The 144,179-nt window shown below is 45.6% G+C and overlaps 1 protein-coding gene across 2 annotated transcripts; it reads left to right on the top strand.

Moving 5' to 3' along the window:
- The first annotated feature begins 38,132 nt into the window (after positions 1-38,132).
- On the top strand, positions 38,133-120,771 carry LOC138516100 (syncytin-2-like). Of its 2 annotated transcripts, XR_011282227.1 has the most exons (4): positions 38,133-38,195; positions 54,121-54,181; positions 116,668-116,838; positions 117,170-120,771. XR_011282227.1 is itself a non-coding variant. In XM_069630926.1 (3 exons), exons 1-3 carry the CDS (start codon positions 38,187-38,189, stop codon positions 78,326-78,328), a joined length of 846 nt encoding a protein of 281 aa, XP_069487027.1. In that variant the 5' UTR covers positions 38,133-38,186; the 3' UTR covers positions 78,329-79,291. The 2 variants fall into 2 exon arrangements, 1 of the variants encoding a protein (XP_069487027.1); XM_069630926.1 differs by lacking the exons at positions 116,668-116,838; positions 117,170-120,771 and adding an exon at positions 77,553-79,291.
- The last annotated feature ends 23,408 nt before the right edge of the window (positions 120,772-144,179 follow it).

Below are 144,179 nucleotides of genomic sequence, written 5' to 3'. Positions count from 1 at the left end.
GAATGAGGTCAAAGAGATGCGGTTAAATGGGAGTAAGCCAAATTGTCATTAGGTCAACTATGTCAATACCTTTAATAAACATGCATGTGCCTGTATGTCCATCTGCCAATGCACAATGTTAATTGGATTTTGCTCACTTCTTATTGTGGTACTGTCTTCTAAGACTGTATTGCCTCTTCTTTCTCACACATAATATGTGTTGTTGATTTGTGTGCAGTGCTTTAGGTGGGTCAGGCCAGCCGGGGCCCCTGGTCCCACGACAACATTGGCGAGACACATTGTTTGTTTGTTTGTTTGTTTATTTATTGTGCGCACCGGACCCTGGGGTAGCAGGGCGCAAGAGAACAAGGAAGTTTACAGCTTGGTTACATACATTACATTACATTACATTACATTACAAGTTACAGGTTACAGAGCATGTGGAGTGGCCATTACTTGACTTTACAAGGTAAAACAAGTGCAGATAATCAATCAAATCCAAGGCGAGCGAGCAGTATAGCAGGTCGGTAGAGAACGAGCAATATAGCAGGTCATAGCATGTCAGGTGAAATGTGAAGTACATGTAGAAGTGCAAGGGTAGAGAGTCATTTAAATCTCATTCTCAGTAAGCCATTTTATGGAGTTCTTTCTGAAGTTGTTGAACGTTTGGTTGGCTCTGAGTGCATGAGGTAGGGCGTTCCATAATTGCGCTGCCTTGACTGGGAAGCTGGATCCTCCAATAGTGGCTAGTTTAAATCTGGGTACTAGTAGGCAGTTAGGGCTGACTGTCCTTGTAAGTCTAGTGGGATTTTTTCTGTTGAAGCGTTCTGAGAGGTAGCGGGGGGCTTTGTTGTTTAAACATTTGTGGATAAGGGAGGCAGATTTGAGGTTGATTTTTTCTTGGGTGTATAGCCATTTGTGATTACGTCTTATTTCAGAGATATGTACTCTTCTAGGGATACTTAGTGCCGCTCTAAGTGCATTGTTTTGGAGCACTTGGATTCTATTGATGATTTGTTTGGTTGTCCCTATGTAGAGGGCGTTGCAATAGTCTAATTTTGATAAGATGAGGGCTCTAGCTAGGATAAGACAGCTGTCATCTGATAGGAATTGTTTCCCAGCTCGTATTAGTTTGCATGTATAAGCCGTGGATGAGGCCAATGCGTTCACCTGTTTGGTAAAAGATAGTGTCGCATCAAGGTAAAAACCTAGGGTTTTTACTTCTCTAGCGACTTTGATGGTGTTACCATCGATGATGAAGGCTGAGTAGTTTTGGTTGAGTTTGGAAATGCGGGCTGCCGTACCTAGGATGATGAGCTCTGTTTTGTCATCGTTCAAGCATAGGCCATGGTTGGCCATCCAAGCTTGAACGATGCTGTAGACTCTGTTCACCAAAGCCAGATCTTCAACGTAATCCCCAGTAAGTGGTAGGAGAATCTGGGTATCGTCTGCGTAGTTAGTATAGGTGATACCCAGATTATCAAGATCGTCGAAGAGTGGCTTAGTGAAGATATTATAGAGTGTCGGCGAGACACAGGATCCCTGGGGCACTCCGCAAGTGATGGGAATCGGGTCTGCTGCCGCTGCGGGGGAGAACACCCTCATGGTCCTGTCACTAAGGAATGACTGTATCCAGACTATAGCCTCCCCTGAGAAATGGGCCGCCGAGTCCAGGTGATTGCAAAGGACTCTGTGGTCCACCAAATCAAAGGCGGCAGATAGGTCTAGGAGGAGGAGGAGAGCTAATTTGCCCTGGTCTCTGAGTGAGTCTATTTGGGCCTTTAAGTCGATAAGGGCAGTTTCTGTACCGTGTTGTGGGCGGAAACCGGATTGGCGGGTGCCAAGGAGATGGTTCATCTCAAGGAAGTTCTGGATTTGGGTGTATGCTATCTTGTCTAATATTTTTAGTAAGAAAGGCACCGTGGTGATGGGTCTATAATTTGTAGGTATGTTGGGGTCCAATGTTTGCTTTTTTAGAAGGGGGAGTACCCAGGATTCCTTTAGATTACGAGGGATGGTGCCCGTTTTGAAGGAGGCATTAATGAGTTTTGTAATGAAGGGGGCTAGATCTCTAGCCGCGTCCTTGATCAGTTGTGCAGGGCATTGGTCACCTTTGCAATTAGAAGGTTTAAGAGTCAGAATGGTCTTCTCTACCTCAAATACCGAGACATTGGAGAAGCGGAATAGGGGAGATTCTTTGGGTGTGGGAATTTTGTCCAACGGAGGTTGAGTTGGTAAAGAGGCTCTCTTTAGGGCAATTTTAGTTTGGAGGTTGGCCACTTTGTTGGTTAGTGCCAGTTGTATGTCTGTACACCAGGTTTTATCTTTGATGGAGTCATCCTGTACTGCGATAGGGGTTTCCAATTCTTTTAAGATGGAGAATAGCTCCTTCATACTGGAGTTGGCTTGGGTGATCCTGTTATTGTAAGTTTCTTGTTTAGCCAGGATAATATCTTTTTTGTATTGCGAAGAGATGTTTATTAGGTTGGTTTTGTTTTCAGCGGTCGGGTACCGGTTCCATACTGTTTCGCATTTTCTCTTCTGTAGTCTTAAGTTTTTTAGGTGGGGTGTAAACCAGGGGTTCAGGTGCTTTTTTTGGTTTACTGTTCCTAAGTTTGAACGGAGCAACTCTGTCAAGAGCAGAGGACATGGCATTATTGAATTCATCCACTAGGGTGCCTGGGTCAGTGTGATCGGGAAGAGAATTCAGTTTGGGTAGGATATAGGGCAGAATATTAGCAGCTGTGATGTTTTTCTTGTTTCTGGTTAAGGTGGGTATTGCGGGCGTGGGTGTAGAAACTGTGGGTCTTTTAGTATTGAGGGTAAAGGAGATAAGATGATGGTCTGACCATGTTTGGGGGGCAATGGCTGTTATAGCAGGGTTACAGTTGTGACTGGCAATCCAGTCAAGGGTTCTTCCTTTGGTGTGTGTGGGAGTATTCACGATCTGCGTGAAGCCTAGTTCCGAGAGGGTATTGGCTACAGCAGTAGCCTGGTGGTCATTGAAATCGTTGAACCCTAGGTTGAAGTCACCTAGCACTAAGGTTTGGGAGGAGTTTTTTAGCTTCTCAGAGATAACAGTGGTGATATCTTCATTGAAAGTGCTAATGGGGCCAGGGGGTCTATAGAGGAGGTAGATATTAAGTGTTTGAGAGTTGGCGGTGGGTAGTTTGATGGAGAGAAGCTCACAGGATTTAAGGGAAGGTGTGGAGGTGATTCTCATAGAGAGATCAGATTTGGCGATAATTGCTATTCCTCCACCACGTGCGTCTGGTCTGTCAGCTCTGAGGATGGTGTAGTTTTCTGGGACTGCCAGAGTGAGTGCCGGACCTGCAGCCTCGTGAAGCCATGATTCGGTAATGGCGATGAAGTCAAGGTCATTTTCCCGTATGGCGTCTGCTATGTCGATAGCATGAGCGACTAATGATCTGGCATTGATTAAGGCAGCTTTTAATTCAGGTTCTGGTAGCGAGAGAGGGAGATTGGCTGTGGGTTTGTGAGTTTTATGGTAGAGTTGGCTACTGGGAGGGGCGGGGGCTGCCAAAGGTCGAAGTAGTTTGGGACGAAGGTGTTCCAGGTTGATGTTATATTTAATGATAGGTTCGAATATTTTGGGTAGTCGAGCACGGAGTCTAAGGTTCCTCTGTGCTAGGTTGCAAGGTTTGGAGATAGGTTGTATGTAGGCTCCTGGGCCCTCTGTGGGCAGAAGTGTTGGCATGGTCATATAGATAATAGTGAGTATGACTGTCAGATTGGTGAGCGATGCTTGGTGGGCTGGGTTAGGCAGGAAGGAGTACATAATGTTGCTACTAGATAAACTAGGGAGACTAGACTTGGATGCCGTAGTTGGATGCTGGGCAGAGTGGGCTAAGTACAGTCATCAGATACTAGACGAGATAAATGCGGCAGTCAAGAACTAGGCTAAAAGCAATAGTCGGATACAAGTCTAGAACTAGGCTAAAAGCAGTAGTCGGATACAAGTCTAGGGCAGCAGTCAAATACTAAATGAAGATAGGCTAAGTACAGTGATAGGAGTATTTGTGCTAAGTGCGTCACTTCGCACGACGCAAAAGTGCAGTGATCTCTAGGCGACCATAAGGCACAATGCAATAGTACAGTGGTCTCTAGGTGACCATAAGGCACAATGCAATAGTACAGTGGTTTCTAGGCGACCATAAGGCACAACGCAATAGTACAGTGGTCTCTAGGCGACCATAAGGCACAACACAATAGTACAGTGGTCTCTAGGCGACCATAAGGCACAACGCAATAATACAGTGGTCTCTAGGCGACCATAAGGCACAACACAATAGTACAGTGGTCTCTAGGCGACCATAAGGCACAACGCTATGGCCACAGCCGCGATGGGAGATGCGCCTGCCATTAAGTCAGGCAAGCTGACAGAAGCGCCAGCCAGCCACGGGTGCTGTGACTGGCTGGCGCTTCTGTCAGTCACTGTAAATTCCTCTGGTGACCCCACACGCAAGGGTTCACCAGAGGAAGTTACTGTCCCTTTGTTTCCCCACCTCCTCCCCAGGTCATCGAGGCATCTTTAACCCTCTTCGAACCTGAGGATTCCTTGACATATTTCGAGGTTTATGAAAGATGGCTTGAAAAGTACACAATTCATGGCAGTATAAGGGGCCAAGTTCTATATTGTTAATAACATAGTGATGCCTCACTGGTCTTAATGATATTCTTCACATATTTATTTTCATAGAGCGTGAACAAGTATGATTTCCGCCACCAGGTGGCGTATGTCTGCTGCCATTACTTTCAGCCCTGTCATCAGTCCAGGTGGTGCTGTTACCACCGCCCGTGAATCATCTCAAGCAGCACCACTGCTGCTGGTGTGTGGGGTAGGGTGGCGCTTCACAATGACAGACTAAAGCAGACCCACCGGAGACGGGTGTCAGACAAGGCAGCCTGCTGAAAAAACAGCAACATTTCTCATTGTCCACACGGGTTCAGGACTCAGAACTGGAAGGCTGTTTTAGGGATGAGGATCAAGTGCGCGGCGTTGCACCCGAGTCTGACACTGAGAATACCATTGTTTGCAGTACATAGCTGAATGACAATAAGCAAGCCCTAATGGCGCTGGGGTCCCTGGGGTCTCCGGCAGTAACATGGCCTAATCACGGTCACAAGCCAGCCTGTACCTCTCTCCAGCACACACCCCACACCCCCAAACCAAATGCAGCCAAGTACTCCACCTGACACAAAGTCGGCAGCGTGTGACTACTGCACTGTTGACAAAGCAAAAAGCAACTCTATGTTTTTATTTTCCTTATGCACGATGAGAAGCAGGGAGACGTTAAGTTGCCATAAGAGTATATTGGGACACATAAAAAAGACACTAGTCGGTATGGAGCCACGCCGAAAAGCAACATCACTGGTCGACTGATGATGCAAGAACATGCAGCCTGAACCAACTGCAGTGCAGGGGCGTGGAGGGAACATGCGCCTGGCAACGCCGACTGATGCATTGAAAAAGCAAACCCCCATGACCACAAATACCCTGTTGCTCTCCACTTCGGGGCTCCAACAGCAAAGATGCTACAATTCTCCTTTGCTGAAAACCTTGGCTTCCACAAACAAATGGCATCCACAGCACTGAGGTGGAAGAGTCTCAACTGCCGCCTGTTTTGAAAGACTGCCGTTCCCGAGGTGCACTCACAGGTCAGCAGAGAGCTGAAGAAGGCCCTACAAGTGTGGTATGTGGAGAAGGTGCACCTTACCACAGGCCTGTGGACGAGTGCACAAAGCACCAACTACTACAGTTACGTGAACTGTGTGCTTGGTGTCCTTTTCCATGCCACACACCGCACAGACAACAAGCTGCAATGTTTTTTCTAGCATTTTCCGACGCACAACACCTTCATGGAATACACTGCTTGCAGAAGCCACACAAGGCATCAGATGCTCACACCAAGCTTGCAGCGCGGATCAGTCAGGTACTTGGCTTCTGCGCTCTTAAAGTTGCCCACACCAAGCAGACAATGTTAGCAAAGTAATGGCCGCCCCCAAATCCGTGTGACATTGCCGACATAACATGTTTCGCTCATGTGATCAACCTGGTCACAAGATTCCTAAAAGACCCAGTATGCATGCTGTTGTGCGCTCATAGGACATGCAGACACGTCAGCCACTTGTACATCACTCAGAATGCATCGGCCTACTTCAAGGAGACGCACCATCAGCCACACCGGCAACTCAAGCTGGAGCTTGCCACCTGTTGCAACGCCACCCTCTATGTTTTCATGCCTCCTTGAAAAATGCCTTCCCATGCTACCACAGCAACATGTTACCGCTGCAAGCAAGTTAGGTGGCGCTGCTCTGTCGGCAAGCCAGCTGTGTTCTCTGTGCTATGGAATATGGACGTTTTGGGAGGCAGCTGTGAGGGTGAGATGAGAAGGAAGCAGGGCTGCGTGTAATGCTGCCAGCGGGTTTCCTTCTGGAGAACACCATGCAGCATGGGGCTGAGGGAGTGTGTAAGGTGACACAGGAGAGGGTGGTGTACCGGGGACCCTATGTGGGGAAACGCTCATGTACTTGTGGGCTGACTCGCCCCTTTGTCCAATCAAGGCAGAGGCATTTGCCTTCACTAACCCTTTCCTTGACCCCCGTTTCTGGGGCTGCATGGCAGCACTCTTTAAAGGTCAGCAGCATGCCTCAAGAATTATAAGCTGCAACAAGTGTGTCGTGTTCAAGTGCTTAAATGAGCTCAAAAGCAACATTTCATTTACTAGGGATGGGGGTTGGAGGCGATTTTGGGTACTCAAACGTGATGTTTTCATTCCTAATGAGGATATTTTATGTTGGTAATTGTGGGATCTGGATTGTTGTATGGCTTGATGGTGGATTGATTAGTCAACCCATACATACTAAATTGAATTTGAAAGACAACATAGTCCTGCTCCCACTGTATTGCAGCAAGGTGCAGCAGAGAGGTTTGTGAGGGTGGAGGGGTCGTGGTTGGGGCTCACTGAGCAGGTGCTTGCAACCTTTGGTGCAGTTGCTGTCTTCCCCGTGTGGGCCTTATCACGGAAGTGTGTCCTGTGCAAAAGCAGGGGCTTAGCACCTCAGACACTGTACGAGCATATGCGCAGTATAAATGCTCGGGGGGGGAGGGCACTAGGTGAGCCACTGCCGTACTGGCGAGAGAAGGAAGAAAACAGTGTGTCCCAAGCTTGTACATGTTGCTTGCAAACCTCTAAGCATTCTCTAGCAAATGTCCAATCAGAGCTTGTTTTCAGTTCGGCTGGGGGATAGTCACAGACAAGAATAGTGTGTTTTTATTGCACCTCTTTCCAGCTCTACATGCCCGACAAGGTGCCGTGGGATGTATGTCCCAGTGTGCTTTGCACTGTGAGGTGATGGGAAAAAAGTGCATACCTATATCTTCTGGGTATGCCATTCGAGAGGTCTCTCCACAGAGTCTTCTGGTGGGTTCTGACACTGCTGGAGGGAAATAAATCAGTCAGTAGGGTGAGATTCAGGAGAGAGCGAGTGTGAGAGACAGAGTGTGAACGAGCCAGAGGGTCTGGGAGGCTCCTCTGTTGTCATAACTGGCAGCAGATGTTTGATGTCTCTGAAGTATGAAGTAGTGACATTGACCTGGTAGGCCATCTCCCTCTCCTCCTTGACAACGGTGGCTTTCTCGAGTCAGCTTATGCGGACAGGGCGCAGGGCACATGCTCCAGTCAAGGTCTGACAGCTGGGTTCTTCTTAGGCTTTTGCCTGCTGTCGACGCAATGCCCATCCAAGGGACGCAGCTCAGTGGTGGTAGCAGGCTACGCTCCTGCTCCTTCTCAGGTGACGGCGGAGTGCTACTTTCACTGCTTCATCAAGACAACTCGTGTCTCCATCAGCGAACATATTTCTTTTTCAAGCTGAAGTGTGGCAGAAGGGGGAAGAATAACGTCATGTGGGAAGGAGTGGAAAAGGGGACAGAAAAGAGGGAAGGGAAACACGAAGTAAAGTGAAAGTGATGTGGTCTTGGCTTCTCTCAAACTTGAACAGGTGTGGTGGTGACTGGGACGTAGCTTATATTGGCAGGTTTTCAAAAGGCAGCAAAGCACTTGGTTTCACACAAAGCAACTGGGAGAAGCAAAGCATGAGGTAAAGTGCATGTGTGTGCAAGCCACGCACGTGCTTTATGTTATCCAAAGCAAAGCATGACGTGATGCACGTGCAGAAGATTCAAGCCCATAAATCACTTCACAAGAAGAGATTGGGCAAAGTGACCGATGACTTAACCCCTTAACTCCCTCTGGAGCAGCCTCCCTGCCACTCTAAAACTTGAGTTGAACCATCTCCGGTTCCGGAAGCACCTCAAGACCTTCCTCTTTTCTTCTGCCTTCGCTCCCCCTCTCCCCTGCTGATCTGTTCTCTCTTGGCACCGTGCACCTGGCCATCCTCTGTGTTTTGGGCCCAGGTACCTGCTCATCCTGCCACCCTCCCGCACTGCCTCCGGGCCACCCCTTGCACTGGGGTCAAGGGGGGAAGAGATTGGGCAAAGTGACCGATGACTTAACCCCTTAACTCCCTCTGGAGCAGCCTCCCTGCCACTCTAAAACTTGAGTTGAACCATCTCCGGTTCCGGAAGCACCTCAAGACCTTCCTCTTTTCTTCTGCCTTCGCTCCCCCTCTCCCCTGCTGATCTGTTCTCTCTTGGCACCGTGCACCTGGCCATCCTCTGTGTTTTGGGCCCAGGTACCTGCTCATCCTGCCACCCTCCCGCACTGCCTCCGGGCCACCCCTTGCACTGGGGTCAAGGGGGGAAGAGATTGGGCAAAGTGACCGATGACTTAACCCCTTAACTCCCTCTGGAGCAGCCTCCCTGCCACTCTAAAACTTGAGTTGAACCATCTCCGGTTCCGGAAGCACCTCAAGACCTTCCTCTTTTCTTCTGCCTTCGCTCCCCCTCTCCCCTGCTGATCTGTTCTCTCTTGGCACCGTGCACCTGGCCATCCTCTGTGTTTTGGGCCCAGGTACCTGCTCATCCTGCCACCCTCCCGCACTGCCTCCGGGCCACCCCTTGCACTGGGGTCAAGGGGGGAAGAGATTGGGCAAAGTGACCGATGACTTAACCCCTTAACTCCCTCTGGAGCAGCCTCCCTGCCACTCTAAAACTTGAGTTGAACCATCTCCGGTTCCGGAAGCACCTCAAGACCTTCCTCTTTTCTTCTGCCTTCGCTCCCCCTCTCCCCTGCTGATCTGTTCTCTCTTGGCACCGTGCACCTGGCCATCCTCTGTGTTTTGGGCCCAGGTACCTGCTCATCCTGCCACCCTCCCGCACTGCCTCCGGGCCACCCCTTGCACTGGGGTCAAGGGGGGAAGAGATTGGGCAAAGTGACCGATGACTTAACCCCTTAACTCCCTCTGGAGCAGCCTCCCTGCCACTCTAAAACTTGAGTTGAACCATCTCCGGTTCCGGAAGCACCTCAAGACCTTCCTCTTTTCTTCTGCCTTCGCTCCCCCTCTCCCCTGCTGATCTGTTCTCTCTTGGCACCGTGCACCTGGCCATCCTCTGTGTTTTGGGCCCAGGTACCTGCTCATCCTGCCACCCTCCCGCACTGCCTCCGGGCCACCCCTTGCACTGGGGTCTGTATCTGTACCCATACAGCCCCCCCTTTTTCTTCCTGCACTTATCGGACCTACCCTGTCTGCTACCTTAAACCTAGCACTTGCAAATTGCTGGCTGCATTACCACGTTTTTTTTGCCTTTATTATTTATTTTTTGTTATTTATCTGTTTCTCCTCTGCTTCGCACTTTCCACCTCTCCCCCTTCCATGCACTTTTGCCCTCCACCCTTCTCCCATGCACTTGCACGTTCTCAATGTCACTGGGCCTAGTAAGATCGCTGTTTTGTTCTCCCCTGTTCCCCTCCATGCCTTGTCGCGCTCTGAAACACTTGTGTACCAGCGCGATAGAAATAAAATATCAATCAATCAATCTTAAGTGCCAGGCTATGATGTAAGTATGCAAAAAGGACGAGCAATCTCGTCCTTGGCACTTAAGTTAAAGTATATGCACAAGAGAGTGAAGCACACGCTTCAGTTTGTTCGAAGCAAACCATGACACAATGTGCATGTGTGAGCACGAAGTCCACACTTGGTTTCACCAAAGGCCATTGGGTCAAAGACAATAGGGCAAAGTTCATGCATGAGTAATCAAAGTGCCCTCTTCGGTTCACCCGAGGTAAAGCATAGCCAGGAAGCAGAGTACAAGCCAAAAAGCTTGCACTGCACTGCGCCCGATCACTTAGTGTGAAGCAAAAGTGACATCAGTATGCATGCGTGACTTTCTTCATGTGCACTGCAGGGAACTTTTCACATAGGAGTTTTGCTGCTGCTTCGCCACTGCATTTCACGGCGTCCACCACTATCTATGGACCCATGTGGAAAACCTGAAGGGGGGATATAAAGTGTGGGCGTCATGTAGAGGACGTGCAGGGTCACAAAACGGTCTGGAAAAACATCGCGAGGCGTTGTCCCATATCATGAGCTTGAATGGAGGCAAGAGTTTTCAAATGGTTTATCGACATCAAAACAATCCTCTCCTTTTTTACTTCATCTTGGAGAGATGATGAAAAGGCAAAGTGCCCCTTATGTCGATCCTCCAAGGAAACTCTGTTACATTTTATGCTGATCTGAGGGAAAACCTCCCGCCTGAGATGGTTGTATGCAAGGCCAATACTAAAGGACTCTGGCACTCGCCATGCAGTTCCTGCGATGATGTTTGTAAGCCAGTGCCTTGTTATTTGTGCAACCGCATGTTACATCTTTAGAGCTTGGCTGCAGAGAAACAAAGCTTTGAAACAGGGTGATTGAAGTGAGCCACACGGAGGCTATAAACAGGTAAGTCTTTACTTAATAGGACCCCACAGCCACAGAGCCCATACAACGTTCAGCTGCCCTATTGCCAGGCTCCAACTGCCGATCCCCTGCACCCTGGTTCTGATTCCAGGCAGAACGCACGGGAAGGTTTGAGCAGTGAGATTCGGTCGCTATGGCAGCAAGAGCCGGCCACCACTGTGATATTAAGATTGGGGCCACTGGGCAAAAGGGAGATGATGTTGTTTAACCTTTTCCAGCCCTGTTTATTGTATTTTGTATTGTTTGCTGCTATTTTACATTTGAAGTCTGTATTTGTATGGTCATATGAATCTCTTCCTATACTCGTTGTATTTTCTTAATCAACCTGTATTTTGTGTATGTTGTTAGACTTGAAGGTCAATACTGTGCCAAAAAAGCCCCGAGACGGGAGGCCATAACCGCTTAAGGTAATGCCCCCGAGCCCACAGTTACAGGCCCGAGCGTAGTGACGGCCTTAACGAACGCCCCGGGGGCATTATCGTAGGTGGTAATTTCCCGCTGTGGAGGGACTTATTGCAATTGGTACCCCGGCCCGTTAGACCGGGGTACTAATGTTTTTTTTTGTCCCCGGCTGCGAGATGCGTTGCATTTCACAGCTGGAAAAAAGTTTTAAAACATTTTTAAAAAATGCCCGCCTGGACAAAAAACGTAGTCCATTTTTTCTTTCCGTGGTGGCCATAGTAAACAAAGAAAATGGCTGCCATGGAAGGGGAGAAGGGACCCCCCTTCCATGGTGGCCATTGAAGTAAGTTGAAAAAAAAGTTAACAAATAAAATGCCCGCCATGGAAAAGGGAGAAGGGACTACACAGAGTCCCTTCTCCCTTTCCATGGAGCCATTCCGGAATGAAAATGCCGTCGGAGATGGGAGCGAGCTGCACGCCATTGCGTGATCAGGATTACCACCAGGTAAGGCTCGGAATCCAGCCAACTAGAGGTGAGTGATTTTATTTTTTTGTTGCGCCGGGTACTAATGAATAAAAGTGACTGATAAAGTGTGGTGGACCAATTGATTGATCGATTGAAAAATGATATATATATCCATCTTTTACACTTCTGGTATTCTGTGAGGCCCGATGCGAAGTATAACAGCAGGAGGGAAATTGTGCAATTGCATTTACCTCTATCTGTGGACACGTGTGGGATGCACGAAGGAGCGATGGACCAATGTAGAACACCTTCATGGAATGGATCTCATTTGGCAACGGGTGGGGGGGAGTGAACATGACCTTCCAGGCCAGGGTTTCTCACCATGAGAGGTCTGTGGGAAGGAGAAGGTGCATGGTAGTGCTCCTTTCACTATATGGATGCCTGCCGATGCAATGTCCTTGACTGGGAAATGATACTTGCCCATCTCTCACACCTTAGAATGCTTTTCTGTCTAAACACTTCCCGGAATGTCTTTGCTCATTATCAACTGCATAGCCATGGAAAAATGCACCATCTGTATGAAACCTTTGTTTTTAATTTTCTGTAAAGACACATGGAGAGTTGCGCGGCTCGTTGACTCAAAGCCATCACACGTGTAAGCAGACAGCATGATTCATCTGGAGCAATCCCCACTGGGGGCTAAGACGACAGACTGATGGTGTATCCGAGTGGTGTAGATCGCGTGGCCTGACCCTGAACCCACAACAGATAGAGGCCATGTCTCTGATGGGGAGGCGAAAACCAGACTTGAGAGGATGGCCCTCATTACGACCCTTGCGGAAATTGACTGACCGGACCGCAACAGCGTAAATAGCGTTTCCGCCATTGCACGAAGGAGCAAAGTGCGGCTAATTACGACCCATCGGGCACGAGCATTACGCCATGGCGGAATCCGAAAGGCTGCGATGGCGGAAATGACCCCAAAACGGCCCTTACCGCCGCCGTACGCTGCACCAGGTGCAATACCGCCACCCATCTTAGCGGTCACCGTAATGAGCGGGCACCGTAATGAGCGGGCACCGCAAATTACGGGCACCGTAAATATACGGAAACGGAAGTAAAAGCATGTGGCCGGAACGGGAAACAGCACGCCGCACAACTATAAAATCCGAATCCCAACACAACCATTAAAAATCCGACCCTGACACACATCCCAACCCGTTAGCAACCCCAGTTAAAAAAATAAATATGGGAAAGGTAGCCAAGAAAGCGTGTGATCGCAAGCGGCAGGTCCACTTCTCCCGAGAGGAACTGACCGTGCTGACCGAGACCCTGCAGGAAAATGCCGCCGTCGTCTTCTCCAGTCAAATGACCAGGACGGCCCTTGCCAACAAGAAGGCCATATGGGCCCTTGTGGCACAGCGCGTAAGTGCGGTGGGGACAACACCCCGCACGCCACAGCAATGTCGCAAGCGGTGGGACGACCTGCGGATCCGCGTACGCAGCATACTTTCTGCGAACAGGAACATCGCCACAGCTACCGGGGGGGGATCAGAGTCGCCCATCAAGTTGACCCCCTGGGAGGAGATCTGCGCCTCCACCATAGGAATGGAGAGCATAGAGGGAGTCGGAGGGATGGAGAAAGGAGTGCCGACATCCGGAGAATCAGGTAGGTTTGCCAAGAGAAACAATGCGAAATCCACAAACCACGAACATGTGCAGTACCATGTGACCCCATAGTGCAATACATACTTTGCCCTGACAGCGCCCTCTAAAAGTCAGAATGAATAAACAAATTAATCAAGATGCCATAAACAACCCCTACATGTGCAGCATGCACCCCCTAACTGCAGGCAGCCAAATGAATGCATCCTCAATCCACACGAAAATGAGACCACCTCCAAGGCCCAGTCCCATATCAGCCTCATGTACCACCCCAATGCATTTGATACGTTGCCATTCCAAATCCGACAGACCCATAACTAACGCTCGCCCCTCTTTACTCCACCACAGGGTCCGATACCAACGACGAGCTGCAGGACACCCCTACCAGCACGCCTGCAAAGAGGGCCAGGACCAACGTCCCAAGAGCCTCCACCTCAGGTGCAAGGATCAAGACACGGCAGCAGCAGGAATCAAGTGCCAGCACACTGGAGGGGACTGCAACAGGCACCCCAGCAGCCAGCAAGTCCACAACCCCAGCACCACAGGTCCCCCCAAAGAACGTATCTGATGGCACTGCCTCTGGTGGTAGCAGCACCATAGGTGACACAGCTGTCATGCCAGCATGCTCCGACACGGAAAACAGTGCTGGCGACGTAGGTACCATCCATGACCTTTCCCAATCCCCCTGCATGTTCCATCCCCTACACCATGACGAAACCACGCAGGGGCACCCTGAAGACGACGACTGGCCAACCCCCACAAGTCCTGTGCCAAGGCAACATGTGTTGAGCAGCCCCCCTGTCACACCACCGCAAATGTCCATGGCCCAGCAGAGGCAACAGTCCCTCGACCTGCTGATCGAGCAACAGCAGGAAGCGTCCACGCTACTCAAGGACCATGCAAATGAATGCGGGGGTTCCAGGGCAGCCATGGAAACATCCACCGAGACACTCAGGGCACAAATAGAGAAAAGTAGTGAGAGCCTCAGGGGAGAAATGGAGAGAAGCACCGAGAGCCTGAGAGCACAAATGGAGAGAAGCACCGAGAGCCTGAGAGCACAAATGGAGAAAAGCACCGAGAGCCTGAGGGGGGAACTGCATGCGACGTCCAAAGACGTTTGTGCTGAACTTGCTGCTGTGCGCCGTGTGCTCTCGGAGCTCTCACAAACCCTCAGAGACATGCATGGACGCGAGCAGGCAGAGACGTCATCCGTGGCAAGTTCCGTCCAGGGCAGCCCCCAACGCAGATCTGGCAGGAACCTGCGCTCCACGGGCAGGGGTGCCCCTGATACCCGTAGAGGGGGCTTGCAATAGCGTCTACCCACGGGCAGCATGCATATCTGGACACTGGTGTTGGGGGGGGAGGAAGTAGGGTGGAGGGGGTGTGTTGGGCTTCACTGGGTGGCGGGTCCATAGGGTGTATGAATCAAATCACATTAACAATACAGCACTTCATTATCATCCAATGACATGTGTGGACATTGATATTTGCGTACGAGGCCTTCATAGGCGTACAGTCCACTATGTGCCTGTACTACACACACACAGTGCCACAGGTCCCCTTTCCGTGTAATAGGCACCATGCGTGGTTGCTAGAAGCATGCATCTATGATGCTCTGTCGGATTGCACGTGCATCCTGTGCCTCATGGACTCCCTGGGGTGCCTCCACATCCCCACCCTCATCATCATCATCTTCAGGTGCATGCAGTACAGCGTCAGGGGGCATGGGCACATTCCTACGTATGCACATGTTGTGCAGCATGACACATGCCATGACCATCTTAGAAACCCTCTCATGGCTGTACATGAGTGCCCCGCCAGACCTGCTGAGGCTGCGGAAACGAGCCTTCAGTAGGCCGAATGCCTGTTCAATGACCACACGGCTACGTGAGTGGGCATGGTTGTAGTCCTCCTCATGCTGGTTCTGTGGGTTCCGGATTGGTGTAAGGAGCCATCTCTCCAGTGGATACCCGGCATCACCTGTATGGGACGAATAAAGGGTGTCAGTGGAATGATAGTGCTAAGTAGCCCCCCCCCCCTCCTGCAAGGTCATTGACGCATCAAATGGGCCACGATGTCATGCATGGAATGAGACTCACCGAGTAGCCAGGATCTGTGCCCTGCGTGTCGCTCCATGTAGCGTGGTATTCTTGTGTTCCTCAGGACCATAGAATCATGGGTAGATCCTGGAAATCTGGCACAACAATGCGTAAAGATCTTGTTGGAGTCACACACCATTTGCACATTGATTGAATGAAATTGTTTCCGGTTGCGGTACTGGACCTCCATGGCATGTGGGACAACCAATTCAACATGGGTGCAGTCGATGGCACCAATGCAACCCGGGATGCCGCCAAGTGCATGGAATCCCACCTTTGCGTTGGTAATCTCCTGGTACGTGCGTGGTAGTGTGATGTGGTCGTCGGCGTGCTTCAGGAGGGCATCGTGCACTTGGGAGAGTGTCCGTGAGAACAGTGGCTGTGAAATGCCATGCAACTGTCCCACTGTGTGCTGGTAGGTGCCTGTGGCCAGGAAGTGGAGTACAGACACCACCTTCAGTAGGGGTGGGATGGCGGTTGGGCTATCTATCATGCTCACGAGGTCAGCATGTGTCATGTCCACAATGGCGATTATGGTGTCCCGGTCCAAACGGTAGAGGGTGTGGATCTGCTCAGCAGTGAGGTTGAACGGATCAGCTCGGAGGCGTGGGATTGCGGGCCGCCTGCGTGGTGGTAGTGGCAGTGCTTGTGGGCCTTGCTGACCCTGCCTTGCCCTCCTCCTCCTCCTTCTCCTCCGTCTCCCCTGTGCGCCCGGTTGTTGTACCTGTTGTTGTTCGTCGTCTTCTTGTAGTTGTAGCACTTGCAGTGCTATCTGGTGCCCCAGGCCCAACATCGCTAGTCCTGCCGGTAGCATTTTGGAGTGGGAGTGGTTGTGGGAGGGGTTTGGGTCTGCTATATATGTGCTGTCGGCCTGTATGGCCTCCACCTGTGCTGATTGAATGAATCTGTGGCAGATGCAATCCCTTCTGGCCGAGCACGTCCCGCACGTAAGGCTGCATTTGGCCGCATGGCATCTTGGGATTGGAATCATGTATCAAATCCCGATGGCAGTGTGATGTACTTTGACTGATTTTCATGCTATGCTCCCATTGTTACACATGCTATGATTGCAGCCGCTTACATACCTGTGAAGAGTCAGTGGTATGTAGGGCTCGATCGATGGCCGACCCTCATGCAGCACAGTATCGTACTTCACCGACGGGCGTGGCGTCCCATTTGTGATTGCAGCCAGTTAGCATTATGACACACAGCCGCACTACATTGATGTAATTGTGAATGCAAGCGTTCACAGAAGCCTTTTCGACGTAATGTTGCAAGTGAGGAATTCGAAGGCCAGGATTTTTGGTTGCGAAGTAGCGGTGAGGAGACGCCCACAGGTCTGCCTGGAAATGTAACGTTCTATTGTTGAATGTCCTTGGGACAGGGCCCATAACGAGCAAGCAATGAATGACATGAATTGAATGGGATGCGCAATAGCGTAGTGGACGATAAGGCAGGACGTTCCCAAGTCCATCTAGCTTCACGACACTACAGATCCGGCCAGGAGCACAGTGGTTTTTGCAGACTGCATTACGCACAGACGCGATGGAAGTTTCACATATTATGTGAGTGAATGTTCATGCGTTTTCATTGCGGGATGAGGGAATGATGAATGGATGCATGGACAGATGATTCCATTTAGGGTCTGACATGTACATGTGTTTTTTGATTCAATCCCCTTCCCCTGCGCTATGTGATGCAAGGCTGCCATAGTGGGACTTACGTCTATCTGCCCTTGTCGGATCCTCCCTGTCTCGACGCGCCTTCATACACTTGTGTCTAGGCACGTTACTAATCCCATGTCATGGGTTCTATCTTGACGGACGCATGCACAGTAACCGACGTTGCCAATGGTGTATTAACCTCGATTGGTTTCGTTATGTATCGATACTGATTTAGGGGTGTGTATATTCCTTTGGAGTGGGCTAGCATGCATATGGGTGTGGATTTGGTGTGTTGAATGAAGATAGTGATGCATCATGTGTCATGTAGTGCAATCGGTTAATTTGTGTTTCATTTTGGTGACAGGTATCTCCTGCCCTATTGCAGATGCCATCTGTACGCCACTCCTCCAGATGGTTTTTACTCTCGACACCTGCAGCTTCGGGTGAATCAGTGGAGCAGCATTACGATCTTATGGGACGATCGCCAATGGGCCACATGCCCTTACGCTGTTCTGGTGGCTAGGTGCAACATTTCGGCCTTTCAGCTGGACTAGTGCCTGCCTCATGGGACGGACCTGCGGTTCTTGCCGCTTCCATGTTGCCTTTTGGAACGTTGATGTTGGCCCTGTGTGCCATGATGGTACAGGGCGTCACACAAGTGGAAGCTGGTCAATTATTGCAGATGCAGCCCTCGGTGATGATGGATGTTTTGGTGTTATTTTACAAATTGCTGTGAGGCCTTTGTCATTTGGATGTGCATTTAAATTGTATTCCGATATTTGGCGTGTTGCGTTATTCTTTGCAGGTGATGTGGCGATTTTCGATTTGTGGCGGTATGTATTGCGAGATGATCTGCATTGTGTTCCGCCTTCTGAGTTGAGTTGTGTGGTACAGTACTGGCCGCTTTTGCCTACGTAGCACAGTGTGGTCACGGATAGGGGCTGCCATTGTGACTGTTTACATGATGTGCTGTTCAGGGGCGGGGGATTGGCTTTTGGCCGACTGGTGCCTGTCAGCCAGGTCGATTGATGGTATGATGGGATGTTCAGAATGTGGCTGGTCACAGGTGCCTGTGTTTGCGTGCGTTTGTTGGAGGGGGACTGGGGTCATGTCCATTGGAATAGCTTCTGTATTCATGCCATCTGTGCCCTGCAGCTCCCATCGGCCCCTCTTGGGATGTGCCTGGCTGCTCAGTCACTCTGCCAACTTGTGTGGTACATGCTTCTGCTGATGGTTGGTTTGTTTACTGGCAAGAGTACAGGTCTGGTGCAATCCCCCTCAGGATGCTGTTTTGGATGTTGCCTTGCGCTGGTGGCAAGCGATGGGGGACTACTGTTGTTTTGTGTCATGTGTTCTTGATTTCCATTTTGATGTCTTGTACCTTCACATGCCTGTGCTGCATCAGTACGGCTATGGTGAAATGCCGTACATGGATGCCCACTCACGGGGCGCTTCGAACACCTGCATGCATTTCTACGTTGGCATGCATGGGTGAATTGTAGATTTCACTGGTTGCATGGTGTGAGTACATTGCGCCTGCCAGGAGTTGTGCAATGTGGCCAGGGAGTGGAGTACAGGCACTCAGTGGGCCATTTACGGTTGGTTCACGATGCCGTATTTCTCGCCATGGCGGAATGGTCCATTCCGCCATGCTTGATGGCGTTAGGTACATGTCCGCTAGGGTCGGAATTGGCGTACCGTTGCACCATGGTGGTGTTTGCGGTTTGGCATGGTGCGCGCGCGCGTGCTTAGTGCAGTTAGCGTTGGCGTTCACTACGGTGTCGCTAATGGCTTCGTACTTTGCGGTGACGGGTCATAGTCGCACCGAGCGCTTTTCGATGGCGGTATTGCATTTCCGCCATCGTTTTCCCCTTTCCGCCAGGGTCGTAATGAGGGCCGATGTGTTTAAGTGCAAGCATTTAATCAGTTCAAAACTATTGCTGACTCAGATAACCTAACAAAGATTTGGTTTAGTGTGTTGTACTCCTATCCATATAGCTGAAGCCTCATTGCATGATTTAGGATTGTGGGTCTCATTACGAGCATGGAGGTAATGAAAATAGGAAGGCGGAATGGTATTACCGGCATCGTTAACGGGTCTGGGCCATTACGACCCGACAACCTGCCAATACTGCCACAGCCCGTACCGTACCCCTTCATACCGGCATGCGCACGTACATGCGCCCCTTCACGGAGGAAATATTGGGATGCCGGTAATAGGAGGACATCACAAGTTACGCGGGCATGCACTTACCAGCATCCCAAAGGTGGTAATTAGGGCCTGCACGACGGCGGCCATAAAGGCATCGCGGACCACCCATAAATAGCAACCTGCAGTGAAGGCAACTGCCACAGGTGCACACAATCACCACAGGTGCAGTCAATGGAGCATGTCCCAGTCTAAAAGGAGTACACCCACACACCACACCCCTTCCCACACCAAAATGATACCACTAGCTGTTGCAATCATGGGGCTGGAGGACATGCCTGTACTGCTACAACTACAGCAACAACAGCAACTACAACAACTACAGCTACAGCTACAACAACAGGCAGCACAGATGTGACACAGGAGGAGAAGGAGGGTGAGACAGGCCCAGCAATTACCACCAGTGCAGGCAGTAGTACCTCGTAGGCAGCCACCAATCCCCTGCATCAGACCCAGTCCAATCTAACCCCTGAGCAGATCCACACCCTGTACCAGTTGGACCGGGACACCGTAACCACCATTGTGGACATGATACATGACATCGTCAGCCTCATTGAAATACGCACTGCCATCCCCCCGCTACTAAAGGTGGTGTCTGTGCTCCACTTCCTGGCCACAGGCACCTACCAGCACACAGTGGGCCAGCTGCATGGTATATCACAACCAGTCTTTTCACGCATGCTGACCCAAGTGCTGGAAGTCCTTTTGAAGCATGCTAGCACCCACATATCGCTACCACGGACTGCCCAGGAGCTTGCCGACACTAAAGTAGGCTTCCATGCACTGGCAGGCATGCCCAATTGCGTCGGTGCATTCGAATGCACCCATGTCGAATTGGTAGTCCCTCATGCCATAGAGGCGGTGTACCGCAATCACAAGCAATACCACTCCATCAATGTGCAGATGGTATGTGACTCCAGCAGGATCATCACACATTGTTGTGCCCGATATCCCGGATCGACACAGGATGCCATGATGCTGCATAACTCCATGCTACCCTGTCACATGGAGCGACATGCTGGGTGACATGCCTGGCTGCTTGGTGAGTTGCCTGACTGGCCCATGGCAGTGCATCTGGGTGGGAATGTGGGGGGGATGCATACTCCACCTGGGAGGGAATATGTGGGGGATGCATACTCCACCTGGGTGGGAATGTGGGGGGGGATACATACTCCACCTGGGTGGGAATGTGGGGGGTGCATATTCCACCTGGGTGGGAATGTGGAGGAGGGATGCATACTCCATCTGGGTGGGAATGGGCGGTGAGTGGACAATGCACTCAGAGCTAAACACTTCTGACCTGAACCTCCCAACCCGAACATGACACATCATTGCCGCACATTGGACCACTGCCGTACATCAATGACAACATGCAAGATGCACAACCAGGCTACCATGGGTATGTCAACCGATGCATGACTAAACCTGATTACAACTGTGCCAATGTCGCTAGTGTGGTAAGGCACAGAGTAGCATACACTGCATTTATGGGAGGCAAGACATCGTTTCGCATCCACAGTACATCCGCATCAGCATGAAAGTGAACACCCTGCATCATCTGTACAACGCCATCCAGACTAGCAGATCATATTGCAGTACACAATGCATCCAAATAATCTTTGTGCATACGTAGAGGGACATGTGCATGCCAACCCCAAATAGCTGCGACCATGGCCGTGAATCCTGAAGGTGGCAGCTCAGAATGACTCACACAGACCTCTTTGTACTCCCATGCAGGTGATGGAGGGTATCCCTTGAAGCCGTGGCTACTTACCCCTGTGCGGAACCCGCGGAACCGGCATGAAGAGGAGTGTCTGGGGGCAGCATTTCAGACTGCCTCGGACTCCGCCTTGTCAGTCGCATAGGGCTGGAGGGTGCGGAGGATGCGGGTGTGGGGGATGGGGTGGATGTCGTAGGGATTGGCACGTCTGGCGCAGGTTGTTGTTGCTGCATGTACTGCAGCATGCCGGTCAGGACCTGCGTGACTGCCCTCAAACTGTCACAGATCATTGCAGTACAAGCATTGATTACGGCAGTGTTCCCAGCAATGGCCTGATGGATCTGCCGCCTTGTCTCCTCCCCGTCAGCCACATATTTGTGCACAATGTCAATCATAGTGTCCTGCCTTGCCTCCACCCTTGACAGCCATGCCTTCAAGTCAGTGGGAGCAGCAGAGGTTGATGGTGCTGCGGCAGGGCGTGCCATTGCAAGGCTGACCTCTGGGATGGTAACTAGTTCGGGGCTGTGCAGCAGAACTGCAGAAACCAGCATGGGCCTGGAGAGTGAGGCCTGAGTGGCGTGTTGGGGGTGGTTGGGGGGCTTGAGGTGTGTGGACATGCCACATGGATTGCGCCTTCTTGATCCACGTACTCCTCCGCTCCTATGTCAACGTCACTGAATGGGGCTGTGGCTGCTGCCTCACCTATTGAACTTGTTGCAGCGGAAAGAGGCTGACCAGCCCCCGTAGGGGGCGCTAGAGGGACAGCCTACATAGCGGGCTGTCCCCTCTGGCCACCCCCTTCTTGGGGTTGGTCTAGCCTCTACTCTTCCCCCCTCTTCTGGGGCGGAAGAGGCATCCCCGGGGAACTGGCTTCCGGTCTAGTGGACCGGGGACGCTTATAAGGGCGGGAGCTACAGGTGCTCAGTCTCTTTGAGAAAGCAGCTCCCACCGTCAGTGATCATCCACCCACCCACTCCAATGTTTATAGCGAGGGACTGAGTGCTAAAGGAGAATTGGTCTGAGGACATGTGAGTTTAGCATGAAGCTGGGAGTAGCCTTTTTTATGTACAGAAAAATAAGGTGTAGAATCTGGGTGATACGTTTGCAGCACCGACAGTAATAGTACAGGTAGAAATTGATTTTGAGTAATTGTAAAAAATAATGATATTGTGTTGTGTGATGAGATGCTAATTTTTCGGTTTTGTTGCAGGCGGAGTATCGGGCGGTCCTAGCCAGTGAGGGACTTCACGTTGCAGCTTCGGTGGCAGCGGTTCGGGATTGGCCGGGCTCGAGCCGATCCCTTGACGGGCACTGACATCTCTTCCTTAGGGCTCTAGGCCAACAACCTCCTGGTCAGTGCTCATGAGTGCCCTGCTGATAGTAACCAGTGTTAGCTGGTAGTAACCAGAAGTTTGTCAGAGTTTGCCGGTGGAAAATAGGATGACATGGTTCACCTGTAACCTGACTGTTATTATTATGTGGCTGGGACCGTCCCAAATTATTGTCTTGCTCCTAATAAACTGCGACCGTGTACTTTCCAAATCTTACAAAGTTGTATGTGTCTACTTATTCTGGTATCTGTTACACTGACCAAAGGAGGTGGGGGTGTCCAATGGGGATCTCCCCGCTATGGGTGCCACTGGCCTCCCCTTCCACTGTTGTTGGCAGCTCTGTGGTTGCACTCTCATCCGCTGCTGTGGGGCCCACATGTGCCGGCATGGCCTGTGCACTCGCCCTTGCTTGTACTGTGGGCCGCGATACTGCCCCGCAGGTGGTTTTGCCAGTGCCAGGTGCTTTGGCCCGGGACGTGGATGGCCTTGTGGCTGGGTCTTGACTGTCATCTTCTCCATCGGTGCCTGCGGGGAAGAAGAGATGCTGCAGGGCATCAGTGATGGTGTTAGATGCAAGATGCATGCAATGGTGTTGGGGAGTTTTTCATTTCTCATGCATTTATATCTTACAGGTGTGTCACAAATGGGAGTTTGAAGGGGGGGCATTTTGGCATTAGCCGTGACATCTCAATTCGGCAATGATGCATGCCAGGTGGCATGCCGCTGTATTGGAGTTTGTGTGATGTATGACATGGGAATGGTCCCTGTGTGTTGGCTGTATGTTGGCAATGGGATTGGCACTCAGCATGCATTTCAGTGTGGCAGGGTTTGGGCCTCCATCTGGACATGGATATATTGATGTGTGTGTGATGGGCGATGCATTGCCTTGCCTAGGCTCTATTCCACATCACTTGTGCTACGTCATGGTTTGCCCTACTGGGATTTGCATGGTCACTCAGCTCCATCTCCAGATGTTCCGGCACCCGTCTCCATCTCCCCGAAGTCCTCGATCGACTCCATCTGGATGGTTGTGCTGCATGTCTCCTCCCAGCGCATGAGTTCGACCAGGGAGTGGGCACCCCCGCCTGTGGCCATGGCCTCCCGATGATTGCTGGCCAGGATGTTGCGGACCCTCAGGCGGAGGTCGTCCCACCCTTTCTTGCAGTCTTTGACTGTGCGGTGGGTGGTGCCAACTGCAGATACCTTGAGGGCTACCTCCTTCCATATCTCTTTCTTCCTCTGCTGCACCTCCCTTTTGAGGTTATGGGTGAAGACCTCATCGGCATGGGCAGCAAGGGTATCTGCCAACATGTTCAATTCCTCATCTGAGAAACGCTTCTTGCGCAGGCGGGGGTTGGTTTTTCGGGTTGCCTTAGACATGTTCTATTCAATGGCCCTGATCTCTCCTATGCAGCACTGGTGGATTGGGAGGATTGCAAAGGTTTGTGTTTTTAAATATGGCCACCGGCGTATTTCCCGTTCCGACGCAATGACGTTACTTCCGGGTCCAGTATTACGAGCACGGTATTTACATGGTGTTATTACCGGGTCGGTATTAAGGGGTGCCTTCTAGGCGGAGGCAGTATAGGCGGGTCCCGTGATGCTGCTATCGGGGGGTTGGAGGGCCTTTAGCGGCATGGTGGTATGGCCATTACCGGCATGGGGGTTCGCGCGTGCTCGCGCACTCGTAATCAGCCGCTTTTACCAGCGTCAAACAAGCACGGACCCGCTAATTTCTCCATGCCGGTAATGGGCCCGTTTTTAGCGGGATTCTCGTAATGAGGCCCTTTATTTCAGAAGCATGTGTCTTAATAGCGTTTCCCATATATGCAAATATCTAGAGAAAACCAACAGGGATCTGTACAAAGTTTTCAGTTCCCCCATTATGACAGGAATACCTATATTACACTTAGCATATTTCCGCTTCCAAGGTCCATCCCTCCATCCTGGGTACAGGGCCTTTTGTTTCTTGGTAGTATAGCTCGGACTCACGCAGAGCTGTGTCTCGTGGACTGCCCTCCATTCTCATCAGCCCCGTATCTTGAGATCCCCGTCCCATTGGCCTGCAGGCCACCAACCATAAATAGAAGAGGGCCTGGTTTATGAATATTCATTACTCAGGGTCGGAAAGCCTGTGCCAACTCGCCTACTGAGATCTACATGGTATTTGTTGAAGTGCATGGGTGTCATACATGCGGATGGCACTTGTCTGAATAAGAGGAGCTGCTCTTTTAAAAACAGTTCTAGTACTAATTACACTGTGCGCGATGAGTAAAAACCATAAAACAAACGGAATTATCTCTTAGCTATTAAATATTATAATTCCTCAGATCCTGCTGCTTGCGTATCAATCATAGCAGGCTGTGCAGGGGCTATGGCTGCCCCGGTTCATGTCTGTGAGGGGCAGGCTAAGCACAGATCTCAGCTGCAAATCATCAGCTTCCAGGAGGGTTGGGTGCTGAGCCATGTATCGCCCAGAGGGGTTTGTATGATGGCAGGCGGCTTGGATAGGACAAGAGATGAGACGATGACTGGCAATACCATGACTAGACCACCTTTCCACTATAGCTTTCCATGGGAGGGGAAGGGGGGGTTCTTAGAAGCTGAGAGAAAACACGTTGGAATGTGTGAGTGGAGAGGTCAAAAAGCATTATTCATGGGGGCAATATTCATTAGGCTGTGACCACCAACACAATACCCATGAGAATGACAGCAATCCGCAAGAGTGTCAACCTACACGTTGCAGGCGGAAGTGCGAGAGGGGCCCTCTGGTAGGGGAGCCTGGGGCCTAACACATAAACTACAAACACAATGTCCCAGCTACTGAGTGAATCAATCATACTTGTTCTAGAAGTCAAACCCATACACATCACGAGAAGCAATCAAGCCCGGCCCAACTCAGAACAAATCGAAAAAAGGGATTTTGACATAATCGTTTCCAGATGGAATTGCTCAAAGCCAATTCATACAGCTCAGCTGATACTAATGGCCTCCATTCTGCATGCATTGGCCTCATGCTGCGAGGGGTTTGTGGTCTGAAAAAGGAGGTAGACATGTGAAATGCTGTTTAGACCGAAACATTAATTGAGTCATGTTTTGATTCAAGGCATGTTCAATGTTTGTATGTATGTTGATAAGCTTGTTAATACACTGCATTGCATGGTTTTAATTGAAAAGGTTTAAACCACATTGTTTTTGATTTGCCCATTATCCTTCCATCAAGCTGTCACACAGCAATTTGGGATTACCCTCATTCATTCCAGACTTATTGAGCATTTTATTTACAGATCTGTGCGCAACTGGGTGTCGCAGGGTCAGATCCCGGCCCTTCATCCTTCTCAGCTAGATCAACTAAGCACAACTTCCTAGGGTACCAGTAACACGGATTGTTAAGCTAGAGGAATCTGATTGGAAGTGTCATGTATATGTAGTATTATTTATCCATATTATCCTGCTACCTCCAGCTGTGTCAGGGCAGAACTCTGCCTGTGCATAAATTAAACTCTTACTATTGAAATTTCCTAGGAGTGTCACCCCAATTTTCACCAAATCGCAAATGCTGGTCTTGCTTACCACAAGGAAGAGATCTTTTCGAAGCTGAACATTTTAGGTAAAACAGGATTAAAAGAGGAAACCAATGCAGACATGTTTACTTATGTATCGACTGCAATAAATGGTCCCAGTCACAATATTCCATGTATTATTTCTAATGTTGCTGAAATGATAAGGATAAGAACATAAATTTAAGTTGGAAGGCAACTGTAAGGCTTTGCTCAAGTGGGAAGGTAAAGATCACTGTTTGAGGGTTGTCGGTCACAAGATATGTTTTCCAAATGCATATAGTGTTATATTAATTTAATTAGTTATACTTCTTAGCCAATTTGATTGTTCAAGCCCTTGGATTTAGTTTGCCCAGTAGTTATTATCGATCCATAAAGGGTAACGGATAATAGGCGAGGGGTGCAGGAGACGGTACTGGCAGGAGACAGAGCTGCGTCAACCCTTCTGATTTGCTTGGTTTCTCATCAGTCTATTACATTTCTATTGGTCAAGTGTTACAGAAGAGTGTGATACACACGTGTCTGCCAATCATACTAAGAAATTAACAAAAAGTATCAATCACTGTCTCACCCCACCTCAACCCTTCCACTGTAAAAAATGTAAAAAAAAAAAAACAGCATACATTTGTTTCACTCATACATTGTTATGAACATAAACAATGATTTTTCATGATTTGCTTGTGATTTTTAGTTTTGAGTTTTTATTTAATACCTTTTGCTGCTGTCCTATTCGTAAATCAATTGTTTATTATTAGTTTTTATTCAATGTAAGATCTTAGATTGTTACCTGCTATTGCTTTGTAGATGAAGTGTTCATCTGGCCAGGACATTTGAAGTATACACAAGAGTCACAACTGCATTGTAATGCTGAAATGTATGGATAGGATAAAGGGCATACGAAGTGTTCTCCTGCTATGGGGTTGCTCTGTAGGCCCTGAAGCTCGCATGCTTGTTAATGATGCCTTCTCTACTTTCCTTAACAGGGCAGTGTCTAGTCAATAGCGCACTCTGATGGAAACACCAGAATACGCACCCTCCCACTCCTCTAGTGCTATCCTGCCCTGCACTCCCTCTCCAGAATCGTTAAGTCTTGCAATTTGGAATAATATTTTATTGATTTAAAATTTACTAGACAACGTATACAACAATATTTTAAATTGGAATTGTCTACCTCGTGTTTTGTTTGTTCTTGTAAATGAAGGGCACTGTCCTAGATGATGTTGCTGCAAGTGTCTATTGCCTCTGCTGTAATCTATTTTTCCATCAATTTTGCTCTCAATTGAAAGTGTAGCACGAGCCAAGGTGGTGGTGAAACAGAAGGCACTTCCGAGCTACATTAAGTAAGATTAGGTTATGAGGAAGGCCTTGAAACTGCTACCATACACTATAGGGGAAGACCAGAGAAGTAGGTAGGCTATAACCTGAGCCAGTCATGGTGGCCAAATTCAAATGCATAAAATCTGGAGGGTCGAGTTGCCCGTTTATTGCAGCTAAACAATGGATCTCTCTTCCTCCAGCATTGAGACCAAAAGTTTCTTACCGGGCCTTCCGAAGACCCCTCAAAACTTGTTTTTTTGCCTAGTTGTGAAGCCTCCCGAATGTACTTTCATTTTAATATTGTCTGCATGTAACTGCTAATCTGACTGCAAGTAACTGGTGTCGGTAACAGCGCCTCAATGCCTTCGGGTTTAGTGCGCTTTACAAATGAAAAAATTAATAAATATGATCTACGTACCTAGACAAAATATAATAATACTTGCCAAATGTGAGTGCATGATAATTTAATGGAAATACCTGATATATGGGGAGAGTACCAGAGAACAGAATTACAATATCTACGAACTGGCATTAGTATGTGATGGCACTGCATACCTAATGGGATAAGTTCACTGGCATCCAATGTTAACTTCTGGCAAATGGTTGCATGCTGGATGGATAGCTCGTGTGCAACGTGCGGATTTTGGGAATGGCCCAATGCCACGCGATGAATTGAAACCCTGGTGGCACCGACCGGGCCCTTCTTTATTATGAGCAGTGAATCAAGCACCAGCAGTGGGTAATGATAACACTCATAGATACAGAGCTTAGAAGGGGTCCATCTGCATTAAGCTCTACAAAAAACACCTAATTATAATCATATGATGCAAGTACAATGCCACCATATAGAAATGCCTAATAAATTGTTCTAGTTGCTGTTGTCCAATGGCATAACCTGGCAATTTGTTTGAATACCTGACAATGATGCAAGTTCCGTACACTCTGACAAAACCAATACAATTTGGGTAACTTGGACATGCAACTGTAATGCTAGGCAAATTGTGAATACACATGGGCACCTGATCTCAGCATCTACAGCAGCAAGAAACAAAACTTTGACACTAGACACATGTCAAAACCATTTGGCATTGCCAAGTATTCCTACAGTAATTGTTTTCTACCTTTGCACATGCATTGTTTCACAGTAAATACAATCACACACATCACCAGACAAAGGAAGCAATCCCCAAGTGTGACCCTTTTGCTAAAACTTAATGGGCAGCAACACACAATGGGCCTGACAGACAAAAATGTTTTCAGTGGGACTTTCCCATGTTAAAACATGTTTGTAAATCAGACTCAATGTGTAGAAACGTTGCTTTTTTCCCCATACTTACTCAACATGTTTTTACCTCACAGGAAAGAACATTGTTTGTCAAGGTGACTCCATGTTACCTGGGCATATGTTTCTATTCCTGGACTTTCATTTAACAAATTAATGCATTCTGGAAGCTGTAGGTTTTGGTTTTAACTGGATTAACCTACCAGAATACAATGATTTTCAAAAGGAACCCCAGTGGTGTTCAGATAACATGGAATCAGTTATTTGATTCTCCTAAAACATCCTACAAACAAGAAAGTGAGCCTAGTCTCCTGATAAAAAAAATAAAAAAATGTAAATTCCTTCCCTTCTCATATTAAGCCTCCCTTTGGTCATTCAATTATGTCTGCCCCTTTAACCACCTACTCCTGCAGGCTAGCGAGTGCCCGTTTGATCAAGCCAGCAAAAACACACAAAACAGAAGCCCTTTCAGTCAACTCTAAACGCCCACTGTTTATGCATGTTTAGTTGCACAAAGAGATGCTAATTTAGGAGGTGGGAGCCTTCTTAAAAAACCTCTCAACAGAGTATTGGCTGCCTCAAAGGAGGCAGATAGATATAGTTCAGGTTTTTGTCCACTTCCTCCATATGTGTCCCTTTTACATGCACTGCTGTTATAATGTGAAGGCTCTCTGCTCTCCCATGATGGATATTTAAAGACTGCCTGCTGAGCTGCTGAGTCCCAACTGTGCCTTGGGCTGTCGCCCAGTTTGTCCGCCCCTGAAAACAGGCCTGTTCTTTGATCTAGCAAGGAGTATGGAAAAGGGAAGCCCTCTAGCGCCTTTAACTCCATGCCATTGAGACATTGCGAGAAGCAATTCAAGTGCATTAATACATCAAAGCGATCCACAGAGGCTTACATTGGTTTAAACGTTGGACTTAAACTGATGATATTCTGGTCTCGATGAACAACCCAGGAACTTTGCTCAGTAATTAATCTGATGCTCATATCAGTCAGTAGACTTTTGTATATGGAGGTGAAATATCCTGTGTTGGCGGGCCGCCCCTGTAGGTAAGGGCCCGCCACTCAAGTTTAGGGCCTGACTGCAGCAAAAGTCCCTTAACGAGTTTTGCGGGCCGTTACCTACAGGGACAGCCCACCACAGAGTAGCTGAAATAACGCAAGTAAGTGAGGCTGTTCGATTCCTTATTGATTTATTGTAATATAAGTCTGTGAGAAGAAAGACCCTCCCGACAGCAGTGAGCCAACAAGATACAGCCAGAAAGTGACAGTTAAACTGTCAACTTGGTGACACGTCACAACACGGTACACAGGGATGACTCACGTGGGGATGTCAGTGCGAGTTATCTTGCGCACCCAGGAGACAACATACGATCCCCCTTATGGATAACATACATAAAAAGGAATGTGACACACAAGTATATTTGAGATTTAATGTTAATGTTAATGTTAAAGGATATTTGTACCGCGCACTATCACCACCGGAGTGGTCCCCTGACGCTCTGGTGGATCTCAAATAAAGGGGGTAGGTTAGGTTAGGTTATGCGTGTTAGTAGGACAAAGTTTGGAGAAGAGCAAGGGAGCTGTGAAGTACTGTTGGCAGCTTCAGTTCTGTTAACACTGTTCGCGGAGCATGTTGGTGTGGTATTCGGTTCTGAGTCAGTGTGCTGTTGTGTGGGGGTCTGTGTGGTGTGTTTGTTGTTGCGGTGTGGTGAAGTGCATGTGGGTTGCTGCGGTTTTAAGAGGTATGGTTGTGTTTGAGTGTGAGAGGTGTGTGAGGTGTGTGAGGAGTGATGAGGTTTTTTGTAGTTTTTTGGGTTTAGTTAGTAGTCTTGTTCTTAGGAGAAATGCACACTCCTATTGCGTCTCCTTCGTGATTTAGAGAAGGTTGTTTCCTTTCGGTGATTACTTACTTAAGGCGCCAATAAATATAACTCAACAAAATAAGCTTTGTCAGCAGGCAGCCTTGAAAACTGTAACAAGAAACAATGAGCTGAACACGGATCTGTTGGGATAGAGAAAAAAATAAAACAGCTATTACTTATGCTGCTCATTGATACATTCCGTAATCATTACATTTCGATGGTATCTTCCTCGCACGTCATGTCGTGTCCTTACCGCTATCCTGACCTTCCCCACTGTTGTCACATCTTTTATTACATGAGGGTTAAAGGCCTATTGGCAATATCATCACTTAACAACCTTCTTTGATCACTAGAGATTGACACATCCTCAAAAAAAATTGACTTCCACTCCTATTTTCCTCTTGAGGAGGAGCCTCCTTATAACATTCACCCCCCACTTCATTGTACATGTTGTTACACCTGTTGTCATCCCTCGTTTCAGGGTATTTCATGACATCCACCCGATTCATGCTCCACCGTTTACCATCACTGGTCACTATGTGTGTCGGACCCAACTTGGTAATTTCAATTGGGTCAAAGTATTGTGAACTTCCTTTGGGTACTCTAAATGGATTTTTTATCCTTATTGTGTCACCCACTTTTAATTCTTGTTCCCTACTCACATCCTTTCTCCTGACACACTCTTGCAGATTCATTAACCAATCCGGAAAAATATCAGATCCCATATCTCTACCTCTCATCATACGGAATGGTGATATGCCAGTTAATATGTGTGGTGGTTACCAGTCAATTGGTCGAAAACATTTGGTCGACAGGACAATTGGTCGACACCATTTGGTCGAATGCCAAATGGTCGAATTTCTTTTTTTTTTTTTTTTACCCCTTTTTTGGTTTTTTTTGGGGGGTCCCCCCAGCCCCCTTTTTTTTCTTTTTTTTTTTTTTCCCCACACGAAAACCCACAAAACACATATATAAAAAAAAAAAACAAATTCGACCATTTGGCATTCGACCAAATGGTGTCGACCAAATTGCAGTCGACCAGTTTGTTGTCGACCAATTGACCGGACACCATGTGTGGTGTGTGCCATCAGCATGTCGTGTTTACATTTTTCCACCCGAGCCCAATACTCAAAGCCAATTGTAAAGTTTCTTTGAATATGCGATTTGTGCGTTTGACTAATCCATTTGCTCTTGGATTATACAAAGCTGTACGATTGTTTTCTATACCATGAAATTGTAAGTATTGCCTCATTTCATTCGATACCAATTGAACACCATTGTCCGATACAATCACTTTCGTATAGCCTTCGCGGGCAAACAACTTTTCCAAGAAGTCAATTACTGCACCTGTTGATATGTTATCTACAAACTCTACTTCAAACTACCTGGACGCATAGTCAACTAATGCTATTGCAAACCTCTTCTCTTGCCCAAGTTTGCACATTGGACACATAAGGTCTATAGCAATCTTCTCCCAAGGCCCCTCCGGAATGCCCACACTGCCAAGCTCCATTTTATGTGTTTTCAAGGAAGGATTTGTCAGTTACAGAACCTGGAATATGGTGTCCTACCTCTGTTTCTACCATGGCATCCATTCCCAGCCACCAAAACCTTGACCTCAACCTTCTTTTTGTAAGACTTATTCCCAAATGACCATTGTGTGTTCTAGTGGTAAGTTCACCCCATAAGGATAAAGGGGTAATCAGCCTCTCCCCCTGACCTAGCCCCCACTCCGAGCTGCTCAACTCATCTCTGAACTTGTAATATGGACTATTTTTAGCTTCACTAGTGCGCCAACCTTGCTCCATGCCTACTACAGCCTCTCTCATCTCTTGATCTTCTTCACACCGTATAGCCACATTTCCTTTCTTTATGTCTTCCTCTTTACCCCAACAGAACTCTTTCCTCTCCTTAAGCAAGACTCTTAGCGGTTCACTTTTTACCACCAGATTCCCCACAAATTTGGAATAAAACTCTATTACCCTTAAAAAGGATCTCAGCTCATCTTTGTTGGTAGGCGATTTCACCACCACAATGGCATCCTCCATTTCCGGACGTGGAATCATGCCCTCTTTGGTGAGCCTGTGCCCCAAATATGATACTTGATTTACTCTAAATTGGCACTTGCTTAACTTGACTGTCAAACCAGCCTTCTCCAGTCTCCTTAAAACTTCACACACTCTAGCATCATGTTCACTTTCATTCTGGGCCCCGATTAGTATGTCATCCGGAAAACACTTCACTCCCAGTATGTCGCCCATAATGTCCTCCATTACCTTTTGAAATACGGCAGATGACGATGCTAACCCGAAAGGCATCCTTCTAAATTGGTAAGCCCCCATCGGGGTGATGAAAGCCGTTAAGGCTTGAGATGAAGTGTGTAAGTCAATCTGGTAATATGCAGATGAAAGATCCAGAGTTGTGTACCATTCCACCTCCTCCATAGTTATTAACATCTCATTGATCTTAGGTAACAGTTGCCTATTAACACAAATCGATTTATTGAAATCCCTTACATCCACACATAGTCTATTGCAACCATCTAGGCATCGAGTAACCACAATTGGGGACAACTATTCACGTCTTTCAATTGGTTCTATTATGCCTTGCTCGCATAGACCCCACAGTTCCTCCCTCACTTTCTCTCCCACACCCAATGGAAGGTTGCCTACTTTGTGCACTGATGGTGTAGCATGGCAGACAATTCAATCTTGTGGCAATATCCCTTAAGGTTACCTATGCCATGTCCAAAGACCTTCTTGAACCTGCCACCAACTTCTTTGGCAAATATTTCCACCCTGTTTACCTCAACAGCTGCGACCTGCATCTGTTTACCCGGATGTAACTCCAGGCCCAATTTTCCTTGATTGCCCCAACCTAATAAACAATCACCTTTGGCAGCCACATACATTTTTGCTCTTATATTCTTGTCACCATACGCAATGTCACCCCACACAAAACCTTTGATATCACCCCCCCGCCATATGCTCTTGGCATTATGTCAGTGTTGTGTAATATGTGGGTTTTGTCACCCCAGATTTCCTTATATTTGCCATCTGGAATTATTCATATGGAGATCCAGAGTCAGCAAATGCTTTCACTACACATCGCACCACTATAGTTTCCACTTCCAGAGGCACTTACTCTTCTTCATCATCGTTCTCTATGCCTGACACAATATGTACAATTTTGTTTGTCCACTCACCTCTCCCTTCACTCACAAATTGAACATCTTTTTCCATTTCCATAGATTTGTTGCTACATTTGCACAACCTAGAAAAATGCCCCATCTTGCCACAACATCTACATTTCACTCTCCTGGCTGGACAGTCCTTGCATCTATGGCGTGTTTTTCAATCCCACACCTGGTGCATTGACCCTTGTGGTTGTCATGTACATTTGCATTATTCCTGCCAGGCAAAATAGTGCCACTCCCTCCATAATGACCCCTACCCATTTTGGTATGTTTCTTCACTAAACATACATTAGGTTCATCACTACTACTCACAATTTCTTCCACTTTATCTACTATGGCCTGTACACTCTCCTTGTTATTCTTGGAATTCACTTCCTTTAAACACATACTAGTTAATTCCATGCCCTTGGCTATTGCCAATGCATCCAGCAAAGGGGGATTATTTGCCTGCCACAATCTTTCTTGAATTATAGGGTTAGATGTATGCATCATGAGTTGGTCTCTCTCATCTTCATTTCCTGTACATTTGCATGATGCCAATAAACCTCTCCGATCTCCTGCAAATGAATCTACTGCTTTCCCCACCCCTTGTCTATATTGATCTGTTTGAAACTGTACCTGTAATTTATTCATTGCCATTGAATACAAGCATTCCCCGTCTCCCCTCCCTCCATCAGCAGCGCCCTCATCCACAACATCCGGCAATATTTTAATAATGCCTACTGCTTCTGCCCCAGACAAAACATTAATGTTGAATACTTCCTCTCATCTGTGTATCTTACACCACCCGATGCCACAAAATAAAATGTAAACAAATCTCTCCAATCTTCCCAGGCAATTAAAGGTTCCTGGGGTGTTGCCAAAAATGTGGGTGGGGGTTCTACATTTTGCATGGTTTGAGATGACTAATAACTGAAAGTTCCCAGGTATCTTCTGAACAGAATGCCTGCCACAGTCACAGTTCTATGGATGAGGATTTCTCAAACCGTGAAATGAAAGTTCACTCTAGGAGCAAATTCCAGATCCCAGCTATCTTCAGACAGTAGTTCACCCCACTGTCACTTCCAGATGGTGCTGGGACAGTCAACGAGGTTCCGAAATATTCCTGTACCTTTCCTATTCTGCAGCTATCTTCAGACAGGAGTATCTCCCACTGTCTCTTCCAGATGGTGCTGAAAAAGTCCCTAACACCTTGTAAAATCACCCCTGGAGGGTAAATCTAATAGCTCACGTGGATTCCTCCCAAACATGTCCTTATATTCCGATTTGTTGTTGACGACCAAGTAAAACCATGAATGAGGAAGGTCTCTTGCTTGTAATCACTGAACAATTTCACCCAGACCTCACCATCCTTCCAGCATGCTTTGTAAAATGCCCAGGAATTAACTAACCCTAGATGAAAATGCATTCTTTTATTCTCCACACAGGGAGCTTTGGGTATAGATTGACAACTGCTGAATCTTGTGTGTATACCTTTGTCTGCCAACAGGGGAGCTGAGCGTAGAGATAACGGCACCACCCACAGTAGGCATGTAGAAACGTTACACCAGAAGATTATACTCCTCCTCACTCATGCAGTGAAACTCCTTCCATGTGCCTCTTCTTCCAGACTTCCTTCCTGCTGCCCCCTCGTTAAGCGATGACGGCCTTCGCTAAGGCAATAGCCTTATGCATACGGTGGCCGCTGCCGTGTATTCTCCTTGCTGTCCTCACTGCTGCTCCGTATTGCGGCGAGTCACGCCCTGCACAGCACCCGACTGCCTCACACTTTACAGGCTCACCTTTGCTACAGCGTCGATGGCGCCAGCCATGCTGGGACGTGAGGGTGCCCTGAGAATGCGACCGGAAACTCTGGGCCTCAAGGAATCAGATTTGGGTTGTCCGACTGGTTCCAGGGGGACCTACGGTGCCTGCAGTGTATTCCTCCTCGTCCCTCACTGATTCGCCACTGAAATAACACACATAAGTCAAGCTGTTCGATTCCTTAATGATTTATTGTAATATAAGTCTGTGAGAAGAAAGACCCTCCTCACAGCACTGAGCAAGATAATAACAGTTAACTGTCAACTTGGTGACTCGTCACAACACGGTGCGCAAGGATGATTGCGCGAGGATGTCACCGCGAGTCATCTCGCGCAACCAGGATACAACGGTTCCATGCCTTTTCATCGAAAATGTTTCATCTAAACATTTTTCCATGTAATATTTTTTAACGAAAAAATGTTCAACAAATGTGTTTTTTTTTGGGGGGGTTGTCCCCACCCAACCCCCGTTTAAGACCCTTAAAAACCCACCCCAAACATTACGCAACCAAAACTAACCCTTTACCCCACATAAAAATCATACTTGCCAACCCTACCGATTTAGGCGGTAGGATACCGCTTTTTAAGCAGTCCTACCGCCTACCGATTTTTTGACACCAAATACCGATTTTTTTTGTAAAAATATATATATATATATATATATAATTTTTTTTTTACATTTTTTTTTTTGCCCTCGCCAGCTCGGGGGTGTCTTTCAAGGGCTCCCCCGAGCTGGCGTACCGGGAGAATGCGCGGCATGCAGGCTTTTAATGTCCAAGGCACCTTCGGCGGTGGGCTAAAGCGCCCCTCCGCCGCGGGTGCCTTTGGCAAAAGGCGCCATTAGCCCCCCACCACGCCGGCTCGGGGGAGTCTTTCAAGGATTCCCCCGAGCTGGCGTAGCAGGAGAAGGCGTGGCATACAGGCTGTTAATGTCAAAGGCACCCACGGCGGTGGGCTAAAAGCGCCCCTCCGCCGCGGGTGCATTTGGCAAAAGGCGCCATTAGCCCCCCACCACGCCAACTCGGGGGAGTCTTTCAAGGACTTCCCCGAGCTGGCGTAGCGGGAGAAGGCGTGGCATGCAGGCTGTTAATGTAAAGGCACCCACGGCGGTGGGCTAAAAACGCCCCTCCGCCGCAGGTGCTTTTGGCAAAAGGCGCCATTAGCCCCCCACCACGCCAACTCGGGGGAGTCTTTCAAGGACTTCCCCGAGCTGGCGTAGCGGGAGAAGGCGCGGCATGCAGGCTGTTAATGTCAAAGGCACCCACAGCGGTGGGCTAAAAGCGCCCCTCTGCCGCGGGTGCCTTTGGCAAAAGGCGCCATTAGCCCCCCACCACACCAACTCGGGGGAGTCTTTCAAGGACTTCCCCGAGCTGGCGTAGCGGGAGAAGGCGCAGCATGCAGGCTTTTAATTTCAAAGGCACCCACGGCGGTGGGCTAAAAGCGCCCCTCCACCGCGGGTGCCTTTGGCCAAAGACGCCATTAGCCCCCCACCACGCCAGCTCGGGGGAGTCTTTGAAGGACTTCCCCGAGCTGGCGTAGCGGGAGAAGGTGCAGCATGCAGGCCTTTGATGTAAAAGGCGCCCACGGAGGTGGGCTGAGGGCGCCCCTGCGTCGCGAGTTCCTTTTACAAAAGACACCATTAGCCCCCCACCACGTCAACTCCGGCGAGTCTTTCAAGGGCTGCCCCGAGCTGGCATGATGGCAGAAGGCGTGGCAGGCGCCTCATTGTCATTGAAGGCACCCGCGGCGGCGGGCTCATTCAATGACAATGGGCTGCTGACGCGCCCTATTCCTATCATTACCTCCTCGCCTGACTATTTTTGAAACTTTAAGATTCCTACAGATTTTTGGTCACAGAATGTTGGCATGTATGAAAAATGCATTCGATGAACATTTTTTCGTTAGAAAATATTCGATGTAAAATGTTTAGATGAAACATTTTTCGATGAAAAGACTGGATACCGGCTACAACAGTTTAAAGAAAGACATTATAAATGGACCTTTCTTGCGCGTCCCGGCAAGGTGCTAAGGTGAAGGGGGACAGGGGAAGGGAAGTGCCCAACACCAATGACAATGCTCGGAACACGGTCTTTCCTTAGTTAATACAGCCCGCATTCCAAGCATTCTCATTTGTTCACAGCGCCTCCTAGGGTGGAATAATGTCCTTTAGCACCTGGCAGGGGGCACCAGCCAATCAGAAGGCTCAGAATTTGTCCTGTACTGTATCGTATAAGCCCACATTCTGAGCTGCCTGGGCAGCCGGCGCACCCTTCCCTTCCCCGCTACCCATCCCACTTCTTCTCTTAGCACCCGCATAGTTTCCTACATGGGTGTTAAGAGTGTTTTTTAAATAAAAAGAATCTTACTATAAGCGCGTCCCGATGTTGTGCAGTCCTGTTGATCAGGAAGCCCATTTTCAATATGTCATCAACATAGAAAACAGACTTCCTGTCAAACAGGACTGCACGGCATCGGTATGATGCCGATATGCCTCTCGGCAGCTGGGCTCACCCTGTGAGTAACGGCCTGCCACCTCAGGGCATATCGCCTCATAAGCTCCGATGTACATCCCTACACGGGTGCTAAAGGGGTCTTTTTTAAAGAAAAAAAATAAACATACCTTGCTTGCGCGTCCCAGCGCCGGTAGCTCTGTTTTTCCTGAAGACCGTTTTTCATGTTGATTACTGTGTCGTCATCAACATGAAAATGCACTTCACAAATAGAAATACTGAGCAGTGCCGGGCCGCATGACAAAGGTACGTTTATTATTTTGTTTTCGTTTAAAAAGAAAAAAAAAATTAGCTCCCTTGTAGCAAGCTACATAGATGCTAAAGTGAAGGGGCAGCGGGAAGGGAAGGTGAGCGCCTGACAGCAATGACAATGCTCATAAAGCGACCTTTCCTTAGTGAATACAGCCCGCATTCCGAGCATTCTCATTGGTTCACGGCGCCTCCCAGGGTGCTAAAGGACATTATTCCATATTTAATAAATGGCACTGAGTATGGAGCATACCAGTTTAATCTGGACTGGAGGCAGGCACAATTAAATGTTTAGGTTTACTAAAAACAAGAGTCCAATGTTTCCTTGAGCATCAAAGTTATACTTACCAGATTATATACTATTAAACGGATGCTAAAATCTATTGTGTTCCACCCTTTGTTGATGATTTCCAGTAAACTCTTTTTTTAAGGATTTGGGCTCAGTCCTGTATTTGTGGGAAGGGGGAACTCTCAGGATTGACTTAAAAAAAGTATACTACTGAAATACAAGAGAGGTGTTAATTTTCCTGATGATGTTTACTGTACCTCGTGGCCTTTGTCTAAAAGCAAGCTGGTAACAGGATCTTATGGGTGCTCCGCAGCTCTTAATTCTCAAAATATACTGGACAGAATATTGAACCTAAATGTGCCCATTCTTATTACCAAGTATCCTGCCTCTCGGAGAGGCACTGTCTGGTCCTCCTTTCATCTAGGCCAGCTATAGTTGAGCTATCTAAGCTCAGGTTAAGTCTTGACAACTACCACTATTTGGCACAATAATATTTGAGGCCACCCTTGTTCTGTCGTTATTGGTTTGTTTGAAGTATAAAGGAGATCTGCAAACCTTGCAATAGATCAAAGATCAGTCAGATAGTTGAGCAAGTTAAACACTGGCTTGAGAGATCTGAGTGTAGGCACAGTTCAAAAATCCAAGCTTAGCCGACTCGCCCCCTCATTTTTCCGAACTCATTAAATTGAGTATAATAGACTTAGGTAATAATGGCTCTTACTATTACAGTTCTAGAGGAATATGATACAAACCTCCGTATAAATGTGACATATTTAATATTTTATTTGAGTCCTTAGAAGGTTTTTTATAAGAAAGTGAATATTAAATTATAACTTATTGTGTTCTGTGGGAGTGACGTGGAACTACCTCATTGGTCAAATGTCTGAGCCATACGAGCCACTATGGCTGAGAAATCTAATAAACAGTCTGGAAATGAGCGAATTGGAGAGGAAGCTGCGTGACTTCCTCAGTCACTGCAATGGGCAGGTCTCTCAGTGCGGTATTCCATCGCATCACACAAGCACATGCTCGGAGCGCCGTCGCCCGCATTGGTCCCCTATTCCCCCGAGCAACAACTGACAGGTGCAGGCCGGCTAACCCTGACCCAACCCGCACTCCTTTCCCTGAAAACATGGGTCTCTCCTGGCACACACAACCCGGGTTTATGGCTCCCGCCACCGCACATCATCCTTGTCGGACCACATCTGGCATGCGCGGCCATGCCTTGACTCTTTTTTGGTGGCACACACCCAGCAGATCATGCCCCTCAGCATGTTGCTCCATCCTTATGGACAACCCAGCCAGCTCCCTGCAGCCATCCCAGATAGATTGCCTCCTCTAGCCCCTTTTATTCATAGGTTTTTGGACTGGAACATAGCAATATAGCTGATGTTTATTTTTTTTAAGACGGTGGAGTTAATCTGCCATTGGAGTTTGCAGGAAACTGCCTGGTTTGCCATTGAGCACCTAACTCCGCCCTCCGTCCACACCTAGAGTTACGGGCCCTTAAGACTGAGTTAAAGGCTGCGTGCAGCTCAATGCAGCTCTTGGGCTAAATCTATAAAGCTCAATTTTTTACAGCAGGTACAGCTTGGCAGAGTCATCCTGCACATGAATGACTTCTACGAAAGAGAGGCAGGTTTTATTCCCCAGACCCTGGAGAATGTGTTACTGGGACCATATCAGGTTAAGGTGTGCAATATCTACAAGTCCTACACGGTGATGGTGCATGATGCTGTATGTACGACTAAAATTAAATGTGAAATGCCATGGAAGGTGCATGCAAGTTCACTTGGTCAGAAGAGGATTGGCAGGAGTGTGGTCTGAGTGTAATTTGGCTTCAGAAGCAGCCAACCGACCGCAGTCTCTTTACTTTATAATGCACAGAGCATTGATAACAAAACTAGTTTAAAGTCTGTGCACAATCGATGGTCTTGAATACTATTGGGTCGATCCTTTTGTCGTAAGGGATTTAATTGTGGATCTGCTAGAATTTTCCGATATGGAGCCTGATCCATGTTCAAAGCTCAGTGATCAGTTAGTACTCTAGTTTAATCGCCAAAGATGATTGCTCTGTCCTTTGAAGCAGTCCCTTTTTCATGGTAATGTTTAATTCTGTAATCAGCTGATGCGTGTTGGAATTCTATTTGTTACCTGCATAAGCATGGGAGATGCAACAGAAGAGCAGCTGTTGAACTGCATGTTCACGAGAGCAAGGGGCAAGTTCACTCAGGAACTTTTTTTATCTAAGACGGATCAAGGAACAGAAATATGCAAGGTCACAAACCATCGTAAGCGCTTAACACTGACAGGCACATCTGAAGTTATTGTTTTTCACCTTCCACCTGGTCCTTTGGCTCTGTGGTTACATATGTCACTATATGTGTAAAAGGGAGTCACTTCTATCAAGAAACTAAAATATGCCAGTGATCACTATGCCATGGTCCCCTGATGTCAATCTGCCTCAACACTTACACTTAGGCCCTGGCATCATTGCGATATTTAGCCTCTGTACTTACGGTATTTAGCCTCACTGTTTTTAGACTCACTGCATTTAGCTTCAATGCTTACTGCTGTTACAGGCCGGTCCCTACTGCTGCTACAGGCCCTGGCATCCTTGCGATATTTAGCCTCTGTGTTTACGGTATTTAGCCTCACTGTTTACTGCTGTTGCAGGCCCGCCCTTGCAGCTGCTACAAGCCCTGGCATACTTGCTGTATTTAGCCACTGTATTGACTGTATTTAGCCTCACTGCTTACTGCTGTTACAGGCCCAAACCTACCTGCTGTACCTGGCTACGTCACCCACCCTTGCCCCCTGCTCCCCACGGACGCCCACACAAATCCATACAAAGCCCTACAAATCCAGAGATGCTGACACTTATGAACCAGATGCCTAACAGGCCCTACCAAACCTTAGAGACATCAGCCCACACAGAAGGCCTCATGAACGATCTCTCCCTAACTAAATACCCATGCACACTGCAAATGGCATGCATGCTCCCAACCCACTTACCATCCCACCCTCTCATTTCCTGACGCAGATGCACCCCTTCCATCCACCCACTAAATCCTAAACCTCCACCACACGACCACCCTGTACCCCAACAATCTTGAATCCGTCAAACTTGAAAAGTCTCAGCTTCCCACTACCCCACCCACATGATATCCTCCTCTTCCACTGAGTCCACCACAGATTACAAAGGTATCCTACCCTCTGAAGAACCCTGCCCCTTAGAACACAGAAACGAACAACCAACCTCCTCCCATTCTACAGCCTACCATCATTCACGAAAAACCACCCCAACCATCTCTCGGAGAAAGGAAAGACTTAATGACAGGATGAAAGCCCCATCATCCACCAGAAACCAATGGCAGCCTAGGAAGATTAACTCGCCTCCTAGCCAGGTCATTCCCAGGGCAACCAACAATACCCTAACAGACCCATGTGAAGTTTTTAAACTCAAATCATCTCCTGCCGCAGTACCTAAAGCTGAAAACCACTAAAACCTAACCACTGCAAAATCACCACGGTGGCCAACAGAGAAAGAGATACCTTAACTCACATCAAGGGTGTTCTTATCAATGCCAGATCCCTACCAGCACATGCCCTTCACATTTCTGACCTCATCACCACCAATGACCTAGATTTCATCACATCACCGAAACCTGGCTGCATCCAGCCGCCTGCCCTGTCCTTTCGCTGGCTATACCAGATTTGTACTCAATCTTTAGAAAAGACAGAACAACCTCCAAAGGGGGCGGAGTTGCAGTCATCGCCAAAATGAACATCGGTCTGAGAGAAACAACCAAGCAAGCCATTCCATCAGGAGAACTGATCTCCTTTAAGATATTCCTTTCTGTCACATCCTCTCTCACTATCCACCTTACCTACAGATCCCCAGCTCCTGTATCGTCATTCGAGGAAAAGATAGCCTCACTCCTGGCATCTAATACAAAGTCATTGTCTAAAATTGTCACCTATGGAGATTTCAACTTAGGTCTTAATGACCGCAATGGCTACTAAGCCTTCGCCCTCGGCAACACTATCAAAGCACAAGACTTCACCCTTCAGGTCACTAACCCTACACACCTTAAAGGCCGCACATTGGACTGGCTTGCTGACTTCAACTGCCTCACCAACATATCAAACAACTACCCATGCCCATGGTCTGACCATACTGTCATTTTATTCTCCATCAGTGCCTCATCCCATCACAGCATGTCCCCCCATCACACACCTGCGGCACTCGCACACAATCATCGACACATCACCCCAGACAACCTGCTCCCCTTGCTACTTTCTCTCATCTCCCATATTGACCAAACTACCGACCACACATCCCTAGTGGCTCTTTACAACCAAACCCTCAAGATAGCCATTAACAAAGTTGCACTCTTGGGCAACCGCAAAGCTAAACCTACAACCCATACCAATTCCTGGCGCACCCCTAACCTCAAAGACTAATGTACCAAAAAAAGAAACGCTGAGAGTGCATGGAAAAAATAAACTACTTTCGATAACAAACAGCAATTCAATACACTAGCCACAGAATACAAGGAAGCCACCATCCTAGTAAAGAGCCAGTCATACAACTCGAGAATTGAGAATACTAACTCAGGTACAAGAGAGCTCTTCACCATTCTATGGGAACTAGAATCACCAGCCCCCGCCCCACCAGATCACTGTACCAAAGACCAACCTTGGTGCGAGAATATCCAAAAGTCATTCACTGATAAGATTACCTTACTTCAAAACAAAATCAAAGCAAAAAAAAATAAAGCTCGCCCCTGCAGCCCATCCCACAGACACGCACTCTAAGCCACCCTCCCCTATCCTAGGTTTGAATTTACACCTGTCACCACGGCCGAAATCATTAAAATCTTAAAGGGATTGAAGCCCTCAAGATGCCAAGGAGATATCTACCCAGCCACATTGATCAAAGACTGCGCTGACAAACTGGCCCCGTTCATCACAACCCTAATCAACAATTCCTTCACCTCGAATAAAGTACCTGAAAACCTGAAAGAAGCATGGATACTCCCACTGCTTAAGAAACCTACACTGAACCCTAATGTTCCCACCAATTACCATCCTATCACAACAGTACCCTTTCTAATAAAAATAATAGATAGAGTAGCATACGTACAAATCCAAAACTATCTTGAAACTCACAACCTCCTTCTCCTCCGTCAATTAGGATTCGGCCCTGGTCACGGAACAGAAACAGCCCTTCTGGACCTTAAAATCCAAATGGATAGAATTAGAGACAAGGACGACGTGGCCATCCTCCTCCTTCTGGACCTCTCAGCGGCTTTTGACTTAGTAAACCACAACATCCTCTGCCAACACCTCGCCGCGGCGGCCTATTTCTCAAACAATGCCATAAATTGGATTGAAACCTTCGTCTCTAGCAGCACCATGAGAGTCTTCTCCCCCACTGTGGCAGCGCCCCTACCCCTGTCACCTGGGGAGCCCCACAAGGTTCATGCGTATCACCAACTTTGTACAATGTGTTTACCAAACCCCTCACTGACATCGTAGACAAACTCGGTGTCACCTATACCATGTATGCGGATGACACACAAATACTGCTACCAATCACTGGAAATCATGGCACAGAATCCAAGACCCTGAACTCTATCTACTGCACCATTCAAGCTTGGATGGCGCAATATGAACTTTGTCTTAATGATGGAAAAGCCGAGATCATCATCGGTGGTAGTCCACCAAGGCTAAAGAATCTACCACTAGAGTTCACCTGGACTCATCACTCTCCCTAACTAGACAAGTCAACGCCATCCCCTCAGCATCAGCCTACACCGCCAAACTAATTACCTCTGTAGACCCTTCTTAACCACAGATAACTGCATTAAATGGGATGTTTTGAGCACATCTGCATGAATCCATATGACAGAGTGCATACTAAGGACCTGAGACACAGAAGCATTTTATAATGGTGCAATCCCATTGGAAAACGCTTTGTGATTCAGGTCCTAAGTGTTACATGTAATGAAATCATCGACCTCAGCATTTTTTGGGTGTAAAATGACTGCTGAAAGGGTTTCCAAGGAACATGCCACGCCTCGGTTGTACTCATACGCAAGGATGCCCTGTAAGCGTTGGCAATGCATGATGTCACCAGGCTTCTCGGAAGTCCGAAACTTCAGAAATAAAGACGACATCGAAACACCGGTCTCATCTCTTCTCAATCACAAATTTGCTTCGCAGTTCCCCACTTCTTTCCTTACTATTGGCTCTGCTGGACAGAATCCCTTGGTTTATCACCAGGTGTGAATATGGCATTAATCCCCTGTTTCAATGGCTGGAACAGCGGCTAACGGGGGCACCAGTTTGTTGCCACCATTCCAGCCCTTGGAGCGGGCGATTAACGCCATTAGCATCCAGGGTTACTAAAGCAGTAAACCAGGGTACTACAAAAAAAGTATTTTCCCTCATTCAACGGGACGCGTGCAGCTTCCCAGTGAAGGAAGGAAAATGCCGGACCAAGATGGCCAGTATGGTTATAAAAGGCAGTGCTCCGTACGGAGCCCCTCTTCTATGACCATGGAGGCCGGAAAAGGGAAGTTGCTGCTGTGGCTGCTGCTGCAACATTCAGGTAAATCAAATGGGTGGGAGAATTGTTACAGGAGGGAGGACAGAGAGAATGATGGTGGCCTGCAGGGATCTGGGGGCAGCCTGCAGGTTCCGTGGAATGCGGGCTGAGATTACAGGTTCCAGCCTGCGATCCACGGAACCTGATTGTCTGCGCCCCTGCCCTGGGTGCTAATACGGATTGCTTTGATCTAATCAGGGTCGTCATTTGGGTCTCGGCAGGGGTCTCAACTGCGACCCCTGAGTTCTCCCATGCTATCCCTAAACCGTAAAAAAAAAACGAATAATAATTGTTTCATTTTTTGTTTTGTTGTTTAGATGTAAGCTCCTGGGCCGGGGCCAGTGCCATGTGGCTATTTCTTTCTGGAGTAGCTGGCATTCTTTTTCAGGCCTCTTAAAAAAAAGAGGGGGTTCCACAAGTGTAACACTTTGAGCAGTGACCCTAAATAAGAAAGAACAGGAATAACAAAGAATTTGTTTTTCTTGAAATCTATATGATAATTTGTAGACTCATTAAAGGTTTATTTCAGGCACACTTCAGGGGGTGAGTCCCTGATTTAGTCTATTTTTAAACACCTCAACCCAGCCTTTAATCCTTCTGAGGTCGATAAATCAGTACCAACACAGGTTAGGTGATATTGTATGTATATTCTTTCTATATGAAGCGCTTAAGCGTAAGTGCTATATAATAACACATCATTATCATTTGGACTTTGACATCTGCTTGCATTCACAGTAATTTGGTAACATGGGCCTATAGACACTGATATTAATGATACATATGGTGAGCCATTCTTGTATGATGTGTATATCACATTATAGGGATATCGTAACCATATTTTTCGTAGTATACTTAGGAACAATGCTATGTGATGCCACTTTCTGTTTTGCAAGGGGTGAAAGGCTGTGTTCGATCGCTTCCCATGATGGTGGTATTGGGATCAAATGATATCACTTCCTGTGATGTCATCAGAGGTCAAGGGTCATGTGATGCATTTTGGTGAACTGACGTCTCTGGATCTAATCCTCCTGTTCGGTCATAGTTTTGGCTCTGCAGTATTTGTTGACCTCAGCTTCGTTTTGTGGACTGTTTTTCGGATCCTCAGTTTTTGGAGTCATCAATCCCTCACTGCTCTGGAGAGTAGCCCTCGTGGGCTGCATTCGCTAGAGGCATTCTGTGATTTCCTTGAATGCTGGCAACAATTGGCTTCTGCTCGAACAACCCTTCTGTTTTCCTGGTTTCTCCCATTTGCCTCTCTCAAAGTCTCTTGTCTCATGTTTGGGGTCTACTTGTGTTCACTTCGAAGGAGCGAGTTTTCCTTCACTGAACATCCTTGTGCCATCAGTTATTGGTCCCAGGCGACCTGCATCCTGGACTTGTTGTAGTGGTAACATCTGTTTTGAGGATTGTCCGGGCGTTTGACTGATCCATGAACACTGTAAAAGACGATTATCATCCAATTAACTGTATTTTGGTTCCATCTTCTGTCATCTGTAACTAATGGACCCCAGGTAAGCCAACTTGCAACTCCTCGTAGTTGAGGGTAGAGGTGGTTGGTGCATTGCCACCTGTAGCTCTGCATTAACCATCATCTATTCTTTCCATAACCAGTGACTGATTTCTTGGGAGTTTCATGCCCGCTATCCCGCCTTTTCACTTAATACCTCATGTTAGTGTGCACCTTGCTCCGCTCTCTCCAGGGTGTATTTAAGGGAAGGTCTACTGTCTTCAAGGAGGTTGGAAAATAATCTATAAGAACCTGTGTTTTCAAATGTTACTACCATGAAATTTGTACTCAACTTATTTTTGGGTGTGCAATCATCTCTGTAGTTCTCCTGAATAGCCCCTTGCCTAGTAGATCTGACAAATGTTTCCCCATTTCATGTATAAAAAAGATGGTTCCCCAAGGTTTTGTTCCAAAACTGGATACATTTGCAACAAGAGGCATCTTTTTAGATGCCGTCTTGATTTTTAATTGAGCCAAAATCAACTATTGTCACAATGGGAAGTTGCTAGCTGCTACGAGGAAGAGGTTCAGGGAATGGGAAGAGAAGGGGCAGAAAAGAAATCAGGGTTTCAGAGTGAAAAGAAGGTGGAGGAAGCACAGAAACTGAGCCTGGAACTTGGACAGGAGGGGGCAAGAAGGAAAATTAGGTTCTGTAAAAGGGATTGAGGTCTACAAATGTGTTTTATTTTATGGCTTTTCGCACTAACCTAGCTCAACAGCAGTTGAGAACTTTACAACAGGATTGTGCCAGAATTGGGCTTGGCATTTTATACAGTAACGCAGTACTGTTGGTGGTGGGAGAGTGGGATTTTTATTCGTCAGGCAGGTATTGATGACAGAACCATGTTTTTAGCGTTTTGCTTAACTGGAAGATGGTAGGGCTATCTCAAGCCTCTAATGGGATTGAGATCCAGATGGTCGGGTGGCCAGGAGAAGGACTGCTTGTGAGTCTTCTCTTTGCGGGCTAGATTTGACTCCAAAGCTTTTGATAGTTTTGCTACATTAGGTGCGAGAGCATCCACAGGTGCAGAGTTTAGCCGCCAAGTATATTGATGTTCCTATTGAGATTGCTTTGCAGGTGATACATGCAGATTTGAATATGATCCTGGCGTGGAGGTGGTGCCAGTGAAGCGTGCGCCATGTTGGAGATATATGGTTGAATTTGCAGGCAACTATAATGAGGTGGGCTGCAGCATGGTGTGCTGCTTTGAGGGGGGCAAGTGTGTGGCTGGAAGCCTATTATGGAGGGCATTTATCCCATTGATGTGTGAGATAACGAGGGGTTGGACCACAGTATGGAATTCGTTCTGGGGAATTAAGGGTTTGATTTTTGCAGTGTGTGGATTTGTAGACATGCGGCTTGTGCCTTTTTGGCTATGTGCTTTTGGAAGGAAAGGCTACTGTCAGCAATGAAGCCTAGGGATTTGCCTGAGTTTAGCAGCTGGGGTGAATCCTTCCAGGCACTTGTCAACCAGCCAGAGTTGCATGAGTTGTTGTTTGGTGTGGGGACCAATGAGGGCAAGTTCGCTCTTGGTCGGGTTCAGTTTAAAGTAAGTGCTTGGCATCCATATTTGGACAGTTACCAGGCATTCGCTGAGGCAGGCAATGTCCTGGGGCCCACTGGCCTTAAGGTACAGCTGAGTGTCATCAGTGTATTGATGGATTGCTGTTTTGGTGTCATTTACGAGAGTTCCCAAGGGTTCCATGAATAGATCGAGTTTCACTGCAGAGAGAATGAAACCTTTGGCAAACCCACATGTGACTATAAGTCAGTTGGTCCTGAATGAACCCATCTGTACAACCTTGTGCCTACTGGATAAGTTGGATGCACACAATTTTAGGACAGTTCCAGAGAAGAGCATCCTGTCCGGGGTGGAGGGAGAGGAGTATTAGGTGTTCAACTGTGTTGAAGGCAAGTGAGAGGTCTAAGAGGGGTAGGAGACACGAGTGCCCAGTGCCAGTGATTCTGAGCTTTTCGTCCACCACTTACATGGTTGCAATCTCAGTGCTGCATTTGGGTCGGAAGCCAGACTGATAATAATGGAGGAGGCCAACATTGCCATTTTTAGCAAGTAGTTGGGTCGCAACTACTTTCTCAATAAGCTTCCCAATGAACGTGAGACTCGTGATGGGTCTGTAGTTGGCTAAGTTCTCTGGGTCAAGCAAGTTCTTTTTTTTTTAGAAGGGGTGTACGTAGTGGGTTTTACTAAAGCAAGTGTGTCTGAGAGATCCTTAGGAGAGAGGAGGGGGAAGTCTGTCTGGTTTTGACGCCTAGATGTGACCTCTGATTGTATCTATTTTGTTAATGAAGGAGTTTATTATTTTGCATTTTCCTGTGAAGCCGGCACATCAGGGACAGGTGTGGGTTTGGAGCAGTGCTTGACTACTTCAAACAAGGCTTTGCTCCTATTAGAGGCTGCCTCAATGGTGGAAGTGTCAATGGTGCAAGTGTAGTTAGCCAACTTAGCCTCAGAGAAGCACACTTCAGCATGAAGTTGAAATGTGCTCGAAGATCCCATTGGAACAGATGCAATGGCTGCCTCTGTCTTTCCCCACCTCAATATGGCGAGTATATGAGAAAAGATGACTGTGTCCATGACAGCAGTCTATTATATGATGTCCCATTGAGGCTTTTCTAATGGGAACCAGCGGCAAAATAGTTTAGGAATGCTGGGGGATCCTATGCAATTAGTTGCAATGATGGGCTTTGTTTTACACCACTTCAATATCATGCGTGTATGGGACAGGATATCAGTAGGATTGGAGATACAGAATCATTGCAGTAACAACCTAACTGTCTTGCAGTAATGCAGCCATGACAGTCATAGCCTTTCACTGTGGCTACCATAGAGACCCGGGCAAGAACGTGTTCTGCTTTGTGACACGGACACACGTCGCACAGTCTTAAAATGGTGTTACACGCACAGAACGTGTCGACCAGCATTCCATGACTGTTAATATTGGATCTTTCAAACCGTGATGGAAACAACATCCGAAAATTTATATTTACCCTCTAAAAATCTTGTTGGCTTCAGTGCTTATGTATGCACTCTTTGTAACCTGTCACCCTTCATTTTGTCGCAACTGACAAACAAACATTAAATATATAGTTATAGTGATATAGTTTCTGTGTTCATGTTTGGTGAGTGCATATGCTCGTCTTCATGATAACTGGGCTCCAGGTGCGAGGTCAAGCGGGCAATCATATTGCCAATGAGGAGACGAGTTGTTGGACGTTCCTTTACTGAATTCATTGTAAGGGTGCAGAAGAGAGAGGCTGACATGAGGTGACATTTTCAATAATACTTTATTATAGTTTTCAAGAATAATCCCTATCTAGTCCTATCACTCTGAGGGGTTTCCCTGCTTCAAATCAAAATGAAGGAATGTCAGAATGTCCATAAAAAAACAAATAGTCACCGTCCTGTGCCCAAACATATCTCTGGCCCTCACATTCTACAACCTAGGATTCTAATAAACAAACGTTCTACCACCAAGAGAATGACTCCCTCCTACTGGTGTGTGTCAAAGGATCTCCTTTATGTTGCTCGCCAGAAGTTCCCAAGTCAGGGGGAATGACTCCCTTCCCCTGACATTGATATCTCAACACACTCCAAAGTTCCAAAGGCCAGGGTGAATGACTCCCTTCCCCTGGCGTTGATATCTTAACTCACAAAAGTCACTTACCAAGGGTTTCCACTAACTCCACATCTTGACAAACCTTCCTCCCAGGGTCTTTACACTTTCTTGTTTGGGGTCCTCGACCCTTCTGATCCTTTCCTTGTTGGGGTCCCAGACCCTTCTAATGCCTTCAGTGGGTTTTACGTCCCCACTGAAATGGAGAGGATTTCTTCTCAAGCTTTGCTTTCTACCATTGGGGTCCTCAACCCTTTTTTGATGGTCAGTTTCCTGGGGGCTTCGACTGGCACAAGGAAGGTTTCCTCATATGTAAAATCTGCACACTATCACGTTGGGGTCCTCCAACCTTTTCTGATGGTCTGTGACCTTGGGGCTACCATTGACACAAGGAAGATTTACTCGTATGCAATGATCACTTGCTGTGGCGTTGGGATCCTCAACCCTTCTCTGGTGGTCAGTAGTATTGGGGATGCCACCAACATGAGGAAGATTTCCTTGAATGCAAAAGTCACACTATCTCACATTTGGGTCTTTGCCCCTTCTCTGGTGGTCTGCGGTTTTGGCATTATCACTGACACAAGGAAGATTTCCTCTGATGCAAAGATCACTCATGCTCTTCTCAAAGTTAGGGGACTTATGACTGCCCCTGTTTCCCCAGGCTCTGTTAGTTGGGTGCCAAGACCCTCCAGTGCCCCTACCAGGCTGCCCACTCTCTCCGTACCTTATTGGATCCCGCCCGCTAGGCTCCGGTCTCTCCTGTGGTCTGCACTCACCTTGTTCTGGTCTTCTGTGGCTTCCGACAGTTTCTCCTTTGCTGTGGCAGCTCCACAGCTTTTGGCTCCTTGCAGTGTTGGCACCTGTTATAGATGGTGCTGTCCACCTCCTCCTATAGAGGGTGCCACTGCCTCACAAGCTTCTCTCAGGGTCTTCCATGATCAGACCCATTCCAGAGAAGTCACCTCCTCTGAGGGCGTCCCGGTCTTGAGCCTTTCGAATCTCCCGCACCAAACTGCTTCCTCGAATGCTGTTGCTCCGGAGCCGGCTTGACACTGTGTCCAGTCCCTTTTTCATTTTTAAAGTCTGTATCGGTTTGTTTCTTCCTGGAAAGCTAGGACATTCCTATGGGTTCGCGGGAGCATTCTTCATGCATCCATGCATCCTCTTCGTGCCAGTTATTGCCTCCAAGGTATTCTTTATGCATGTTGTATTCTTCTTCATCTCAGTAGAGATACTGTCTCTAGACCCACAATAATACATACAAGTACTGAGCATAGAGATATTATGGGAAGGAGGCATTGGTCTTAGTACTATTGGTTTAGGGTTGTGTGTTTGATTCTACCCAGTTGTTCGTTCTTCTCCTCAGGTTGGGAGTCCCTCCCTATGAGATCCTCCTACATTATACCACCCCAGGGGGACTATCGTGTGGTGGTCTCACCTCCCTGGCCTCATGGGAAAAGGCTTGCCCTTGGGGAGAAGGGAGGACACCTAGTGAATCATCACAACATCTCCAAACTCTTGATATTTGCTTGGATGCCCATCAAGTGCTCCCAGACCTGGATTGGTTGAGCCTTCTTGAGCTATTAGGCAATGCTTTTGAGGTCTTCATCATTAAAGCACTTTTGGAGACATGCCGGAGACAAGAATTGTAGGTTCATGTCCCTCCAAGAGATCTGCGGGTCATGTCCAGTAAGCCATGAAATTCCCAGGATTATGTTGAACCTAGGGACATCAATGAGATCAGCTGTTACCGGTGTGCTGTGCCGTTCAGTGCACTGCAAATTGATTTACTTGGTCTGGTGACTGACTTGTACTGAGGTCAAGCTAGGCCAGATCCAAGGCACAAATGTCTTCCAATCGTTCTTTAGGGACTAACATATCCCCTATATGGTGTACATAAGTTATATCCATATAGTTACCGTAGCTCCACAATTGATGAAGGCTACTCCACATGAGGTTTTAGGTTAGCTGTTGTCAAAACCACTTGTAGCATTGGGTGACAATAGTGCCTGGTTGTGGTCAACGAAGGCACTGAAGTGCCCTGCAATGACGTGTTGTCCTTCTTAACCATTTGGATGGATAGTTTTTCTTCTGTGCTGCATTTTGGGAATCATCTGTCACACCCACGGTCTTCTTGGGCCCCTTATGTTGCGATTGGCCCTCACATATAAAATGTCCTAGTCCACCACAATAAAGACAGAACTGTAGGGCTTGTCTTTTTTATCTCTCTTTACGGGTCAACAAGTCTTTGAAAGCCACAATATGCATGGGTTCTGGGCCTCCTTCAGGAAGTCGAGTTCCAGAGATTCAAGGTCGAAACACCATGTGTCTCATATCTACTCAATGATATCTCTTTATTTCATTCAACCAATGATCCAATTAGACAACCAACTCAATGTATTCTGAGCAATCCCATGGGGTTGATTAACCACTTGGGCAAGGACATCCTTCAGTTCAATTCTCCAACCCCTATAAAAGTGAAGTCCTCCTCTCATCCAGCCAGTTGGTCTTTACGATAAGCTTATATACTGTCATATACTTTAGTAAGTCTCGACTGCCCTATTTCAATCCTGGAGTACATTATCCCAAGCTTGGGCATGCTGTATATACTTTAGTAAGTCTCAACTGCCCTATTTCAATCAAGGAGTAAATTATCCCAAGCTTGAGCATGGAACTGGCAAGCAAAGAGCTTTCCCATATCCTCCTTGAACCCTCGATAATCCTGCAATATCAAGACTTGTCTCTTCACCAAGGGGATTGACCAATTTGCTGCTTTGACTCCTAAATAAGAGAGCATTAAGGCCACCTTTGTTGAATTAGTAGGGAAGGCTTGAGGGAGACATATGAAGTGTAATTTACATTGATTCTCCAACTAGGGGTTCCCATCAAAATGTTTTGGTAAGGCTAATGGCACTGGGACTGGGGTGATCACTTGCATGGGCAAAAGATTTGGGGCACTAGTGATTGAATTTGGGGCAACAACATGCTGGGTTGCAGTAATGGGCCCATTCTCATCTACGTAGTGGTGACTCTAGCTGCCATGGTGTCTGTGGCATCTCCGCCTCTCGCTATATCCAGATTCAGCGCGTTGTCTTAGCCGTGCTCGCCCTAAGCTGAGTGCAAGGATCCTGAAATAAAGTGGATATGTCTTCCCCTGACTCTGTGGTGCCCCAGGAAGCCTAACTTTGTGGACCAGACGTTCTGTAACATCCTATCAGGCCATCTGATGTCCGGGAATGCAATGGGGTTTGAGTCTGGTGTCCTGATGGGTGCCTCTGCTCGTCCAACCTCACTAAACTACCCATCACATGACATGATTACAGCTCAATGGGTGTTAAGCAGCGGTTTGCGGGCTTTGGTCCTTTTTGGAATGATGGCGTGGTGGTAAAGACCCCCCAGCACTGTATCTTGCCTCTCGTATTGTGCTGAAGATGAAATATAAAAACCCTAGCTACTCCCTTCAGAATCAGCCAGTCCTCCACCTGCCTCCCAGACACATGAAATATACATGTTAAGTGTGCTGAGAGGGCCAGGAGAGCTGCTCCACCCCAAAAATAATAGTGTTACCCAGCAACAGCTCTGTAAATCCTCTCTGTGCAATAAGAGTTGTAGGCGCTCCTTCATCTGTTAACTGCACCCCGCATTCCTGTTGTACTATAGTGTCTCTGATGTCTTGGTTTATAGTGCTGTTGACTAAGCAAGGTTCTCTGCCTGTCTTACAATGTCTGAACATCACTAATCTGTCGTTCTCCTTCTCCTAAAGGGTGGAGTACTCTAAGCAGTGAAGTGTAAATTCAGGAAAGCTCCCCTTCAATATTATGTGATAGTATCCATGTTAAGCATAACACTAATCTTGTTTTCTCTTTTGTTTCAGTGTGCTCGTATTCATGAAGCTGTGATGCACATACACCAGAAGGCTGCAGCCTTGGTGTCAGGTGAATCTAGTTCTCCCTCTTATTCTTTCATTTCTACTTCTCGGTCTTGTCCTTCCTTCTTCTCCTCTGGTCTGGCCTCTTCTTTCGTCTTATTCTTTCTTTCTCTTCTGTAGAGAGCAGGACAAACGATGGTGAAAGCTGCCCTCCAGGCAGGCTCAATGGAACACCTGGCACATGTGGCCAGAGGGTCTGGCTTTAAATAGCCTCCTGACCGTAATTCTGTGAGATTTCAAACTCTCATGGGATTTCACTCAAAATCTCGTGGATGGGGAAAAAGGCTTCATCTGGCTGCTCTGATGCTGTGAGATTTGTGAGAACACCTTGTTCTCACCTATTGCACCCATTGCGGGTCCTAAACGCCTTGTGTCTCTCCCAATCACTGGCCCAGAGCATATTGGAGTGGTCTCCATAAGGGCACCTATGACAGTATACCCCCACAAAAAGATTTATTTCTGCCATGCTCGGGTGTTGTCTCAGTGCTGAGCATGAAAAGTGTGAACTAACCTCAGTGCTCAGATACTGATCTGGGGATACCCAGACCTGCAAGTGTGCATGGTTATTCTAGGTTTTGATAATGTACCTTGCTCAGTAAGACAAACATAACGATCTGCAAATATGTTCTATGTACAGCGCTTAGGTGTAAGCTCTATATAAATAACAAATCATCATTTAATGACTATACATATATTGCAAGTGGTAATTAGAAATCAACATTTCAATTTTAGAAAATGGCAGTTTACAATGTCACTAATAATATACTTTCTTCTTTTTTAAAAACAATACCTTATTTTGCCGCGGATACACACCCGTTTGTCTCTCAAAATGTCCTTCCTTCCCGAAAAGTGTTTCACTCACATTAAAACCAGCAATATATTTCTTCTGAGAGTAACAAGCCAAACTTTCATTTTGCATTCTCGCCACCGATTGGTTGGTATGCAGAAATACCAATAAATACCATATAGAGAACTGACAAATGCAGTTGTAGACTTGTCCCCATGTCCTTATTTTCTCTTGCTGCTCTGCTATCAGTGGTTCTCGCGAACATACACCGGAAAATGTGACTTTCATCCACAGAGATACAGAGACAGAGTGAGCTGGAGAGAGAGAGAAACTGAGAGAAATAGAGAGAAAGTGAGTGGAGAGAGAGAAGAAGCAAGGGTTAGTGTGTGAAAACAGAAAAATAATATGAGGCCGGGAAGCCCAAAGGAAACACACCAAACACCGGTTACAAAGGAACATACAAAGTACTTTGTTTTAAGCTCAAGCAGTGACAAAGTCAATGACAGACCAGATAGCCATCGGCCCTCAGTATAACTCAACGCACTTCAACGGGGTTCGATGTATTCAGTGAGAGACCGTACATTGGGACAATCAGGCTTTTATACATTTCTCCAGCCTTTTGTCCAACCCCTTCGCGGGTTAACCATTCCATGAATGTATTACTGGTCTAGGGTCTCTGCATGTCAACTTTTAATATATTCATCAGTATGTGCATAGATCAGTTCCGTTGATACAGGTAATCCATTTACACACAGGTCAACAGAAGGACAAGGTCTCAGTTCTCGACCCTAACAAGTGGCCTGTAGGCAAGTTATACATTAGCTGTACAGAGGTCATGACGACCAGATTCTGTTCGGAATGGCATCGTCCACCATTTTGATGTAGAGGGTGACCTTTACACAGCAAGAGACCCTAAAATGGCGGCTTGATTCAAGATGGCGGCTTACATCAATTTCTAAGGTCAAGACCTTGCTGTAGAGAGTTATTCGCGTATAGTTTTAAGCAACTTGGCGCAGGCCAATATACATACAATCGTTACAATTGGAGGCATAATTTAATATCCAGTTTGACAAACCCTCCTTTTGGCATATGCGAAGTGCTAAGACTACTTCTGATCTCTTTGCAAGTAACTCCATACGTCATCGTCCATACACCCTGAATCGCTGTCAGAGATATCTATGGCCATCAGGTCGTTCACTAAAATCTCTTTTAACACATACTCCTTGGAAGTTTTTATCCGGGGCATATACTTTATGCCCTATCATACCTATCGCCTGAGCACAACATCCCCCTAGCATTGAACATATACTAGGCAGACATTGGATACAGCAACAAAGGAATAACAGAATTCCCAAAATGATCAGCAAAACTGAAAGCACCTTCCAATTCCAAGATCGCAAGAAATCCTAAAACCAAGCACTAAGATTCCAGTTCCCCTCGGGAACATGCACTTCTGAGCTAAGGACGTGCAGATTCTGAATTGCTTTGAAAATGGTTGGGGAGGAATCTGGTACAAAAACACAGCAAGCGGACCCCACTAATTTACATACTCCACCACGTTCAGCAAGAATGACATCTAATGCCATCCGGTTCTGGAGTGCTACTAATCTTATTGCTTTCTGCTCTAATGTCATGTTATAGAGTATATCTGTGGTCCGGTTGATGGTTCTCTCCAGTACTCTCACTAGTCTCCTGATATCTTCGGAATTTGCTATCTGCCCCCAAAATGGCACAACTGATTTTGCTATATCTCCCAGGATTTGTGCGGGAGTATCACCATTCTCGTCCCGCCGTGGACGAGCCTTTGAAACTTCCAAAGTGCTTGCTATGAACACCCCAGGTAACAGGATCCCTAAATACCAGGGTCCCTGCCAATCCCTGGGCAACCATGGAAATGCTACATTACCGCAAATGAAATAGACAGGTTTGCCTACATACAAAGGTCTGTTTTCCCCAGTCAAATTTGCAACGTTGGCACAACTTTTAAAATCTCCCATTGACCGGGTGCCATTCCTCTGTATGCAGAAAGAAACTGAATCAGGGCTATGGTTAACAGAGTAAGAAGGAGGCACGGCATCCTAATTGCCTATAGGAGCCATTTTAAAGGAAATTAAAGATTGGAAAGGACGAGATAGTCTATCGGAAGGCCTAATGGAAGCAACGTTGAGCTTATTCCTATTTGCGAAAAGCGAGCATCCCAGGGGAGTCAGAACACGTTTTTCAAAACTATTCAAATTAGTTCCATCAAAATTCCCAGAGATGCTATCATTCCATTGGCCAAAGAACAGTGCTCTAAGAGAGGCATAACAAGCAGTCGTCAAAGGTAAGGGATGAATATACCAACCTAGCCCCTTATCCGCATGTTGCGGTAAATGCGAGCAGACCGAGCAATTGGTTTTGTTAAAAATGGCATGTGTCGAATTCATAATCAACATCAAAGTATTGTTGCGATACTTTTGTCTATGCTGAGAGTCCCTAGGTGACAGAGTATGCAAATGTACACAAGGAGAAAAAACAGTAGGTGCAATTTCAGTTGGCAAAAGAGGCTCTAGAGGATAAATCTCCTCGAGGTACCAAAATCCTAAAGCAGTGACTATAAAAACACCAATTATTATCATCAAAACACAGCAATACGTTTTCGGGGCCCAGGCACATTGTTCATTGTCAAAGTTGGTTACCCCCTTATTTACAAGTCCAATACGAGCAGTAGCGGTGGCGGGCATCGTAGTCTTCGGATGGAAACGCCAATGTTCGTTGCTGGCGACCCCCCGGTCGCGCGGCTTCTTCGTCCTTCCACTACCCTTAGCCAACAGAATCCCTTTTTCTCAAATTTTGGGCAAAAACAAGCCCTCAATTTTCCTTTCCTTTTCCAAATGCAGAGTCAAAACCCGTGCCATAGGTCTATTTTCTCCGCCAAAGATTATATCTGGTGGTTCCCGGTACTGTTTGATCCGGAAATAAAGTAACGTCACTTCCCGAGGGAAGCAACGTATCAGGAGCAACGGAAGTTGCAGAATTCGGAGCGATGGTTTCCGGAAATGACTTTTCCAAAGAGTGTGGAGACAAAATGGAAGGTTCCCCAAGCCCCACGGGCTCAGAGAGATTCTCCGACTCATTCACAGTGCTATTTGCTGCTTCAGGATCATCGATTGCAGCGTTAGTGAGGGGTTCTGCTTCTTCTGTAACGTGCAGCGTTGGGTAAGGAAGTTTCTTGACATGCGTCGCGTGGATCCAATTCTTCTTTCCAGCCACCCGCACTGCCGTTTGGGTGACCAACAAAACCTGGAATGGTCCCTGCCAGCGAGGCGCGAGGCAAGAGGACCGCTCGTATGCTCTCACCAGGACCCAGCTTCCAGGCCGGATGTTGTGACCTGGGCCCTCGTAGCGTACAGGTAAAGCTGATCATACCTGATGATAAATGAAATACAGATTTTTAGTCAACTGGTTACAGTAGTCTGAAAGCAATACATTTTCAACACTTCTCAGTGCTTTAGGTTTCGGAAGACCCCAAATATTGGCAGGCCTCCCCATCACCACCTCAAATGGAGAGAGCCCAGTCTTAGTTTGAGGGGTAGTGCGCATGGCTAGTAACACGATTGGTAAGGCGTCCGGCCATTTTAGTTTGGTGCCGGCACACGCCTTAGCGAGCTTGTTCTTTAGGATACCGTTATGTCTCTCTACCAACCCGGCACTTTGAGGATGTCTAGCCGAATGAAATTCCTTATCAATATGTAGTGCCGTACATATCTGCAAAATTACAGCAGCAACAAAATGTGGACCATTGTCTGACCAAATGACTCTTGGCAACCCAAACCGCGGGAAGTACTCTTTTATCATAATTTTCACAGTGGTCATGGCTGTAGCATCTTTGACAGGGAAAGCCTCAACCCATTTACTAAAGGCACAAATGACCACAAGGACATATTTTAAGCTATTGCACCACTCCATCTCAATAAAATCAAAATGAATCACTTCAAACAGGACAGAAGGAGGCCCAAAGTAGAGTTATTGTCCCCTTCCCCACATTGTGCTGTAGGCAAATCATGCAATTATGGACATAATGCTGAGCAATTTTCGAAATCTTATCATTTACCCAGACATTCTCTAACATTTTCGTGATCTGTTGAGCACACACATGTGTGGGACCGTGTGACATAGTAACCATCATGACTATGTAGGCATTAGGAAGCAACCATTTCCCTTCAACTGTGTCCACCCAACACCCATCATCATCTAATTTCCCCAAGCCTTCAGCCCATTTCTTAGATTTTCCATTGTGGCATCAGCTTGGATATCCCGCACAGACCCAATATCCTCGTCCATTACATAGACATCCCTAGTTTCTCTTAGAGCATACATTTCTGTGCGATGATCTGTGGCAGTTTGCCTGGCTATCTGATCAGCAAAAGCATTTCCTTTTCCTACATCATCTGTGATCTTGCGGTGCGCTGCGCATTTCATGATTGCTAACTGACTAGGGAGCGCGAGCGCCGAGAGCAGTTGTACTATCAGGGGGCCATGCTGAATCTTGGTCCCATGTGAAGTTAGAAACCCTCTCTCTGACCAAAGTCTCCCAAAGTTGTGAGCCACTCCAAAAACTTACTGACTGTCAGTATATATATTCACCGTTAGCCCTTCGGAAAGCTCACAAGCTCGGGTTAATGCTATAATCTCTGCGGCCTGCACGGAGTTATGCATAATTCTCTTGGTCTCTACAACAGTACTTAATGTAGTGACTGCATAAGCAGCTGTGGATGTACCATCTGGAAGTTTGAAGCAAGAGCCATCACAAAATAGCTCCCCTTGCCCATTATCCAAAGGAGTGTCCTTAAGATCACTTCTGCCCTTTGTTTCTTGTCCAGTAGTATACAGGCAGTCATGTGACTCATCATCACCGCAAACAGTATTTTGCGGGAAAGGTAGGAGTTCAGCCGGATTAAGAACACAACACCTCCTAATTTGGATGTGGGGAGCAAACAAGATCAATTCATATCTCGTCAATCGGGCGGAAGTGAGGTGTTGCATTTGGGTTTTGTTCAATAGAACATCTACAGAGTGAGGCACCATCAGGGTTAGATCAAGGCCTAGGACCATTCCCTCACTCTGCTTTACAGACGCGGCAGCAGCAGCGACAGCTCGCAAACATCTTGGCAAAGCGCATGCAACAGGATCAAGGGCGGAAGAGTAGTAACCGCACGGCCTATTCTTCCCTCCATGTTCCTGCGTTAATACATTCAAAGCACATCCATCACATTCATGCACAAACAACACAAAGGCCTTGTTGTAATTTGGTGTACCCAAAACCGGTGCAGAGCATAATGCAGTCTTGAGAAGCTCAAATGATTGTTGATGTTCCGATTTCCATGGCAATGGCGAAGAAATGCCCTTCTTTGTCAAGGCCAACATCGGTTTTATCACTAGTGAAAAGTTTGGGATCCATAACCTACAGTAAGAAGCCATACCTATTAAGGCTCTGACTTCCTTCTGTGTATTTGGGACAGACATGCCAGAAATGTGTTTTATTCTTTCAGGTGTCAATCTTCTTCCCTCCATTGACAGGAGATAGCCTAAATAGCTTTGTGACCATGCTTAGCTAAATGGATGAGCAGCAATACAGTGCCCTCTTTACAAGAGCTCTCAGAATCTGCTGCTATAAGCAAGTCGTCAACTTACTGAAGCAACGTACAAGTAGCGGATAATTCAAGAGTATCAAGCTGTTGTTTCAAAGCCCTACTATAAATGCTAGGACTCTCCGTGTAACCTTGAGGTGCACGAGTAAATGTGAACGAGCGTCCCCCTAAGGTGAACGCGAACAAATATCTACTGTCCTTGTGTATAGGAATACTGAAGAAAGCATTCTTCAGGTCCACAACACTTAAGTAAGTAGCCGTAGCTGGAATCATAGTTAATATCGTCATCACATCGGGCACAATTGGAAATTGCGGAGCGACAACTCTATTGATGGCACGCAAATCAATTATAAAACGAAACGGAATGGCATTATCGCCTTTTTTGTACACAGGTAAAATCGGACTATTGCACAAACTTCCTGCAATCTCCTCAATCACCCCACGATGCACAAAATCGGAAACAATGCTCTTCAAAGCTCGCTCACCTTCAACCAAGATCTTATACTGCGGGATGCGTGGCAGCTTAATACCATGTTTCAAGACTATTCTAACAGGCTCAATCTGTAGAACACCGACATCATTGTCGTCAGCCGCCCACAAACACTCGGGCAAAGGTCTAGTCAAAAATTGTGAAACAGAAAATTGCTGTGGTGAAATCGTCAAACGCACTCCATCAGAAGAACAATTAATTACCGCATTTAATTCCTTCAACAGATTCAACCCCAACAAATTCTCTCCACAATTCGAAGTCAAAAGAAATGGACAATGGTCCGTAAAGGGACCCAAAGAAATAGGTACCGGCGAAGAAACTGGACAAATGACTGGTGTGCCAGAAAACCCTACGGAGACATTGGTTTGCCCTGACAGTGGAATGTTTGGAACCCAAGAATGATCAATGGAGCACTTCTGTGCTCCAGTGTCTATCAAGAACTGATGTTTCCTATTTCCCACTACCATTTCAACGTAGGGACCTTTCTGACTAACGGGAATAGGTGTAGGTTCCAAACCCTGCTTCGGGCAATCCTAACGAAACAGATTATCGTCAAAAGGAAGCTCCTCTTAGAGGTAAGCAGCAGAAGGGTGATCGAACATGTTTCTAGTATCCACACTCGAAGGCTGATTGTCCTGTGAAAAAGGTTGCTGAGGAAAACTGACCTCTACCAGGGCACCCCACCCCGGGGCGACCTCTGGGTCGTCTACCCATACTACCAAATGTGTTATTCGACCTCTGTCGAAGGACGGGGCATTGTGCACGCCAATGACCCTCCTGGCGACAATAGGCACACTGGTTAATGTTCACAGGACCCAAGGGCACGTTCCCTTGTGGAACATACTGACCTCTAATCTGCGAACTACCCCCCCTGGGGCCTCTAACAATTTGTTGTAACAATACTTTAGTCTTTAAGTCTCCTTTTCTCTTCTCGACTCTATCTTTTTCATTATTGCATTATTGACACGGTTCTCGTAGTACTGAGCCATGTGCAGTACTTCTTATTGGGATTTCGCCTGCCAAGCGCTCTCGGAAGACATAATCTGTGACTGGATGTCAGGCAGCAATCCACAGACAAACTTGTCCACAAATAACCTTTTCTCAGACTCTGTGCCTAAGTCCTGTCCACTGAAGTCCAAGAATACTTGTTCAAACCGATTAAAGAACTCGGTGGCACCCTCAGAATTTCCTTGGACACAGGCCGTAAACTTGTCCCAAATAATTCTTTTTTCAGGAATTATAGTTTTTAATTTTTCAATGATTCTGTCAGGCAAAGTGAGTATCACCTGAGGCGGTCTCTCACCAGCTGGCCTTTCCCCGTCAAGCCTAGTTATATTAGCCCACGTATCTCCCAACCCAGGTGCATCATCTATTGTTCTAACCTGCTTCCACAAATCTACGGGCAGGAGTACAGGGAATAACAAGTCAATATCGCCTAGGGTGAACACTAAGGACTGCAAGACGGACTCTATCTCTTTATAGAATCCTGTCGGATTTTTCCTAATGTCGGGAATAGATTGCCTAATAGTGTTCACTTCCTGTCGTGAAAACGGGACGTGAACAAACTGCGATACATAATGTGCGGGAATGTCCACAGCAGGTGTACCTGCTGCAACATTAGCAGGAATCTCAACTTTTGGGACAAATGTCAGAGGTACCTCTCTCATAGGCAACTGAGATATAGGTAACTCCAAACGCTTACTAAGCAACAGAGCTAAGTCGAGCGCTAAAGCAGTCGAAGAAGTGTCAAGTGAAAAAGCTCTCTTATAAATACCCAGTAACTCTGTGGGACAACTAACCTTCTTCCTCACTCATTCATCCTGCAGGTACTCTACCATTACCTGAATCACCTTCCTCTGCATTTCTAGCGTATATTGACTGTATTTGACATATACTTCAACTGGAGTTATCGATAAATCCGAAATCCATCTAATCGCATCTTTTGTACAAATTCGCGCTTCTTCAGGTGCCGATTTACGACACAGAAGAAATCGTGTCTGTACATTCATACTCTCCTCTTCGTCATCCTCATTCCGTAACTTTTCCAAATCTCTCCTATACTCAAATAACCTCTCGACATGCTCATGTACTTTCTCCACAGTGTCTCTTGAAAATGCTAAAGTATTCAGATCCCTCAGCCCTTGTGGGAGATCCACATTATTTAATTTACCCCACATTACGCATAAATGAATCCCTAAACCTTCAATGAAAAAACATTTCTCAGGAAAATTATCCATATTAGACAGTGTGGCAAAAACATTAGCTCGATCATCTCTCTCCATACAATGCTTCGCCCATGCAAACAAATCCGCTTCTTATCTGTAGGGACAGTATTACGAGTAACAACCTTCGACCCCGCACCCCGATCAACTATAGTCGGTACGGAACCACTCGGAGTGGAGGTGCAGGCAGATTCAAAGGAGGTGTTATTACGGGTGCAATGGGAAGAGGTGGTAGAGCAGGCGGAGGAACAACAGCCGGAAGAATAGGAACAACAGGTTGAGCAGGGAGAGCAGGAATAACAGCAGGAAGAGGCAAAGCAACAGGAAGAGGATCATATGGAGGTGGTGCAGAGACACCAGGCTTTCGTTCGTTTAACAATTTGTCGAGAAACTCGTCATAAACATGAAGGTCTTTAGAAGGATAGATTTTCTGAATACCGAGTGAGAAAGCCCTATCCATATTCCTAACCGACTCAAACTGTTTGTCCTGATCATATAACAACGCCTTTTCAGCGTTCGTTTTATGACGGCGCGCATGTTTTTCCCTACTCTTAAGCTGCTGCAACGCTTCTTTTTTCCAATTCTGCAGAACATCTAATGCTGCGAGTCTGGCCTTTTTCTTTAACAAGACTGACTCTAAGTATTCAATACGAGGGATCTCAAAACTACCGTTGATTGGCCACTGAAGTTCGGAGGCATGTCTGGTTTGTCTGTGCCAAATATCATTAAAAACTACACTTCCAATGCCATGCTTACAATACATAGTAAACGCCGGCGACCCCTCCTGTGGTGCCGGGCGGCTAAATTCCAAAGATTGTCGATCGCTGCGGAATAATGCCCTAAAGCAGCTAGACAATTTCCCAGGCATTTCTCAAATACTTGGTGTTACCTAGTCAATAATTGTGTCTGCAGATACAATGCGCCAAATTCGGATTGTCAGGGTTAAATTAAGAGTCGGGTCACGACTCACCTGACCAAACCTAAGGAGGACCGTACGGTTTATCAAAGAATTTACCTAACAAATTTTACCTTGTGTTTGGTGATTTCGGCAAATCTGCCCGCCTCAAAAGTGGACCCTCGTCAAGATGCCGTCTCAGACCACACGGCTATCGTCCAAGGATCGGATTGTGCAGCGCTGTAGAGGTTTCGCGTCTCGTTCAGTCGGGCCCGTAGTATCACATCGTCCGATCCCGGTCCGATAGCATGCGTCAACCTTCAATGGTCCGGCATCAATCTTGAGGGTCCCTATTCGGGCACCAACTGTGAAAACAGAAAAATAATATGAGGCCGGGAAGCCCAAAGGAAACACACCAAACACCGGTTACAAAGGAACATACAAAGGTACTTTATTTTAAGCTCAAGCAGTGACAAAGTCAATGACAGATCGAATAGCTATCGGCCCTCAGTACAACACAACAAACTTCAACGGGGTTCGATGTATTCAGTGAGAGACTGTACATTGGGACAATCAGGGTTTTATACATTTCTCCAGCCTTTTGTCCAACCCCTTCGCGGGTTAACCATTCCATGAATGTATTACTGGTCTAGGGTCTCTGCCAGGTCAACTTTTAATATATTCATCAGTATGTGCATAGATCAGTTCCGTTGATACAGGTAATCCATTTACACGCAGGTCAACAGAAGGACAAGGTCTCAGTTCACGACCCTAACAAGTGGCCTGTAGGCAAGTTATACATTAGCTGTACGGATGTCATGACGACCAGATTCTGTTCGGAATGGCATCGTCCACCATTTTGATGTACAGGGTGACTTTTTACACAGCAAGAGAACCTAAAATGGCGGCTTGATTCAAGATGGCAGCTTACATCAATTTCTAAGGTCAAGACCTTGCCGTAGAGAGTTATTCGCATATAGTTTTAAGCAACTTGGCGTAGGCCAATATACATACAATCGTTACAATAGGAGGCATAATTTAATATCCAGTTTGACAAGTGGCTGTTATTTGTCAATTAGCTGTACTCATTGTATCATATGGTGGTCTTTCTAATAGCAAAAAATAACAAAAACATCAATGTGTCAAGTATCAAAGATAACAATAATGATAGAAAAAAATAAAAGGAATGAATCAGAAAAGTGAAAAACACTTTCCTGTACCAAGCAGCATGGAAACTGAGACCAATGGAGGGTGACCAGGGAATACTCATCATACTGCCCAGTTGCACACAATCAACCGGTTTGGGGTTTTACCCAGCCCCCTGAGTCACCCCCTTGTTAGTGCCTGGAACGAAGCAGGGGATTGTGTCACATAATATATACCATTGAAAAGAAAGGTAATAACACACCAAGCTACCAAGCTACCAAAACATCCCTTGAGCATGCTTCTGCAGCATCCTGGGATGCAGACTCTTTTATGAGTGACACAGAAGGGAAACCACCAAGCAAAAACAGCTTCTATTTAGATAAGGCACACAGATTCTGCCTTCGAAGCAGATGCAAAAAACATAAAATGGTTCCATGTGTGAAAATCGCAGCAATAATTGCAGTTTACACAAAAAATCATGGCAAAAAGGCTGTGGTTTTTGCCGCCACAATCCATGTAACTCTGTGAGAGGGCTTTTGTTAGAATTGCTCCTAGATTAGGAAGTCAACAAGGCACTGGATTCCAGTGGAGACGATTGATTCAATTCAATCTGCGACCACACATCATCATCTGGTTTCCATAATCTGTATATGTGTCTCACTGCGAACACTAGATGGTAGTTTGTGAAGTTTGGGACATTCATGCCCCCAAACAGGTCAGTAGCTGCAGTTCCTAAAGCGCTAGTCTTGGTGGCTTGCCATTTCATAGAAATATCTGCATCATAGCATTGATTTTTCTGAAAAGACCTTTTGTGGTTGAAGAGGGAGCATGGGACGTATGTAATCAATCTAAGGTGCAATAAACATCTGAATACTATAGACTTTCCCCAAAAAGGGAGAGTTTTTAAAATGACCACATCTCCATATCAGACTTCATTTTCTGTAGAAACCCCTCAAAATGTGTCCTTATCATATTGTTCACCCCATGGGATATCCAAATTCCTAATTACCTAATTTTAGAAGTGCAGTATATGAATTTCCATATATCAAATAAGTGTTTCATTTGTGATGGTGAGACCAGCATTATATCTGACTTGTTCCAGTTCACTTTATTACCAGAAATGTTCAAAAAGCTTTCAGTCGTATTCATCAGAACCATAATGCTTATATCAGGGTATTGCAGTATCACCAAGAGGTCTTCAGTTTATAGCCATATTTTCCCAGATTTACCCACATATTCATGGCCTTGGATATCTCAATTTCTTCTTGACCTAATAGCCAGGGTTTCCATTGCCACAGTGAACAGTGAGTTGGCAGGGGGCAGCCTTACCTGGCTCCTCTTTGGAGGCTGAACTTTCCAGAGATGAGACCATTCATTATGATGCTTTAAGAGGGGTCTGCAAAGAGAAGGCACACCCATCTTAAAAACTTTGGCGCAAACCCCATACACCTCAGAGTATTCCCATTCAGTTCTGTCAAGCGAGTTCTGGCCATCAAGAGATACTGCGATGATGGCGTCTGTAGAGCGCCTTCCATGTTCTAAGATCAGCAGTAATCTCATATTGTCTGTGACATACCTCCCTTGCACAAAACCGGTTTGGTTTACATGGATCAGTTGAGGATCACCTTTCCCATTCGTACCACTGGGGCTTTGGCCAGGACTTTAAAGCGAGTAATAATCAGGCTTATCAGTCTGTAGTTCACACAGTTGTGGGTGATTTAACCTTTTTCAGCAGTTCTGTAATTATTAAGGCATGTCAAAGTGTTTTGGTAAAATGCCTGACTGAAAGGATTCTGCAAGCATGTCCAGCAGAATTTTTATACATGAGGTGGGTTGGAGGTGGTGCAATTCTGTTTGCAGTCCATCTGTGCCAGGTGTTCTATTCGTATTAAGGTTGAGAATGGATGAACGGAATTTCTTTCACACAGATAATCTTTTCTAATCGATTTTCATCACACTCCATTAGATTTGTTAAGTCGGTCTGAGATAAAATGGCTTCCATATCAGGAATTCCGAATTTGACCTCTGAGCAGTATCGTTTTTTTTTAGAATGGTATGAATCCATTGTTGATCTCTTCTGGGCTCTTATCTAAATCATCCATCTCGTTTCTAATCACCTTGATGGTCCTTTCCCTCTCCTGAACCTTGAGCCTACGTGCCAGGAAGCAGCTACCCATCTCTCCCTGTTCAAAGTAGTTTACTCTTGTTCTGAACATAGTATATTCTACCATATCCATTATAGTCTTGATTCTACCATATATATTAAAGTCACAGTATGTCTTCCTAAATTCTGCTTGGAGAATTGAATCCTTAGTTTTGATATAGTGAATTTCAATAGCCTTAGCCCCATTAGTCAGTATTTCAATCACCTTTTCTTTTATCTATGGAAATCACTTGAGCTGCTTTCTGTGAGGAGTGTGTGTGATGAAAGCATGAGTACTAAAATGTGGCTCCAGTTTCCATGGTTTCAGTGGGCATGGTTATAAGGTGTGATTTCCATGCTGAGGTCCGTGGAAAGCCATCTTTTAGGGTCTTATGTTCCTGAGTATTTCATAATAAATGGGAACCTGTATGAGTGCTGAATGAAGCTCTTATAATGCCTGGCAGCATGTTTCATCATCACTGGCCCTTGAGGACCATTTTCACTGGTCGCCCTGACGGACAATCACAGATGACCCTGCAAAATAACTATCCACTAAAAAGGCTGCATTGATATGCTGGTCCTCCTTGAGCAATCTATGTTAGGTCTAGCTGTTGACCATACCCGTGTTTGTTCATTGCTTCTACTTAGCACCACTCAACTAGCTAGTTACTGAATATAATAGAGGTTCCATTCAAAACCCTCATCGTTTGACCCCTGCTCCAGCATCACTCTTCCACATTAGACATGCCATTTAGTTTCTTATCAAATTTATTTTGAGGGAGGAGAACAGGTCTTTGGGGCAGGCTGCATGAATGAAGGCACACACGTGCATGACTGGTTGAGAGCAATAGCAGAGACATGCATTTAACAAGTTTGTAGAATTTATTTGAACACTAGGATGGAAGTCGAATGTCTTTGGTGATTGCTGGTTGATTGAGCGAGCGCTCACACACCACTTGGTTGAGCACAATAGCTGGCACAAGTGTTTGAATTTCTTGTTACATTTACTGGCACACTTTAAGAGTAGGGCAAAACCTTTTGGGGTGCACTGCTTGAATGAATGCATGCCAACATGCCCAATTAAGTAATCACAGGAGAATGAAAACATGACATGGTTAATTTATAAATGTGGAATTTATTTTAAAGTGAGCAATACAAGAAGCACTGATATTATCATAAACTGAAATATTAAACAAGTGAAACATTACAATCCCCAAAATAATATGGACACTTTAAATAATGGCGTAAAGAAAATTAATATCTTACCGTATAAGGCCCTGAAGAAGCACATACCTGAGGCAAATATTGGGAGCACAAGCAGTGTGAAACATGTGTAGACACATCCTTCATCATCTTGAAATGTTTGTTCTTTTTTAAAAAAAAGAAATGTTTTGAGAACTTTATTGGCCCAAATCTCATCCTTTTTGAAACTCATGTTCTTTTAATTTTTTGAAAATGATTAGAGGTGTTAAAAAGGGATAACATATCCCTTGAAAGGTAAATACATATTGCTGTTGTTGACAAACTGATCTTGGATACTATTCTGTTTAACAAATATTGATAAATTGTGTCTGTATAACAACTTGTTTGAAATATATAGAATTATAGCACACTAAATCCCTTGAATTATGTACTGATTAATATAATTGAACATACATACATTGCACTGCAGCTTGGATCATTACAATATATTGATATATTTCCATCAAAACAGTAATGCAGTGCCACCTCATAGCAACTGTGTGACATGCAAGGGTGTCGAAGAAGGAAGTTGACACAAAGGTGGCATATTTGTAGTAAAAGGCTTTTATTAATGAAAAAGAAACCCTCACGATCCCTATTTCTAAGAGGGTTTTACCTGCCTCAAACAAAATCTCAGGAAACTGTCAGAGCCTACGTCTAACCCTTACACTACTACTAAAAGTAATATTGTCCAACAGAAATTTCCTTCTGCAGGAAAATTACTCCCATCTCCTGGTGTATGGTGTGAGAAACTAGAAGGCACTCTCACAACCACTCCCCAGGGATTGTTTGGTCAGGTGGCCAGCAAAGTGCCATCACTTTTGGATCCCGACCCTGGGGGTGGACAAACAAGGGAGGATCACTTTCCTGGAGGGTCCTTGGGGAATGGGGAGAGAGTGCCAAATGTTGAGACATGGTATCCCCCTTTCTCAATATAGACTAACCCTTCCTTCCCTCAACATGCATGGGCTACGTCCACTCATACCTTATCCCTCCTCATAAACGTCCACCAAGTAGTGAGAAGAGGGACAGGCAACTAGGAACAATGCACACTTCCTATGGCCAACACCACTCTTGTACTGAGACGAAGAAGAGAGGTGTAAGAGCATGCAGCACTGTAGGTCAGGCATGTCCCATTAATTAGGCCCATTATAGCCAGGCAATTCAGGTCAACAACAACACACACCTGAGGCCCCTTAATGGGGCTAAGGTGTATAAAGGAAGGAGAGGCAACTATGTGAGGGAAGAAGGAGAAGGACAGCCGGGCCGGAGCGAGACAAGGCAGTCTGAAGACTGGCAACAATCCCAGAAGACCTACAGGATCCAGGGCGAAGGGGTCACATGGCATTCGCATGACCGGGAGCCTTCATAGCGGAAGGCGGGCAGACAGAGCTGCCACACAACTGACCTGCTGCAGAAAGGATCTGGAAGCAGAGAGAATGCAGTCTGCATTTGATGCAAGGAACTGGGAAGCCGGAGTGTGCAAGGACATGCCCAGCAAGGGATCAGAGCCAATGCAGTCTGCTTTCTAACTACAAATGAGGTGAGCGGGAACAGCTGGGACCGCCTCTGGGGAGGTGCAAAGAGCCAGTGAGTGTCAAAGGACACGGAAAGACCAGAGTGCTCCTGTGGTGGAAATGCAAACTGCGCGAAAAAAAGGTGCGCACATATCAGTTGCGGGAATACCATACTATAAGGGGAGGAGGGGTCACTGACAGTTAAATAATTTTAGGTGTCAAACTTGAGAATGCCCTAAACAATTTAATTTTAAGTAGGTAGCATATAATTGAGAAAGATAGGTTACAGGTAAGTATGCAGGGTTTAACATTAGATCGAGGTGCTGTAAACAGGCCTCAAAGCATGAAGCTTTAGCAGAAATGACCTCAAACGTTTTGATTTGCTTAGCAGCCACAGGGGCTGAAAGCGGATTGCAAAAGTACATGTTCCCAGGATCATACGAGAGGGAACGAAAGGGTAACTTATGATACTTTTGAGTATTAGTATGAAACAGGTCTGCTGGCGGTTTCAAATTGCCCCTTAGCACAGCTCAGCCTGGGAAGCAGTTTGAAGTGTTCTTAAAATGAAACATTAAAATGGTAACTTGTCTTTAGTCCAAGGCTCTGTCAGTATCATGATCGGTAGTGTTCTCATGGGAAGCTAATGGGGATGATCGGAGGCAGATGAATACAGATCTGCTGTTCATCCCAAATGTTTCAATACCTTGGCTTCATGATGTGGGAATTGTGGGCTGGGCTGTGATGTCACAGTGGTGTTCTAGGGTGGTGTGGTAAGGTTTTCGGGACCCAATCATTGCAGGCTAGTGCATGTCCAATATAGAGGAATGACATGTTTGCTCCAATGATTTTCGCTCAAAAAATGTATCAAATGTGTAAATACGTTTTGATGTTAATTAGTTTAGAAGTTTATACGAGCCTTTGATTTAGAGGTGTTGCTTTGACAGCGCTTTTCATGTAGTTCTGTTCTGTGTTCTGTGTGAATTTTGCATTCCCCCCTGCGCCTGGGGCCCTGCATAAATTGCATTACTTCTTGCCTGGTGTACACTCTTTTTTGGATTACCTTTGTAATTTTATTGGCAAGTTTTTAAGGCAACCCGCAGTACACTCCGGTGGGACCGCAAGCAAGTAACGGTCTGTAAGCACAAGTGAATGTGAATCATACTGAATAGCGAACTGAATAGAAATTGCTATTTGAGTGAAAGCACTTCTTATTAAATGCCGAACTAAATAGAAACTGCTACTTAATTAAGAACAAGTGATATTGAATACCAAACAAACATTTGGAAGTTAAATCGACATAGTGAGTGTCAAATTGTTAATCAGCAGCATTGTGAACAGAACTACAGCAAGTGGGAAATTGAGAAAATACTTAAGTATTCGAATTACAAATTATGAACTTGTGGCAAAGCAAAGACTGGTGCAGAAAAGGGTTGCACTATCCAAAAGGAAAGACACATGTGGAAAGCTCAAGGCAGAAGAGCCTTTGAGGGGCCAAACAAACCTAGAGGGGGAGACTTGTGGTTGCGCAACCTGTGCGGTCTGACAACTGCACCTAGACCAAGGAGCTCTCTACTGTGAAGATCGCAGTCATCCTGAATCAAGCCAAGCAGAAGCCTAGGGTTCCTAGTTGAATGGCCTGTGATGGGTGGACCATGTGGTCTGATAACTACACCTAGACCAGGGAGCCCTAAATGATGACCAGCAAAGAACAGTCCAAGTAAGCCACTGAGATCTATAAACTGATTGATAAAGCAAGCCAGAAGGCAGATCAAGTAAACCTGTTGTTTTCTTGCATAGAACATTTAACAAGTGACCTAAGAATAAGTAATAGATTGGAATCTTAGGTAGGGGAATCCTGAGAATTGAAGGAAATGAGAAGTGTTGTCTGGGGGAAGGGAACCTCAAGATCTTCTTTTTGTGTGAACTGTACCATATTAAACTTGGGGAAGGGAACCTCAAGGCACGGTTGAATATTGGTGAAACAAACAGCTATTGGAACTGTATTGAGCCTGAAATAGAAAGCCCAAGAAGGACATCAGCTGAGAGTACTTGAGACTTTAATTTTGAACACTATTTTGGTTAAGAAGAATCCCACACTTCGTTTATTTCTAGATGTGAGGGCAAGCACAGGTTTTGGTCAACGACAGAATTTTGATTTGGATTTACAGATACAGGGCCTCATTACGAGGTCAGCGGTAACTCGTAAGGTATTACAGGCGGGTTGCGGCAACCTTGTAAACACTGTTTGCGACGCCTGATATGCTGATACCACCGATGATATTACAGGTGACGATAGGCCTAGATACCAGGCCGAGAAAACTGTAAGTCCCCATTCCCGTGGAGTCTGTGTATAGTGGTGCTGGTGCATCTGTGAAAACCATGCCTGCAGGGGCCGGTACTCCCGGCAGGTCAGACCTGCCAGGAGATCTGGCCCCTGCAGGCAATCTAGTAGTCTGGTGGTCTGGATAGGGTGCCAGTATATTGCTAACAGCACCCTTATTTCCAGACCGCCAGACTTGGAAATGAGGTCTGTAGACTTCCCTTAGTTTTCTTTAGGCAGGAGAAATCCATACCTTAGTTATAGGGCAAGTTAGGCCTTTCACCATCCTGACATTTAATAACATTTGTTGAATCTTAATTTCTGTTGTCTGTGACATCTCTCTTGACACCATGCATGTCTCACAATGGGTAGTGTTCCCTCAATGTTCTCTTGCAAAGACAATGTCAGGGGGAATGATTCCCTTCCTCTGGCCTGCAGCAAGCTTGCAGACAGTTCTCTCCCTAGGAGAATGGCTCCCTTCTCCTGGTATCGATCAGCACTCTGCAAGGCCAGGGGGAATGATTCCCTTTCCCAGGCCCCTCTTCAGCATACTTTACTAGCTTTATTTTTTCTACCAGGAGAATGACTCCCTTCTCGTGGTGCTTAAGAGTTCTGTTCTCACTTGAATTTTGCCTTGGCACTTTTTCACAGAATCAAGAAAGTTCCAAATCTTACTTATCTCGGGGTCCCAGACCTTTCCATGGTGGTCAGTGGGCTTACCTCTGCCACTGTTAGGAGGAAGATTTCCACAAATGCACTATTCTCTTTCGTTGGGTTCCCAGAACCTTTTTTGGTGGTTAGTGGACTTATTCCTGGAATGGAACAAGGAAGATTTCCTTGGATGCACTCTTCTTTTGTATTCGGGTCCAAGACCCTTCTCAGGTGCTCAGTGAGCTTATCCCTGCCACTGGTAAGAGGAACATTTTCTCAGACGCACTCTTTACTTTTGTTCGGCGCCTAGACCCTTCTCTGGTGGTCAGTGGTTTTATCCCACCACTGATACAAGGAAGATTCCCTTGGAAGCACCCTTTTTTTTTTTGTTCTGATCCCACACCCTTCTCTGGTGGTCAGTGGTTTAATCCCAGCCACTTATATGGGGAAGATTCCATCGGATACACTCTTTAATTGAAGCACTTGCCCTGGCTTGTAGCTAAGACCATTTAACTCCACTCACATCCCTAATTGGTACGCTTGTGCTTCTCATTGCCTTCTGGGACTGGCTCACATTGCATGGATCTCTCCATGGACTGGGGTTGATCTCCTGCCCGCTTCCTACAGACATCAACTTCTTCTCGTCTTCTGCACGTCTGCATGTCGAGACTCACTACAGTCTCTGCACTGTTCAGGGACCGTGCAGTCTACCTCCTCTTGGAGGTCGTGCCACTGCCTCGCCTATTTGCAGCTGACCTCGGTCCTGTCGATGTAGGACCCATCACAGACTCTCTCAGATTCACAGCTGGCATACTCTACAAAACCCTTCCCTCAGGTCCACCAAAAACTTTGAAACTCCTGGGTTCTCTGACTAGGGAGGAAGGCAAAGACCTTGACTCCTTCTTCACTTTCCTTTTAATGGGGCGTGCTCCACCCCAGCGTAACATCAACACCTGTTGGCAGTTCCTCATTGGAATTCCTCATGCCTACTGTGAGCCACCTTGTCTCAGTACCTGGAAAATCAGTAATCCTTATGCTTTCTATGCTCTTCTTTGTCCTTGTACTTTCTATCTTAGTTGTATTCCTGGTCTCACAGAAATACATTGGTTTACTATCAATATAGATGTTGGCAATTTAGGAGGAGATTAAGGAATGTGAGGGAGTGATGTGATGTAATGTGTTGTACCCAAAGACATTGTCCTTATGCCCAGAGGGGGAGCCCCTCCCCATGAGGTCCTCCGGCATTAAACCACCCCTAATGGGACTATTCAGCAGCACATCACTAGCCTCATGGGAAAAAGCTCCCCCTTGGGGAGCAGTGGCAATGCTTAGCGAACTGTCACAGATAATTGACACACTTTGAGGGAAGGTAAACATCTTTCGTGAACACAGGGTGATTGAATGAGCACTCACGCACAACTTGGTTGAGTGCAAAAGCTGACAAAAGCAAATTAATTTCTTGTCAAATTTATTTGCACACTTTGAGAAAATGGGAAACATTTTTAGGGTACGTGGCTTGATTCAATGTACAACTACAAATTACACTAAAGGGATCCAGCCCTATCTAGACAATCGGAACAAAATGGCTAGAAGGCACGTGGCTGTCATAAAATATATCTACACTCATGATCTACCCTGATTGTACTTAACTATCCATGCTCATACCAGCTGTGTTTCTTAACAGTTACACATTTTGCTACTGATTTGGCAACATGCATTTATTATACATAGCTTTAACATATCAAAAAAGAAGAATTCATCCTAACAGCTAGATAAACATATATGTGATATGCTGAAAACTTTCATTCTAAACTTCTAAGGAAAATGTTCCTTCTGCTTTTCTCAGTTTTGATATCTGTGCACTATCTTGTCTAATTATGTTTTACCTTTGTGTACAACCTTACATTTTTTGACTTGTGTTTCTCTATTAATTAAAGCCCATCATGTTTTGTTGCTCCATGGTAATGGCAAACGTCATGCACTGAATAGGCAACTAAGGAGAACTGTAAAGTGACCCGAGTCTTCTTGGAATGAGTCTCACTTATTATGCCTTATATCAGTACAATCAATTAGTATGCTGTGTGATCCTTGCAAGACTTGCCTCATGTGTATTGTATGTCTACATCTGCATGCAATCAATCCCGGGGTTAGACTAATTTCTCAGAGGATAGGGAAACTGGATAACCCTTAACATTTGGAATGGTACTACTCAGATTTGCAATTTCCTTGACTTCTAGCTTTTCAAATTAGGGATACATTTCGCCAGCAATGTGCCAAATTTGGGAGTTTTCGGCGATATGCCAGTAAACATGTACATGGGCTGTTTTTCAAAAGCAGGTCAACCAGGGCAGTTGGGGAGCTCTGGGGGTTGCAGCAACTGTTGTCATAGATAATATTACTAACTCCAAGCCTGAAGATTGAATGGCACTATGGTGGTGATGGTGAGTGAAGTCCACTGTGGTAGTGAGAAGAATAAACCTTTAGCTGATGTCCCAAATGGGAAGTACCAAGACATTACGTATGTCTATGATCTGAATGTAGCACAAGGGTACATGATAACTTTCCTTGCTTGAACATACCATTGTACCAATTGAACTGGCTGAGACATTCCCACATCTAATGTTTACTGCTTCAGGCAGGAAAGAGTGCACACCCTAGGGTTCTGAGCAAATGGGACCTCATTGGGAGAGATAAGGATTCCCATTCCTGTCAGGAACTCCCTAAATCACTCCCCATGATGGCATACATGGGACAATCTGAAAGGCAAAACAGCAATAATTCCAGAGACTGGGCTAAAGGCGAAGCTAACGTATGCCTTGATCAACAAGTCACAAAATGTCTCTTTAAGAATAATCTTCCAATCAACTGCGATGAGGAGGTTGAATATAGAGGACAAGTTGAATCAAGGCAGGACGAGAAACCCATTCGAGAGCAGGGGAAGCCCCTTGACAGAGTAGTAGGTGAGAGGCAGAGCTGTGAGGAGTTGTAGAGAGATTAAGGGTGGAAGAATGAGAGAGTGAGGCCGGCAGCTTGAAGAGTAGATGAAGGGTTGAGAATGAGGGAGAAGGAGGAGATCATGCCATTTACTGCTTAGATAGAAGATAGGTTGTGAACGGCAGTAGAGACACAGGAGAAGAAACCATTGGAAGAAGCACTGGGGTTAGGGGATGAAGAGATAGTGTTATGGTGGCAGAGGAATCAAGAGTTGGAAGGACTGAATAGATAGGCACAGGTACAGAGGAAGGAATGTGGTGGCATGGGCAAGTTCTTGTTGGGTTGGATAAATAAATTATCAAGAGGTTAATGTGGACTTGGAGAACAAGAATCTTGCCATGGGAACAGGTTTCGAGCAGGGAGAATGGGAGATGGCACCCTATGGTAGCGCTCAGTATGCTTCTGTGCCTCTAGAAGTGTCAGGGGAAGTGATAACAGGAGTAGGAGACAAGAGGAATGGGAAACGGATGTCGAGCATGGTGCAGCAGCCCCATCTCCTGCTCCAGTAGCAGCGATGTAGAGTACACCATGGAGTCTTAGGATGCGCATGGTACTCGCATGGCCGTAGTAAGTAGCAGGGGAGAGATGCGGGAACCCCTGTAAATGTGTGTGCAACTCAGTTTCTGTTGCTCCAGAAGGGTCTGTGAAAGGCGTATTATTTCCTGTGGTAACACACCGGCACCGTTCATTCTGGTCCACCACATTACGAGGTCTGCAGCGGGTCCCGCTCTGGACGCCTGGCCAGACCAGATGTGCAGAGCGGGACCCGCTAGCAGTCCAGGATGCTAACAATGGGCCCGTCATAAACGTGCCCGTTGTTAGCATCCTCCCCATTCCCATTGAGCCCTATGGGGGCTCAAATTGGAATGAGGACGTATCAGGTCTGGGTCCCGCAAAAGGGAATTATCGGGCCCTCCAAGGTCAGTTTGGGGGTAGCCATGCTGCTAAAAGCGACATGGCTACCTCCAAACTCGTAATGAGGCCCACTGTGTCTAGTGCATCTAGCTTTGTGCAGGGTACGAGGGCACTTCAAATGGGAATCAGTCATAGCATCCATTTTACCTTTTGAAAAAGAATGTTCAGCTACAGATCGCAAAGAGCAGAAGAATGTTTGGTGTATGCGAAGCATCCAATTGAGTTTGAAAGTGGATATTATTACCAATAACCAATGAGAGCAAGGGGTGAAGAGTTGCAGTGCTGGAGGAATGAGGGGATTCTCAGAAGAAGGGGGGCACGGGTAAACCAAGAATGTTGAAATGTGTGGCAAAACTATCTACAGCATCCGACATGGCTCAACTTGTTAAGATGCAGACACTCACCAATTTTTCTCTATGTTTTAAGGCCAATGGCACGTGCCTGTTAGCACTAATGGAAATGTCAGCCGCATGATTCACATTGCCAACCTGGCTGGAGGTGGAGCTGCTCTTCTGGATATTTTTGGACTTGAGGATTGTACGCCTACAGGCAGTTGCTCCAGCCTGACGAGGTGTGTGCAGTTTCACTACCTTACATGTGCCCGTCCTTATCATTCTGGAGGAAAATTTGACCCTGGCCCACCTGATGTCCAATGTCGCATCTGTACCCCTTTGTCTGCTGTGCCCCTTGTGACCCCTCTATCACCTTACAAGGACATATCAATGACTATGTCTGATCACGGAAAGGAGGGGCTATTGCGACGGACCAAGCAGTTCAATTACAACTCAGCGGCATCATCAAAAGCTTTAATGAATATTTCTGAACAGTATCATCTATTTAGTGGCACAGAGACCTTCTTCTTATCCCTCCTGGCACCTGTAGTCCAAGCCGCGACAACTGCTGAGTGGCTCCAGGTGTCCTGGTATGAACATTTGCTGTTTGTCAATTTGTCCACATCAGCGTTCAGTGCCATCAAGAAAGAACTGTGGACCCTGAGTCTTATAACCCTACAAAAGAGGTATATCCTTGACCTCCTAACTGCCATGGAGGGAGCGGTCTGCCAGAAGATAGGGAGCAAGTGCTGTATGTTTGTGCCTCCCAATGATTCAGTGAATGGTTCCCTGACTCAGACTGTTGCTGCCTTGCATAAACTCAGAGTGCTTATGGAGAATGAGGCAGGAATCCCAAATGAGCCTTGGTAGGACTCTATTTTTTCTTGGATGCACCTTGCTGTAAAAATGATCCTTCCTGTCCTTGTCTTTGCCCTTATTATCTTTTGCTCTCATCATATGCTCTTACGATGCTGTTCTGCCCTGGTACCGAAAGCAGCTGCCATGATGACTGTGACCCTGTCCAAAGCTAGAATCACTGTCATTTCATCTCACATGGGTACTCAGACTGAAGCTGTCTTGTGTCCTCCACTAAGTTGGGATGATTGTGTGGAGCAGCGGATAGATTGCAGAAACGGTGGGGGGATGAGTTGGGTTTCTTCAGCAGAGGAGTATGCCCATCTTGGGACTGATATAAGAGATGATTGTGGGGTTATTCCCTGACAAGATGGCTGTAAAGAACAGGAATATGATTTATTAGTTAAAGTATTTACTAAAGGGAGGAATGTTGGGGTGGTCAGGAAAGGTCCTACTGTTAAAGAGGGGTTATGTTGCGCACACCATATTTGTGACTGGGGGTGCGACAAAGTTGACGTGATGTTACAATTTTATATGTGTGCAGTGTAGTTAAATTTGAATGGGATGTGTTGCTTCAAGTGTTACTTTGTGTTCAAGATTGATACATATGAGATGTGCAGGTGAATAGAAAGATAAATGCCAAAACTGCCAAATGAAATATAAAACACGATCCAGATATGGTATGTGATGAAGTGTGTAGAGGCTGCACAGCAAGAAGTTTTATAATAAGCATGCGAGGAAGGGGATTGGTCACGTAGGACCCACTGTAAAGAAGAGACAATATTTATTAAACATGCATACACACTAAGGTACTGTCACGACCCGCCAGACCTTGCGAGTGTGGAATAGATGGCGCTTCAGGTGCCATTATTGAGACTTCACGTTCTTTTGAACATAATATGCGGTCTAGTTGTTTTTCCAACATGGCCGCCGCCAGTCCGAGTTTTATGCAGTCGGAACTGGGGCTCGGTGCGTTTCAACCCCTTTCACTCTGTGCTTTGGGTTCTACGCTGCCGGTTATTTCCTCTTGGCTCAGGTGAGCCCATCTGTCCTGCCTTTCGTTTTTCCTTGTCTATGGTTGTTGGTTCTTTGGTACTTGCCGCCTGGTTTCCTCCTTTCCATTCCTCCCCTCGCGCTGCTTTCCCGGTGCGTTTTTCTCCTGTACCATTTCTCTTCTCTCGGCGGTCTCCACCTGTCTTCCCTCCTGCCGTTCCTTTCCCCTTCTCTTTCTGCTGTCTCTCTGTTCTTTGCCATTCCTTCCCTGGATCCGCATTTATTCCTGTTTTGGGTCCCACTTACCTTGCTGAGGCATTCCGTGCCTGGTTGGTTTCTCCTCACTCCATTGCCTAACGGATCCTTCTTCCGAACTCCTCTCTTCGGATTGCTACCGAGTCATCAGTGTTTCCCCAACTGAAGTTTCCGTCCGGAATTCACCTTTCCATCTACTACGAACATCTTCAGGGGGTTTTGTGCCTTATCGGCTTTTTCCCCTTTCGGCTATTCTGGCAGATTCGCCACCGGAGTAATTTTCCCAGAAGTGTTCACGGTGGCGAACTCCCGGGGTAGAACATATCTTCATGAAAAGAAGGATTATCGAAGAAGACGCAAGACTACCACCAGCTCTGTCGGGGGAGGCGTTTTCCGACGGCGAGCCTGATAGGTACATACACAGGGAATTTATAAGTTTATACATAGTGGGGTTTTACGAATTCATTAAAACTGTACATTTACAGTTTGTGCAGTGAATTTTAAGTGACTGGGAAAATCTAGTTCTGCTGGGTTGGAGCCGGAGGAGGAGTAATGACTAACCGAGGAGATGGGCAGCTAGCAAACTGGTCAAGGGTTTATGGCCTGCTAGTTTCACATAAAGCAGATTTAATCTCTTTTAAGTGAATGAGAGCTTGCAGAGGGGTCTGGGCATTTGTTATGACCAACAATAACCATTGGGTGAAGTGACAATCGAGGCCAGAGTCACCGATACTCAGGGGTTTTGATTGTTTTTCAGGATATGCTGAAATGGTAGTCATTAGATTAGACCTTTCCAATGTCACCAGTAAGCAGGGTTGGGTTAGATGGCTATCGATAGTTCAAATGTAACCTGTTTGTTGTGCTCTCTCTCATGCCGTTTGAAGTATCCGTGCAAGCATTAAGATGTCTGAGTCTAGCTGGGACTTGTAATGAATTAAGTTTGTATGTGAATGTTTAAACTGTGTAATGATGTCACAAACTACCATGGATGAATCCTAAAAGGAGGTGTGTTCTGCACATGAGTTAAAAAGGGTAGTTAAGATAACAATGACCAATCGGAATGGAGGAATTGGCGAAAGATTGGATTGCTTTGTGTAGGTTTTGGCCAATCATGTAGAGGGTGGATTGCAATGAAATATATGGGGCCATTTTACTTGTTGCAAAAAATATATATAATGTGTCAACCTATGTGGTTCGGTGAGACTCAGGTTAGTTTGACTCTACAGCATCATCTAGCTCCTCCTCAGATGATTGTACAATAAACGTGCTCTACATACTCGCTTCTTAGGTGGTGAGCCCGCTTTGGGTTACAGTGATTAGGGGCCTACCCCATCACACCTGAAAAATGGGGCATTTGACGATTCCAGCCTCATTTGATAAAAGTCCCTTAGGCATGTTCAAAGAATCCCAGTTCCTACAGGAGGCTTGCAAAGGGGGTCGGGGGAATACTTCCTGCCCTCCAGGTACCTCAGAAAAGATTGCTGTGCCTGCCTTGAACTCCTGTTGGGCTTAGTGCCTTCGTCTCCTGACTCCTGCATTACTTGGTGCACCACTGTCTCTTCTACCACCATCTCACCTGCATGCTCCTCGTCACTTGCCTCCTCACCATCACCACTCCTGCATGCTCATCCTCCCTTTGGTTCTCCACCAATCCTGCATGCTCCTTTTACTCCACCCTTTCACCTGCATGCTCCCTTCCACTCTCCCTCTCCAAGCCCTCATAATCATCTGTATCATCACCATCATGCCCACCATCCTAGTCCTAGACCCATCGTAAACATCAGTGTCACCGTCAGTCCCATCATGAGTATTTCCAGTAACAACAACATCTGTTGGATGAGGAGGTAGTTTGATGTGATGAGGGAAATTGACAAACAGGCTATATAACTGTGCTGTTTCCTCTTCAGATAAGGACAATAGTTTCACATCCACCCTCCCCACATCAAGATTGCTGTACCCTCTGAAGGGTAGCACAGCATCTTCAGTTTTCCACCTGCCGTGTCCATCCATCAAATAAAATAAAAATACACAACAGAACATTTCTCTAATAAAAGGTTCCCAGAACTGATGTCCCAAACCATAGGTTTCACACAATCCTCTCCCCTGTAAAGAAAACACATTACGGCTTAATCTCATTCCAAAACCTCCAGCTCCTGTGGACCATGTAGTCCATGCAGCCAAACTCAAGCCACAAAGGAAAGAGGAAGTCACATTTGATGTCATAGGTATCTGAACTCAATTTCCACTGAGGAACCCACCCAAATAATTGAGCAAGTAGCAGAATCATCCGAGAACGTTGTGATCGAACCCAAATCATTGATAGGGCAAATAAATCCGGTGGTTTAGCCCACAGGGATTTGTGGATGGGTTCTTGAGAGAGAGTCAAACAAGCTTAAACCTGACAAGGAAACAATGCATATTGTCTAAACATTATAGGGTGAAGATCAGAGGATATCTCGTCTTAGGGAAAGGGACAACCCTTAATCAATGTATCGGTCTATACTCCTTTATAGTTTGACCCTCACTAGTATGCCATTATAGGAAGAAGCGATACCTGAACAGTGTGTTTCCCAGAGGGAATTACTTGAATCGTGTTTCTATTAATGTGTCCCACTTTCTTTAGCTCTGACTGTGGACCTGCATAAGACAGTTTGTTTGTTTGTTTGTTTGTTTATTTGTTTTTATATAGTGCTCCTCACCCAGGGGTATATGGGCGCTTAAGTATCAGTAACATAAGTCCAATCTTAAGGCAGTGATATGTTTCTCGCATCATATCCACTACATGGAACTCTGTGGTTTGGGGTAGTTTCTCCTACTCTTCGTACTCACAGTTCTGAAATGACATCATGCTTTGTGATGTCCCCAGCGCGTGCATGTGATTGCGCATCATAAATTGGCAATGATCTGGCATGAGACACTAAGCCTGTCCCGTGAGTAGGCGAGCAGGGCAGCATTTAAAGTCTGGAGCACTGAGTGATTTATAAAAGCTATTCTCATGCGCATATATTTTCCATATGCTGCACAAACCCCATGCGCACCGCAAAATCTTCGAAACACATATGCAGCAAATTAAATAGGGTTCTTTATATTTCCAGATTTTGGTTTACATTTATGCCTCCTGCATTTAATGCACGAACCCACTTTCAAGGAAGCTGCCACATTTAAATACGAAGAGATTGATTTGAAAAATAAGTCATGGGTTTAGCTCCAGGTCTGGTTCTTCAAAGCTAGGTGGGCCCGGCATTATAACAAAGGCCACATTGTGATCTGTGCTGCTTTTTTTGCGGGTGTCACACCTCGACCACACATGGACCGCATCATGGCAGAAGCCAAATGGACCCCGCTCCCTGGCAGAGCGCAAAAGCTTATGGATTTCATTTTCTGTTTATTAAAATCATTTCTGATTCTTTGGGCTGTATTCCGAGTGGGTGTGTGGTCACGTTCATCTGCATTTAGCGGAGACTGCGGAGGCATCATCCAGAATGCCTTTGCTGTTGGAAATGCGCTGAACCTAAATTCTGAGAAATCTCTAATAGGAGGCTGCCTGGCCTACATCTGAGCAGGGGCTCAGTTCAGAAATAGGAGGGTGCCACGAAGGATGCCCTGTGAACAGACAGTGAATTAGAGTTGGGAGGCCTAGTATTCCTGCATTTTGTACAGAGGACTGGCATCAGCGAAGCACTAAATGCTAGAAAACCTTTTGAAAGCGTTTTCAAATAAACAACCGGTTTCCTTGAAATGAAACTATGGCCCTCATTACGACCCTGGCGGAGTGGGTTTACGCCAACGGTATTCGCGGCGGACCCGTCCGCCCTACTACGAGTTCCCGTAGCGCCATGGAACGTTTTCCGCCTGGTTTTTCCGGGCGGAGAAATCCATGGCGCTACGGGACCTTGATGTTAATTACGCCACCGTATTTTACGGTGGCGCAATTAACGCCTTCCCCACTCCCATTATACCCTATGGGGCAAAAATGGGAATGGGGAAGGGTAAAATGGGGATTGGGGATTTACCGCCCCGCCAAGGTCGGCATGGGGCGGAAAATCCGCCAACCTCCATGGCGCTATCGGCAGCTTTCCGCCGTGCTCCGCGGTGCATTTAGCACCGCGATTTCCGCCAGGGTCGTAATGAGGGCCTATGTCTATTTATTTACATAGCGCCAATGCGGGCCGTGGGCATTATGGCGCTACACATAACATACACACAGTCACAAACACACAACACCAAATTAAATTAAAAAAATCTGCGGGGGAGGGTTACTTTGCACATTTCATTTGGCATGTCCATATCGCCACAGTTAGATCAATTAAGGTATGAGTTAAAAAGATATCGAAAAAACATATAATTGCTGTTTATTTATACAGCTTTACAACATGAATGCAGTCCAAGCTGGATGATGAAGATGCCTTGCAATTTTAATTTGCAACCATTCTTCTAAGAAATGGTTGTATTGTGCATTCAATAGGGTGCACTTCTGGGGTGCTGGGGCCGGGAGGATAGCTCAGGGGCAACACGTTTGTCTTGAAAGCAAGACAACCCAGAGCAACACAGGTTTGTATCCTGGTCCTGTGCTTAGAGACTGCTCTTTAGTATCCAGTGTGTTATAAAAGATGAATTAATTTCTTCTTTTTGTTTTTTAGATTAGTCTGGATTATTGTTCTGAACAAGCTAGTTACGTTCCTGTGCACTTAGGAACAAGGGTACTGGCTGCTTTGATATCAATCCAACACCTATCTTACACACATTTCAAAGACATCACCACCTTTTAATGGAAACCTAATAAGTAGTAGTAGTAGCGGTAGTCATTTGTATAGCGCCTTTATCCCATTAATATGGCCTCAACATGCATGTGGTGGGAAGGCCCTCGGGGAACCGAAGTCCAAGGTGTTGGAAGTAGTTGGAAGGCTAGAGTGTGTGTGTGTGCATTTGGCCAGGATAAGGAGTTAGGAGGGCTGGACGGGCTCTGTAAAGCTACCCATGAAGTCAAGCAATGGATGGATGCTGAGTGGAGAGGAATATGTGTGATAGCAAGAAAGATTTGTTAAGTGTCCAACTACACTGAAGGATCGACAAGGCACCAGGGTCAAGCTCGGGTAAGCTTTATTGAGCCTGGGGGCACCAGCACAACTCTTCCCCAGCACTGTTCGCGGTCCGTCCCCCATCCGCCAAAAAATCCCCTGACCAGAGCCAAATACACTGCAAGGGCTTCCCTTTCCACAACCAAATAATTATTTTGAGCTCCCGTTAGAAGTCTCGAGGTAAAAGCAACAATGTGTTCTTCTTTTTTTCCATTACTCTGAGTCAAGGATGTTCCCAACCGAGCATGCTTGCATCCACCGTAAGAACTGCTTTGTCCTTGGCACAAAACATTCCTAATGAAGGTGCCTTTGCTATGTCTTCATTAATCCTCTGGAAATCTTACCCACATTCCTCTGACCAGCAAAACTGCAATCCCTTTTTCAACAACGATCTCAGGGGTGTGGAAATCATAGAAAATTCCTGCACACACTTATGGTAATATTTTGCCAGGCCAAGAAACGGCCTGAGTTAATCCGTGTCTTTGGGTTCTGGATCCTTGCTAATGGCTTCAACCAAGCTCACTTTGGGACTGATTCCCTTCTCCGAAGCACAGTGCCCCAGGTACTCTACACTCTCTACGGCTATTCAGCACTTCTTGCATTGGACAGTCAAACCCGCAAACTTCAGTCTGCGAAGAACCTCCCGCAGCGTGTTATCATGTTCCTCTCGAGAACTTGCATGGACCAGTAGATCATCCTGAAAGATCACTATGTTCAGGACCCTTTCCAGCACCTTCTCCATCACCCTTTGAAAAACTGCCACCGCAGAAGCGAATCCAAGTGGCATCCGGCAATATTTGAAAGTTCCCTCCATGGTAATGAAAGCAGTAGCATTCTGGCCCTGTGGGTTCAACCGGACTTGGAGGTATGCTGCCAACAGATCAATCACAGTGAAAAGCTTAGACTCGCCCAAAGTTGCCAATAGCTCTGAGAATACGTGTGAAGGTTGGCGATCTATCCAAATGTTCCTATTAAGGTCCCTCAAGCCCAGACTGACACTCAGGTTTCCACTGCTTTTGAAAACTACCACAACTGGAGACAACCAATTGGAACTCTCCACTCTCTCGATGATAGCCCTCTGAAGAAACAAATCCAACTCCTCCTTCAACTTCCCTCTCAGCTGATGAGGTACTGACCTCACTTTGTGAATCACTGGAATAGCCTCCTCTTTTACTCAAATGTGTTGTTCAAAATCCTTAAACCTCCCTAGCTCGTCTGTGAACACCTCCGGGAATTCACTCTCCCATTTGTCTCCAATTTCTGCCATTGCAACAGGTTCAGCTGTGTTAGCTTGAATGCGAACTCCAAGCTCGTACTGTTCGTCCCACCCTATTTAAGATGAACCTTTAGCCGCCACATACACATTGGCTGCGCAGCTCCTTCCCTTATATTCAACCTGCGCTGTGAATTTCCCCAATAAGTCAATCTTCAATTCTCCATAAGCATATGGTTCTTCTGTATCATGTTTCTCTAGCTCCTTCAACCTTCCTCCCACACCGTTCCTGTACGTCTCACTCAAAATAATGGTCCATGGTGAACTGCTCTACCCTCATTGGAATGAGTTTTCCATTAAGAATAAAGTAATAAATCAGACCTTTCTTGGCCCTTGTTACAGCACTACTTTCCAAGACATGTTTAGCTTGTTCTGACTTTTGGACCTGCCCCACCTTAGTCTCTTCTTGTTCCAGGTGGCACCCACCCAAATCCACAGCATCCACCACAGCCTCCCTGCACACATGGGCAAAATGCCCCCTTCTCTTACACTTCAGACAATTCGCATTCCTAGCAGAACAGAACAGACAAGTAGACAAGTGCCTATTGCTGCCACACTGAAAGCACTTCAAATCCTTGCTTTTAACTCCCTTCCATGGAGGGCTGATTGTGCACACGTCCGGCTTCTCCATTTTCATGCTCCTCATGTAATGAGCAGTTTGCTCTATCCCTCTCGTTACCTCCACTGCGTGCTCAAGGGAAACATCCTTAGCTAATAGTTTCTCTTGCACTGTAGTATTATTAGTGCATCGCACCAACTGATCCGGAATCAAGGAATTAGTCAACACCCCGTACTCGCAAGTGTGGCTACAGGTTTTCATAGCCGCAATGTAACTCTCCACTGGTTCGTGCAGGACTTGAGCTTCCAGGAAAAGCTTGTGACGTTTGAATGTAATGTTTTTCTCAGGCTCTAAATGATTTTGCAGCTTTTCAACCACTATGGCATAGTGATCTCTGTCTCCTTGGCCATCTTCCGCTTCCTCAGGGAGACCATCATACACATTGCTACCCTCGGCTCCAAGATGATGCAGCAGTACAGCTTGTTTCCTTGCAGGGCTAAATTTGTCATCACCAACAGCTAATAAATATGTATCAAACATTTTCTTTCATTGGTCCCATCTGATGGGAGGTGTCCCTGGTTCAGCCAAAAACTAGAGTGCCACCATGACTACGTTGAGGAGTCTGCACACACACAACTATTTCACTAAGTCCACACAGATGATGTGCTGGGAATACAAACGAACCGCAGTCTTAATCGTTTTCTTTTTTTTGGTCTTCTTTCCTTGCTCTGGCAACGTGTTGGCTTTGTCTTCACTTGCACCAGCACACCTTTGCTAGTCACAATCTCTGTTGCTGGGGATATCGTGCTCAGGCAATCCTTCCCTCTTTGGCACCTTATACATGGCATGAGTTGCCTTTTTCTAAAGCCTCACGTGCTTCTTAGCAGCCCAAAACAGCCTGCTCCTGGAAAATGGGCACACACTACACCGCCGCTCACCATACTCTGCCGCTCACCAGGACTTGGTACTGCCGTGGGCCACACGCCTAGCCACGAAGCTCTACAGACCGGAGTTGTGCTGATGGCAGACCATCAAGGAGAAGGTCCCGCATGTCTCAGCCGACCCCCATGACCTCCACCAACTCGTTTCCAGTGAAAGTATCGACAAGGCACCAAGGTCACACTCAGGTAAGCTTTATTAAGCCTGCAGGCAATGGCAGAACTCTTCCCCAGCACTACGCACTGTCCGTCCCCCAACCACCAAAGAATCCCCCAACCAAGCATTACAGTAGTAAAGAACAAAAAAGCACAACATAGACATGATTTTTTGTCGCAGGTTATTGCTTCATTCTACTGCATACGTGGGGTTAGCCGTGCCTGCGACCGAAGCTCACTGAAGAGGTGCTTGCATATGTACCTTGAGGCTTGGGCGGTGCCTTGTCTTTGAAGCAGTTGAGTGCTAAGGTCATCTGTAAAAGGCTGTGTTGTCTCTAGTGCAATAGAACATGCTGGCCTAATGCATCTTCTAAGTGCAATAGAGAGGTGTCATCCTGAAACTTATGATTACAATGTCTTGTATCTTCTGAGTGCAATTTTCAGCAGTCCCCATACATCTTTCAACTGCAAGACATGGCTAACCTTGACAAATTTTCTAAGTGTGAAACATGGCTAACCTTTACAATTCTTCTAAGTACATAATATAGTCTAGCCATCAAAATTCTTCCAAGTGTGAGAACGTGGCAAACCTTGGCAATTCTTCTAAGTGCGAGACATGGGTAATTTGGACAATCTGCTCCCAAAATACATCCAAGTGAAGCAAATTTCTGCCTCCAGAATGCATTCCGGTGCACCACATTGCCTACCCCAAAATCATTCGAAATGTAGCACATTTTCTGCCCCCACAGGCAGTCTAAGTGCAACACATTGCCTACCCCAAAATCATTCTAAGTGTAAAACATGTTCTGCCCCCAGAGTCAGTCTAATTGGAACACATTGCCTAACACCAAAATCTGTCTACATGCAACATAATGCCTACCCCAAAATCATTCTAAGTGTAACACATGTTTGGCCACAGAGTCAGTCTAAGTGCAATACATTGCCTATGCCACAATCATTCTAAGTATAACGCATTTGCTGCCTCCAAAATCTGTCTAAGTGCAACACATTGCCTACCCCAAAAACATTCTAAGTTTAACACATTGTTAATTCCTAATATACAACTGCTGGGCTATCTAAAGACTGCAGTAGGTAGTCTGCACAGTGTTCAAATGTGATAGTACTAATGAAGGAGTCGGTTGGTGTTAAATGAGCATAGTAATGGCTTTGTTCACTGCCCGTACCACTTTACCTTAGTTGTCGCTGTAGGGAGCTTTGTCAGGCATCCATGGGCAAACAGAGGTAAATAGGCAGGGATCTGTCCAGAAGGGAGCTGCCCTTTGCCTCTCGCTTTTAGCCGGCTGCCGGGGCAAGGCTGCACGGGGTTCCTCTGGTACGAGTGCAGCTTTTTAGGGAAACCAACACATCACTGGCAGGGGAGGCAGGAAGAGGGTCGGAAGAGAGCGGGTCAGGGAAAAATAAAACCAAAAAGGGGGCGGAACAAAAATGGAGGCGGGGCACAGAAAGAAAGGGGCACTTGCCTCACCAGGACAGGACAGTGTAGCAGGACCCACTCTAACGGGCCTGCAGGTGGAAAGACTATCCTAGTCTTGATGTCACAAGGAACTTTGGCTTCCCAAGTTAAACCAACCAATCACAGGCAGGGGGGACGGGAAGAGGGGAAGAAGGGGACAGGGGAGGGTTTGAGGAGGGGTTCAGATACAAGGAAAAGGTTGGGGAAAAGAAAAAACAAAAAGGGGGAAAAAGGAAACAAAAATGGAGGAGGGGCAAAGAAGCAGAGGGTCACTTACCTCACCAGGCCAGGACAGAGTAGTAGGACCTGTTCTCACGGGCCTGCTTCTAGAAAGCAGATATGTGGCCTCATTACAGTTGTGGTGGTATCCCACTGGTAAATCTGGTGGGATGCAACCAAAATGTAATACCGTTTCCACCCCTTGGAATGCCGGAATTACTGGCATATTCCAAGTGGCATAGACAAAGGTAAAATCCCCATTCCACAGAGTCCCATAGAACTCCACGAAGGGGATTGCCGGAATTACCAGCAGCAGTGTAGAAGAGGAGCCAAGTACCTCTACCGGAAATTCCACCCCAATTCTGCCTATATGTTGCCAACCGGAAATTGCGACATGCGATACATCAGTGAGATGTCCAATACAGCGAAAAACCATTGAAACAAGGAATCCATTGAGAAAACCCTATATGTATCCACGAAGAAATGATGACCTTTTGAAGGAAGTTCCGGAAGAAGTGTGAAAAGAATGAGGGAAGAACTGGTGATGTCACATGAAGTTGAGGTGACACACACAGAAGAGATATAAATTAAGTAAGAATATAGACCCTATAGAACCTGATGTCGAAGTAATGAAGTATGCAACATTTCAGGAGCGAAATGCAGATTGCACGTGCGGAGAAGCACCGAAGAAAATGCAAAACCATTTTACAATTGTACAGAAGCAGTAATGCAAGTAGACAAAGTAATCATAAGGCTGGCTACGTAGTGAATAGATTGCAACGATGCGCCAATTTACATACATAGGGCCTCATTACGACCCTGGCGGAAATGGAAAAATGATGGCGGAAATGCAATACCGCCATCGAACACCGCTCGTTGCGATTATGACCCGTCACCGTAAAGTACGATGCCATTAGCGACACCGCAGTGAACGGCAACGCTAACTGCACCAAGTACGCGCACGCGCGCCTTGCAAAACCGGAATCACCGCCATGGCGCAACGGTACGCGAATTCTGACCCTAGCGGACATGTACTGAACGCCATCAAGCACGTCGTAAAGTACCATTCCGCCATGGCGAGAAATACGGCATCGTGAACCAACCGTAAATGGCCCACTGAGTGCCTGTACTCCACTCCCTGGCCACATTGCACAACTCCTGGCAGGCGCAATGTACTCACACTATGCAACCAGTGAAATCAACAATTCACCCATGCATGCCAACGTAGAAAAGCATGCAGGGGCTCAAAGCGCCCCGTGAGTGGGCATCCATGTACGGCATGTCACCATAGCCGTACTGATGCAGCACAGGCATGTGAAGGTACAATACATCAAAATGAAAATCAAGAACACATGACACAAAACAACAGTAGTCCCCCATCGCTTGCCACCAGCGCAAGGCAACATCCAAAACAGCATCCTGAGGGGGATTGCACCAGCCCTGTACTCTTGCCAGTAAACAAACCAACCATCAGCAGAAGCATGTACCACACAAGTTGGCAGAGTGACTGAGCAGCCAGGCTCATCCCAAGAGGGGCCGATGGGAGCTGCAGGGCACAGATGGCATCAATACAGAAGCTATTCCAATGGACATGACCCCAGTCCCCCTCCAACAAACGCACGCAAACACAGTCACCTGTGACCAGCCACATTCTGAACATCCCATCATTCCACCAATCGACCTGGCTGACAGGCACCAGTCGGCCAAAAGCCAATCCCCCGCCCCTGAACAGCACATCATGTAAACAGTCACAATGGCAGCCCCTATCCGTGACCATACTGTGCTACGTAGGCAAACGCGGCCAGTACTGTACCACACAACTCAACTCAGAAGGCGGAACACAATGCAGATCATCTCGCAATACATACCGCCACAAATCGTAAATCGCCACATCACCTGCAAAGAACAACGCAACACGACAAATATCGGAATACAATTTAAATGCACATCCAAATGACAAAGGCCCCACAGCAATTTGCAAAATAACACCAAAACAACCATCATCACCGAGGGCTGCATCTGCAATAATTGACCAGCTTCCACTTGTGTGACGCCCTGTACCATCATGGCACACAGGGCCTACATCAACGTTCCAAAAGGCAACATGGAAGCGGCAAGAACCGCAGGTCCGTCCCATGAGGCAGGCACTAGTCGAGCTGAAAGGCCGAAATGTTGCACCTAGCCACCAGTACAGCGTAAGGGCATGTGGCCCATTGGCGATCGTCCCATAAGATCGAAATGGTGCTCCACTGATTCACCCGAAGCTGCAGGAGTCGAGAGTAAAAACCATCTGGAGGAGTGGCGTAGAGATGGCATCTGCAATAGGGCAGGAGATACCTGTCACCCAAAAGAAACACAAATTAACCGATTGCATTACGGGACTCATGATGCATTACAATCTTCATTCAACACACCAATTCCACACCCATATGCATGCTAGCCCACTCCAAAGGAATAAACAGACCCCTAAATCAGTATCGAATCATAACGAAATCAATCGAGGTAAATACACCATTGGCAACGTCGGTTACTGTGCATGCGTCCGTCAAGATAGAACCCATGACATGGGATTAGTAACGTGCCTAGACACAAGTGTATGAAGGCGCGTCGAGACAGGGAGGATCCGACAAGGGCAGATAGACGTAAGTCCCACTATGGCAGCCTTGCATCACATAGCGCAGGGGAAGGGGAGTGATTCAAAAAACCCATGTACATGGCAGACCCTAAACGGAATCATCTGTCCATGCATCCATTCATCATTCCCTCATCCCGCAATGAAAACGCATGATTATTCACTCACATAATATGTGAAACTTCCATCGCGTCTGTGCGTAATGCAGTCTGCAAAAACCACTGTGCTCCTGGCCGGATCTGTAGTGTTGTGAAGCAAGATGGATTTGGGAACGTCCTGCCTTATCGTCCACTACGCTATTGCGCATCCCATTCAATTCATATCATTCATTGCCTGCTCGTTATGGGCCATGTCCCAAGGACATTCTACAATAGAACGTTACATTTCCAGCCAGACCTGTGGGCGTATCCTCGCCGCTACTTCAAAACCAAAAATGCTGGCCTTCGAATTCCTCACTTGCAACATTACGTCGAAAAGGCTTCTGTGAACGCTTGCATTCACAATTACATCAATGTAGTGCGGCTGTGTGTCATAATGCTAACTGGCTGCAATCACAAATGGGACGCCACGCCCGTCGGTGAAGTACGTTACTGTGCTGCATGAGGGTCGGCCATCGATCGAGCCCTACATACCACTGACTCTTCACAGGTATGTAAGCGGCTGCAATCATAGCATGTGTAACAATGGGAGCATAGCATGAAAATCAGTCAAAGTACATCACACTGCCATCGGGATTTGATACATGATTCCAATCCCAAGATGCCATGCGGCCAAATGCAGCCTTACGTGCGGGACGTGCTCGGCCAGAAGGGATTGCATCTGCCACAGATTCATTCAATCAGCACAGGTGGAGGCCATACAGGCCGACAGCACATATATAGCAGACCCAAACCCCTCCCACAACCACTCCCACTCCAAAATGCTACCGGCAGGACTAGCGATGTTGGGCCTGGGGGACCAGATAGCACTGCAAGTGCTACAACTACAAGAAGACAACGAACAACAACAGGTACAACAACCGGGCGCACAGGGGAGACGGAGGAGAAGGAGGAGGAGGAGGGCAAGGCAGGGTCAGCAAGGCCCACAAGCACTGCCACTACCACCACGCAGGCGGCCCGCAATCCCACGCCTCCGAGCCGATCCGTTCAACCTCACTGCTGAGCAGATCCACACCCTCTACCGTTTGGACCGGGACACCATAATCGCCATTGTGGACATGACACATGCTGACCTCGTGAGCATGATAGATAGCCCAACCGCCATCCCACCCCTACTGAAGGTGGTGTCTGCACTCCACTTCCTGGCCACAGGCACCTACCAGCACACAGTGGGACAGTTGCATGGCATTTCACAGCCACTGTTCTCACGGACACTCTTCCAAGTGCACGATGCCCTCCTGAAGCACGCCGACGACCACATCACACTACCACGCACGTACCAGGAGATTACCAACGCAAAAGTGGGATTCCATGCACTTGGCGGCATCCCGGGTTGCATTGGTGCCATCGACTGCACCCATGTTGAATTGGTTGTCCCACATGCCATGGAGGTCCAGTACCGCAACCGGAAACAGTTTCATTCAATCAATGTGCAAATGGTGTGTGACTCCAACAAGATATTTACGCATTGTTGTGCCAGATTTCCAGGATCTACCCATGATTCTATGGTCCTGAGGAACACAAGAATACCACGCTACATGGAGCGACACGCAGGGCACAGATCCTGGCTACTCGGTGAGTCTCATTCCATGCATGACATCGTGGCCCATTTGATGCGTCAATGACCTTGCAGGAGGGGGGGGGGGCTACTTAGCACTATCATTCCACTGACACCCTTTATTCGTCTCATACAGGTGATGCCGGGTATCCACTGAAGAGATGGCTCCTTACACCAATCCGGAACCCACAGAACGAGCATGAGGAGGACTACAACCATGCCCACTCACGTACCCGTGTGGTCATTGAACAGGCATTCGGCCTACTGAAGGCTCGTTTCCCCAGCCTCAGCAGGTCTGGCGGGGCACTCATGTACAGCCATGAGAAGGTTTCTAAGATGGTCATGGCATGTGTCATGCTGCACAACATGTGCATACGTAGGAATGTGCCCATGCCCCCTGACGCTGTACTGCATGCACCTGAAGATGATGATGATGATGAGGGTGGGGATGTGGAGGCACCTCAAGGAGTCCATGAGGCACAGGATGCACGTGCAATCCGACAGAGCATCATAGATGCATGCTTCTAGCAACCACGCATGGTGCCTATTACACGGAAAGGGGACCTGTGGCACTGTGTGTGTGTAGTACAGGCACATTGTGGACTGTACGCCTATGAAGGCCTCGTACGCAAATATCAATGTCCACACATGTCATTGGATGATAATGAGATGCTGTATTGTTAATGTGATTTGATTTATACACCCTATGGACCCGCCACCCAGTGAAGCCCAACACACCCCCTCCACCCTACTACCTCCCCCCCCAACACCAGTGTCCAAATATGCATGCTGTCCGTGGTTGGACGCTATTGCAAGCCCCCTCTACGGGTATCAGGGGCACCCCTGCCCGTGGAGCGCAGGTTCCTGCCAGATCTGCGTTGGGGGCTGCCCTGGACGGAACTTGCCACGGATGATGTCTCTGCCTGCTCGCGTCCATGCATGTCTCTGAGGGTTTGTGAGAGCTCCGAGAGCACACGGCGCACAGCAGCGAGTTCAGCACAAACGTCTTTGGACGTCGCATGCAGTTCCCCCCTCAGGCTCTCGGTGCTTTTCTCCATTTGTGCTCTCAGGCTCTCGGTGCTTTTCTCCATTTGTGCTCTCAGGCTCTCGGTGCTTTTCTCCATTTGTGCTCTCAGGCTCTCGGTGCTTTTCTCCATTTCTCCCCTGAGGCTCTCACTACTTTTCTCTATTTGTGCCCTGAGTGTCTCGGTGGATGTTTCCATGGCTGCCCTGGAACCCCCGCATTCATTTGCATGGTCCTTGAGTAGCGTGGACACTTCCTGCTGTTGCTCGATCAGCAGGTCGAGGGACTGTTGCCTCTGCTGGGCCATGGACATTTGCGGTGGTGTGACAGGGGGGCTGCTCAACACATGTTGCCTTGGCACAGGACTTGTGGGGGTTGGCCAGTCGTCGTCTTCAGGGTGCCCCTGCGTGGTTTCGTCATGGTGTAGGGGATGGAACATGCAGGGGGATTGGGAAAGGTCATGGATGGTACCTACGTCGCCAGCACTGTTTTCCGTGTCGGAGCATGCTGGCATGACAGCTGTGTCACCTATGGTGCTGCTACCACCAGAGGCAGTGCCATCAGATACGTTCTTTGGGGGGACCTGTGGTGCTGGGGTTGTGGACTTGCTGGCTGCTGGGGTGCCTGTTGCAGTCCCCTCCAGTGTGCTGCCACTTGATTCCTGCTGCTGCCGTGTCTTGATCCTTGCACCTGAGGTGGAGGCTCTTGGGACGTTGGTCCTGGCCCTCTTTGCAGGCGTGCTGGTAGGGGTGTCCTGCAGCTCGTCGTTGGTATCGGACCCTGTGGTGGAGTAAAGAGGGGCGAGCGTTAGTTATGGGTCTGTCGGATTTGGAATGGCAACGTATCAAATGCATTGGGGTGGTACATGAGGCTGATTTGGGACTGGGCCTTGGAGGTGGTCTCATTTTCGTGTGGATTGAGGATGCATTCATTTGGCTGCCTGCAGTTAGGGGGTGCATGCTGCACATGTAGGGGTTGTTTATGGCATCTTGATTGATTTGTTTATTCATTCTGACTTTTAGAGGGCGCTGTCAGGGCAAAGTATGTATTGCACTATGGGGTCACATGGTACTGCACATGTTCGTGGTTTGTGGATTTCGCATTGTTTCTCTTGGCCAACCTACCTGATTCTCCGGATGTCGGCACTCCTTTCTCCATCCCTCCGACTCCCTCTATGCTCTCCATTCCTATGGTGGAGGCGCAGATATCCTCCCAGGGGGTCAACTTGATGGGCGACTCTGAACCCCCCCCGGTAGCTGTGGCGATGTTCCTGTTCGCAGAAAGTATGCTGCGTACGCGGATCCGCAGGTCGTCCCACCGCTTGCGACATTGCTGTGGCGTGCGGGGTGTTGTCCCCACCGCACTTACGCGCTGTGCCACCAGGGCCCATATGGCCTTCTTGTTGGCAAGGGCCGTCCTGGTCATTTGACTGGAGAAGACGACGGCGGCATTTTCCTGGAGGGTCTCGGTGAGCACGGTCAGTTCCTCTCGGGAGAAGTGTACCTGCCGCTTGCGGTCACACGCTTTCTTGGCTACCTTTCCCATATTTATTTTTTTAACTGGGGTTGCTAACGGGTTGGGATGTGTGTCAGGGTCGGATTTTTAATGGTTGTGTTGGGATTCGGATTTTATAGTTGTGCGGCGTGCTGTTTCCCGTTCCGGCCACATGCTTTTACTTCCGTTTCCGTATATTTACGGTGCCCGTAATTTGCGGTGCCCGCTCGTTACGGTGACCGCTCATTACGGTGACCGCTAAGATGGGTGGCGGTATTGCACCTGGTGCAGCGTACGGCGGCGGTAAGGGCCGTTTTGGGGTCATTTCCGCCATCGCAGCCTTTCGGATTCCGCCATGGCGTAATGCTCGTGCCCGATGGGTCGTAATTAGCCGCACTTTGCTCCTTCGTGCAATGGCGGAAACGCTATTTACGCTGTTGCGGTCCGGTCAGTCACTTTCCGCCAGGGTCGTAATGAGGCCCATAGACATTTATAGACTCTGGGTGTTCCACAACGCACTTTAGCAAAATCGGCCAGCATGTATGGAAGAGTTGGAAGTGTGGCACAGAAGAATAATAGCTGACGGCGAAGGAAGATTCAAGAAATGCTTGCCTGGAAGATGCAAAAACGTGAGAAGCAATCTCAGCTCCTGCTTGAGGTGTAATGAAAACCATCAAGGGTGCCAAGATTTCTTCATTTAATGGCATTAAAATACAACGAAGAGCTTGAAAACGCCGTCTCCAGTCACATGATCAATGAGAATAAACTTTTGGGTGAGCTACAACGAGACCAGAAGATACGACCATGCTTTGCTCCCTTTTATTCTCAGGCGCAGTGAGCCTCTGCAAGGCCAAGTTCAAAGGTATTATTTGAATGGCAAACCGCAGGAGTGATGATGGATGTTGGGCTAATTGGGTGGGGAGGCATGACCAGGCCAAACCCCCCAGCACCTGCAGTCCCAGTTGTGTGATTCTAGCGAGTGGAATCTTCCAGAAGGGTACAAGCGCACCACCCAATTATAGAGGGCCACGTATTAAGGATCCCTTCAGTTTGAGAAGCAAATAGCATGTTGTATATTTTCATGACACAGCAGATTACTCGCACTTATAATGGGCGTAGTTGCCCACCTGACATTAGAGATCCAATCACATCCCTGTATCCCATAGAAAGTATATGTAGATGTTCACCTTTCACCAACCACAGCCCCTAGTAGGTTTTCTTATTTTGCCATGTATCCTGACGTCACTCATGACGAATATTTAGTATAAAAGCAATGTTTTTATGAAATATGTTGAGATAAGTCTGTGCAGTGTCTGTTGATGTCCGTTGTTCTCCCTGTTTTAAAGACTAAAACAGCTTTGACTTTTGCCAACTTCTTGTGTTGGTCTGATTATTGATGTATGAGTAAGATCTGCATTCCCAACCATCTCAGAAACTGTTACCTCGTCTTAAAGGACCCGTTCATGGGGTTCACTAAAATTACTGGTGCCAGTCATTCTGGAATTGTTTTTCCAGTGAGGGCAAGATTTACCTCTATCTATTGAATGGAGGTAAATCAGTGCCCCCACCGGGAAACTTGTGTTTTGCCAGTGCAGTAAAAATGAGGAATTACCAGCACTTCTACTGCAAAACTCTAATGAGATCCATAGTCTTACTTGCCCAAGTTCATAAATGATTGACCTGCCATATCAGATTTGAGATGGGAGGCATCAAAGCCATTGCAATCTAATAACTTAATCTGCTATTCCCAAAAGAGAGATTGCCAAAATCCAGCAGAGAACATTGGCTTGATGAAGCCGATTTGGCAAAACCATCTGAAGTCCCCTGAATGAGGGTTCTGGAACCATTGACTCTCCAGGTATATTGGATTGCAACTCCATTCAGCGATAGCCAGCTTAGCCAATGGGGAGGGATCATGGAAGTCAAAGCACAACACATCTGGAAACATGCTTTTTTCAGACCCCTACCCTGGAAGAGAGATCAGAAAAACATATGTCACAGCATATCAATCTGCAACGTTGCCCCTTGCATAAGTCATGCTTCAAGACTAAACAGGAATCCGCAGATAATATTCTGTGCATGTGAATCACCTACTAAAGGAAAAGACCATGGCAAATTTAAAAACATGGCATTCCTGTCTGAAATACATAAACCCATGGTACTGAGAAAAGGTAAGTCTCACAATCGCATCAAATCTCACAGGTGATGGGTGGGCTCTCTTCATACAGAAGCAGTTTTCTTTATCTGTACAAATGTACTCGGCCAGACATCATAAATAGGTACTTATAGAATAGAAAGGAGACAGGTAAAGTATTGAATCAAATACACTATTTTTTTCTGCGCTTGATATTTTAGTTTTTTTAAACTATATTTTGCATTTATTTACAGCACACAAAACCAGTAGGTATATAGTCGCTAGTTTAATTGTAGAAGGGCAGGTTATTTATAATGTGCTTGTTTAGTTTTGTTGGTTTTTTTCAATTTCAAGCGCAGGTACAGGATTCGAACCTGTGTTTGCTCAGTGTGATCTTGTTCCAAGCCCCGCACGTTGCCACATAGCTATTCTCCCGTTATCAAAAGCAAATCCAACATCCCATTCAACTCAAAATACAAATTGTACATCAGTAATATCTAAGGCACAAGTAAGCCTGGTAAGGAAATTATTCTATTTCCTTAGTTACAATACTAAATGTACACAATTCATCATAGCAAAATAAATACATACATCAATTAAACTGAATTCAAATTAATTAATGAGCCAATATTGAATATAACCTAACATTGCCAAATGAAATATTGAAACAAAGTGAATACAGAGAACATAAAAGAAAAACTGTCAATGCTATCAGTTGCCAAAATTAAAAGTCTTTAAGGTAGCAATGTTAAACGATCATATATTTTTAACCAACAAATTCAAACAACAAAACTAAAAATCAAATCTAAATGCAGTTAAATTATATTATTTAGTACCATTGTTTAGTATATCTTTTTGTTTAGTATTGAACATTCACTGTTCTATTGATCTAACAAAAAGGGGAAAAATAATAAATGCTGGTTAAAATTCCCATTTTCCTTCAACTTATGAAGCGTGTTTATGGATATGTATAGATGATTGTTGTTTACTGTATATGTTGTGCAAAAGTTTTATACAACTATATACACATTAAAAAAGAAGCATGTTTAAGTTGTCATTCATTTTTATATGACAATAATTTAAGGTTCAAATGCCTGTTTTTGTATATGTTTGTTATCTTTCTAAATTGTACTTCTTGTTGTCTTCAAGAGTGATGATTTCTTAATCTCAGTTGTGTTCCTTACTCCAACTCTGTAACTGTTTTTAAAGCCATTACAACCAGGTCAACATTGAAAATAAAAACAGTCTCTGTATTAATAAAAAAATGTAATCTGATCAATACTAGTTTGCTTGATTACAAGTATTTAAGTAAAATATAAATATGTTTGAACTGTGAGTATTCAGCAGCAATGTCACTATCAGATTTAAGAAAAACTAATTTAAATTGGGGGATACAAATGTCAATAGATGGATAGATATAAAAATGTCTAACATCAATATAAGCTCCTGTAAGGAATTAGTGATTAATAGGAAAATCATATCTTCTTAGTGGTGACCTTGTTGCAATAATCAACAAATAAGACTATTTCAACATGCATTGTATCACCCGCTTTAGTGTTAACATATTCATAATTTACCAATGAATCAATGGGATATTTAAATTGGCAATGGGGGATTTTTACTATATATTTTATTCAAAATATTGAAATAAATCAAACTGAATGCAAGTGAAAAAAGGCAATCCTGATAAAGATTTCAAAATAGGTGCATTGTCGGTATTGTGAGTATATATGTTCAAAGATGGCCACTGAGTAAGATGAGGTCGAACCAAAAATTGTTCTTTATTGATGTTTACTAAACAGTCACTGCATATGTTCAACGATGGCCACTGTGTAAGAAGATGTAGAAATCTGAAAAAGTCCCTTTTAAATGTTTACCAAACAATCAGTACATATGTTCAAAAAGGGCCAGCGAGTAACATGTGGTAGAAACTGGAACAAGTCCTTGTTCAATGTTTAACAAACAATGCAATGTTTATTTGGTGGCAGTGACTTTAAAACAGTTAAACAGTTAAAATAATAATGTTGCACAACTGAGATTATTATTTGTTTTATTTATTTGTTTAGTTTCAAAGAAACTTTACAAAAACACTAAAATCACAATAACAATAAAACACAGTGGGCCTCATTCCGAGTATGGCGGTAAGGGATAGCGGCCACCGCTAACGAGAGCGGTGGCGGTAATCCCTTACCGCCATACTCCGAGTTCCCTTAGCGCCATGGTGCTTTTAACACCTGCTTTTAGCAGGCGTTAAATACCATGGCGCTGAGGGACCTTGATGTTAATTACGCCACCGTAATTTACGGTGGCGTAATTGACGCCTTCCCCACTCCCATTATGCCCTATGGGGCAGGAATGGGAATGGGGAAGGGTAAATGGGGATTGGGGAATTACCGCCCCGCCAACCTTGGAATGGGGCGGTAATTCCGCCAACCACCAAGGCGCTGCCGGTCCGGGTACGGCGTCAACCAAGGCGTTAATAGCGCCATTGGTTAGCGCCGTACTCGGAATGAGGCCCAGTATATCAAATCCATTATACCATTAAAACAAATATAGTATATCATACAATAAAACACCATTCCTTTGCTAGGGATTTGAAATATCAACACAGTACACTAACAACAATTTCATTCAGACAATACATTAGTGCTTTTTGCACTATCTAGCAATTTTTCTTAATTAGCCACAAATGATAACTGAGATTAAGAAATCATCACTCTTGAATACAACAAGAATTACAATTTAAAAGATAACAAACAGTTCATAAAAACAGGCAAGCAGACCTCGATTTATTATAAAACTGACAACTTGAACATGCTTCATAAAATGAAGGAATTAATTTTAAACATGCTATTATTGTTTCCCTTTTTGGTATATCAATAGAAGAGTGAATGTTCAATGCAAAATGAGCAGATACACTAAATGATGGAATTACACTTGATCACAGATACAGGTATGTAACTTAACTGCAATTAGTGGATTTTTAGTTTTTATGAATTTGTTGATTAAAACATGATTGTTTGACATTGCTAATTTAATTGTGGCAATCATATCTATGTGAGTGAAATTACTAGATTATACTCTAATAGCAAAGACACGTTTTCTTTTTTCTCTTTGTCTGTATTCTCTTTGTTTCTCTATTTATTTAATTTGGTGAATTTAGGTTGAATTAAGTATTGGCACTTTAAGTTATCTGAATTCAGTTTTATTGGCTTATGCTATGGTGAATTGTGTACATTTTGTTTTTTCAACTAAGGTAATAGAATAATTTCCCTAGAATTGTTTACTTGTTATCGGGCACCATGGGGCGCAGAGATGTAATCAACTCTCTGTGTGGCTCCTCACCAATAGGACGGAAACAGGACTAGAGCCACCCTGAAAATCTGCCAGTTCCAGAAGCGGGGAGAGCCTATTCCACGCACCGCCTCCAGGAACCGCACAGTACACAGTATCCAGTCTTTCCATCAAAAAATGTTTCATCAAATTAAAATCCAATGAAAATTATCCATTGAAATGCACTTCCATCGAAATGCATATTTATTGAATGAATTTCGATGGATTTTGATGGATCGGTTGCTTGCCCCCCAATAAAAAATAAATATCACAAGTTATAGGGAACTGTCCAGTGCTGAAATATATTAAAGATTTCAGCACTGGACAAGGGTAACATTTTTAAAGTGAGGTTTGGTGGGGAGGTTAGGGGGAAGGACTGCTGGGTGTTGAAGGCAGTTTGGGTAAATACCCAAAGTTACAGGGAGCTGTCCGGTGTTAAAAATATAGATTTCAGAATTTGGACAGCTCCCTGTAACGTTATCTTTCATCGAATTTCCATGCAAGAAAATGTAAATTGTTTATATAATGAAACCATATTCGAGGAAAGGATTTCAATGCATAAACACTTTGCACTTTATGTATGGGAATTCAATGAAAATGTTTTTGTTGGTTGAATTTCGATGGTACTTACCTTCGATGGTAAAAATTAAAAGGAAAGACCATAAACCACAGTGCACTGCCTGCGCCAGGTGGAGTCTATCACCGGAAACAGACGCCTGTGGGATATATTGAACCACTCAACAGCATTGCACCACATCACCAAGCTACATTTGCGCAAGAAACAGCAACCTGGCTACGCTGGCTCCTGGGCGCACCAGCACCTCAGGCAAGATGGAACAAGGGGACACACTGAAAAAGTATGCCAGTTTGTTCTGAGACATAGATATGGAATCAAGTTAACCGGCAGCGCTGCATTGGTGCAAAAGCACCAAAAAAAAATCACCTTCAAAATGAAACCCTATGTCACCCTTTCAAAATGCTGTGTCATGCTATTTCCATCTATGCATTCTGAAACCACTGTGATGGAAACGGCCCTGCCAGGCCCAGGATAATTCATTGTGCCTCAGAAAAACCGGGCATAACTCCTGGGTGACAGGTCCTGTCAGTGTAGTTTTGAAAGAATTCAACAAGCAACTTTCTTTTCACTCGCATGGGAACACGCGTTTATTTCTTGCCAATATGTATCCAGGTGCAGCAGTTTAAAGAGACTATTTACTCTCTGAGCCAGGTCAAGGACAAATGTATCTATACTTTGGATTAAAGTCCTGCATGCAAGGAAAATGAATACAGCTGCAAAGACAGTGGCAATCTGAGGAGTTGCAAACCGAATTAAGGAAAGAAATGCTAGCAGTTTTTAACACATGTGGAAAAATGGGCTGTGCTGACTGAAGAGAAAAAAATGGCCTGTTTGAAACTAAACTGTTGATGAAAGCCTGCTTACTTAGCAATGTACAGGAATTATGTTACTAGTGATAATACACACATAGGATATCTTCTGTCATAGGTTAGTTTAATTCAAGACCCAAAGTAAGAAATTAAACAGTTTAAAATACACAGGCTGGAGTTGCAAGCTCTCAGAAAAACCTGTTATTCCAGTTGCCAGCCATGAAACTCCTCCAAGGAAGGGAGATACGTCATAAATCCAGGACAAGTAGGTGCAACGTGCCAGCTTGAGAAACTTTGAATGGGACAGGACAATGAACGTTCACAAGCTCATCAGACATTTGTCTGTGCTCCAGGCTGGGACAATAGCAGTCCTGGGGCACTCACCTCTCAAGTGTGAAGGGGCAATAAAACCTTCAATTAAGACTGCATACCCCCTTGCCTGGAAGGAAATGACAGCTGCTTGCAGTTGGAGGAAGAAAAAAAAATCAAGGATCTACTAACAAAGGGACTGCCTTTTGGTTACAAAGGTCATGGTATAAAGAAACATTAAAGACTCATTTCTGTAGCAAGAATTAGCAGAAATGTAAAAGTTTGCAGTGTTAAATCAAATTTTTTGGGCTATCTTTTAAAACTTGGTAGAACTCGTTGCCGCACGGGGAACAGAAGTTATGAAATATGACAGATTCCAAGGAAAGTATTAATGTGGCAAACATAACATTTTGTACGTACATCCCCAGGAACAATTCGCAGTTGTGTATAAAATTGTGGAATATTAGGCCAAATCTTTAATGTGACGAATTACCAAAATGTGTCAGAAAGGCAAAACAAGGTCACACAGACCTGAGGATTGGACTGATCTGGGCTGCACATAATGTGTAACATGTGTGTATAATTTGCCAAGAGATTGCAAGTGAAGAAATGTATGTTTTGGCAAAATCAGATTTTAAGTAAAGTAAATGTGGGAGTGTTGGGACATTGTAAACCTCACCTCATAAACCTGACATTATCCCCTTAGAAATCCAACCAACGGAGAGCGAGGCAGAGACTAGCTTCCCTGCCCAATCCAAGTAGTTTAGGGGCAGGCATAGCTAACCCTGCCCAGCCTCTACCTTGATGATGTCATTTTGCATTATAAATAAAGGTCCTTGACAAGACCCTGGACAAACACTCTTCCTGATTTCCTTTGCTGTGTTCATGTTCCTTTTCATCTTCAAGACTCCATATCCCAACTACAAGGACCAGCATTGCTGATCCTATTCCAGGGCCCATTGCAAAACCTAAGTATTGCTGATCCTGCTCCAGCAAGGCTTACCCTACAATATTAAAACCCACTACCTCCCAGTAGCCAGGAGAAACGGTGGTACTTTTGGCATCCTAATCCAGCTTGGCTTGCACCACTCACTGCATGCTGCTGCTACCCTGATGACCTATAGTATCCAGTAACCAGAATTGCCAGTCCAGAAGAACTATCCTTTGGTATCCAGTCCCTGCCCAGCTGATCCTGTTCTGCTGATTTTGTCCGGCTGTCATTTGTTAGACCAGATCCGTGTGGTGACCAGAACCGCTGACTGTCCAAAATCCAAACTAAAAAGAGGACTGTGAGGAAAACGTTATTTTAGCACAGAATCAATCTGAACTGTTTAATAAAATCCAGATTGATTTAATTTGGCGGAACAAACATTGCAAAAGAGCAAAGAGTTAGAGGTAGAATCTGCAAATTACATCATAAAATTAAAAGAGGAGCTAGCTCGCCAACAGCAAAATAATGCAGATCAAGAGGCCCAACTAGAAGCAGCAAAAATAGAGTGTCAGGAGAAGATTGACTCTCTAGAAGTGAGTCAACAAAAGCTGACTCAACAGTTAAACTATAACAGGGTCTGCTCAGGACAAATAACCATGTTACAAAATCAGATAGATGAACTGAGAGAGGAAAATCATAAGTTATTCTTGAGAGCTATCCACTCTCAAATAGAATTTGATGAAGAGCGCCAGAAATCCAATTCCATCAAAAAACAAAGTGTTGACCTGGCTGAACAGATGGGTACCCTAAGTCAAGAGAAAGACGCCCTAGGCCAGGAAATAAGCAAGTTAAAAACAGAGTTAGAGGGAAGAGAGTTAGCCCTCCAAGAGCCCAATGAACTAAAGACAGATTATGGGAAGCTACTGGGGCATGCCAGGAAGAGAACACCCAGACCAAAGATGCTAAACCTAGGAGGTGAGTCTCCTGCAGCAGAAATTGTCCCAGTATCCCCAGACCATACATTAAGTACAGAGAGACAATGAGGCTCTCCGTGAAAAGAATGATGGGCTCCACCAGCAAGTGGCAGCACAAGAGCGGATCATTGAGACCAGTAAGACCTTGATAGATGAACAAAAGGCTCAGATCTTTGCTTATTACCAAGAAATAGGGGCTGAAAAAGAAAAGCTAGCAAGATTGGAGATAGAGGGTACTAGACTAATTCCTAACCGGAGGGACCCTGAACAGGTAGAGAGGGATAGGGCAATCCCTGATCATAGCATAAGGACCTCCGTACTCAGGGACTCAAACCGATTCAATACAATGCACACTGCCAACTTCATGTCTACTGGCTCACATGAGCCGGGAGCCATGGGGCTGGCAGAATTCAATACGTTTCATAAGATGGGACTGACAGATCAGCGCCTCCCAGAAATTGATGGACGGGCATCCCTGTACAGATATCCTAATATTAGGGCTGATATCTCTGACATGGAAGACTCCTATGAGGGGAAGGTCAGGGAATGAGATCCACTGAAATACCTCCTTCCAAGGGACGAGTTGGTCAGCTTTAATGGGGAACCAAAGGAAATAAGGCCCAAAAAGAGCATCCTGAAGACCTCTACCCAGTTACGGCAGGAGAGGGGGAACTCCACCAACTCTGTGAGCAGGAAAGGTTCAGAAGACTCTTCTGAGTACCACAGGAGTAGAGAAACTAGGCCCCAACATTCTGCAAGTCTTTCTCAAGCTCACAGAATCCGGGAGTGACTAGAGGATCAAGAAGGGACCCCCTGTTGCAGCGCCTCTGAGTCTGAGGGCGAGTGGACTCGGGTGACTAAAACAAAGAAGGCAAACAAACTTAAGAGATCTATGAACAAAGATCCCATTAGGCAGATTAAGGCCATCAGAAGTGTCATATCTCCATATCATAAAAATGCGAAGTATTCTGTTTGGGAACACTTAGAACTATATGAGCAAATGATGGATACGTTTCATACGAAGGACATCCAGAATTGCATGGAGTATGTAAAATGGACCTTCTTCCCTGAATACTCCAGTTTCTTTGCGGAACTGGTGGACCAGAACCACTCCAGATGGTTCACCTACAGGGCGGCCATCTTGAAACATTTTTCTCTTCACAGAAACCCCCAAGAGGCCCGCAAGGGGGCCTACAATCTGCAGTGCGGGGAAGATCAGCGCCCCACAGGAATTTGTACAGGAGCTCAAACCGCCTTTGCACAGACTACCAGGAGGGTGCGCACAAATAGTCGGGAGTTCATCACCACCTTCTTTCATGCCCTTCCAAAATATATAATGACCCAGCTGGTGAGGGACTTTCATGAGAAAAGATCGCTGAACTGGGTCATAGAGCAGGCGACCCGCATTTATGAGGTCCAAAAACCTGTAGATAACAAAAATCCAAACAAAACCCCCAAACCAGCCAACACCCCTGCTGCTGCTGCTAAGGTGGCGGAGGTGAAGGTTGCCCCCATTTTAGATCTGGAGATGGGGGGGCTAAAAATATACCTGTACCTAATCAACCCAATCAAAGACCAAGAAGGCCCTCGGGCCAATACCAGACAGGGGGTAGTCAGGGAGGTAATCCCACAAATTGTACCCCTAACTCCCCTGATTACATCAGCCCCCGATACAAAGGTAACAGACCAATCCTGCGGTATCTATGGACTCCCTCAGCCCAATGGGGGGATCCAAACAGGTAGGTACCACCCCAGGAAACTTCCCTCCTAACTTTCCCCAAGAGGGCAGTAATCCCCCAACTGCCGGGTTGAGTTTCTTTCCCCGGTACCCACAAAACCCCAACCTACAGGACAAGCCTCCTTTCTTGCCCCACTTCAGGAGCCCAGACAGCTCAATCCGGGGGAGGAGAGGCCAAGGGTGGAGGGTTACTAAAATTCTCAATACCCAGGGTACTATGGGAGAAGGGATAGTTACCCTTCCCGTTATTCGCCTAGGGTTGACCAGAGACCCCCAGCCGGAACGGGTGTCACAACTGGAGCACCAGGTCCAGAACCTATCCCAGGATCTGGGTCGCATGTTGAGGGCTCAACAGAACCCTCAGATGAACGTGGTGGTTCAGAACCCCACAAACCAAGGGTTTGGTACTCCAGAACAATGACGGGGAGAGAACCCTGACAACTCACCGGGTCCAGAGGAGGAGGCACGGGGGCAAGGGAGGTGTAAAGCCCTAGAGAAAGCTTCCTTCCTCATCTGTGAAAATCCCCTGGACACCCAGGAACCGAAACCAAAATCTCCTGCCCCCGAAAACCTGCCACCCAAGGAACAGAGGGCGGTTAGGAGAAATAAAGAACCCAAAAGACCCATTTTGCGGAGGAGGGGGGGAAGCCCAGAATCAGCACAAGAGGATTCCCAAAATACCCAACTCCATTCGGGGGACCGCCTCCTAGAAGGGGGGTGCAGCCCAGAACCAGCACAAGAGGATTCCCAAACTACCCAACTCCATTCGGGGGACCGCCTCCTAGAAGGGGGGGCAGCCCAGAACCAGCACAAGACGATTCCCAAACTACCCAACTCCATTCTGGGGGCCGGCTCCTAGAAGGGGGGGCAGCCCAGAACCAGCACAAGAGGAACCCCAAACCTCACCAACCACTTCTGTTGACTGCCTTCAAAAAGGGGGGGGGGGCAGCCCAGAATCAGAAAAAGATGAGCCCGAAACTCCCCCAATAGCGGTGTGTCAAAATTTTCTGTCAGATTCCCCAACTCCAACACAGAATTATGCCCAAACTATCCCTGTGTTGGAGTCAAAAATAACGAAATTGACGACACAGCTTGCCCGTAATTCCCATTACCTTTGCCCATTGGAGGAGGAAGAAGGTAGATTCTACGCCTCTGTCCAAGTACAAGGGCAATGTGCAATTCCAGCACTGGTGGACACTGGATCTCAAGCAACTCTGCTGTCAAAGAGAGCCTTTGATCAGCTGAATTCAGGAAGGGGGGAGAGATACCAGATCCATCTCAACCCTCTTCCTGGATTGCTCCAGAACTTCGACGGGAAGGAAATACCTGTCGAGGGGTCGGCAGATCTGGAAATTAAAATAGGTTGACACAAGATGAAGCACCCAGTCATAGTCATGGCGGGAATAACATCCTCCGTAGGTTGTCTCCCCTAATCGACTGTGTGAATAAGGTACTATGGACCCAAACTCACAGGTCAATCAAATTAAAACAGAGTGTCAACCATGTTAGTCTAAATGGCACATGCCACATGGTTGAACAAAAACCAGATCAAATTAAATTTCATCTTCAAAATAATGAAATTCCCGACGTTACAATAATTGCTGTGGGACAACCAACTGGTGATGGGAACTGCTCTCCATTCCTGAAAATCAACCTTCCTTCCACTCTCAAGTGGCATTCCACACTGGAAGGAAATACTTTGAAATTTTATGCTGATTCACAATCTGAAAATACAAATTCTATAGCCAAAATTTATAGCAAACTTGCACCAAGTGTAGCTAGCATTCAGAAGAAGGGCAAACAGCTCTTGTTTCTGATTCAGTTAAATGACGGGAAGGAGTCTGTTCTCGCCCAAGTTCACTTGAATAGCGAAGAAAGCTTCATCAGCGAAGTATTATTCAGGAAACTCCCAAAAGACCAGACCCTGCCTGCTGTTGAGTCAGTTTGTCCATGGGTATGGGGCCTAGAAACCCCCCATTCCAAACATCTTCTGCTTAGCAGTTGTATGATAAAAATTTCTAGAGGTGACAAAAGCATAGAACACAATTGTTGGGTCATGTGAGGTGTTCCTTCTGCCTCTTACGTGGGCAGTCACCTCCTCAACCGACTCAAGGTTAATTTGGATCCCAATTATTGCCAAGCCCGGTCCCAACTGGAGAGCAAATCTCAGGGCCCTGGCAGTCCTAAAGAAAGCCTTACAGTCAGCCCCAGTGCTACCGTAGGAAATTGAAGTTCAAATATGGAGAAGAGGTCATCATCCCATGCCTCGCCTACAGAATCCACATCCCCGAAGACGAATTGACAGAAGAGAAATGGGTCCATATTAATCAACTAAAGATCTGTCACCCTGGGAACACGTTGCAACAAATTGAGGAGCTCGGAGAGAATCAAATAGAGGAGACATCAGAAACAGGAGAATGAGGAAAAGAAGAACCAGAAGGGATATGATTATGTAACAGGGAGTATGTTCTTCATTATTAATTGTTATTATTTAATGCCTGTGTATCCCATGGCTGTCAACCCAATTGGTGGACTGTTAATGGGAAATTGTCATAACCGGTTTGTTCTCTGTCATAGATTCATACTGGTTGCGCCTATCTAACAACCAAGGAGAACAGCCCCAGCATCCTGGAAGGGAGAAACCAAAGGAGATCCGGGAGTGTCGCTCCACGCCATGGAAGGAAGATCCCAGGGAAAGCAGGGAGTGTCGTTCCACGTTCTGTCCAGAGGCAACAAGAGGAGCAGGACGCACCGTTCTCTGATTAAAGAGGGACTCATACCTGCCTGATCCTGTTGGAAGCCCAAGGAGAAAATCCACTTGACTAACTTCCCCTCGACTTGGAAGCCCAGGAGAAGTCGGGGGGATGTGTGGGGTATATTGACCAACTCAACAGCATTGCACCACACCACCAAGCTGCATTTGCGCAAGAAACAGAAACCTGGCTGCGCTGGTTCCTGGGTGCACGAGGACCTCAAAACAGCGTTTTGGCAGCAATAAAAGATGGCTGCACCATCTTGGCTAGTACATTTCAGGCAAGATGGAACAAGGGGACACACTTAAAAAGTATGAAAATACCAAAGCAGGTGCACAACTTAGTATACTGATTATTTAGAGAAACGTAAAAAATAATGGTATTTACATTTTAAAGGTGCGGGGGAGGAACTGAGATCCTGGCACAAGACCTCTACAAATAACAACAAAAAAGGAAAAGATTCAAACTTTGAACCCTCCCGTCCTCTGCACACTGTAGGGTGTGTTGGATAATCCAACTGCTATATCCTCGAGGAAATAAATTCTTTATGAGTAATTAAATGGTATTTAAACACAAGAAGTTGCAAACACAAAAAGTTATTTGAAAAGCACATAAGTGCATATGTTATTATTTTTAAGTACAGGCTTTTGGGTACAAAGACAAAAGCAATCTCAGTACATTTGCAAAAAACAAGTGAAGAATGAAGAATGAAGGAGTGTTGCCAGTAGTCTGTTTCTGCGTGGCGACGCGTTTCGAGGCTGGACGCCTCTTCTTCATAGGCCTCAACAGACTCTAAACAAAATATTTTTACATTAGAAGGCAGGCTTTTTGAGTATGCCAACATATATTAACACAAGAATGCCTATCAATTCAAGCTGGTTTCATTACCATAAACATTGTTTCTGTGGTTCCCATGGTTAAACTGTCACTGTTTTCATATCCACATAATTGTATGGCTGGTTATAATTTGCATGGTTTTCAATCACTAAGGTGACATGCTAATAGTTCAAATGTATATCCTGGACACAAATATGCAAATGTATATATAGAGCCCTATGGCCCACATGGAGTGACTAGATTAGTCTGACATTGCCCATAAACTAGAGTAGTATGAGTTACCTGATAGAATCAAGTAGAGGAAAGTGCTGTAAACAGAGAAGCGAAAATTCTTCCAGTATGTCGGGATGAAGCAAAAAGGCCGATGCTCAGGCTTCAATGGCAAAGGTGCCGTTAAATGGAGAATGGCTTTAAGTCGAGTTCCATCCGAATTTACAAGAGGGATTGTTCTGATCTGAGAGCGAAAGAAAATGATATGAAAATAAGGAAAGATAAATACAGGGCACAAATCTTGTTTCACAAACCAATAATATAAACCTAAAGATTAACAATCTACTCTTGTCGAGACGTACTCGTGTCTGAACGCAAAAAATAAGAGTCAGCAATCTACATAAGGAGCGCGAAATGCACTGTATAGCCCAATTAGAATCTCTAAAAGTAGAATTTATTTAGAATCAAATATAAATCCATGTGAGCTAAACCCGGGCCATCATGGCCCGAAAAACGAGAGTCAGCAATGTATATGGACAAAGGAAATTATCAATTAACCTACCCAATTCTAGAGAACTGGGTGTGCATCCAAGTCAGCAGATTTCCTAAAAAAGGTCCAGGGCGAACATAATGGCGATTCCACCATGCGCTGGCACTGGAACCGATCGAATTGCAGTGCTAAAAAGAAGTAATCATGAGAGTATGTAATGAGAGCAGCGGTCGCGGCTTTGTTGTAAAGAGAAGAGTTCTAATCTGCCTTCTAATGTATAAATATTTTGTTTAGAGTCTTTTGAGGACTATGAAGAAGAGGCGTCCAGCCTCGAAACGCGTCGCCACCCAGAAACAGACTACTGGCAACACTCCTTCATTCTTCATTCTTCACTTGTTTTTTGCAAATGTACTGAGATTGCTTTTGTCTTTGTACCCAAAAGCCTGTACTTAAAAATAATAACATATGCACTTATGTGCTTTTCAAATAACTTTTTGTGTTTGAAACTTCTTGTGTTTAAATACCATTTAATTACTCATAAAGAATTTATTTCCTCGAGGATATAGTAGTTGGATTATCCAACACACCATACAGTGTGCAGGGGACGAGAGGGTTCAAAGTTTGAATCTTTTCCTTTTTTGTTGTTATTTGTAGAGGTCTTGTGCCAGGATCTCAGTTCCTCCCCCGCAGCTTTAAAATTTAAATACCATTATTTTTTACATTTCTCTAAATAATCAGTATACTAGGTTGTGCACCTGCCTTGGTATTTTCTTGTTTTGGTTCACTAGTTCTCTAGTGTGGCACATTGAACAGGTTGCACCCCTTACTTAGAAACATCCAACAGGGATGTCATTTTCAAAAATCAATGAGTTAACTGATAAAAAGGCCACTACTCTAGCATTTAGCTCGGAGGGGGCCACCCAAATTTTGTCTCTTATCAAAGACACAGGCAAAACTTTACAGGATAAAGACAACCCTGACAAATTAGTTTTTAAACTAGAGAAAATTATTAGGAGAGAGATCTCTCAGAAACTCCATGCGAGTACCTTAGTAGAGTAGTACAAGTCACAAAAAATACCCAGGGGTCTTAGAATATACTTGAGACCCACACTATGTAGCGACAACAAAGTATTTGTAGCCAGATGGGTCCAAATACTCAATAAATGTTCCTTGGACTTGATCCTTCTTACTATTGAAGAATTATCCAAATCACTCACAACCATCGATACAGACATCTCAACCTTGAAAGAGCAACTTTCTAAATTCAAAACACCTCAAGAACTATCTGAGCTATTAGAAGACATTAATACCAAACTAGCCGACTATAAAACAGAAATTGAACAAAGAAAGTTACTAAAATTTAAATGTGACACCTTTGACTATTTAAACGACATTGTATATAATTGGCAGGAATTTTATCGCCAACGTAACGCAAACCGATAAAGACCAAGACAGAACGGGTCACTGAGTTCTGGAAACAGTAGTGACAGCAGTATAGGAGAACCTTTACAGAATCGAGCTCCACAACAACCAAGTCCAGCTCCACAAACTGAAGAGCCACCACAGAGCAGCAGCTTAGCAGTTAGTGAAATCCCAGATTCAGGTGTTTTATTAGGCACAAGAGAAAGGCCAGGCGAGGCAACAAAAAAACAGCCCAGAAAAAAGAACAAATAGATTCAGTTAATTTAGTAGTTAATATTTCGAGTAAGACATTGTCTAGTGGTCAACTTAATACACTGAACAAAGGCTTATCCTTCGTCCCGACCTGTAATACTACATTCTTTAATGAGAAAGTCTGTCTACATCGCCTTCTCAGGAAAATTAGATTAAAAATCTTCTTTGACACACAACCAACTATGGATCAGCACCAAACAATTGATGACGCATTGGAGATGCGCCCAAAAAGTACATTTGACCCACACATTCAGAACTCAGTATTAAATCTTTTTGAAAAGAATGTGCTACAAGATCTTAATCGAATTAACTATAAAAGAAATTCCCCATTGAATATCAAAAACAGTCAACTTGATCATATTGAGAGCCTGGCCAAGGATGAATCTCTAACCATTAAACCTGCTGACAAAGGAGGGGCCATCGTAGTGATGAATACTCCCTTCTATAACAAAAAATGCTTTGAGTTACTAAGCGATGAAGGCACGTATATGAAACTAACTAATGATCCAATCATTAACATCAAAAGCCTCATTATGAATACCCTAGAGAAAGCCAAATCAAATCAATGGATTAGTGACAAAACATTTGACTTTTTGATCAACAAACATCCCATCACTCCCGTCTTTTATGGATTGCCTAAAATTCATAAAGACAGAACAAACCCACCATTAAGACCTATTGTGGCGGGTACTGAAAGCATTTTCGACCCTCTTTCAGTTTATGTAGACATGTTACTTCAACCATTGGTCCAAGCTACGTCCACCTACTTGAAGGACACTACTGATTTCCTCAACTGCCTGAAAGAGATTACGGCCATCAGTTCGGACTGTATTTTATTCAGTCTCGATGTCTGTAGCCTTTATACCTCGATACCTCATGCAGAAGGCATTGAAGCAGTTGAGTGGCTACTCCTCAACACAACAAACCTCAGAGGTGAAGCTGAATTTGTCATTGAATTGCTCAATATAATACTGTACAATAGTTATTTTCGATTTTTGGGTAAATACTATCTACAAACCTCAGGAACCTCCATGGGGTCCTCCATGGCACCTATGTATGCAAACACCTTTATGTTTAAATTTGAAAGTGACTTTGTACTAGACCATCCTAAATGGTCAGCATACATCTTAATATGGAAACGTTTCATTGATGACATCTTTGGGATATGGTGTGGTACACATGATGAATTAAAATCCTTTTTTACATACCTTAATTCGGTACACTCAAGAATCAAATTTACGATGGAGATTGGCAATCCATATCTGCATTTTTTAGATGTTAATTTAAAGATTGAAAATGGTAATATTATGACCAATATTTACCACAAACCTACAGATGCCAACAACTTACTGCATTTTTCGAGCTTTCACCCCAAAGCTATGTTACATTGCCTCCCATATAGTCAAATTCTAAGACTTAAAAGGATTATTTCAGAACCGGAAGGCTTTGATATGGAGTGCTCCACACTCATTGATGAATTTAAGCAAAGAGGTTACCCTGATACAGTTCTCACTGAGGCGAAAAATAGATCACTGAATGTGACAAGGACTGATCTTTTGAAAACTAAAACTCGTGATAAAGACATTCCACTACTATTTATATCAAAATTCTCTCGCCAGAGTTTCCAAATCAGTAAAAGTATTAAGAAACACTGGACAATACTGCACAATGACTCATCACTTTTGAGATTGTTCCCCAAGGCCCCTATGATGTGCTTCAAGAGAGGCAAAAACTTGAGAGACAAATTAATTAAAGCCGAAAGACCCCTCAAAGATAACCAGCAGTTTTTGGCTACCCAGAAAAAGGGAACTTACCCGTGTCTTAACTGTACACATTGTAACAACATCACTAGGGGTAACTTGCTCTCTCACCCCCAAACAGGAAAGAAAATAAAACTACATGATTACTCCACCTGTTTGTCATCAGGGGTAATCTACACAATCAAAGGCCCTTGTGGTAAACTGTACGTGGGCCAGACCATGAGACCCGCCAAAGAACGTTGGACTGAGCATAAATCCAACATACGGTGTAACAACCAACGATCGCCAGTGGCTAGGCATTTTAACCTTGAACATCATACAATTGCTCAGATCAGATTTCAAATCCTGGAGGTTGTAAAAAAAAAACAAGAGGGGGAGATTACCACTCCATGCTCCTAAGGAGAGAACTGTTTTGGATAAATTATTTGGACACCGTTCAACCCAAAGGTCTCAATGAAGAACACTCTCTTAACTGTTTCCTTTGATAATTATGTCTGTCAAGGGTTGAAACAATACCTGAGGGTATTTCTGGACAACCATGACTATATTTGCACTGTTGTTCTCTACTTGTAAAAATGTAAATATTTACCGGTCTTTGACCGTTGACTTGTTTTTAGTACTCATGGGTATCCTATGATGGAATTTGGGCATCCCCTATGTTACATTTTGGTTTTCGAGTATTCTGTACTACCTCAACTAGTATGTTGCTAATTCTTACATCTAGCTAGTCTCTTTATAGTCACCATCGAATCATGGAGAAAAATGATGTTTTTAACACATTGATGCCCTGTTATGGAGACTATGTTAACTCATGATTGAAATTAGTACAATTCTTCCCGTTACAACTGTTCAATAATGGTCTGATATGTTGATTATAATCCCTCACTGTGCATGTTAATCTATATATGTCTACTTGGCCATCATGTGTATTGATGAGATATAGTAAGAAGATGTCTTTTTTAGCCCTCTTGTTGAGATGATCAGCTCTGACATTGCCCGACTTAACTTTAGCTCCCACTTTCATTTGGTCCGTTTTTCATTACTCATTATGAGCTAATATTACTGTCCGTTAATATACAGTTCTAGCCATCATGCCTTGTTCACTAATGTTTTCTTTCATTGTCTAGTTTATTTTATTCTATTTTATTTTTCATAGTTTCGTCAACTTTTTGACGATGTATCATTCGGAAATTGGTTAGTTGGTGTACGTCATATTTAGTGCACTTCGTTTCTATGCAATGCCGCCAGCCAGGCTCCTCATAAGAAACATACTCTAATATGGCCGCTTCACGGTCTCCTAGAAGACATTAGTAGTCCGTTTTTTATTTCTAGCCTAGATACTCTACCATTGGTTGGAACGGCCCACGTGGTCTCACTCCACTTCCCGTTTTCTGGAGGATCGCGTCACTATGGTAACGGTCGCCGATGCCTTCGCGCTTTCCCCGTTCAGCACTGGCTATTCTGCAGTTACAAGGTCGACTGATCGCTATCGAAGGTACACGACCGCTTTGATTAGAACTCTTCTCTTTACAACAGAGCCGCAACTGTTGCTCTTATTACATACTCTCATGATTACTTCTTTTTAGCACTGCAATTCGATCGGTTCCAGTGCCAGCGCATGGTGGAATCGCCATTATGTTCGCCCTGGACCTTTTTTAGGAAATCTGCTGACTTGGATGCACACCCAGTTCTCTAGAATTGGGTAGGTTATAATTTCCTTTGTCCATATACATTGCTGACTCTCGTGTTTTGGGCCATGATGCGCGGGTTTAGCTCACATGGATTTATATTTGATTCTAAATAAATTCTACTTTTAGAGATTCTAATTGGGCTATACAGTGCATTTCGCGCTCCTTATGTAGATTGCTGACTCTTATTTTTTGCGTTCAGACACGAGTACGTCTCGACAAGAGTAGATTGTTAATCTTTAGGTTTATATTATTGGTTTGTTACACAAGATTTGTGCCCTGTATTTATCTTTCCTTATTTTCATATCATTTTCTTTCGCTCTCAGATCAGAACAACCCCTCTTGTTAATTCTGATGGAACTCGACTTTGAGCCATTCTCCATTAACAGCACCTTTGCCATTGAAGCCTGAGCATCGGCCTTTTTGCTTCATCCCGACATACTGGAAGAATTTTCGCTTCTCTGTTTACAGCACTGTCCTCTACTTGCTTCTATCAGGTAACTCATACTACTCTAGTTTATGGGCAATGTCAGACTAATCTAGTCACTCCATGTGGGCCATAGGGCTCTATATATACATTTGCATATTTGTGTCCAGGATATACATTTGAACTAATTATTAGCATGTCACCTTAGTGATTGAAAACCATGCAAATTATATTCAGCCATACAATTATGTGGATATGAAAACAGTGACAGTTTAACCATGGGAACTACAGAAACAATGTTTATGGTAATGAAACCAGCTTGAATCGATAGGTATTCTTGTGTTAATATATGTTGGCATACTCAAAAAGCCTACCTTCTAATGTATAAATATTTTGTTTAGAGTCTGTTGAGGCCTATGAAGAAGAGGCGTCCAGCCTCGAAACGCGTCGCCACCCAGAAAAAGACTACTGGCAACACTCATTCATTCTTCATTCTTCACTTGTTTTTTGCAAATGTACTGAGATTGCTTTTGTCTTTGTACCCAAAAGCCTGTACTTAAAAATAATAACATATGCACTTATGTGCTTTTCAAATAACTTTTTGTGTTTGAAACTTCTTGTGTTTAAATACCATTTAATTACTCATAAAGAATTTATTTCCTCGAGGATATAGTAGTTAGATTATCCAACACACCCTACAGTGTGCAGGGGACGGGAGGGTTCAAAGTTTGAATCTTTTCCTTTTTTGTTGACACTTAAAAAGTATGCCAGTGTTTCTGAGACATATATATGGAATCAAGTGAAGCGGCAGCACTGCATTGCTGCAAAAGCCAAAAAAAAATCCCTTTCAAAATGAAACCTTTTGTCCCCCTTTCAAAATGCTGTGTTATGGTATTGTCATCTGTGCATTCTGAAACCACTGTGATGGAAACGGCCCTGCCAGGCCCAGGATAATTCATTGTGGCTCTGAAAAACCAGGCAGAACTCCTGAATGACAGGTCCTGTCAAAGGAGGTTTGAAAGAAATCAACAAGCAACTTTCTTTTCACTCGCACAGGAACACGTGTTTATTTCTTTCCAAAATGAACCCAGGCGCAGCAGTTCAAAGAGACTTTTTACTCTCTGAGCCAGGTCAAGGACAAATGTATCTATACTTTGGATAAAAGTCCTGCATGCAAGGAAAATGACTACAGCTGCAAAGACAGTGGCAATCTGAGGAGCTCCAAACCGAATTAAAGAAAGAAATGCTAGCGGTTCTTAACACATGTGGAAAAATGGGCTGTGCTGACGGAAGAGAGAAAATGGCCTGTTCAAACTGTTGATGAAAGCCTGCTTCCTTACCAATGTAAAGGAATTATGTTAGTAGTGATGATACACACATAGGATATTTTCTGTCATAGGTTTGTTTAATTCAAGACCCAAAGTAAGAAATTAAACAGTTTAAAATACACAGGCTGGAGTTGCAAGCTCTCAGAAAAACCTGTTATTCCAGTTGCCAGCCATGAAACTAATCCAAGGAAGGGAGATACAACATACATCCACAACACGTAGGTGCAAAGTGCCAGCTTGAGAAACTTTGAATGGGGCAGGACAATGAAAGTTCGCAAGCTCATCGGACATTCATCTGTGCTCCAGGCTGGGGCAATAGCAGTCCTGGGACACTCAACTGTCAAGTGTGAAGGGGCAATAAAACCTTCAATTAAGACTGAAAACCCCTTGCCTGGAAGGAAAAGACAGCTGCTTGCAGTTGGAGGAAGAAAAGGAAACAGGATCTAGTAACAAAGGGACTGCCTTTTGGTTACAAAGGTCATGGTATAAAGAAACTTTAAAGACTCTCATTTCTGTAGCAGGAATTAGCAGAAATTTAAAAGTTTGCAGTGTTAAATCTGATGTTGTGGGCTATCTTTTAAAACTTGGTAGAACTCATTGCCGCATGGGGAACAGAAGTTACAAAATATGACTTATTCCAAGGAAAGTATTAATGTGGCAAACATAACATTTTGTACATACATCTCCGGGAACAATTCGCAGTTGTGTAAACAATTGTGGAATTTTAGGCCAAATCTTTAATGTGTAAAATTACCAAAATGTGTCAGAAAGGTGAACCAAGGTCGCACAGAGCTGAGGATTGGACTGATCTGGGCTGCACATAATATGTAACCTGTGTGTATAATTTTCCAAGAGATTGCAAGTGAAGAAATGTATATATTTTTGGCAACATCGGATTTTAAGTCAAGTAAATGTGGGAGTGTTGGGACATTGTAAACCTCACCTCATAAACCTGACATCATCCCCTTAAAAGTCCAGCCAACTGAGAGCGAGGCGGAGACTAGCTCCCCTGCCCAATCCAAGTAGTTTAGGGGCAGGCGTAGTTAACCCTGCCCAGCCTCTACCTTGATGATGTTATTTTGCATTACAAATAAGGGTCCCAGACAAGACCCTGGACACACACTCTTCCTGATTTCCTGTGCTGCGTTCCTGTTCCTGTTTCATCTTCAAGACTCCAGATCCTAACTAACCAGATCCTAACTACAAGGCCAAGCATTGCTGATCCTGTTCCAGGGCCCATTGCAAAATCCGAGCATTGCTGATCCTGCTCCAGAAGGCCTACCCTACAACATTAAAACCCACTAATCTCCCAGTAATCAGGAGAAACTGTGCTACTTTTGGCATCCTAATCCAGCTTGCCACTCACTGCATGCTGCTGCTACCCTGATGACCTATAGTATCCAGTAACCAGAATTGCCAGTCCATAAGAACTATCCTTTGGTATACAGTCCCTGCCCTGCTGATCCTGTTCCGTGGATTTTTTCTGGCTGTTCTTTGTTAGACCAGATCCGTGTGGTGACCAGAACCTCTGACTGTCCAAAATCCAAACTAAAAAGTGGACTGTGAGTATCAATAGGGACCATAGTATAACTTGCATTACCTTTTCCTTGGTTCCACTCTCTAAGTCATCCTATCCTTATATTGATAACTTGTAATATTGTCAAAAATCATTCTTGAAATCCTGCCTTTGATTTCTTGTGCTAGCGCCAACTTCTTTAATAATTTTGTCTTGTGAAATCCTAAACCCTTAATCCTCTTTCGGGTGATCGACTGGTTCCGCTAGGGCGGTCGCGGAGGTGCAAGGGTTGAACTTGTGAATCAACCCTGGAGCTTACTGTGTCTCAATCTGGTAGCCTAGCCTGAATGCTCTAGTGTAGAGTAAAACTGTTCTTGTCAAAATTGATTTTTTTTCCTTTTTCACGCTTCATTTTCTCAAAATACACATTACTAGATCTAGCATAACTCACTCAATTTACCAGCTAGAGACCTCATTTCACTTCCATATTGTTCCAATGACCCATAGCTACATCCCTAACCAAAAACCACATCAATTACAATATTTTACACGTTTTTATTAAAAACCGTTTTGGTAATTTCAGGTGGGAATTTCAAATGTTTTGCTAAATTTACAACGTGTCATTTGAGTTTAAACTGTTTTAAATCTTCCATTCAATTTCGAATTGTATGCTTATGCTCAATCCATTGCTTGTGAGTGCTAGTATCTTTCCAGTGTTGCTCCAGTACAGAATTGTTTTTGTTTGAAGAGTTTTATACACATTCATTCATTTATTCATCCATTTCCAAGTGTCATTTTAGCATTGCCAGGGTTTAAAATCCATTTTTCTCTCTTGTTTGTGGAGGGAAAGTCGGATTTCCATTCTGTTTCCCGTTTGTCATTCCTGATTACCTGCTGCTTCTGTTTACCACTTAGAATTGATTATTTGTGGGTTGAGGGAACATTGCAGGGGGACATTCTAACTCAAGTGCTATCTTACCTAAAATCAAAAAGTGCTCCTATTGCCTGGTGTTTTGTAGTTGTGTCAATAGAAGGTTAAACTAAGTGCATTGCTTACATTCCTATTGTTTTTATCACCCCATTGATGATTGTTGCCCCATATTAAAAATGGTATGATTTCTTTTGCATTTTAAAATAAATAAATAAATATTACATTTTATCAACCTGCCTGATTCATGGTCCATTGTGACCCGGGGCATTTGAAAAGGGGGTTTTATATGAGTGGTGTACCATCTCAATATTGAATCTAACATAAAACATAGGCATTTCAATTGCGTGCTGCATACTGGGCCGAGACTAAGGTGTGCGTTGACTGATTGAAATCCTTAACACGCCTGACGCAGCGAGGTGATTCCCAACCGGCTTGACCCCCATTGGACTCTTGTGCCGGTTCCCAGACCCCTGCCGATACCCCCCGCATTAGAGGACTTGGGCAGCCAGCCTTTGGGGGGCCAGCCGTGAGCGGAGCACCGAGGGAACTCCTCTTCCCTCATCACGTAGCAGAGAAGCATTCCACCATCTCCCAGGGAGAAAGTGTGGGGTGGACGAGTTCCCGACAGGTACGGCTCCCCTGCCCAACCTGGAACACCATGCACCATCCCTCTGAGGGGCCTGGGGGCACCTATTGGCCGTGTGAGCAGCTGGCCACTCCCTTCAGCGTCGCAGCAGAGGCCTCGCTCCATGTATAAAGGCACATTGGTGGGAGGCTGACCCTTCGCCTTGGTGTATCCTGACACCCTCTACCACCACGTTGAGCGCATCGTGTCAGCTTTCCCTCAAGGTCCAGCGCAGGTATAATGACACAGTGTGCCTCCACAACCTAGCTCTTGTGCGGGGGCCCCGGAAGCACAACTCAGCCCCCCTCACCTTACCAGGTGTGACCCCAGCTTGCCTCCACAGGGATCTCTGCAACTGCAGCCAAATTGAGCCTGTGGCGCCTTCCAGGGGGCGCACCCCACTTGCTGTGCAGTTGAAGTCTGGGGAGAGAGAAGAAAATGCCTGATCCCGCTCCAGCAACCGTACTTAATCCTTTTAGGCACAGTGGGAGGCGAGAGGGCCTATCTTATTCCCCACTACCGAGCTAGTGCAGCACTCCCTCTGGGACAGCCCCGCCACCACAGCTGATGGAGCAAAGCCTAGATGCCCCACCACAGATGCCCCAGCAGCTCAGGCGCTCAAGAAATGTCAATACAGCCAACTGCCTCAACACATGCAGGCCACCATGTGTGCCACAGGCTTGTAAGTTCTGGAGACGCTAGCTCAGTGAGCAAAGGCATGATGGCACTTTTAGAAGAAATCAGGGGCTTTAGAGAAGACATCATTAAAAGGCTGCATGGGCTCGACAAGAAAGTGGACAGCATGGAGGACCACATCCAGGGCCTTGAAGCGAACCAATCCTCGGTGGACATACTCGAGACACAGATTGACATGCGCCTCTCTGAGCTGGAGAGGAGGGAGGAGAAATGTTCATTAAAAATGAATGACTTTTAAAAACGCGAGCGCACAAACCACCTCAGGTTTTTTGGTTTTCCTGAACGAGAAGGCAAAAGACAGAGAAACATTGTGAAAACCATCAACAACGTCATTAGGCAACTCTTTAACAATGGCAACACCAGATAATCTACCATTGATAGTGAACACAGAGTGGGTGGGGGCTCACGAGGTCCAAGGTCAGTCCTGTAGGGCCCGGTGGAATAGGAGACCTTGCAAATTACCATATTCCATGATCACTCAGCCTTCACCCCATCCAGATGGAGACTTTGCGCCCTGCTGACAAAATGGCTGAGCTCCAAGGGAGTCGGCTATAGATGGGGCTACCCCTTCTCCCTCTTTCAAATTTAAAGGCTACAAATATCACCTTGTGTCTGAAGAGGACATAGGCAGAGTAAGCCAAGTGCTCCTCAGCAAATCCACCCCAACACCCTCCTCGGATTCTCAGAAGAGCACATAGAACACATAGAGTGAGGCAGCAGCCGCCAGAGGTTTTGTGGACAAACACAAGGTCAGTGGCCACCGCAAATTCAAGAAACTGAGCCCAGAGTCCCCAACACAGCTCTAAGGGGTGACCCCCTGTTACCAGCAGGTACAAGAGGGAAATCACGAAGTGGCCCGTGCGGGGCGCAGGGTGAACCAGGGGCCCAGTTTTTTCACATTCAAGCTGGCCTCGGAAGTTCAGTTCAGTTTACTGGGAAAAGTCGAGAGCCTGGTAACGCATTTTACCCGAAAAACATCCCCTGATTGTGACTTCACATGTTGATATTTGGGGGGGGGGGACAGTGAGTGGGGCATTCAAAGGAACGGCTGGAAAGGGGAGCTCAGAGGTGACATGCAGAGCTTTGGTAGCCCAAGTGTGGTGGAGTAGACGGTGGTCTTGCCCAGCAACATTTTCGATGTCACTCGGAGTCCAGGCACCAGAGGGGGGGAGGGGGAGTTGGGGTGTTAGTTGTGTTCAAGTGGGATTTCAGGGTTGACAAGATGATCTCCTTCCAGGCTAATTGGCAGGAACTAGGATTTGTAACACCAGCCTACGGGAGACCCACGGAACGCAATATTAGGCAACGCAGAGTTTGTGTACGGTACGTGGTTTATTGGAAATCCTAACAGGCTTGAATGGTTAGAACACTAGGAAACATGGCAGTGGATTCTCTCAATGCGAAAAGTCTGAACTCCCCTCAGAAAAGATTGCTGACCATCCATGAATTCAACTGTTTAAAGTTAGATCTGATGTTTCTTCAAGAGACCCATTGGCAGAAGGGGAAAGAACCATCCTTGAAGGCGAAATCCATAGGGGGTGTTTCACATCTTTTGTTCAACCAAAAGAACGGGGTAGCGGTGGTAGTCGTTAGCAAACTGAACATTGTTCTGAAGGTGCTCTTGAGAGACCCAGATGGTCACTTTATGACGGTGAAGGGGGAGGTGATAGGACATGGGAGGATAGCTCAGGTGCAATGCGCTCGCCTTGAAAGCAAGACGACATGGAGCAACACAGGTTAGATCCCCGGGTCCTCACCTAGAAACCTCTGGGTATTAACTGCGATATAAATAACCAATCAGAATCATAATCATGCATTAACTATGGTCTCCATTTACTGCCCCAATGATGATCAAGAGAGTTACGGCAATCACTCAAGATCAAGATCCAGGGGTTTGTCTAGGGCGCCTTGATAATAGGTGGTGATTTTAACATGGTCTTAAACCCTGAACTTGATAGGAAGATGGCAGCCCAGCAGGCAGTTTCCCACCCGCATCTCGGGAAAGCCACCCACTTCCAGCAAGCCAATTCAGACCTGGGGGTGGTGGACTCCTACACCCAGGTACGAGATAGAGACTCCCCCTTTACCTTTGTACTCAAAGGTGCATGATTCATTCTCAAGGATCGACTATATCCTCGTAGACGCCTCCGCCAGAGCGGGGCACACCAATCCACTATAGAATCCATCCCATGGTCGGACCACAACCTGGTGATGGTTAAAATTGAGGAACTCCCTACACAAAAGCCAGAATCCAGGTGGTCCTGCAATGACGTCCTGCTGAGGGTTCATGAGCAAGCTTTGGGGATATTGAAGGCCATGAGAGAATACTTTGACCTGAATGGCGAGGTGGGGTTCCAGGGGGTCTGAGAGGCCTGCAAAGCCACATTGAGAGGAGTTCTAATAGGAATGGGGGCCAGGAGGAAAAGAGAAAGGGCAGCAGAGGAGAAAGCTCTGAGGGGGAAAATTGAAACCCTGCAACCAGGAGTGTAGTTGAAATCCCAGATGCTTCCAGGGGACTTGAGAAAGCTCCAGGAACTCAATGCTAAATTAAAAGCCCTGTTGGTTGGTCTATGAAATGGAAAGGAAGCTGGCTCTCCTTAAGCAAAAATACATGGAAAGAGGGGAAAGGGTGGATAAACTCTTGGCTTGGCTGCTTCGCGAGCAGAGAAAGAGCAGAATAGTGGCAGAGATCTGTCCGACGGGGGGAGTGGAGGGGCGGCTCCTTGAGCATGCCCACATCGTGGAAGAGTTTCGAGGGTATTACAAGAACCTCTATAGGTCGGAGTATAAAGGGGACAGATCCCACGCAGACTACTTCTTAGACGCCTTGCCAATCCCCACACTCCCCCGAGACAAAGCAGTGACCTTGGAAGCGCCCATATCGGAGCAGGAGATCATTGACACCATTGCTATTATGAAGGGTGCTAAGACCCCAGGGGAGGATGGTTTTACAGTCTTTTTCTATAAATGGTTTCGATCTACATTAGCCCCCTTCATGGCTACATTATTTAATAATGCAATGGTGTCAGGCTCCCACCCTAGGTCCATGCTTGCAGCCATAATTGTAGTCATTACCAAGGAGGGGAAAGATCCGTCCCAGTTCCAGTCCTACCGCCACATCTCCCTTCTCAATACAGATGTCAAAATCCTGGCAAAGGTATTGGCTAATAGACTTAGTCACCTAATGACCAACCTGGTCCATGGAGACCAGGTAAGATTTATCCCGGGCCATCAGAGCGCTGACAATGTGCGTAAAACGATAGACCTGACGTATGTAGCGTAACACCAGGAAAAGAGGGCCCACTTGGTGTCCATTGACTCGGAGAAAGACTTTGATCAGGTTTATTGGGGCTACATAGTAAAAGCCTTGCATAAAATGGCATTTGGTGAGAACTTTAGGCAATGGATCGCAGCCCTATACAACGACCCCACAGCAAGAGTAGCAGTGAATGGCACGATATCCTCCCCCTCCACCTCTCCAGAGGAACCGGACAGGGGGGCCCTATCTCCCCTCTGTTGTATGCTCTTTCCATGGAACCCCTGGCCATCCCAATCAAGGAAAACATGGGGATCACTGGAATCTGGTCTGGGACAACCGACTTAAAGTGCTCCCTGTTTGCCGACGACATTCTCTGCTACCTAGCCAACGTGGAGACATCCCTCCCTGAGCTCCTTAACCAGATAAATGGTTTTGGTGGGTTCTCGGGATTGAAAATAAATATTGTGAAATCACAGGTTATGCCCATTGGAGAGGGAGACCCCCGCACCCGAGGTAGGAAAACTTTCCATGGCATGAGAGTCGAAGGACACAGCTGTGCCATATCTGGGAGTTAAACTAACCAAAGATCTTGCACGTCTGGTGGAGGCGAATTTCCCCTCCTTAATTGAAAAGATAAGATTAAATCTGGCTCCCTTAACGCTGTCATGGTTTGGACGTATGGTGTCAGTGAAAATGAACCTCCTCCCTGCCTGCTTTATCTGTTCTCAGTCCTCCCCGTAACGCTTCCACAGTCCTTCTTCGACAAATTGAAATCCATGGTTAACACTTTTATGTGGCAGAGTAAAAGACAGAGAATTAAAAATACAACCTGAACTCTCCCTAGGGATCACCGCAGGTTTAGCCTTCCAGACTTTCGACAGTATTACAAGGTGGCCCAGCTGCGAGTGATCCTGGAGCATGTGAGAGTTGACCAAGGGACATATTGGACCTTCCTCGAGGACGAGCTCACTTACCCTAATAAAGTCAGAGACTTGCTGTGGTCCTGGAAAAACGTGATCTGAGCCAAGCCAAGACCCATTCTAGCCTAGCGGTGCTATGGCTCCTATGGAAAATAACAAGACAAATGTACACCTTTCCATCTGGACACCCCCTTTGAGCTCTGTGTGGGGGGAGCCCTATGACTTGGTGCGCAGGGGCTTTTGCCACACGCAAATGTGGCTGGACAGGGGCTTGGAAAGAACTGGCCAACTTTTCCCAGGTGGACCTTTTATTGAGAGCGAACCTTCGAGTGAAATCTTGGGAAAATACACCCTGAACATATTTGAATACGTGTGCCTAAAGGGCCTTATGTCTGATCCCAAATGGCTCCTGGGGATTTCAGGCCGCATTACTCCCTTCGAGAAAATCCTTAGTGAAGCCCCGGTGAGGAAGGGTATATTGTCCAGGTTGTACAAGGTTCTGGTAGCTGCTGAGCTAGATGGCAGGCAGAGATTTAAGCAACTACTTCATCACCATGAGAGATAAAGCCAGATAACATATAGATGTCAAAACCGGTGCCACTGCACACTCATGATCCTACCTCAAGCAACACAAGCCTTCACAACCTTCACACCCCTCACCTTTTAAATACCTTGCTAATACTCTTGTGTCTCTAAAACCTACCTGATACAAGGACAGCATAATTCCCTCTGCAGTCATGAAAGAGTTCTCAGAATCCAAGCCTACCCCCTTCAAGGGCACCCTTGTGATGCATAGCAAACATGATGGGACGATTGGAACCATTTGCTGTATTAACATCCGTCCAGGGGGGGGGAGCTGAAGGGGTCCAACGGAATTTGTTTGGAGATGCTGAAAAACCGATCACAGTTGTAAGGTTGCTAGGGCAAGAACTATGTACGGTTGGGAAGGCTTTGATGTGGTATAGCCCAAAATGTATCCTCCATAAAATATTGCTCTATTGGCCAGCATGCCATTTGGCTGGAATACCTTGTGATAGAGGGGAAATGAATCCCCTTCGAAGTACTATGCAAGAATAATGAAATGGGTGGGTGATCCGATGGAGAATACATAACACTGAAAAATGTGGTTATGAAAGTAGATCCAATGGGAGAAGCAAGGAGTGTGGGGAAGGACTTGGGAGTGTTCTTTCAACAGTTGGGGCATGAAGATCATATGGCTTCTGTGGTCTACTCTCTCCTCCACAATTCAGGATCAGGCAACACCGCTCTGTTGGCAAAATGGTCTCCAGTAATGGTCTGAGAGTTCCTTGAGTACAGGTGGAATGAGTTTTGTGGGAACATTAAGCTGATATCGCTAAACTGGGGAGACAGAGCCAGGTAGGTTAAGCTTCTCAATAGTGTACACTGGACACCGGTTGGGAATGGCTGAGGAGGTAGTGGGATGTGTGACTCTGATGTTTGTTGGGGATACAAACATAGGAAACAAACACTGGAACATATGAATTGGGAGTGTAGTCAGGTCAGTACGTTCTGGGAGGAAGTTGCTGTGATGACAAATGCAGTACTGACATAGGACTTGGAATATGACTTTGAGATGTTAGTATTGAGTTAGTTAGGACGCTGCAGTAGAGGACTTCTCATTCCCTGAGAAATGCTGGTCTTTTAGTGTGACCATGGCTGCCAAAAAATTGATTGATATTGCAGGGTTTGAAATCAGTCAGGCTGCCTGATGGAGGAATGGGGTCGGAAATGTATAGGGCATCACCAGTTGAAACAGCTATATTGAGAAGACAGAGGAAAATGTAATTATATGAACCCATATGGTCTAGTTTTCTTCTGTTTGTTTTGTACATTGATCTCTCCAATTTAGGAGACAGGATTAGTTGTGTTGGGGTTGGAGAAAGGGAACATGCATCCAGCTTTATTATCATCATTATTATTATTATATTATTATTATTTATTTGTTTATTTATTTATGTATTATTATGCGCAACTCGCCCATAGACCTCAGTGCGCCCATAAAAGACAACAAACAAACAACTAGCAAACGAATAGTCCAGAAAAAAAACAAAGAAAATCATAAATCCAGCAGGTCAAAGAGGATGCAGCAGAAAAAAATATATTGGAGTTAAACAAATTAGTTTAGTTAACGACCCTGATACAGCAGCATCACGCAGTTAATCAGTCAATCAGCAAGATAACTAGGAGTGTTTCTTGCGCAACATTTGTCTTTAAGTGTACAAATTTTATCTGAAATTCTATATGGAACAAGCAGTCAATGCAGTAACATTCTGGCCTCTTTAACATGGTCATTCCTGCCCAATCCACAAACCGCTCTTACCACACCATTTTTAATAACCTTCAAGGTCTTTAGGTTTGTCTTCGATGTTCCTGCCAATAAGTTATTACATTAGTCAATCTTTGAATTGACCAAGACACTAGCCAAAAAAGTCAGGTTATTCTCATTTAGAGCTGGCTTAATCTGCTTGAGCAACTTGATGGTATACGCGAACATAAATGTGCTATTTGCTTTTTCGTAGATAGATTGGAGTCAAAACAGACTCCCTCCGTCTTGACAGGTAATACAACAGGGATAGTACAGTCAGCGTTCTTAAACTGATTATACCTCCAGTATATTCAGACGCTGAGCAGACCCCACAATAAACAGCTCAGTCTTACTGTCATTGAGTGCAAGGGAGTTCATAGCCATCCATATCTGAACCAACGAGTACAATTTAATTATGATAGACGAATAAGAATCATAGTTCCATTTGATCCCAGCCATGGTGAACATGGACCCTTTACAATTCAAGCATGCCCCCTGCCTTGCAACACGTTTTGCATCGGGAAACCAAAACACTTGAGTTCAGAGTCACATGAAGCTTCAGAGAAGTAAACCTACAAGTATGTTCTTAAATGTATAGTTTTAAGTCATAAGAAATGCATTACTTTCTCCACTAACCAATGCACACTAGGTGGTGCTGTGACGTGTGTGGCTTATTAGCAGAAATGGCATATCCACGCCCATGTTTCATGCAGAATACTTTTTTAATGCAATTTTAAACCCACCATAACTTTAATGGGGGTTGGTCAAACATACCCTGTGCTCCAATCACGAATATGTCAAACTATGGACCATATTGATGATCCCTGATGAGGGTAAATCCTGTACGTAGTTGTCAGCATCTTTGAGACTATGCTATAAAGACTATTTTCAGCAGCAAAATGCATGTTTTTGTGCAAATTTGCTCTGCAAAAATTACATCTGCTCTGCAGTATAAGGATGAGTAGTGGTCAAACCACTTACCTAGCCTCTACACTTCTGCATACCAGTAGTGATCCCAATCATAAAGGTAAAACGGACACAACCAAGAGCTATACCTCCTTCGCCTTTTGTGGTAACGTGGGCCGAGAGAAGGCATTAGGGGTATGAATGTGATCCAGTAGCAACCCAAACAACAAAGTACAAAAGTCCAAAATAAAAAGAATGTCCAACAAGGTTTTTTGAAAATGTACATATACTGGGCCACATTATAACTATGCCGGTCCAAAAACAAAGGTGCTGGTAATCTTACTGGCACTGTTGTTTCCGGACCGGCATATTACAACTCTGCAGGCAGGTGCCGTCCCACCAGGCATGTCAGACCTGCCGGGTGGAATGCCACCCGCTCGCAGAGTTTTCACGGAAGCACCGGCACTGGTCCGCCGGGGTTGTAATACTCAGGTGTTACCGGGAAGTCGGGTGCCGGTAAATCATTACGGTCTGGTGGCAACCCACCAGTATGACCGGCACGGTTACCGCCGGACCTGTAATGTGGCCCACTATCATCAAACACACCAATGTACAAAAAACTATAAAAATTAACCCCTGATAGAGAGAACTGTGACGAACCAGAAGGAGGACTTCGGACCAATGACAGACATGTTTTCTAAGGATCTTTTATAAGAGTAAAAGAGAACTCCTAGTTTGCCCTATGACTATGAGGGATGTTCACTATCTATAAACTAAAACTAATGGTGCTTGTCAATGAAAACAGCCCTGGGTTCAAGATCCCATCCAACTAATCTGGCCCTACCACTTTGGAAACCAAAACTAAAAGAGAGGCCAGAGCAATGACCACTATCGTCAGCTTCTGCCTGACTTAGTTACTTGGCTGGTCTGTCGATAGTTCCAAGTTCATAAATATCAAAACAAACAAGTTCACAGCTTTCTTGCAGACTTGGTAAATCAAGATAAAGGTTCCTACTTATGGTTCCCTCTTCCTTGGAAAAACAAGGGTTTTTCTCAAGAATTCTCAAGGGTCCCTTTTAACACAGTTCTCTTTATAACAGCCTCAGGGCTCTTAGTCTCCCCAAAGTCCTATGGCTTTCTGACAGACTTGGTCTTTCCTTCAATTCGCATAATTCACACAGGGTGCTTGCCCACTCAGGATTTCTCAGGCTCCCGCAACCTTGTTGGCTTCCCTTATCTTGATACAAAATGTTTGTCTTGCTTAACTAAGTTTCACATAGGGCTTTAGCTTCTTCAAGTTACTCAGGGGCCCGTAATCTAGTCAGATTTTCCATCCTGGATGAACAATATTTATACCTTTCTCATTCTGATGTACATGGGACGCTTGCCTGCTCTGATTTCCCAGACTCCCATAACCTTGTTGGCTTTCCCAGCCTATATTCAAAGTGTTTGTACCTATCAGTCGTACTCTTTCCATGGAAGTGTTTGCCTTCCTATTGCTGCTTGTCTCAACAGCTAACATCCATTGGGCGTTCAGCTTGAAGATCTGGGTTCCCCGCAAGGAGCTGGTCTCGGCATCGGTTACTGGTCTCCGAGTCCACCACGGTTTGTCTCTGGTCGTGCCACCAGAGGAAACAGGTGTTTCTCCATTTCCACCTCTCGATCTAGACTTCACAGTCAGACAAAAGGCCAGCCTTCTGGTATCTGGCTAGCACTAGGATCGCTCTGCATGTAGAAGTGGGCTTCACGCCCCAGCATGGCTCCGCCCCTTCTGGACATCTCCAGAGGGCTTGCCTCTGCATAGGGATTGCACCCACTGCATGTAGGAGTGTCCTTATTCCCATTCACAGTTCCTCTCCTGTTTAAGTACATCATCACGAACAACAAAGGTATCCTTCTTCCGTGTCTTTGATGCTTAGATGAAATCCAGCATTGCCTGAAGCCAAAGGGCAGTAAGGGCTGTCATGGGTTGGTTGAGTCAAAACAGGAATAACATTAGGTTGTGCAAGTCCCATGTAGGCAGACAATGCATTCTGGTCTGGGAGGTCCTTATCGGACTTGGAGTCCTGGTCCCTGAGAGGAGCGTCACTCCCAGTGAGGTCACACTTGCCCAGATGACTAGGGAAGGTCTTGTGGTGCGTGCTCACCTCCCTAGCCTCACAGGGGGTGGCTCCCCTTTGGAGAGAAGGGATTAATTTACCATATTTGTCACAGAACATGGAATATGCAATAGATGTAAAGATGCAGCAGTCTGGATAATGGAAGGAGCCAGTTTGACTGGTGAGATTCAGCAGTAGTTAAATGTTTGGCATGCCAAAAGCAGCACCGGCAAGTCCCTCTGGTTTTAGTGCGGTGATCAGTTCAAATGCGTTTTGGCCAATTTGATGTGGCAGAATAGGGAGCTTTGGCTCATCTGGTCCTCCAGATGTTGAGAACCACGCCAGGAGATATAGGACAGGATGAGTCTGTTCAGGTTAAGCTCTCCAAGCCTAGGTAGGTTTGGTGCAGATTGGCAGTCATGGGTCCTCAGCAAGAGTCATCCGCAATGTGCCGTGGGAGTGCACAGGGAGCAGAACTTGCCTCTGCCTTGGATGACTCTTTCTTTGCCTCAATGAGTGAGGTCTTTGGAAAGATCAACTCTCCCATAAGAGGTCCAAATGGATTCTTCCTTAAGTCTTGAAGTCCAAAAGTGAATCAAAGGAGTGGAAGGCCCCCTTGTTGATAAGCAAAAGACCACAGGTGATTGGACTAAACCTAACCTGCTTTAAGGGGTCCAGTTTCTGTTTTTGAGGCAAGTGGCCTTTGCCTGTTTGCATCATACCCAAAGTGCCTTGTGCGGAAGGCAGTGGAGAGGACAGGAAGGAAAGATAGGAACAAAGAGAACCAATATGGTGGAACCCTCCTTCAACTATGCTGAGCTCCCTCCCACCCCTTCTAAGACCCAAAACATCAAAGGCCCGTCGCTATGCAACACCATGGTGTGAGGCTAATCCTTTGGAGCAGGATGTGCCCTTTGATTGCTGAGGGGCTGTCTTACTGGAGAGTGGTGTTACCCAACCTCTGGCTGATGGGGGGAGAGGGAACACATAGCCTTTCCACAGCTTGCCAGTTCTTTCAATGTTGACACAGGTATGATAATAATCATATGTGGCTTTTATTTATTTTATTGTGTTCCACAGTACAAATGTACGTTTAACACAGTGTTTAAAATCCATACTATATCCAAAAGAATAATTTAACAAATCCATTACAATTTCAGATTCACATTTCAAAATACAATTCAATTAACTTCAACAACAATATAATCAGCAAATTTCAGACTTACAATTCATACCGCAATTAAAACAGACAAACCAAATCTACTGAAAAAGATACTGCTGCGTTCTTTAAAAACTCTAAAACATGAATATTCAAACTTAATTTATTACGATTTAAAATCCTCCAAACTATCCCAGATAGAGTTTGAATTCTCAAGATTTCCAAATTGGGGCACCCAACACAGATGCTTTAGGGTTTCAATCTGTGTCTTACAGTGATGACACAATCTCTGGTCCCGTGGGATGTTTTTTTTTTTAATTTATTTATTTATTTTTGAAACTTTTATTTACAAATTAACATGTTATAAACAATACAACAACCAACACAAATCAGTCAAAAACTAGACAAATCACTGCATTTTAACACATAACTATGTACAGTACGAGATATAAATTACACCAAAACCCTCCACCAAATCAATTACAACTCCCAATCACCCACTCCCCAAACCCATCAATTACACATATACAACACCAGGTCTAATACAACTGAAGAAATCTACCCCATATTTTCTCAAACAAACCCAATTTCCCATCTCTCCTGTAAAGCACCCTCTCCATCGCTGCCAAATCATGCATTTCAGTCAACCATGTCTCAATCTTCAATGACAGTGTAGATTTCCAATTCCGCAAAATAATTGTCTTACCAATCATCGTCCCTCTGAACAACCATTTCTTCTGATTCTGACTGAGATCACCCAATGACTCATCACTCCCCAATATCACCACTTTGAAATCCAGGACAGGCAGTCCCTCTATCACCTCATCAAACACCCGTCCAACCTCACCCCAGAAGAATCTCACCAACCTACAGTCCCACAGCAAATGCTCCAACGTACCACACTCATGCATGCATCTCCAACATTCAGACCTCTCCAACATCCCTCTTCTACACATTTTCTCTGGTGTCCAATAAATCCGATTAAGAATCTTTATCTGTCTCGACCTCTCTGTAAGTCCCAATGAGCACATCTTAACATTCACACACATTTGTTGCCACACGTCCTCTGTGATATCTGACCCAATTCTTCTGCCTTACTCCTCCTTTAGCGAATCATTACCATGGTAATGTGACACAATCACTTTATACAATCGAATGGCCAGGCCCCCTTCTCTATCTACCACCTTCCTACAAACATATTCAAATCAATTTTCTGCTCCAAGTCTACATGTCCTATCGCACGTTTAAGTTTCAGATAGTTAGAGGCTTTAAAGTTCTCTATGTTATAATGCTTCTGCAGTTCCCCCGCAGTCATCCAATTGTCATTTTCAAATAGGTCAGCCACCCACCGCACTGCTCCCAAAAACCAATCCACCCAAAAGACCACATTATCATGTATTCTAATAGCGGGGTTCAACCATATTGAGGCACCTGGTTCTATAAATGCATCCACACCCAAATACCTAGACAAATTCTTCCATGTACACCTTATGTTCTCAGTCAACAGATCTTTTCCATAACTCCGCTTCAAGATAGAAGTCAATACAGCTCGCGATGTCAGAGGCCCATTGAAGCTAGTCTCAGCCTCCACCCACACATCTTGCAACTCTCCCACAAAGGGAACCAAGAAATCCGACATGAAAGCCAGATGATTCGCTCTGAAATTTGGAACCCCTAGACCGCCCCTATGTACTGGGAACTGCAATTTCCACAACTTCAACTTTGGGGGCTTCCTATCCCACAAGAATTCCTGAAGCATTCTGTCCAAATCCTTCCAAAATGTTAAAGACATCATCAAAGGGACCATACTCAAAACATAATTTATTCTTGGGGCAGAGATCATTTTCATGGCGTTCACCTTGCCCCACAAAGAGAGATTCAATAGACTCCATCTACCCAGATCAGTCCGTAACCCACTACACACGACTCTCATATTTTCCTTAATCATGTCTCTAATCTCAGGAGTCAGCCAAATTCCCAAATATAACAATTTGTCCGGACACCATCGAAATCCTAAGTCCATTACAAATTTCCTGTCAACAGAATGTGATAAGGGCATAATCTCCGATTTTGTCCAATTGATCTTATATCCAGAACACAACTGGAACTCTGCCATTATATCCATTAACACCGGTATAGATTTTTTAAGATCACCAAGGACCAGGAGCATATCATCTGCAAACAACCAAATCTTCTGCTGTAACCCCCAGCACGATAGCCCCACCACATCATCGGCTTCCCTGATAAACTCAGCCAACGGTTCTAAAGCTATTACAAATAATAATGGTGATAAAGGGCACCCTTGTCTCGTTCCTCTCTCCAACTTGAATTTTCCCAACCGCATACCATTGGTGTTAACCTCTGCAGTCGGATTACTGTACAGTAGCCTGATCCATGAAACAAATGTCTCACGAAAACCCATCTTGATCGATACTGAGAAGAGGAAATTCCAATTCACTCTATCAAACGCCTTCTCCGCATCTAAGGACAAAACAGCACTGTCACCCTGATGACCATTTGCCTTGGAAATAATACTCAAGATTTTCCTGATGTTACTGGAGGTCTTCCTACCCCTCACAAAGCCTGACTGGCCTGCATGGATTAAAGAAGGAAGCAAATGTTCCAATCTAATTGCTAAAATCTTTGCTAGAATTTTGTTATCAGCATTGATAAGACTTATAGGCCTATAACTCGATGGAAGAGTATCATCCTTCCCTTTTTTCAGAAAGACAGACATCATGGCATGTCTAGTAGACTCCGGCAGCACACCCTCAATCATGGACTCCATATACATATCCCTCAAAAGCCGGAGGGCTGAGTCCGGCAGCAACCTGTAAAATTCAACAGGAAACCCATCTGGGCCCGGGGCTTTCCCCACATTCAATCTACCAATAGCCTTCTTAATTTCATCAACTGTAAAATCCTCTTCCAGCAACATCGAATCATTCTCAGAGATTTTAGAAAGACCCACTTTTCCAGAAATCCTCACCCCTGCCAGTCACCTCTGGCTCATTTTTGTACAGATTCACATAAAATTCCCAGAAAATCTTGTTTATCTCACCTGGGTGATAAGTTATGTTGTCATCCTGACCCCGAATCGATGGTGCGGACCGCTCAGCCTCCCTCTTCCTCAATCTATAAGCCAACCACCTCTTACATTTTTCACCCTTCTCATAATATGCACATTTAAGGTAGAAGACATTACGATCCGTATGCTCATCCATCAGCGATTTCAACTCTCTCCTTACCCTCTTCAGCTCAGACACCACCCCCACACCTACTGTAGTAGCCATAGCTCTCCTGGACAATTCTGTCAACTTTTTCCCCAGTACTGTCTCTCTATCGATGCCCTGCTTCCTCAATCCACTAGAAACACCAATCAAATGACCCCGCATCGTACACTTCAAAGCCTCCCAAACTATACTAGGACGCAGTTCTCCAATATGATTACACACCACAAAGCAATCAATTTCTTTTTTCAATGTCTCCACCACTTCATCCTTTTGAAGTAGAGAGACGTTCATCCTCCAAAATGGGTGCTTGTCCAAGGCATACCTTAACCGCAAATGCAAAGTCACATGGGCATGATCAGTTAAAAGCATGTTACCAATTTCACTCGCCTCACAAAATTCTGTCATCTCACCAGCCGTTAAAAACATATCCAATCTTGAATAAACCGAATGTGCCCCCGAAAAAAAACTGTACTCCCTACTGGACGGATGCTCCATCCTCCAACAGTCCTTCAAATCATGTTCCAAAAGCAAATCAGCCAAAGCCAAGTGTTGCCTGTCTACACTCCTCTTAGCAGTTTTCCCACTTCTGTCCAGATTTGCATCCAATACAATATTAAAATCTCCACCCAAGACAACATTCCTTGACCCCAAGTCCTGCAACGTCTGTGCCACTTTCCTAAAGAAAGACCCATCATCCACCGACGGCGCATAAATATTACACAAAGTTACCACACGGCCATGTATATCTTTCAGCAGAGCAATCATCCTTCCTTCCTTGTCAGATACTTCCCTCAGAACCTTATTTGGGGCATTCTTTCTAATCAATATCACCACTCCTCTGGATTTAGTATCAAACGAAGAACCATGAACCCTCCCCACCCATCCTTTCTCCAATTTTACAACCTCATCTTTCGCCAATTGGGTCTCCTGCAAGAAAAATATATCACCCCTGAGCTTATTAAAAAAACGTAGTACCTTCATTCTCTTTTTTACATTATTCAATTCATTTACATTCCATGTCACCAACCGCAGGTCCTCACACATGATTTCCACTTCAGTTTTTCCCCCCCGAGCAACAAAAGTCAACACCTGTAATGTGAAAGAACTTGGTGAAATATGTACACCCACACCAAAGTCACCCAACCCAACCCCGCTGAAACAGATACAGTTAGCAAACCACAAACCCACGTAGCAATGCAAAAAAAACATTTCAAAGTCCCAATGCCCCCACCCCCCCCAATCAACATGAACTCAATAAGAAACTTCAAACTACCAACAGTAATATCCCAAAACCCCCAACTTCTCCAACATGCCCCCCATATCATTCACCCCAATTCCACTTCAACTCAACAAATCAGCAACTAACTTGAAAATAGTAATCAACTAAGCCACAGACCTTACTTGACATCAAACCCACCTCACTCGGCCCAAACACCCCGACCCAGCCACTGGACTCCCCCATCTAAACGCTGCAACACAGGAAACAGCCAAACACTCCATCAATACAATATAGGAATAGACTTTGAGGCGCCCATCATATCCACCATTCCCCCGTCCGCGGACCCCCCATCAGAAACAAAGCATATTAAGCAAAGATCGATTTCATGCCATGACCACCACCTATAAGCATACCCAATAACAGCCCAAAAACACCCCACCTCAAATTATATCCAAAACAAATGAAGCCACCAAACCATCCAAACCCCTTACCTCAGGACCATCCAAATCCCAGAGATACCACTAAATTGCCCAAACCATATAAGCATGAATATCAACCTGGTTAATAGCACAGAACCAAGATTGCATCCCCATACACTCAGTCAGTATAACATTATGTTATGGCATGTAGCAGCTAAGCAGATACAGGGCCAACGCAACACCCCCTCCATTTCTCAATGCAATTCCAACATCCCACCCCCAAGAGCGCAGATAACCGCCCCAACTACCCAATAAGTCATAGGTTCCCACGTGAACATACAATGCACCCCGAGACCACCATGTCCAGACCACCAAATGTCCACCATGCATCAACTGCGAATAGTAATACATCATATGCAAGGAAACCATAACAACACAGTAGCATAACATCACAGGCATCATCATCATAATTTGACACATGTGAGCCGTCATATTGTCACAATACCTCAAGCCCCCTGGAGAATGGAAACCACACTTCATCCCTGCACTCCATCCCATTTAGCTGAAAATATTTCCCAGGCAGACAACAACAACAACATAACGAGACATCAAAGGACTGATACGTGTGTGTGCCACGAACGCACATATATAATAATTAGAGGGCCTGCGCAGCTGGCGTACTACCAACGGTACACGCACGTGTGGTGAAAGCACGCAGACCGGTCCTTTTCACATGTTTGATTATTTGGGCGGCTTCATTCATATGAGACTGTGTACTGCTTTGGGTGCTACGTTTCTCTACCCACCAGGTGGCAGCAAAGCTGTGTACAGTCCTAGAGTTCTGCAATTGCTTCTTCAACACTGATGATGTCGAGTTAAGTCTCCTAAACCGCAACCTTCCCTCCCCGCCAGCTGAGTACTCCAGATACTCCACAAGCATTTCCCCTACCGTGTATTCCATTAGGCGTGCCACCCCACCCACAAGACCATGAGCCATGCGTGTCAAGGAGAAGGCCACCATGTCCTTCTGCTGCCTCCCTTCTCCGTGTTAACAGTGATTGTTGCCCGCCACACATGCAGGAGAACCCAGTCACCTCCCACATACATGCAGTAGCTACCTGCATACACTAAGGGCGTTTAAAATGGTCATGCAAAGTTCTGTGCCACTCTGAATGTTACAATAAGACACAATATAGACTGCACAGTCTGGGCAAGAAACGGCCTTCATTGAAAGCCATGAATGCAATTTGCTGTGTCGGGCAGAAAGTGAGCGCTCTTCGCATGTTTTGAGCCATGGCTCTCCATATGTATAGGCTTATGACTCCCATCAGCCCTGGACAGCCAATCAAAGCTACGGCTACTGTAGCACATGAAAAAGGGCAAAGAAACAGTCCATTATCCAGTGACTCAGAACTGGCACTCAGCTTCAGGTCATGGGGATTGACCCGACAGTCAATTAAAGCCAGGAATTCTCACTGGATGCAAAAAAGAAGCCTTTATACACATATATAAATAACACTTGGTGGGCATGTGGATGCAAGACGTCGGGCACGAAATAAGTCCCAAAGCAGTACTTATCCAGTGAGCTTTCTCAAGGTGGCGCCGATATCCTCCTCGCCTCCAGTCCTCCTGCCCAACAATTCATCCACTCGCTCGCAATACGCCGCGCAAGCAATGAATTGACACCACCATGACACGGCCATAATTCATATGATGATGCGGGATGCACGTCGCACCACGTGATTCCCCACTGAATAAGGTCCTTTCCTCAGATTGTCTCTGGCAAGAATCCATGGGCAGATAGATGCACAAGCCGAGTGAGCAGAGTGAGCCGAGTGAGTGCATTCTTCAAAAAGAAAACGTTTAACTGTGGCAAGCTAAAAGCGCCATTTTCCTTTAGTTGGTGCAATATGAATTGTTATTAAAATTAAAAAAATAATAAAAACAATAAGTAGCAGTACCTCCATTGACTCTATTAAGCAATGGCTCCAGCCAACTCACTGTTTCTTAAGTAAAGGCTCCAGCCAACTCACAGCTTCTTTTGAGTCCGAAGTGGTCTTATCCCCACCAGGGAGGACAAGAGTCAGGACATTATTTCTATTCAGGAAAGTCTTCACCCCAGCTAGTTTAGCCATGTCTTTAGCCTCCTTAAAAGACTTCCTGATAGCCAAAGATTCCCTGGGGTAATCAGGGTAAATAAAAATCTGTTTTCCCTTATAGAAGACTTTTCCTTTCATCCTTGCACATCTGAGCAGCTCCTCCTTCATCCTTGTACACATAAAGGAGATGAGAATTTGCCTTGCTTTAGGGCCTCCTTTCCTTCCAACCCTATAAACTTTATCCAAGTCATTCGGGGTAATCTGGTCACATTGAAAGGAGGTTTTTAAGATGTCCAACACCAACTGCATCAAATCTTCAGCATTATCCTCCTCAACACCAACCAGCCTCAGATTTCTGGCTCTAATCCTCAAATCCAACTCCAAATGTCCATCTTTCCCCTTCTGTACTTCCTCCTTCACCTCAGTACGATTGAGCAAATAAATAGATAATAGGTAATATATATTCATTCATAATTAAATGCTAATTGCTATTATTATTTACTGTCTACAGCTGCACCCTCTTCGTTGGGTCGCTTCTGAGGTCATCAGACATACAAAGTGCTTGTTCAGACGTTCAGTCCAAAACAGATCTATAAACTGGAGAATGTACCTACTATGAATCTATTATCTGCCTTGTGGTCACCCTCACCCATCTCGCCCTTTCTTCCCCTCTCTTTTTACTTTTGCTGCAGTAGACTCCACGACCGCACCACGTGAAATCAGTTTCTCGTCAGGACAGGGTCTAGGTGGAGCTAGGTGGACGTGTCTGGTTAACAGCTTTAGCTTCTTCAACAACCATCAATAGCCTCCTGAGGCATCAAGTCGTACAGGCTTTACGAGCAACAATTCAGTTTCTACCACCAGAGACCCTGGTTTTAAGATTGAGGGAAGAAATTGGTTGCACTGCCAGTGGATACAGAGAAGGCTTTTGACTATGTGGGTTGAGTGTTTTGCCTGAAGCTTGTAAATTGGCAGGGGATTGGTCCCTTCCTTGCGCTCTTTGTAAGTCTAGTGCCCACATGCTTTAAGACCGCAGTTTCCATCAATTGACATTTTCCGCTACAAAAACCATAGAAAATCTTTTCAATGATTATGGTGCTGTGGCCATGCTAATAATAAAACATTTTTAGAAAAAAAAGATTTCTCCTTATTCTTCTCTTTTAATGGTGTTCAACCACTATTGGTGTAGTGACCATATTTACAGGAACCCAGTTGTGGTATACACTGCTTAAAGTCGGTTCCTATGCTAATGTTGTGTTGGTGATCTCTCTTAACCTAAAGAATCTATGCCACACTTTTGGAACTCATCTTTTTTTTGAAAGTCTGGCTATAGGTTCAACTTTTTTTATGATTTTGTTTTTTTTCTTTTTTTTTATCTATTATACATTTACATCAGATCAGAATACACGCCCAACCCCGATATAGAGACAGAATCAGTACAGATCTAAAAATCTTCCCCACATTCTCTCAAATTGAACAGACATTCACTGCAGTTGTATACTACTCTTTCCATATCAGCAAGCTTTGACATTTCATCCAACCAACACTCTTCATTTGGAGACATTCTCGATTTTCAAACTCTTAATATGAGCTTTTCCCCCATCATGGAACCTCTGAACAACCACTTTCTCTGGAAGGTACACAGATCGTCCAGCATTTCGTCATCCCCTAAGATTAATGTAAAAAAATCATAATCCAGGTAAAGGCTAATATATTTTTGAAGATCCTACAGCGCTTGCCCCAAAAGCCTCTCACCCTCACTCATTCCCAAAGCATATGTTCCAAAGTACCCACTCTGTGTGAACAGCCCAAGCAGTTATTCGAATAAGACACCCCGGCTTATATAACCTCTCTGGTGTCCAGTCGGCCCAACATTGAAGCTGTACTCCCATGAAATGGTGCTGCCTGCCAATGCTCTCCTTCGGTATCCCTTGCCATACTTGTTTAGATCTATCAAAGGTACCCTTTAGGTGTCGGCCAGCTCTGCCAAAACATGGAAAATCTACAAGTTTTGCATCCATGGTTTAACTCTTGCCAGATTTCTGGGCAGACATCATTGCATGTTCGTGCAAAAGCTAAAGATTCTATGGGAAATGTGCAGCCACAAACCTGGGCTCGCAGTCCGGATCCCCAATTGGCCAATCTGTGTGATACAGGGAAAATCACTACCTAAATGGGTCTTGTTTACTTTTGCTGCCAATATTAAGTGTACGCTACCCAACGATTCACCCATAAAGGGTTTACTAGACTGCAGTGCTTAGTTTATAATTCATTTACTATAATATTACTTTATAAGGCAGTTTAGCAAAAGTGCCTTGGAAATTAATAAATACAAATAGAAAAGATATTTGAAATTCCTTTTAACTAAAATACATATATCTATTTTGCAGAGCCCACAGGTGGAACTGGCTAAAATGTGAACAATAGACGTGAAATGAACAGCCGACGCATTACATAGTCTTACAAATACTGTGACTGTATTGACTGAACAGGGCTCTTCATCCATATTATTAAATCTGCTGCTTGATTGCGTAATGCATTGTCAATCCAAACCGCCTCAGCTCTTCACGGCCATGCTAATTCCAAATCTCTACACACATTTAGCTTAACGTAACATAAAGCCTCCCCTCCTGCTGTGGAAGGTGCCTCATTCAGGAGGTTTGAAGCAAATTAATTTGTGTTTTAACAGGTGTTTATGGCATTTGAAAGGGTTTTTAAACGATTTCCAAGTGTTATCAGCTGGCCAGATAACCCTTTCTCTGGCATGTATGAAAGGTTCCTTGTGAGTGTCCTTTTTGGTACAAATTAATGTGTGTTTCAATCCCATTTAATCCACATAAGCGCCAGAATATTGCCCTGTATCTAAACACATTCATAGCCTACTTGGCAATCCTGCAGTACACAGTGGTGTCGCTAGTGAGGCCTGGGGGGCCGCCCCCCCCCGTGAAACCCTGTGCCCCCCTAGTGCCCCCTACCTAAGACGAGCAGTGACCATGTTCTCCTCCTACTTTTGTCTTTGGCCCCCTCTGTGCCCCTCCTAAATTTGATTCCTGGCGACGCCACTGGCAGTACACGATGTCTAGCTCAGTCCTGCATAAGGACAAGCTGTTTAGTAAACTGAGCTGTTTTTAGCAAAGCTATCTGGCTTCCCTCTTAGGCCACATACTACCCTAACTGAAGTTCAGGCAGTGGTTGGAAAGGAGCAGTATACATCCAAATTATTCCAAGAGGAGCCGCTAATAATGACCCAGTCTCCACAATGTTCCAGAAATCCTCCTAGGTTTGCTGCCCAATCAATGCTCAGAGAGCACAAGCAGGTTTGTATTCTCAGCTGGGACTCTACAGACTGACTGCCACCCTTACATGGAATTGTCTTCCTGGTCATCCATTTATATCTTCTATAAAAGTGACCTTTCTGTGTTGAGGGGTCCTTCAGTGATATACCTGATTGTTGCAATGTTGCTCTGTAGCCTTAATGACTCCTTCCCAGTTCCTTGCGGGGAGACAGCTTTACTTTGGCATAAAGCACTACAACAGAGCAATGATGCAGTGCAATGCAAATGTTCACAGGATTTTATCATAACCTTCGGACTACAAATAGTTCTACTGTCTTTGGTACTTCAGTGCAGTCGTACTACTTTGCCTTGTGTGTGTAACACTTGAGATGGTTTATACTAAGGGCCTGATTCTGGGCGAGGTGTTCATTACCAAAAAAGTCGTATTAAGACTTACCACACTTTCACTAATAAACAGCTATTCTCAGGATATCGGATTTTAGCAAGGGAGCACAGAAAGCACCACTTTATAAACCTGTGCGCCGGTTGCTAGAATTGGCTGGAGACCAACCTGGCAACCAGCAATTTCGGAATCCGTTACTTTGCATGCTCATTCTGGTGTCACTCTTCCACATTAGCGACCGTGAAAAATTGTCGTACAAGTACGGCACCTCCTTTGGTGATGGTCCGCTTGCTGAACTTTCGCTGTTGCAGAGGAGTGACACCAGGTAAGGGCACCGTACTCCTCAACACACATCCAAAACATTCTCTCCACACATAATCTTACGAAACTCAACAAACAACATATCTGCACACTCGAGTCTGGGCACAAAGGTTTGTAAAAAATAATATGTATTCAGACCTATTGGCTCTGTCAGTGCGTGTTGCCAATGTAACTTTGATTTAATATTTTTTGAAAGTACATACTAGTACTGCCTTTGGACATCATATCATCAGTAACATACTCCCTCCCCACCCCCCCCCACCACCCGAATAGATCACTGCATTCCACCTACCGAGTTTTCTCAGCAGCACTTTCGTTACATTGCGATTATCATGCAATTTAAATATAAAATGCAGCAGAGACTTGCAATCTGCCAGTAAATTCCAAAAACCCAGTACCACTTCAGAATATGTCTAGTGCCTGTGCATCAGGACAAGATGATGAGAATCGAGCCCTGAGTCACTACAGGCACCCTATCCATCTTCACATTCATAGTGTATTTTGATTACCTAAATGTTATCCCCTAATCACAATAGGGTACCATGCGATAACACGTCATTTGACTATAATGCCAGGCGTTCACTTTTTACTTGGCTGTTGAGGCCTTCCCAGCATGGCTGTCCCAGTATTACTATTCTGAAGTTTGTTTGGGTGGTGTGACGGGGCGGCCCACCACA

This window comes from Ambystoma mexicanum, chromosome 6q (genome assembly GCF_040938575.1).
Source record: "Ambystoma mexicanum isolate Mex_15411 chromosome 6q, UKY_AmexF1_1, whole genome shotgun sequence".
Lineage (NCBI taxonomy): Eukaryota > Metazoa > Chordata > Amphibia > Caudata > Ambystomatidae > Ambystoma > Ambystoma mexicanum.
The sequence above is the reverse complement of the archived record's forward strand: the minus strand, read 5'-3'. Positions and strand labels throughout refer to the sequence as shown.

Coding starts and splice junctions, on each gene's coding strand:
- LOC138516100 (XM_069630926.1), top strand. Junction 54,182..77,552: donor GGCTGCAGCCTTGGTGTCAG/GTGAATCTAGTT, acceptor CTATGTTTTAAG/GCCAATGGCACGTGCCTGTT.